Source organism: Panthera pardus, unplaced genomic scaffold (genome assembly GCF_024362965.1).
Source record: "Panthera pardus isolate Hobbes unplaced genomic scaffold, ASM2436296v1 HiC_scaffold_6, whole genome shotgun sequence".
In the NCBI taxonomy this organism is placed as follows: Eukaryota; Metazoa; Chordata; class Mammalia; order Carnivora; family Felidae; genus Panthera; species Panthera pardus.
Window position 1 is genome coordinate 88,230,034 of NW_026526991.1, and position 144,179 is coordinate 88,374,212.

The window sequence follows — 144,179 nt, forward strand, 5'->3', positions numbered from 1 at the left end:
GTAACTTGCCATACCAGTTAAAAACAAAGCCAATACAATCAGAAATGAACATGAAAACTTAGATGTGAAAAAAAAAAATATATAATAAATGGTGATGGCATAGTTGGCTATCTTTATTTTTTTAAGTTTATTCATTTATTTTGAGAAAGAGAGAGAGAGGGCACGCGCAAGTTGGGGAGGGGCAGAGAGACAGGGGAGAGAGAATTCCAAACAGGTTCCACACTTCCAGTGAAGCCCAATGCTGGGCTCAAACTCATGAACCGTGAAATCATGACCTGAGCCAAAGCTGGATGCTTAACCAACTGAGACACCCAGGTGTCCCACAGTTGGCTATCTTTACACTTTTCCTTACCTTACACCATATATAAGAAAAATTCCAAGTGAAATAAAAAATAACACAAAACCTAAAATAGGAGAAAATTTGTATGCATAATCTAGGAGTTGGATGGCACTTTAAAATCAAGATTAGAAACTCTGAAGCAAAAAAAAAAAAAAAAGATAGACATATTTGATTAATATATTTTTAACACTATACATTTTTTAAAAAATCATTAAAAAGTCAATAGACAAACCATAGTTTGGGAAATATACTTGTAATGTTTGTTAAAGATAAAGAGTTAATAAGACTAGGGGCACCTGGGTGTCTCAGTTGGCTGAGCATCCAACTTCAGCTCAGGTCATGATCTCATGGTCTGTGAGTTCAAGCCCCTCATTGGGCTCTGTGCTGAGAGCTCAGAGCCTGGAGCCTGCTTCGGATTCTGTGTCTCCCTCTTTCTGCCCCTCCCCAGCTCACGCTCTGTCTCCTTTTCTTTCAAATATAAATAAACATTTAAAATTTTTTTAAAAAAGAGTTAATAACACCAAAAAACTTTTGCAAAAATTTTTTTTGTAATTAGGCATGGATATGGATTTGCAATTCTAACAAGTGCCAATCCAAATGTCCAATAAATTTAGAAATCCACTCAACTCAACCTTCCTGCTATTCATTCATTCACTTCACAAATATTTGTTGGGTTTTGACTAGATTGTTAGTGAGATATAACTTAGTTTTTAAAAGCATGACTCTGATTTGTTGGGAATAAACCAAAAGAGCGTAAGTGCAGAAACCTACTGGGAGAATATTGTAATAATCTAGGAAACAGATGATGGCGGCATGAATTTAGTTGTTAATAAAAGATGGATTCTGAGTATTTGTGAAAGGAGGTCCAATAGGATTAGCTAACAGAAGGGGATTACTCTGGAGGAGTAGGTTTGGAAGAAAATCAGAAATTTTGTTTTATACATGTTACATTTGTAGTGCCTATCAGACATATGAAAGTAAACACTTTGAAAAAGATTCTAGAATTTGGGCAAAAACCCAGGCCAGAAATATAAACGTGGGAGTCTACAGAATATAGATTAAGCAATCGAACAGAACAATATCACAAAAATGGTGTGCATAGGAAAAATGTCCAAGAGCTGAATCCTGGGTCACTGCCATAACTGGAAATTGAGGAAGAGTTCCCATCAAAAGAAAATTTAGGAGTGTTCAGTGATAGGAAGAAAATCTGTAGAATGTGATCTCTTGTCTATTAAATGAAGACAGTTCAAAAATGAAAGTGTAATCAACTGTGAAGGGTTAAATAAGAAAAGGACTCAAAATCTATCAAGAGATTTACTTGCATGGAGGTCATTGATGATTGTAGCAAAAGATGCATCTACGGAGTGGTAGGCAAATCTGGAGTGGGGGAAGTTCAAGGGAGAATGTGGTTTTAAGTCACTATATCTTCGGTAATTTGCTGTGCAGTAAAAGTTCACTGACAGAAGGGATGTGATGTCAAGAAACTTTTTTTTTAATTTTTTTTTAAGTTTGGCATATTTTATGCTGAATGTAATGCTCATAAATAAAGAGGGAAAAGTTGCTGTAATAAAGTCCTTGAGCAAGGCGGGGGGAGGTCTAGTGCTCAGGTAGAAATTTCAGCCTCTGATAGGTGCACTGACAATCCTTTCATAGTTAACAGGAGAAAAGGAGTAATATGCACAGGCCCATATTGGTAAATGTGGTTCTACGAGTAGAGGCTCGCTTCTAATGGCTTCTATTTTCTCCGTGAAATAGAAAGCAAGGTCATCAGCTAAAAGTGAGGTGGGAGAGGAAGTACTACCTACAAATCTGAGCAGGGAAAGATAGGAAATAGAAATCTAGCATAGTAAGCAATGAATGATTTAGAGAAATGTTTTAAGATTGTGGGCAGCTCTAAATATACATGGGGCTCTGAAGTCATGAATTTAAAGTGAGAGCAGTCAACATGGTTTTGTATTTTTCCCAGCTGCATTCACCTGGACACATGCTGACCAAGCAGAGAGCAGAGGATGATGCCTGGTAAGCACCACAAAGGCACAGAAAAATAAGGGAATTATTTATTATAGAGAATGACAACTGAATTCATACTGGATGAGAAAAATGAGAACTTGAGGAAAGTAAGGGACAGTAAGATGGTGGCAGATTGAGCTGGAGCAGAGTAATTTTTACAGTTTAAGTAATTGTGGAAGTAAATTAGAATGATAGAATGTTGTGGTCAGAAAACAGAACACTAGGAATTGAGATTATGGAGGTTTACATTGTTGGTGATGATGATATCTCCATTCTAGTCATAAAGAGTATAGGAGAGGATGGAGGCAAACTGTGGGATAAGATCATTAGGGGAAAGAAGATTTTGGAATTGAGGAGCCAGTATATTTGAAGGATTATCTATATAGATATTGATATCATTATGAAAGATGAGAAAGCAATGTTGGAGACAGTGCCCTTGTGCCTGAAATTTAGGCCTTGATAAAATGAGGAAGAGTGACTTAGGAGTTCTCCAGGTGTCTCCAACAGGGTGAGATAGAATGTGGTTTAGTTGATGGATTTAAAGATAATGACTTCGGGGCGCCTGGGTGGCTCAGTCAGTTGAGCGTCCGACTTCGGCTCAGGTCACGATCTCACGGTTCGTGAGTTCGAGCCCCACGTCGGGCTCTGGGCTGATGGCTCAGAGGCTGGAGCCTGCTTCCGATTCTGTGTCTCCCTCTCTCTCTTCCCCTCCCCCGTTCATGCTCTGTCTCTCTCTGTCCCAAAAATAAATAAACGTTAAAAAAAATTAAAAAAAAAAAAAAAAAGATAATGACTTCTAGGGTAAGAAGGAGACACAAGATGCAGTTAAAAAGAAAAAGTGAATCTATGCTGTTTCAACACCATTTGGATTGGGGGGTGAGGGGGTCTCCACTGAGGAGAGCTGCATGAGAAGCAGTGTCTTCAAGTAGAAATATATGGTAGGTGTCTTATTTCTCTAATGTCATCCCTTACTCTTCTTTCTCAGGTCATCTACCATCATAAGTATTGAAGGAATTGACTCCAAATCACTGTGTTGTTGGTTTGTTTTTTTTTTTTTCCCAACTACTGATTCTTAATGATTTCAATATCCATCTACAATGTCCAATTTAGACCCTAGCTTTTTAGTTCCTTGACTTTCTTACCTTCAGTGACCTTATCTGCTATCTCACCTCTGTCATCCACTTTCATCATCAAAACCTAGATATTGTTATCACCAATAACTGCTGTAGCAGACACTGATGGTTAGCTAACCAGGATTATTTCCAACCCTCTCTAGCCTGAATCTACAGTATAGAAGGCAAAAGCTAAACACTTTTCTTCAGGATCCTACATGGTAGTCACATGAAATATAAATAAATGTACTGCTGCTTTCACTTGAGCTTCTTCTTTCTTAGAACAGACATGTGGCCTAGAGGTACAGCCACCAACTAGAAGCCATAAGTTGGGAAGTATAAGGATCTAAGGCTCAAAGCCAATTTACTGAGAGTGATGGAGTGAAGCATAGAAAATGACTAAGTCTTTCAGGATAAGACAGGGGGAAAAAAGACTGGAAGAAAAAAATTGAGGAGTCAATATCTCTGGAAAAATAGAAGCCACCAATGTAAGAAATACTATATTCTTAAGTATAATAAATAGAAAGAAAACCACATTGAGACACATTGTAAAAAATTACCCAAAACCAAGTGCAAAAAGAAAAATCTTAAAATCAGTGAAATTAAACATACCACCTTCAAAGAAGCAACAAAAAGAATGAAAGCTAATTTCTCTAAAGAAACAACAGAAAAACACAATCTGATTAAAAGATAGGGAGACATTTTTCCAAGGAAGACAAACAAATGGCTAACAGGTATGTGAAAATGTGCTCAACATCACTAATCATCAGGGAGATGTGCAAATCAAAACCACAATGAAATATCATCTCACAACTGTTAAAATGGCTATTATCAAAAAGACAAAAAAATAAGTGTGCATGAAAATGTGGAAAAAAGGGAACCCTTGTGTACTGTTGGTAGGAATGTAAGTTGGTGAAGCCACTATAAAAAACAGTATGGAAGGGAGCGCCTGGCTCAGTCGGTTAAGCATCCGACTCTGGATTTTGGGTCAGGTCATGATCTCATGGTTCATGAGATTGAGCCCCACCTTGGGCTCTACACCGACAGTGTGGAGCCTGCTTGGGATTCTCTCTCTCTCCCTCTCTCTGCTTCTCCCTTGCTTGTGCTCTCTCTCAAAATAAATAAATAACCTTAAAAAAAAACAGAATGGAGGTTCCTCAGAAAGTTAAAAATTAAACTGCCATATGATCTAGCAATTCCACTTCAGGTATTTATCCAAAGGAAACAAAAACAAGAACTCAAAACAATATATATGCACAACCACATACACTACAGCATTATTTACAATAGCCAAGATATGGAAACAATGTAAATGTCCATTGATCAATGAATGTATAAAGGAATTGTGGTGTATGTGTATATGAATGTATATGTACACACACACACACACACACACACACACACACGAGATATTGTTCAGGCATAAAAAATGAAATCTTGCCAACTGCAAAAACATGGATGGACCTTGAGGGCATAATGCTAAGTGAAATAAGTCAGAGAAAGACAAATACCACATGATCTCAATTATATGTGGAAACTAAAAGCAAAAACAAAAGCAAACATAGATACAGAGAACAGATTGGTGGTTACCAAAGGAAGGGATGGGACGAGGGATGAAATGAGTGAAGGTGGTTAGAAAGTACAAACTTCTAACCATAAAATAAATAAATCCTATGATGTAATGTACAGCATAGTGACTATAGTTAATAATACTGTATTGTATATTTGAAAGTTGCTAACAGAGTAGATCTTAAAAGTTCTCATCCCAAGAAAGAAAACATGTATAACTCTATGTGGCAATATATGTTAAGTAGACTTATTGTGGTGGTCATTTTGCAATATATACAAAACCAAATCATTATGTTGCACACTTGAAACTAATATAGCATCATGTGTCAATTAGATCTCAAAAAAAGAAAGAAACAATGGAAACCAAAAGAGAAATGTATAACGTATCTCAAATGATTGAAGATATTAATTGCCAACCAAGAAATTTATATCCAGCAAAACTATCTCTAAAAAAAACTGATCTTTTAAATCTTTAAAATTTGTAGATAAAGAAAAATTGTAGAATTTGTCCACTTCAGAACTGCTCTATGGAAAATACTAAGGGGGATGCTTATGAAAGGCATAGATAGATAGATAGATAGATAGAAAGCTAAATATTAATAGAAAGAGTTAATATACAGTATATCTAGGGGTGCCCAGGTGGCTCAGTCAGTTGAGTATGTGACTTTGGCTCAGGTAATGATCTTGCAGTTTGTGAGTTCAAGCCCCAGGTTGGGCTCTGTGCTGACAGCTCAGAGCCTGGAGCCTGCTTCAGATTCTGTGTCTCCCTCTCTCTCTGCTACTCCCTTGCTCATACTCTCTCTCTCAAAAATAAAAAAGATTTTTAAAAATTTAAAAAAATATACAGCATATCTAAATAAATACTATATAAAATATGAATGCTTTATAGAGCATAAAATGTGGGTAGAATTAAATTACAAGAATAATGCAAATATTTTTGAATGGGTAAGTGGAATTATAGTACTTAAAGTCCTTGCATTTTCTGAAATTGCTTGAGTGTCAATATAAGGAAGATTCTAGTAAGTCAAGAATTAATGCTGCAATAGGTTAACCACTAAAAGTAGAGTTTTAAAAAATGCAAAACTAATAAGCTAATAGAACAGAAGGAATAGAATTAGGAAAAAAAAAAACAAGCAATCCATAATAGACAAAAGGGGGGAAAGAAAGTTACATAGGGCAGGTGGAGTTAACAGAAAACAAATATAAAATCATAGATTTATGAACATGAAATAAATGCTTCAATTAAAAGAAACAATTTTCAAACCTGAAAAAAACCAAAACCTAATTACATTCTGCTTTCAAGAGACACACTTTAATTATAATGACACATTGAATTTAAAAGAAACAGAATTTATAAAAGATAAACTACTCAAACACTGTACAATGAAACTGCCTTTGCTACATTAACATCAGGTGAAGTAGAAAGTAAGGCAAATGAATGCTTCAAGATAAAGAGGGCCATTTCAATGATAAAATTTGTCAGCCAACCAGGAAGATAAAACAATTCTAAATTTTTATGCATTGAATAGTATAGTTTAAAAGTAAATTTAACAGAATTAAAATCAGAAAGACATACCCATAATCATAATGGGAGATTTTAACATAACTATCTCAGAGAAAGATAAAACAAGCAGATGGTAAGCACATATAAGATTTGAACATGCATGGAGCCAGGGTGGCTCAGTCAGTTGGAAGTCCAGCTCTTGATTTTGGCTCAGGTCATGATCCCAGAGTTGTGGGGTGGAGCCCCACTTCAGGCTCCATGCTCAGCATGGAGTCTGCTTGAGATTCTCTCTCTCCCTCTACCCCTACCCGCCCACCCCTCACCCCCTCTCATGCTTGCTCTCTCTTAAAAAAAAACAAAAAAGGATTTGGACATGCTTAACAAATGACCTAATTAACATATATAGAACACTATACACAATGATAGAACATACATTCTTTTCTAGTTCATGTGAAAATGTTACCAAACCAGATGTATACTAGGCCAAGACAAATTTCAAAAGGCTAACGTCATATAAGACACATCTTCTGACCATAGTGAAATTAAATTAGAAACCTAGGCAAAACAAAACCCAAATATTTAAAAATTAAGCAAAACTCACCAAAATAACACTTATGTCAGAGAAGAAATCCCAGTGAAAAATTAAAATTAAAAGAAACTTAGAAAATACTGGTAACAGAAAACAACATCCCAAAGTTGTAGGACGCTGCTAGAGCTTAACTTAAAGCAGTTGCTCTCAAACATCAGCATGCATCCAAATCACCTGGCATCAGCATGCATCTGAATCACCTGGTGGACTTCTTAAACCACAGGCTGCTGGGTCCCCACTCTAGAACTTCTGATTCAGTAAGCACGGGAGGGGGAGACAATAGGCATTTCTAACAATGTTCCAGGTGATACAAAGGCTGCTGGTCCAGGAACTACAACTTCTACTAAGATACTCTATGAACATTCATGACAATCAATTTTATAAATAAATATGTTTTTAGAAAAAGTTTACTGAAATTAGCACAAGAACAGATACAGATACAAAATCTGAATGGTTTCTTACCTATTTAAAATTTTGAATCTTTAATTAAGAAAGTTTACACAAAGCAAACTTCAGACTCCAATGGCTTCACCAGTGAATTCTCCCATCCACTTAAGGAAAAAATTATACCAATCTCCCATAAAGCCTTCCAGATAATAGGAAAGAAAAAACAAAACAAAACAAAAAAAATAAAAAAAACTTTTCAATTTCTTTGATGAGGTCAACATATTATTAAATATTAAATCAAAACCTTAGAAGGATATTAAAAGAAATGGGATAGGTGTTGTTCAACCACTCTCATGAACAGAGACCCCAAGATCTTAAAAATAAATAAAATAAATATGTAACCAAACTGCATCTATTACTATATGAGAGAGAGAGACACGCACATACAAAAGCTGAGTCCTAAAGGCAACAATGCACAATTGCACCAGCCTTGGATTGTCTACCTGGGACTTCTTGATAAGTGAAAAAATCAAACACTTACTCATGTAGCCAGTCTGAGATTATTAATGGTACTAAATGATTCATTTATTGATACTACTCAGCCATCTACAAAATCTCAATCTAAGTAACCACCAACTCCTATATTTCCCAGATCCCAATTCCAAGAATTGTTCATCCCAACCTTGAATAAAATCCATTATCTTGGAAACCTTTTCACTGCCTACTCAGACCTTGCATCTCATTGTCACTATCTTCATGTCCTTGTGTATAATGTCAACTCGTTGACATCCATCATCCATTGCATTACTGGACCAAACCCCGAATCTATTGAGGCTCAATCCCTGTATACTTCATGTTTACACATGAGAGGCTCATATGGTTGACTACAAACCAGCCAGATTGCTAACCCATCTCACTTTGAACCACTAAGCACGAGCCTTCACAAAAGCCCAGAAAACTTACCACATTTTCTCATTAGTTGAGGGTCCCCCTCTCCCTGATAACAGTTTCACAGCTATTGCTCTACTTTCAAATATCCCACACTTCCCCCTGCCCACCTCACTCTCAGCTGATGGCCCCCTATTTTACTAGGATAATAGAAGCCATCAGAAACTAACAGCCTCAGCTTCTCCCACCCAATTCACCAACATTCTGCAGCTGCAACAGTTAAAGCCCTGTCTTGCTACCAGGTAAAACTATATTATCATACAACAACATCACTGTGTCCTAGGTCAAAATCACAATTGGGAAGATGCTTAGGAAACATGCACTACAGCAGCATTTTTCAAAGTGTGGTTAGCAGACCAGCAACATCAGCATCACCTCGGATCTTGCTACAAATGCAAATTCCCAGACCTACTGAAATAGAAACTCCTGCGATTGGGACCTGGCATTCTGGCTTTCTTAAGATCTCCAGCTGATTCTGATGTGCACTAGGAATTGAGAACCACTGCTCTAGAATGTATGAATTTAATGACGTTGTTTTAACTCCTGCACCAAACACAGTAGTGTATAATAATTGCTTCATTATTAAGGAGGGAAGAAAGGTGGAGAGGAGCACATGTAAGTACATATATTTTTTTGACTTTAAAAAGTTTAAAGAAACTTTAAATTGCCTCTAGGTTCTCACATTATTTTTCCAGATGAAATTGAAGCCCAGTAATGTGCCCACATTCATATAGCTAGCCTTGATTCTGCCTTTTAATAATGATGTGTAATGGGCAAATCAATTAACTTCCTCCCAAAATAGAGAGCTAATCTCCACTGTTCTGCACTAATTTCCTAGGGCTGCCATAACAAATTAGCGCAAAGTAAGTGGCCTAAAACAACAGAAATTCATTCTCTCATGGTTGTGGAGGCTAGAACCTGAAATCTAGGTTTGTGAGCAGGGCTGGCTACTTCTGGATGCCCTGAGAGAGAATGTTACACCCCTCTCTCCCAGCTTCTGGGGAGTACTCTTCTGGCAACCCTTGACCTTCCTTGGGTCATAGATGTATCACTCCAATCTCTGTCTCCACATTCTGTGGCTCTCTCCCTCACCTGTCTATTTTTGTTTCCAAATTTTCCTCTTGAAATCTTGCCATTTGGGACAACATAGGTGGACCTTAATGACATTATGCTAAGCAAAATAAGTCAGACAGAAAGCAAATGCTGTATGATATCACTTATGTGTGGACTCTAAAAAAGCTGAACTCCCAGAACGCGAGAATAGCATGGTAGTTACTAGGAGCTGGGGGGTGTGGGAAATGGGGAGATGTTGGTTATAGGACACATACTTCCAGGTGTAAGATGAATAAGTTTTAAGGATTTGATGACAGCATGGTGATTATAGCTAATAATGCTTTATTATGTCCTTGAAAGTTGCCAAGAAAGTAGATCTTAAATGTCCTTACCACTCCTCCACAAAAAAGAGAATTATGTTACATGATGGAGGTGTGAGCTAACACTGTGGTGGAAATAGTTTTGAAATATATGTGTATCAAATCAACACTTGTACACCTTAAAGTTACAAAATGTTATATGTCAATTATATCACAGTAAAGCTGAAAAAAAAAAGCCAAAATTTTCCTGTTCTTTAAGGACACCACTCATTTGATTAGAGCTCACCCTAATCCAGTATGACCTCATCTTAACTCAATTACATCTGCAAAGACCCTATTTCTGAATCATGTCACATTTGCAGGTACTAGGGGTTATGATTTGCACATACCTTTTGGTTGAAAGGGTTAACACGAGTCAATCTAGTATACCTTCCTTCCACCTTCCAAAGACTAGGGAAGGGGAAAACAAAGTAAGCAATTCATCTCACCCAACAAATAGAAACCCAAACTTCTCATACAATCCACTGCTGACCCTTTATGAAGCACTGACCCACAACATGCACAGCCGAGGACCATTGCCTAACACCTCGGCTCACCCCATATGAGAAATGCCATGTGTCCTGCCTTCTTGCTCTTCACTGGCCACTTCCGCCACTTACCCCACTTGCTGGACCAAGGACACTGATTCCTGAAATCTGCCTCCAAGACTGCCACATCCCAATGTGGACCATCCCAATGTGAGATGCTTTATCTCATCCCCTATCTGTCAGGCTTCCCTCTAAGGAATTAATTCTAAACTTAAAGAGGAAATAAAATGACATAAATTCATATTATTTCATTTTTTATGTACAAAAACTTCAGTGAGAGCAATATGATATAAATATATTGCTGTGATTAGTGATCCTTATTTTACTTTATAATGTGACTAGGGGTAGAAATGGCAGTTCTTCCATTGTCTTCTCTGCTTGCTCTTGCATTACAAATTTTTCAGTCTATGGATTTTTTGTTTGTCTGTTGGCCTTTTTTTGCAGAAATCCATTAGAACCATTTGTCAATTTGAAAAAAGTTTAGTACAATTAAGACCAGACACTATACTCCATAAATACACTTCCCTAGGTGCAGATAAACTGTGAGACATTGTTAATTCCCTCTGTGTGAAAGTAGCCAGTAAATTCGCAGCATCAAATAAATGTGCCATAGTATTATCATCATCATCATGATCATGCCTGTTGATTTCCTGGTTGTTCGTCCCTCTCTGGACTCTTTATCACCCTATCACACCTGAATGTGGAAATATTGACCAAATGCTGACAGTTTGCTACTGTCTGCTGTCCTTAAAATTTTATCATTCTATTATTGATCCTTGGTACTTCTCTAAATCTTGACAATGTCTCTTCCCCTTTTTCCTACTGGTAACACTCCCAGCTGTACAACTGAGACCTCAGTTTGGACACTATCAACAGGTTAAGATGATGAAGCACAGAAAAGAAAAAGAGAAATGCAGAGAAGTAGTGTGGCATTATGTTTATCTAGAACCTACCTTCAGGACTGCCACTGTAACATAATATTTTCAGAATTGGAATTTAGTGTCAGTAAAGAATTGGGTTCGGAAAATAATAAACGTGCAGTGAAAAATCAAGGTGTGGGCTTGAAAATGTCTCTCTATTTCTGGATGAATCAGGTAGTCACCGCCTTGATAAAACATGCTTTATAGTTATCCCTCATGACACGCCTGTGATCTTGGGTCCACATCACCTATTTGCAGCTGGCCAAAAACTCTTTATGGACATACCTTTATGTTCAAATTTTTGGTTAATTTGTTCACTCAAGGTTGATTTTGAGTGCATGGTCCTGCTGAAATAACTTAAGCACATGTGGCTGAAGTTGTCACTTTGAGTGACACTTTCTCATATTTATGCTCATGACATTTCTACAGTTATAAACCGCAAAAGTAGAATATAGCAGTAATGGCCAAAGAATACAGGATTATTTCTCCCTTGGCTTCTCTCATTTCTCTAGTTTTCAGGAAGTTTTCCCCCCATTCATCCTGCCCATGGCTGTTTCCCCTCCATTAGTCAAACCTTCTAAGTCAAGAAGTGTTTTTTGTGAAACCATTCTTTCCAAAATTCCAGAGATGAGCTAAAGCAAGTGAAAACTGAACCTGTGCATAAAAGGCAATGATTCTTATACCTCCGGTACACAAAATGTCAATCTCTGAAGTTTATTGGGAACTTTATATTTTATATTACTAGAACCTAAAATAGATTCCTGAGGATTTAAATTAGGCTTCTAGGATTCCATTAGAGGTTAGTTATACTGGGAGTATCTAGGACATTTAATTTTATAAACTTTGAAGCTAGAAAAATATTAGCATTTATAGTTGGGGAAAACAAAGGGAAACGGTAATAAAAAGGAAATACTCTGTTTATGCTTTCTTTGGGATTATGTATAGAATTGCATTTTGATAGTTTGCCCAGAATTTCAAAACCTTGGATGTAAATATCAAAGGTACTCCATCCATGCTTTCCACTTTGTTTCTATTACCCCAGACACCCAACTTCCCTCAAGCAGACATTAGAAGCCATAACTTTCTATCCAAAACATGCATATCAAGGTAACATGGCCTGAGTCAGGAATCGTCACACTTTCTCAGCTCTTCATGTTTTCTCAAATGCCCAAATAGACACAGCTCATTTGTAAGACAACTCCACTTTATAAGATGATGGCTAAATGTGAACCCATATCATCCTTATAAAATGTGAGATATGGTGTAGAAGAACACTGAAATGGACAATTTCTGTCAGCCCACATAATGTAGGTGCCATGTTTATTCAGTTCCTTGCAAATTCTTCCAAGTTACCAACTTCTTCTTAAGTTTCAGGCTCTAGGATTGTGTATCCCACAGTTTTAAAAGCCTAGCTACTGCTGAACAAAGGAATACCAGGCTTTGTGGACTGTTTATACAAAGCATATTTACACACTATAGCATCATGGGGCTTTAAAAAATGCAACCTATTTGACACATTCTAAACTTCTCTCTTAAATGAGTCAGAATGCCTTTAGATCCTGCTGTGGTATGAATCACAGCAAGAAGATCCTAAATAAGAGAAGGAATGAACAAAAATTTCACTCAAGCAGCCCTTGTTATCACAAGCAAGAAAGGCCAACATGTTTTTAGGTATTGCAAGTGATAAAAGAAATCTTTAAAAAATGTTGATAGTAAATGTAAAATGCAAAATTATGAAACACCTAGAAGATAACATAGGAGAAAATCTAGATGAACTTGGGTATGGCAATGACTTGTTAGATACAATATCAAAGGCACAATCCATGAAGGAAAGAATTGATAAATTGGTCTTCATTAAAATTAAAAGCTTCTGTTCTATGAAAGACAACAGAGAGAGAATGAGAAAACAAACCACACACTAGAAGAAAATATTTACTAAAAACACAGCTGATAAAGGACTATTGTGCAAAATATACAAAGAACTCAAACTCAACACTAAGAAAAGAAACAATCTGATTAAAATATGGGCCAAAGACCTTGGCAGACATCTTACTAAAGAAGATACTAAAGATATACAGACAGCAAATAAACACATGAAAAGATATTCCATATATCATCAAGAAAATGAAAATAAAACAATAATGAGATACCACTATTTACCTATTAAAATGGCCAGGATTTGGAACACCAACATCATGAAATGCTGGTGATTATGTGGAATAACAGGAACTCTCATTGATTGCTGGTGAGAATGCAAAATAGTATAGCTACTTTGGAAGACAGTTTGGTGATTTCTTCCAAAGGGAACATATTCTTACTATATAATCCAGCAATCATGCTCCTTGATATTTACCCAAAGGTGTTGAAAATTCATATCCACACAAACACCTGCACATAGATGTTTGTATTAGCTTTATTCATAATTGCCAAAACTTGGAAGTAACCAACTTATTCTTTGGTGGGTTAACATCTGTGGTACATCAGACAATGGAATATTATTCAGCACTAAAAATAAATGAGCAATAAAGCTATGAAAAGACATGGAGGAACCTTAAGCATATGTGATTAAGTGAAAGAAGTCAATATGAAAAAGCTACCTATGCATGACTCCAACTATATGCCATACTGAAAATGGAGACATTAAAAAGATTAGTGATTGTCAGGGATGGGGAAAAAGGGAAGGATGAATATGCAGAGCACAGAAGATTTTTAGGGAAGCGAAAATGCTCGGAATGATCCTATAATGATGGGTACATGCCATTATACATTTGTCCAAACCCACGGAATGTACAGCAGCAAGAGTGAATCCTAATATAAAACAATGGACTTTGGGTGATCATGATGTGTCAGTGGAGGTTCATCAATTGCAGCAAACGTACCCCTCTGATGAGGGATGTTGTTGATAAAAGAGAAGGCTGTGCATGTGTGGGGACAGAGGGTGATGTGGAGAAGCTCTGTACTGTCCTCTTGAGTTTGCTGTGAATCTAAAACTGCTCTTAAAAAAAAACTAGTCATTAAAAATAGTAATGAAATATTTTTTAAAGTAAAAAGAGTAGAGGGTAAATGACTGTCCCAACATAATTGCTAACAAAATTCAAAACAAGGAGTTTTGCTTCTGTAGCTTCAGTCTCCCTTCCTCTCATCAGTATAAAGATTACATGTGGATTCTGATGCTAGTGGGTGGAGCAGGTCTGGGATTCTGCACTTCTCACGAACTCCAGGCAGTGTTGCTGCTGCTGGACTGTGGACCGTGCTGTGTACAGCAAGTCACGCAACACCTTGAGGGTCAAGGCGTGCCGGGTGTCTAAGGAATCACGCTACAACAACGATGAGTAGAGCACAGGAACTTGTGTCAGCATCCCTTTCTGGACAACCTGCTGCTGAGTGAGCTGAAGAAAAAAATTACTAGGAGGAGGACCTGAGTTAAAATGTATGTATCTACCCATTGATACTAGTACTAAAAAGAGAACTCTAGGTAGAAATAAAACTGGGATGGTTGTAAACAGACCAGGATTATGTCTACTGATTATCCGAATGTCTTTCGTAAGCTACATAACTTCTGTAGAACTTCATTTATTTAGCTTTCCAATTAAGAGGTTGGATTTAAGTAAGCAGGGCAAAAGAGAGCAAACTGGGGTGGGCGGAGGGGTGGCGGTGAAGATCTGAGGATGTGTCAGGATATGAGAGTACCAACAATGACTGGTTGAATGTGGAGAACAGAGTATGGTCACAGCCAAAGCCTTAATATAACTGTCAAGTTCAGAGTATAAGACAGAGGTAAAAATAGATTAGTAAAAAAAGAAGTTTAAGAGCAGGACATAGGGTAGGACAGGTTACTAGATATAAAAAATGAGTCAAGGGAGACTATTAAAGGTGTATTCTATGAATCATGAATGGAGACTAGAGAGGCCATTCTATGTGATGTTTGTGGCAGTAGGGCCATCAACTTGAAGGACTGCTGCAGACGGCATGTGACTAATCTTTCAAATCCCTCCCAGATCTGTAATTTCATGATCAATTGTTTCCCTTTTTCTTCTTCCTTAGAATCATCTGGGCCCATTTGCCTCATGGGTTCCCGTCTTCAGAGAGCATTCTTAACCTCTCTGGGGAAACTCAGAAGGTTATTGTCATAAGTCTTTCTTGTCTTTAATTGGCCTAATTTCTTATATTTATTTTGTTTGTCTTTCAACACACATTACATTCCCGCCTGCAGCATATTATGTTAGGCCATGTTCTGCTTTATTCTTTAACATTTTTTTATTTCATGATCACACCATTCTATTCCTTTGAATTTCCATTGGAAACAATTTTAGTGGTATATATAATAACATTCTTCAAAACTCTTGTCCTGTTTTCTTATCCATAATGAAAAAGTCCCAGTATAAGTGTTTTCTATGTATTTTTTTTTTTGGTGCATTGATTTTTTTTCATACTTAGCAATGTTATAATTAAGTCAATAAATTCCAGTCCATAGACGAGTACTAGCTCCAGAACTCTTCTTTGATGATTAGTATCCAGAAAGCTATGTGGTAACTTTATATTTAGTTACTGTTTTCAACCTCCTAAGAAGCAACACTTTTGTTTTATGAACTATAAGCAAATAGTAAAAAAAAATATATATATATTAAACATTTTCCTCAGGGAATCTATAGTAGAAATAGATATGTCTTGTAAATGCAGATACAGAAATATCTTCACATTTATATATTCTATTACAATGACATATTCAAATACCGCCTGTTTGGGTGGCTGTTTGTTTACATTACTCAGAGTTTTATCTATTTCTGTGTATTCTAACACTTGTAATTGACAAAAAAACAAAAAAAAACAAAAAAAAAAAACCTCTAAAATCCCTTAACCAACCGTTACTGCTAATGATATGATTAAGGGAGAAAAAATATAAACAATCCCTTAAAACCAATCTGCTAGAAATAAAGAACATAAGCTTTACCTTGTTGTACTTCATTTTTTTTTTCAATTCAAAAAAAAAGTCCTCCTATCAGCTCTCACAATACAAACAAATATTTTTATTCAGCTCTTGCAATTCCTTTCCAGTTCATCACTTACAATTCTCTGTCTTAAATTTTAGACTCTGGAGCTGTATTACACACAGGTAAGAGCCTTGCTCCTGATGAACTGAACAGGAATACTGTTCATTGTGGACCTGGGATCATCACATTCTCTCAAGACCATCTGCTTCAGAACCTCCTAGAAGCTTTTTAAGAATTAAAATACCTGAGCTCCCCTAGACCCACCAAATCAGAATTTCTGCTGATGGAGCATATAAATCTACCTTTTTTACTTTTTTCTGCTACTTCTGGTGATGCTTATGAGCACTAAAGTTCAGGACACACTGTCCTAGAGTAAAAAATCTTAAAATAGCCATTTTCAAACATCCTTCTGTTTTAAAGACTTACTTCTATTATCTCTTCTCTTTGCTAACCTATGAATGAGATTTGATTAATAAAAAAACAATTATCTTCCAGGACCAAGAGCAATTTCTACTTTCTCCTACTTTTTTTTTTTTTAATTAAGCCTAAGTGTGCTGATGTATCTACCCCAAATATGTTCCACAACATCACTCCAAGTCACAAATGTATTACCTAAATGGAGGATGCATTTACTATACAACATCATCAGGTTAGCTTAAAGTCATTTTTCCCATTTTTTATAAGTCTATGTATTGGGTAGCAGGACTCCCAGTAAAGTAGGTGGAAAAGAAACTTCTAGGACAAACTTCTATCTACCTTTTTTTTTTCTTTTGGGCCGTCCTACCTTACCCGTTTCCTTTCCTCCAGTCCTGAAGAACAGAATAATAGCTGTATCTGTCTAAGCCTGCTTTTATTTATCTTCATGCATTTCTCCACAGCAACATCCACTGGAATATGCATACTTTAGCCCCCACATTCAAAAAACATAATGAGTTATGTTATTTCTTATTTCAGACTGAGTTTTATCACGAAACATATTATTTTTCAAAAGATATCGAACTGTTCCTAGGTCCTTGTGCATACATGCACAAAAACTCAAGTTTGAAAAGCATTCATTCTCCTATATATCAGAGCCCTGGGTGATTCTGATTTCTTTTAATTCTAAAGTATTATTGGAGTGTGGGCTACATTTACTTGCAATGTGTATCCCCTCCTATTTAATTTTTGCTTTTTCTTGAATCACTGTGTTTGCTTTTCAAAGTTCAGTGTATTTCTACAGCACAAATTAAATTGTAACAAAATTCAAGTCTATACTTATCTTTATTATAGCTTTTTTACCAGGTCCTGAAGAACACAAGATAAAGGAAAGAAAACTCTGGACTAAACGGACCCAAATTTTAGTGACAAATCCAGGACCACCACATTCAGCCAGATTGGCCAGACACACCTAACATTATAGAGAAACCCTAGGTTGTCAGTCCAGTGGATGGACAGGCCTCCCCAACTCCCCAACTTATAGCCCATAATATATGACCACACAACTGCACTGTCCTAGTAGTAGCCAATGTTTGACAGTGTGTCTGCACAGTGAACACATTTCATAAATTAGCTATTCTGTGCAAATGAATAAGACTATGCCTTTGATAATTTCAAATTCAAAGAGCTTAAACTGGATATATAATATTTTTCCATGATATTTTTTCTCTAAAACTGCCACTGTATTTCCCGACATTTAGATTCGATATCTAGGCTCAATCAATAGATATGTATGTGTTTTAGATCCCTGAGTCACCTAATACCTAAGTGCTCTGAACAGGTGTCTGCTAAGAAACATATAATCCATTTAGTGGAGACCTATAATACTCATTTTGTTTTCACAGATGGTGTTGGATTATTAAAGTGGAAATATGCCAAGAAGTTTTGAGAGTACCTTTCCATTTAAGCTGGACTTTGCATTATTTAAAGCTATGATAATTTAACTCAGCTCTAATCCTCTCATAGTCCAGTCGGACCAAATCCATTATTTTCTGTATCTCCTAAATTTCAGTTTTCCTGTTACTAACCTCCTGCATCATACAAAAAGCCTGGGGGAGGAAAACACATCACTCAGCTGCAAAGTGTTTCATTTGTAGCCATATCCTTTTCTTTTCCAAGGGCAGGTAATGGACAGTAGTAGGCTGAAACAGAGTCAGGAAAAACAAATAATGGTAAATCTACTATCGACTATTTGCATGGGGAAGCCATTTAGTGTCTCTTTCTCTCAGGTTGGTCATCTGTTATATAAAGTAATAAATTATTCAAACTACTAAATTTTTTAAGTGCAAACAAGTGTCAAAGTGGTTCAGGGTTTGTTTACTTGCTGAGATATGCTATAAATCCAAAATATTATCACTGTTTACCTAATCATACACAGTATCTACCACGAGTCTTAGAGTAGAAAGATTTTCAGTTGGACTCTTTCACTTAGCTCAGTGACTTTGGGCAAATTACACTTGTGTTTCTTTGGCTGCCTAGAATCTGAAATACCTTTGTATATCTGGAGAATTCCCCATCATATGCCTTTGTTGAACTATCTCCCACTATAGAAGCTGAAAAGAGCAAACCCCACTCCTGTATTTGTCTCCCACTCCCAGCACTTAGGGTATTGGCATCTCCAAACAGACGCTTCCATGTTAGACTCTGAACTTGTATTGAGGAAAATAGGCAGAGGATGGAACTCATTCTGACAGTGGGAGTTGCAGTGGTGCTACTATTTGGAGATTCCTACCAAATGGTGCTTACTGCATTTTTAAAAATTTTTTTAAATGTTTATTTATTTTTGAGACAGAGAGAGACAGAGCCTGAATGGAGAGGATCAGAGACAGAGGGAGACACAGAAACTGAAGCAGGCTCCAGGCTCTGAGCTGTCAGCACAGAGCCCGACATGGGGTTCAAACTCACAAACCGTGAGATCATGACCTGAGCCAAAGTCAGACGCTTAACCGACTGAGCCACCCAGGCGCCCGGCGCTGACTGTATTGATCAAGATGTTGCTATGACGATCCAGTTGGTTGTTAATGATATCTACTTCAACTTTTTATGGAAGAACTGAGAAAATCCAGAGAAGGGACTTAGGGTATGATGTTTCATATCAGGATTATGCTTAGCAACTGACGTCTCAAAAATTCTCACTCAACAGTGGACTCAGTGGGGCCGGTTCCCAACAATTAGTTTTAGCTCAGAGTTGGTGCCCATTAAGTATAAAAAAATCTGTGTATGTTTTTTAAGCTGCTCTAAAATATAGGGCAGACTAGAGGACCTGGAATCATACTTCAGTGTGCATCCTCAAGCCAGTTAGCCTCCCCTCAGGTGACACCAGATCTATGAAAGTGCAGTCAGCAAGTTACAGTGACTTGCCCCCTCAATCTTCTCCAAGCAAATCAACTTATCAGAAACTACTTTGAATGTACCCCCTAAGTTAAAGTGCATGTTTCCAATGTGCTGAAACTTGATTGTCTAAAATAGACTAAAATCTCAAACACATGCAAAGACTAAGCCTCACTTAATTAGAAAATGTGAAATCTGTCATTTTTATCACCAAAAAATTCACTTTGAGGTGTAAGCTGCATCAGGCCCATTTTATACTTGGAAAAACAAGTAGCAACCCATAAGTATCTTTGGTGAACACTAACCTTGAATTTAAAACTTGTGGTTCTTTAGTTTATAATATGCTGACTCTACAAATAAAATCCCAAATATACCAATACTAAGAAGACATTTTTATTTCCTCCATACTAGAATATTTAATAAATGTCTGGTTTCAGAATTAACTAATTCCACTCCTTTCAAAAATGTATATTTTCAAAAAAAATGTTTACAACGGATAATACCACATGCAAAATATATTTCATCCGTAGAGATCATTTTTTAACCTAAGATATTACTTAAGGAAATTTAAACAATTGGAGCTTATGATGACACCAGGATAATTAAGACAATGGCTGCCATAGTAATAGAGACCAAGTGACCAGCAGAGTAGATAAAGAACTCCCAAAATAGGGCTACTTCAGGGTGGAAATTTGATATATGCAGAGGTGGAAAAAAAGGAACTGTTTAATAACTGGAGTTGGGAAAAAAGTTATCTATTATAGAAAAAGGCCAAATTTGATCCCTACTGCATATAATAATAATATTTAATAATAAAACAATTCTAAGTGAAATAGGGATTTTAAATGCAAAAATGGAAATATAAAACATCTAGAAGAAAATATAGATGAATATTTTTAAGACCTTAATGGTAAGGTCTTACCTTTAAGTCTTTACTACGTAAAGATTTCTTAATTTACAAAAACCAAAAACAAAAACAAAAAATAAACAGTACTGTATCAAAAGAAATTTTGTTCATACAAAACACCTTAAGGAAATAGGTGGGGATGGGGAAGGGTTATGATGAAGGAAAACATTTGCACATTTGCAACAACAGAAGACTGCTATAAAGAATATATCTTTTGGGGCACCTGGGTGGCTCGGTCGGTTAAGCATCTGACTTCGGCTCAGGTCATGATCTCACGGTCCATGAGTTCAAGCCCCGCATCAGGGTCTGTGCTGACAGCTCAGAGCCTGGAGCCTGTTTCAGATTCTGTGTCTCCCTCTCTCTCTGCCCCTCCCCTGTTCATGCTCTGTCTCTCTCTGTCTCAAAAATAAACGTTAAAAAAAAATTTTTTTTAAATAAATAAAAAATTTAAAAAAAGAATATATCTTTTAAAACTCCTTAAAAATCAATAAGGAAAGCAGAAAGTATATGGATAAAAAGACACATTTAACTGTAGGTAAAATGCATATTGACAATAAATATATGGTAATAGGGGCACTTGGGTGGCTCAGTCGGTTAAGCATCTGACTCTTGGTTTTGGCTCAGGTCATGATCTTGCAGTTTGTGAGTTGGAACCCCATATCGGGCTCTGTGCTGCTGGTGAGGAGCCTGCTTGGGAATCTCTTTCTCCTTCTCTCTCTTTATCCCGCCCTCCTCCCTTCTTCTCTCTCTTTCTCTCTCAAAATAAATAAATTTAAAAAATAAATATATTAAATATTATTAATGATTAGTGCAGGGAAATTAAGACCATAATGAGATACCATTTTACCGCCATTAAATTTGCACAACTTTAGAAATGCAAAAATGCCAAGTATCAGGGAGGTTGTAGACTCCCAAGATTTCTTATATATTACCATTGTAAAGGTAGTGAAACCATTGTGGAAAACAGTTTGACCTTGTCTCCAAAACTTGAACATTCACACACTCCATGACCAGAATTTTTAGTCCTAGGCATACATGCTACAAAAGCTCATGCATCCGTACGACAGGAGACATGGGCAAGAATCTTCTAACAGTACCAGTTAAAATAGCAGAGAGTTGAAAACTACCCAGGGACCCATCGATATAAATAAACTGGTGTATTTACACAGTGAAATATTACACAGAGGTCATAATGTCACAGCAATATAATTTGTGGTAGGCTGAAAAACTGGTCCCCCCCCCCAAAATACTCACTTCCTTATCCCCAGAACCTGTGATTATTACCTTATATGGCAAAATAGGTGGTCAAGTTAAGGCCCTTAAGATGAAGAGCTTATCCTTGTTAACCTGGTTGGCCCTAAATGGAATCACATGTCTCCTTATACAAGAGAAACAGAAGGAATTATGAGACGGACACACGTAGAAGAGAGAAAACAGTGTGAAGATGCAGCAGACAGAGAGATCTGAAGATGCTGGTGATGCGGCCACAAATGAAGGAATGCTAGCAGCCACAGAAGCTGAAGGAAGCAAGGAACAGATTTTTCCCCGAGAGCCTCTGGAGGGCTCAGTGCAGCCATGCCAGCACCTGATTTGCCTAGTGAAACTGATTTTGGACTTCTGGCTTTCGGAATTGTGAGAAAATATATTTTATGCCACTGAATGTGTGGTAATTTGTTACAGCAACCAGAGGAAACTAATATACAAGTCATTGATACATTCATCAACACAGCAAATGGATTTTTTTTAAATACTGATGATTAACTAAAGGGGAAAATTAAAATAAAAAGCTTAATTGTCCAATGTGTAGATTTGTAAACTAAATTATGTTAACATAAAAGGATGTTAGGCCAAAATAATAAATCTAGAGAAATGGGGGAAGAATCTTCCTTAATTAAGACCTCACTGTATCAAGGCCAAAGTCCTTTCCTGGGCCTTCAGCACACAGCCTGATGATGCATAAAATTAAAATAGAATATGAAGCACCCTAATTATGGTAATTAGATACAAGATAAGGTAGAATGGTTATGGAGTGGTGAGGATATTAGTTCTTTAGGATGTAAATAAATGAGACAAAGGAATAAGGTTGAAACACAGACAGGAAGAATAAGCAATTTGAAAAACAGGACTGAGTCCAGTTACAGATAACTTCCAGAAGGGATTCTGATTTAATTTGCATTTAGCAAGCAGCTCATGACACAGCCTCATCCATTTTTCCACCGACAAGGCAGTGGTTCTCAAGCCTTAGATGGAATCAGAATCACCTGGGAAGTTGGTATAACTCAAAGGCTCAGGCTTATTCTCTTCAATGAGCCTACTCTGCAGTGTTCTTTCTGAGTTCTCCAGGTGTTCTGATTTGCATCAACATGTAAGAACCACTGATCCAGGAAAACACACAGAGGGAAAAGTATACTGTCACTGAAACAGTTTCCTTAGAATTAAACAGAAAATTCTGTTCTCTTCCCTCACTGCTCAGATGCTTCAAATCTGTTCTGTGAGACTAATCCTGTGCCCCTTCAATGAAGTCTAAGCAGATCCCAAGGCTTTTCTGATCATTCTCAGAAAACAAAAAGTCCTCTGGTCACTTTTAGTCATAAAACATTTAATTTTAGTATTTAAATGATCATTCCCAAGTAATGGTCAAGACTCCCAACTGCATTTAAAACTTCCTCCATTCCCCAAGTTTTTGCAAGGATATAGAGAAAAAAGAAACTTGTGCACTGTTGGTAGGAATGTAAATTGGTGCAGCCACTGTGGAAAACAGTATGAAAGTTCCTTAAAAATTAAAAATAGAAATACCATATGACTCAGTGATTCCACTGCTGGATATTTAACAAAAAAAAAAAAAAAACAACAAAAAACAAAAAACCCGAAAATACTAATTCAAAAAGGTATATGCAGCTCTATGACTATTGCAGCAGTATTTACAATAGCCAAGATATGGAAGAAACCCAAGTGCCCATAGATAGATGAATAGAGAAAATGTGGTATACACTGGATATGTACCATACACACACACACACACACACACACACGCAGAGGAATATTAATCATCCGTGAAAAAGAATGAGATCTTGCCATTTGTAACAACATAGATGGACCTAGAGGGTATTCTGCTAAGTGAAATAAGTCAGAGAAAGACAAATATTATATCATTTCATTTACATGTGGAATCTAAAAAACAAATGAATAGACAAACAAAAAGCAGAAATAGACCCATAAATACAGAGAACTAACTGATGGTTGCCAGAGAGGAGGGGTGAAGAGATGGGGAAAATGGGTGAAGGGGAGTGAGAGATAAAAGCTTCCAATTATGGAATGAGTAAGTCACAGCCATGAAAGGTACAACATAGGGAATATAGTCAATGGTATTGTAATAGCGGTCCTTGTATGGAGACAGACGGTAGCTACATCTGTGATGAACATAGCATAAGGCATAATCTTGTCCAATTACCATGTTGTACACCTGAAACTAATGTAACATTGTGTGTCAACTATATGTCAGTAATATATATGGCTGCTAAACAAGACCCACAATAATTGTTATTAAAAACAACAACAACAACTTCCTCCCTCCCTGCTCAGGTTAAGGAATGGGTTGTAAGCCTGCAGTGTGGGGAGGGCTCCAGTTATCTCCTTTATTTCACTGTTTCTCCTCCTTGTCGACAGCCTGGATCCTGATCTTCTAGATTTCACAGAGGTGTTAGAGAGCTGTAAATTTCAAGAAAGTTCTTATTTGACAGGCACCAGTGTAATCTGGCATTGTTTTCCTCTGGGCTTGGCAGGGATTTAAGGCTGATTCTTTCTCATGGAGCATCTTTGTAATTTCTATGGAACTGTCACTGGGCACAGGGTCTCCCATTATTGCATTCATAACACAAGTGAAGTCTCCTTTGCCTGGACATTCAGGACTTCAGCTTGATTTTCTGAGGCCCATTACATTTTCTCAAGAGCTTATCACCCCTGAAAGGGGGCTGCAGGTATGTCTCTCTCTTCTATGTGGCCCTCAGGAGTTGCCAGAAAGCATTCATGAATTCTTCTTTCCACAGACCTCTGGCAATGCAAGTTTTTCCTAAGGCAGTGAGTCTTGTAGCTCTTGGGGCAACAAACTGTGCCCCAAACCCCAGCACACAAGGCAACCTCTTTAAGGAGCTTCCTTGAATCCCCTCTCATTTGGCTTGAGGGGAGACAGAAGGGACATTTCACAGCACTCCAAAATCAAATGAGCTTTACTTAAAAAGACAGAACTTAAGCAAACCAGCAAGGAAAGGTAACACATAAAACAGTGGGTGGCAGTGAGTTAGGCATTATTAAGAAAAATGAGACAAATAACCTTATTAGTGTGAACAAAGTAGAATAGAAGGTAGATTTTTTTAACATGGATGAAAGAAGATCTTTAAAATAAAAAATAAAACTTGTAAAATGTGTCAAAATACATAAAGAAAATTTCTTGGCATTTAATGATAATAAGGCATAGGCACAACTAAATACACATTTCTTAGCCCTTAATCAATTATATAAAATATATATAATGAAGACTAATAAATTCAGAATTGTATATATTTCAGATTTTGTAAGGTTTTAAACAGTTAACTAGTATACATGACCCTTAAAACATATCTATATATAGCAAAGATATGTTTTGCCAAAAAAACCTACATAAATTCCAAGTGTCCAAAAATTGCTATCTATATTTACTTTGCAAAAGAGTGAAACTAGATATTTATAAAAGAAATATTAAAGAAGGATCCCAATCATTTAACAATTCAAAAAGTCGTTTAAAGGGGCAGCTGGGTGGCTCAATCAGTTAAGCATCCGACTTCGGCTCAGGTCATGATCTCACAGTTCATGGGTTCAAGTCCCACGTCGGGCTCTGTGCTAACAGCTCAGAGCCTGGAGCCTGCTTCAGATTCTCTGTTTCCCTTTTCTCTCTGCCCTCCCCCACTTGCACTCTGTCTCTCTCTCTCTCTCAAAAATAAACATTAAAAGAAGTCTTTTAAATATTAGACCAAAACTATAAATCTATAATTATAAACTATTCAGGAATTAATGATGATGACTAAATTATAGCCAAAATTTACAGGAACTAGCCAAGGCAATGCTCAAAGGTAATTTAAAATTTTTAAATCATAATTTAAAACAGTAAAAAATGAATTGTTTTTTATTACATAAGCTTAAATTCAAATACTTGGAAAAACTCATAGAAATCTAGAGGAATCAGGAAGAAAACATTCATGATTTTGAATCTTTAGAATACAATGCTGAATAAGACAAAACACCTACCTTTCTGTTTATGAAAGAATATTGCCTGGTTAATTTGCGCTCAGTATTTTTCTACACATAAAATAGTGAACAAGTCACAGGTCTTGTGTTCAAGAACTTTAAAGTCAGTAGGGAGTAAAGTAAATAGGTAATCAAAATCTAGGGGATCAGTTGTTCTCTGATAGTACAAGGGGCCAGGGAGCAGGTGGCTTGACTATGTATAATCTGCAAGGTGGTAGTGAAGGTCTTCCAAGGGACAGGGTACATAACCTGAGTCCTGAGGGTAAATGGCATTAGGGAGGTATGTGTTGTTAGCACAGGAAGAAGCATGTGAAAGGAGAGAGAACAGAACACATTTGGAGAACTGAGAACATTTCAATATTGCCAGAGATTAAATGATGAAATGTGGCCTTGGAGAGGTGAGCCTGGACCATATCATGGAAAGTCTCACAGGAACTGTTAAGGAATGTCAGCATCATCCCAGGGAGGTATTAAAGGATTGTAAGAAAGAGCATGACATGAGAAGATGTGCATTTTAGAACTGTGACCAGAGGGGGTGTGACATGTTAACCCCTCCTGTCCAGGGTGTGATGCTTGCCACACTAGGAGAAGGGGCTCATGAATCCTAGACACATGTATGTAGAGTCATATGCACACATGGGAGATGAAACCAAGTAAGGAAACGAATACTCCAAACCCCAAAATGACATACAGGGAGCCGGAACTGAATGTCAACAAATACCACTTAAAACATAGAAGTTCCAAAACCGAGGGATAAAAGTAAAGCAGCCAGACTAAAGGGCTTGAAGGAAGAACACAAAATACAAGAATGGAAGTGCAATACTATAAAATGAACAGAGGCATTATAAACTATTGGAAGTGAGGACAATTGGCAAAGCATCCACTGGTAAACCTAGGGGAAACAATTTCATCCTCTTGGGTTTCCTTTGAGGTCAACTGGAGAGCTGCTTTTTAGAAACTGGCCGTTCAGTCCTATTATATAACTTTAACTCCCTAATCAGTTAAAAACATGGACTATATTCCTACTCTCAAGATGCCTAATGGGCTGAATGCTAATACTTATAATTCAGATAGGTCTATGAAATGGATGTGATTCCCAGGAATTGGTAGTGGTGGGTACTCTAGGTAAGGACTTTAAATAAAACAAAATGAATGCTATATGGGAAATTTGAGAGCAATCTTTCAACTGGGTCGTTAGTTTTAATAATAGTAGGAGATTTTTTTTTTTATTTTAGAGACAGAGGGAGTGTGCAAGTGGGGGACAGGGGCATAGGGAGAGAGAGAGAGACACTATTGTAAGCAGGCTCCATGTTCAGCACAGATCCCAGGAAAGGGCTTGGTCCCACGACCTTGGGATCATGACCTGAGCCAAAATCAAGAGTCGGGCACTCAACAGACTGAGCCACCCAGGTGCCCCAAAAGTAGAAGCTTTTAATAAAATGTTAACTTCCCTAATGCTATTGTTAGCAATTAAACAGACATCACATTGAATTATAACCAAAGCAGTGTTTGTTACAAGTGAGGGGCTAAAATCCAAAATGTGAATAATGAGAACATATAAAATTGCAGTAATAAGCTCTTAGGGGTGTCATTAGTGAAGCATCACTTTCTCTCTGTTGATGTGGCAAATCTTTTCCCAGGGCCACTAAGCCCTTCTGACTCCATCAATTTGATTACCAATTATTTCCTGATATCCATCAATGCCAGCAACTAGTATTATTTTTCTATTTTCACAGTAATTTTAAAGTAATTTTAAGGATGAAATGGAATGGAAATAAATCACGTGCCTTGCTGTAGCAATTGGCCAACTCAAAACATTGCCAGGTTTGAGTGAGCGTCATTATGAATACCACATTAAATACATCAAATGCCCATACTGATTATGTTGATACACTCATGGATGAAGTTAGGATTTGCAGAATTTCAGCGAATTAGAATTCTAGGGTTATATATGCCTATAATTATTCATTCACTTATTTATTCATTTATTCAATCAGTTCTACATAAAATATTTATTGGGCATCTACCATGTGCTAGGTCCTATTCCAGGTGCAGGGAGTAGAGTGAACACAACAGACAAAATTTTCTCTCAGTGAACATCCTCATGTTGCTTTATATGAGAGTTCATTCCATGAAATAAGAAAAATTCATTATGCGTTGACATTGTGTCTCTTTTGAAGAGAGGGCGTGGGTACTTTGAAAGCTTCAGAGGTTAGTTTGTGATATATGTTTTCACTTCTTCCCAAATGGATTTAAAATATTTATTATCTCTCTCTGACAAAAAAAAAAAAAAAAGAACAAAAAGGAATAATGCTTATTTTTTGAAAGCAAAGAAAAAGGGTCTGTAAGTATAATTTAATTTATTGTTCATGAGAAAGAATTCTAAGAACAGCACAGGATATTAAAAAAAAAAAAACGGGGCGCCTGGGTGGCGCAGTCGGTTAAGCGTCCGACTTCAGCCAGGTCACGATCTCGCGGTCCGTGAGTTCGAGCCCCGCGTCAGGCTCTGGGCTGATGGCTCGGAGCCTGGAGCCTGTTTCCGATTCTGTGTCTCCCTCTCTCTCTGCCCCTCCCCCGTTCATGCTCTGTCTCTCTCTGTCCCAAAAATAAATAAAAAAAAAATGTTGAAAAAAAAAAAAAAAAAAAACGTTTTAAGGAAATTATAATTTTAAATTTGGAATCTGTCAGCCAAACACTCGATTCACCAGTCATCTGCTTATCTGAGGATTCATTCATCTCCAGATGCATCTTCATTACCCCAATATGTAAGATGAAATATACGTCAAGCTCTGTTTTGCAACTTTCATAGCTCATGTCTAATATCTTTGTTCTGGTGACCCATTTTGAAGAAGTGTTCACCTTTCTGCACGTTCGTGAGTGGTATCATATAAAGACATGATAGAATTGAGAACTTTTCACAACTTTTTTACGTATTCACCAAACAATATCACTTGTAAATTCAAACAGGCATGATGATAAATGCATTATGTTTTCTTCTTTCAATTCCACAGGTACTTCATTAAAATTCCCACAATTTTGATTTTGTTGCAGGCTAGGCCACACATTTTATTGCAACTTGTTGCAGAGAAGTTTTGACACACTTACGTAAGTTGTTCCCAGTTATCTTTCCTACTTTGATGAAATGTAGGAGTTTCTTTTCAATCAGGATAGATTTTGACATTTTCATTGGGTCCCACCTACATTTTCCCTGCACAGTTTTCTCATAATGTGTTATTGAGTAAGCTGAGAAGAAACTGATCTCATTTACTATATTTGATGATATTCTTATTTTTTTTTTCACTTAGCATTGAAGGTTTTCCCTTTTGTAGGAAACTACTTATAAATCAGACACTGAAATATTTCTTTGTCTCTCATTCTAATCTAATATAATCTAATCAACCAGGTGGCTGGTTGATAACTCCAACGATTTTTAGACCATTTATTTATCACTTTTCTCAGTCACGTTTGGTTCCCTCACTATTCTGGGAAACCAGGATTCCCATTTGCTCCAGTCTTCTTCTTCCCTTCCACTTGATGCTATGTCATGCATGAAATTATGTAGCAGGCTCACCTTCATTTTCCAGCTAAGACCTTGTACATTAAAAATCATGCAGCATGTGTCATATGTTGATCATATGACACTTTTTTCAAATTCCAATGATTTTCAACTGCTGCTTTACTGTCCGAGAGCATTTTAATTCAGGATAGTTAACATTACTGGAATTGCCACATCACTTAATTGGTAACACTATAGGTTTACAAGCAAAAGCAAGCCTTGCGCTAGAGACAGCAAATCTACAAACACTAAATAAAGAGAACAAAACCATCACGTTTTAAAAGTTGATGTCAGAAATGTCTCATTTAGTTCAAATAAACTGCTATGAAATAATCCTTTAAAACATGTGAATAAAGAGCCAACAACCTAAAAGTGGAAATAACATCTAGACAGGAGGTAGTTTATATTCTGTTGGATGATGGGATTAAATAACATGAAGACCCAAAATATTCTTTTATACAAAAGTCTGGTTCCCAAAACAATTATTAAATATTTCCACCATCTCTAAGGGAATGACTGGAATATTAACAAAGCACCCTATTAAAAAGAGCTTCAAAGAGCATCTTTATTGTTGCGTTTAATTTATTTTCTGAAACTCTGAGGAAATTGCAAATCTATTATAGAAGTTTATGATCCTTCATAAGTCAAGAACAGAAATTATATTATTTTTCATAATTATCAATAATAACAAAATTGCTGAAGACATTCAAATAAAAAGATATACTTTTAGTTTGGATGCAACTGAACAAAAACACAATTTAAAGAGGCTGTACTTTTTTTAAACAAGCCAACATAGAAGTTCAAGCTACATATTAAATTTCCATTTCTACTCAAAATCTTAGGAGATTTTAAAAGACTACAACACTAGCATGGCAAGTGACATATCATATCCAATAACAATATAATTAGAAATTCATTTATTCTATAACTGCAAAATATTAAAATTTTGCTGACTTTATTTCAGTCTTCACCACTTTAATTAACTTTTTCCCCCCATAGCTCTGTTCACAATGCAGTACAGAAAGGCAGTATATAGGGTATTATGGTTAAGAGTGGTTAGTCAGACTGTCCTGAGTTCAAATCCAGGTTCTATGCCATCTGAATAACCTTGAGCAACTTGTTCCTCTCTACTTGCCTCATTTTTTTTTAAAATTTTTTAACGTTTATTTATTTTTGAGACAGAGAGATAGAGCATGAACGGGGGAGGGTCAGAGAGAGAGGGAGACACAGAATCCGAAACAGGCTCCAGGCTCTGAGCTGTCAGCACAGAGACTGACGCGGGGCTCAAACCCACAAACTGTGAGATCATTACCTGAGCTGAAGTCAGACGCTCAGCCAACAGAGCCACTCAGGCGCCCCATCAATTTTTAAAATGAGAAGAATAATATTTACTTCATAAGATAAGTAGCTTAAAGGGGTAGCTAGCTTATAGGGCTCAGAGTCTCAAATGAGAAGTGGGCACAAAAGTCCAATACTGGTCTCATTTGCTCTCATTTATTTACTCGTTTTGTCTTTGAGCAGCAGGCCACGATAAAAAAAAAAAAAAAAAAAAAAAAAAAAGAACACACATTTCTGGCTGAATTTTAACTTCTTCCTTTTCTTCATCCACCAGTGTTCTTGATACACTGAAAGGAAACTTAAGGAATTTGAAAAATCTTATTTTCCATGTCAGAAGCTATTACATCATTCTTCTTGCAATAACATGTCTTAATCTTCTCCAGGTTTGATGAATTTTTGGGCCAACTAGAATAAATGTCATATACTTGAAAAGCTAGAAAAGAAAGCGTATTTGAACTTTCATTGTATCACCTCCTTCCCAACAGTAAAAAAAAAAAAAAAAAAAAAAAAAAAGGCGGGGGGCGGGGAGGGCTCCTGAGTGGCTCAGTCTTAAGTGTCTGACTTCGGCTCAGGTCATGATTTCAAGATTGGTGGGTTTGAGTCCCACATCAAGCTCTGTGCTGACAACTCAGAGCCTGGAGCCTGTTTCAGATTCTGTGTTTCCCTCTCTCTGTGCCCCTGCCCCACTTACTCACTCTCTCTCTTTCAAAAACAAATAAACGTAAATTTTTTTTAAACGAAAAGCTGAGTGATTGAGCTAAAGGGATAGGCAATACTTCTACATATCTGAAAGGAAGCCCATCAAACAATGTTAAAAAATGATGTTATCTGGACTAAAGCCCTTGCTAAGCTGAGGTTGGCAGACACAGTGAATCTGTCCATTTTAGATCTGTCAGTCTCAGCTGCACACTTTACTTAATAGTTTGGGTACATCTATTCCTCCCCCAGCCACAGTGGGGGGAAGTGCTCAGAAATCAATAGAGAGGCTATTTAACAATTAGTGAGATTTTCTGGGATGTGCCCAAGAGGATCTCCTGCACTTCTTTACAGTTTCCTCCCCAAATCCTGGAAGAATGTCTACAAATAAGTTACTTTCTAAAAAAATTGTTAAATTAATTCCACATTAGGTTCTGTATTACTATGAGCTTTACTACTATTTGTGGAGAATTAACATCCAGTTACAAAACAACAACCTCACTGATTTAACTTCACATGGGCTTATATGATGGACAGAAGACTCCTTTGTACCAGTACTTCCTTATCCTGTTTGAGGATCATCAAAGATTCATGAATTTGCCTTAGAAAATGTCAATCTCTAACCGCACTTTTTAAACACCTTCTAAAAATCAATGACCTCATCTTCAATTAATTAAGCCAAGTGTACCATAGGAAAATGTTCATCTTGGTCATATCTCAGCAGTTACTATACTTCAAGAAGCTGATTTTTGGCTTCCATGTGTCTTCTGTTATATGCAGAACATTAAGCTCTACTTTGTGGTTCTATATGTTAATTCTCATATTTAAAGGTAGAGGCATATACATTACATTTTAAAATATATTTTAAAATTTAAATTGCAAAGTCAAGCTCTTAAAAATTTTATATTACATCACGGTAAAATGTTTATTTTGCCAATGGAGCAGCTCCAACATGACACTAAGATCATTTAGCATTTTAGGAAACCAAATCCTGTAAGAAATGCTAATATTGTCTTCAAGCTTCCTGGAATGCAAAGAGATTTAGCCTCTCTTTTTCAGATAGAGATAAAACAAGTGATAGCTTGTTAGGTATTATTCTTAGAGAAATGATTCTTCTTGGCTTATTTTTTTAATCCCAGCTTTGGAGAGACAAAGGTGCATACTTACCCTCATATACACTGAGTCATACCTTCAACAAGTCACAAAGCCTAGGTAAGACCTATATACGTTCCGGTATGTTATCTTTCACCAAGAAAACCAGGTATCACCTCCTTCCTCAACCTCAGTATACTACTTTTGTGGGCATAAAAGCAAAGTGATGACAAAGGCGGCCAATGCTGAACACTTTTGGTGGTTAAGTGGCCTCAAAGAGGTGAAAATAGCATAACGGAATGCTGAGCTAGCAATGAAAGGAGCTGTAAACCTAAATCTTCTCAACAACATTTATTTCCTAGCTATGACTCAGTCTCAGTTTGTTTTTGTATCAGGTAAGAAAATAAAATCAACACAGGTGACACACTGGAACCAGTAAAGGGTATACTTAGACCATGTAGGAAGGCAATGATTCATACCATGTAGAGGAATGGGGTCAAAGAAGTCTTTCCCAGAAGAGTTGATGCTTCAAAAGGCATAGGACTGAGCTGGCTGATGAAGATGTGGGGATAAAGTCATCTTAGAAGATACAAGGCTATTGTGAGGATTAATGAGATGACACCCAAAACACTTACCCCCAGTGCTTGGTGCTTAATGCTAATTCTCGCTCTCCTTAGTTTGACAAGACAGAGTTTGCCTTTGATCAATGTGCTGCCAATCCCATTCCTAGCACTCAAATGAGAGCCCCATAGAATTATGGGACTGTACGGTAAAGGCCAGCTTCACGGCCGTACAACCTGTATAGTTGCACACACCCCACCTTAGAAGAGGTCTGAGCTTGGTTTAATGCTCTACTTTCATTGCCTTAAATTCTCAGTAATTCTGAGCAAGATGCCCCACATTTTTATTTTGCACTTTTATTTTCCACAAATTGTGTAGCCATTCCTGGGTATGGTATCAGAATATCCAGATTTGTGTTGATCAGACTGATTCACATCCTGATTTTTTTACTTCCTAGTTTCATGAATTTCTTGAGGTTCTTTTTCTACAGCTTTAAAAATGGCAATATTACCAAAATCTATTCATTTGCGATGATCAAATAAATTATGATTGTGAAACTAAGGTTTGTTTTCTAAGGTACTGTAGAAACAGAGAGGACAGCAATCATTCAGCTACCGGGACCCTTATGTTTAAAGAAGTTACTATTTGGAATGGTTTTAAATATCTGGAAATTAGTATATGCCCACTGCCCTTTCTTCTCTTTGCTTCTCTTTATTTTTCTCCCTTCTCCTTCTTTCCTTTGCAATTGATCTCATACTATGTGTCAAATACTGCACTCAATGCTGAAAATGCAGGTGCAAGAAGACAGAGGTCCTTCCCTCAAGGAGTTTGTACTCACCTAGAGGAAAGAGAGGCATAAATTGACAGTGATAGTGAATTGTGATGGGTACATCATGGAGGAAACATGCAGTGTAATGAGAACAGTGACTCAGATGTGGGCACATGACGTGGACGGAGGTGGGTCAGAGAAGTCTTTCCCAAGAGAGCTGACGCTTTAACAGAGGGACAGGATTTAGAAGAAAGGAGAAGGCATTAGGAGGAAGGTGTTTAAGGCAAAAGAGAAAGTGTGTGTGCAGTCGTAAAAACTTGAAACGCATGACAATTATGAAGAATACCAGTAGTTCTATAAATTTGTGCCAAAGATATACATAGAAAAGTGAAGGGTGTTGAGCAAAATAGACAAAGCGCAAATCCAAACATATTAAAGGGTAAACCAGAATATTTGGTTCACCCTGAACTTTCCTTGGGAATTATAGGAAGATAAAGAAAGGAGAGAAATGATATGGTAAGATACATATTTTAGAAAGATGTGTAGAACTGAATGAGAATGAAACCTGAAGGGAAGACATTTTCTTGAGTAGCTCATGTCTTGAGCAAAGGTAAGAAGTATATGTGGAAACACAGCTGACTCTACCGATGCTATTGAGGGGGCATTTAGAGCAAGCTTCAGGCCCTCAAGAAATATTTTATGGAGCAACTATTATAGAGCAGGTACTCTGTTATGTTCTGAGAATGTAGAGACAATGAAGATAGGCTTTCCACTTCTCAAAAAAGCAACGTTGTCAGTACAGTGAGGGGGCTGTACTCATAATGTTGAGAACAGAAGGGCTTCTGACCTTCCCAGGGACATAGGCAGTCCTTCCAGAAAAAAAAAAAAAAAAAAAAAAAAAAATGACACTAAGACTCACAGGAATCTCCTGAACTGAGATGTATAGGATCCAAAGGATTAACCAGACACAGGATAAGGTTAATTTGGAGGAAAGAAGTGTTCTAGGAAAAAGAGATAACTTACGAGATGTGTGAATTTATATTGACTGTGCAGAGGTGGTAACGAACTGAACCAGGACAGTGACTGTGGGGATGGAAAAGAGAAAGAAAAGCCAGGTTTGTGAAATGTCTAGGAAGTATTGGCAGAACTTGGTTATTAGTGAAGTGTGTGCAGTGGTGGAGGGGAGCTACACACAACACTTCTGACATGAAATATGTGGGGGGAGGGGATCCCACACCAACCAATTCTCCAGCTCTCTGAACCAGGTGTCATATAATTGGATTCTGACACTTACAACCCAGAGTTAGTGCAGGCACCACGGGATTCAATCCCAAGACTAACTCCCACTTCAGACACCAGTCACAAGACCAGGCCTCTAAACCTTCTGACTGGCCAGCGATAAATCAGGGGTTCCCACAATCCCCTCCCTGTGTTAGATAACTTGCTATGACAGCTCACAGAACTCAGGAAAACAGTTTACTTACTATTACCAGATTATTAGAAAGGATACAACTCAGGAACAGCCAAACAGAAGAGATGCCCAGGCAAGCTTGGGGGAAAGAACACAGAGCTTCTGGCCTTTTCTGAACACTCCACCTTCTCAGCACCACGATGTCTTCACCAGACCAGAGCTCTCTGAACCCCACTGTTTAGGCTGTTTATGGAAATTCCACTACCATAAACTGGACTGATTAAACCAGTTTATGGTTTAATGGTTTAATCATGACTGATTAATCATCACCATTAGCCATTGGTGATTAGCTCAATCTCCAGGCCCTCTCCTCTCCTGGAGGTTGTGTGAGGAGGAATTGAATGTTCCAAGCCACCAATCACATGGTCACTTCCTCCGCCAACTTTCCCTCATCCTGAAACTATCTAGAAGCCCACCCAGGGTCACCTCACCAGCATACTTAGGTGTGGTTGAAAGGGGTTTGTTATGAATAACAAAGACACTCCATAATTTTGACTCCGGGAATTCCTAGGGTTTTAGGAGCTCTGTACCAGGAACCAGAGGGAAAGACCACATACGCATTTCTCATTATACTGCAGTATCATGAGGGTGGGGTAAGGGAATATTGCAGTTTCATCTTGCCTCTTTCACTCCACAAATTATTCACAATAATTATTAAAATAATCAAATTATTCACAAATAATTTCCCAAACTATTCAGGTTAGTTAAGTTACTTTTCCTCCTCAAGTTGTACTGAAGAGGGTCTATGATGTATATCTATAAGAACTGCAAATGTATATATCTACCACTCACATTACTTTTTAATTCCAAGACAGATATACTGGAATCCCAGGATAACCTTGGTTGTCACAGGTTATGTCTAACCTGTAGACATAATCATGGTCAAATATGTCCCCTTGTCAAAGAACAAGTTACTGTTACCTTGATATATCATATATAAGACATAACTATATCTCCTCTCCCAGATCAATTTCAGATTTCCACCATGAGGTCACAGAATCTCAGGGTTGGAGAGCATCTTAATGGTTGCAGAACTGAAATACTGGGGGCATTCTGGGGTTTAAGTTTCATCTACTTATTTTGTAAAATCAACAGACTACAGAACAAGGACCACCTGCTTTGATAAGTTTATCATTAACTCCTGGTTCTGAGAAATAAAATTTTGAGAAGCTGGGAACAATAATACATGATTACTATTTCAAGGCCCCCTGAACTTTTAAATTCACTTTCCTATTTCATCAAACAACTGTCAGATCAAGGTTGAATTTTTTCCATTCCTCATTTAAATGTCTCTCATGCTTTCTGATATAAGAATCATGCTCAGATGAAATTAGGTCACCGTTTGCTTTTATTTTGCCTAGGCTTTTGACAGGAAAGAATAATGTAGCCTGAAAGGAATATAAACCGGAATGAATGAGTGAAGTAGGAATACACGAGTCATGGGGAATAAGGCTGTTCCATCAGAAACAATGAGAATGCCTGCTATATAGTTACCATGCTAGAAACTTATACATGATCTCATGAAGTTTCATTTTTAATACTGAGGACATTCAGTGTGGGGATGATAAAATATTTTAAAGTTCTAACTCCAGCAGTACAGTCATTGTAGTTAAAATTATTCAATGAAACATAATCTATCAACTATGCATAGGAGAGACAAAAACCTTATTTTTTGCCTCTTGGAAAATGATTACTTAGAATGTTCCTTCTTTAAGAGCCCAGAGGAATCTTTCAATATAAAGAATTACATGAACTTGTTTAACCTAGAAAACACACACACACACACACACACACACACACACATTCCATTCATATACACATACACCACACCAAATTTATAGTTCGTAGAATTTGGAGCAAGGAAAAAAGCTTGACATTGAAACAACAGGAAAAGGACATGTCACTTTTGGTATTTCATAAGTTAATCATACATTTCTGACAAAAATTCATGATTATAAATGCAAGGTATCTTTCTAATATATCAGGTATGCTGTAAGTTCTGAAATATGAGATCAAATAATGACTAATAGCTACATAAAAATCATGACTGAAGAAATGGGATGACAGCCAAAGAAAAGACTCCTGTGGAGTAAAAAAAAAAAAATAGTTAAATACCACCTGTTTAGCTTATTTTAATGTAATATTTTACTTGTTTTCCAAAATATTGCATCATTCAATGAATATGTGAAGTCCTACTATGTGCCGAATGGATTATTCTGTTTGTGGCAATCTAACGGTGACAAAGAGGTGCTGAAATCTAATCCCTCTCTAAGAGACTTTGTCTCATTCACTGCAAATCTTGTGCTTTTTTTCGTTGTTGTTGTTGAAATTGATAAATGTTCACCACATTCAGTAATGTTTTCCAGACTTCCAGACAAATTAATTCAGAGCATATGCATTCACTTCCCCTTGAAAACGCAATTTTTACAGTTTCTGTTTCCAGAGAATACAGAGTAAGCTTATTTTTCAGAAGAATTAATGAAATAAGTAAACAATTGCTTCATTGAGTAGTCTAGCCTCAAAGCCACGGATAATGTAGAGAACAACTCTAGTGACGTACTTCGTTTTCCACAGGGGCCTGTTCCAATTAAAATGAATCTAGTCTCCCGTAAAGCTCTATTTTTCTAGCCACAATGTACTTAATGAGAACTCCACTACCTGCTCTCTCCTAATCAACTACGCTTTCAGGACAAATTCCTACATTTTGCTATTTTAAATGTTGACTTTGTAATGATTTTTGTATAAATACTTTAAACGATAGTCTTATTTCTTTTCAATTATTCTACTATGATCTACTAGAAGAGGGGGCAATAATTTTAAGAATGTAATTTTCTAGGATTTTGTGTGTGTGTGTGTGTGTGTGTGTGTGTGTGTGTGTGTGTGTGTGTGTGTGTTTGTTGTTCCCTGCAGGTATCTGGGTTTTTGTTGGTGGTGGTGGTGGTGGTGGTCTGCCCAAATTTCACTTCAGGGCAAGGGGTGATATTTACAGTTTTACACTGCACTACAATTGAAATATCTTTTCAAATCACACTTCATTTGTTTACTATTCTCTTGGAGATTACATGTTTATTTAGACATGCTATATTACACCAATCTAATAATATTAACATAGATAGTAGTGATTTTATATAATGTGCCAAACAGCTAATTCATTAGGGTTTCATAAGATTGACACGGTAGAATTGGATTTCTCTAAATATTAGTCTGCAGAGATAGCTTGTGCATTTAGATTGTGGACATATACTAACTAGTGTTTAAGGCTCACTAAAAGAATCTTATTAACCTTAATTCTTCTTCAGTTATTCAGTGTTTTATTAGGTAACTTGATTACAAGATCTATTCCTTTTTTCCCCCTCTGCTTTTTTTATTGTAATAAAATAGAAATAATGCAAATTGTACCTGTTTAGCCATTTGTAGGTGCACAGTTCAGTGGCATTAAGTACATTCCCATTGTACAACCATCACTGCTATGCATCTCTAAAACTTTTCATCTTTCTGAACTGAAACTCTGTACCCATGAAACACCTATTGCCCATTCCCTCCTCCTCCCAATGCCTGGCAACCACCACTTTACTCCCTTTCTCTATGAATTTGGGTACCACATACATACACCATTTGTTACGGGATCTATTCCTCAAGAAGCTCAATTGATATCTGTCTCAATTTGACTTGATGTCTTCAACAATTTGCCCAAGGTCCCACAGCAAACAACAATTTAGAAGTAGGCTCAGATATAACTAAAGAGCTTGCACTTTTCACACTAGGCAGAATTATATCAATGCCTTGTTCCTAACCTCCACCCACAACCTGCTTCTTTTCCTGTGTTTCATTCATGAGTGAATAGCAACCGAATCTACCAAGGCCCCCAGGTCAGAAATCCAGAAGCCATCTAAGACTGCTTCCTCTTCCTCAGACACCTTTTATAATTAGTCCTTAAGATCAGTAGGGTTTACTTTTTTTAACATTCCTGGTACCTGAACTTTCATTTCCATTTCTATTTCTCCTGTCTTAGATAAATTCCTTATCTTTTTCCAGTTAAAGTTTTCTTCCTTCTCTCCCCTACCCTCCACTATCAAATCTCCATGTCACAGACACATTTTCTACAAGGAAAAACTAACTTTGCACACACCACCACCATTACTACCATCATAAAATTTTTGAGTGACATCTAACCAAATCAAGTTCAAATCCATTAGTATGTCCTATGTTGTTCTCTGTGATCCAATCCCTGCCTATCTCCCTCTAGCCCTTCCTGACATACCACACCCTATACTTTACTCTGCAGTCATGTTAAACCACTTATTCTTCCCTCAATACATTAAAGGTTTTTATGTTTCTGCAACTGTGTTCAACTTCTCCAATTATCTGAATGTGCTTTGCTCCCTTCAATCTCTTCAGGTCAAATACTGCTTCCTCTGTGAAGCCTTTTCTGAGTCTCTCCTATGGGGACATTATTGACCTCCTACCATGAATCTCACCCCAAATTATTGGCTTAAATAAAGATAATCTCATTCCCCTGTTTTATGTGGCCTCAGGATGGGGTATGACACTAATGCCAAATTTAGTTCCCCTGTTTACAAGATTGACATCTTTTACAAAGTTTTGATTTCTTTAATGGCAAGAAATCTATCACATTCAGCTTTGTAAGTGGTCATTTGCAATTCTTAGGCACAATCATATGTTCAATTGTTTATATGGGAGGCTCTGTCATTTACTAAGCAGAATTATATTTATATTTGTCATATAATAGACTACCATGTAGAAGACTCAATCATACTTGCAATTGTTATATAGTAGGCACTTGAATGAGCACATAGTAAATTGATATCTGAAAAGCAGTATTTATATATTAATTCATGCAAAGATATGAGTTAATTTTTTAACATTCTTCAGCATAATTAATTTTCACTACACTAATACCATAGTTGGTGTTTTAATATTGCACTTTATCCAACATTTTCATATTCTTGAGTGCTTGTGATAAACTTATCATCTTTCAGATAGCCCTGTCCTTAAAAAGATCTCTATCATATGTCATTATACTGTTTACTGCTTTCATGAAATTATATACCTAAGTCAAATTTTTTAAATCAATTTTTAACCAAAGTGTTAAATCAAATTTAAATAATATTTGCTTTAGTGTATTTTTTACAGCTTTATTGAGGTATAATTGATATATTTTTAAAACTGCATACATATTTACATATTTAATATAGGCAATTTTATGAGTGTAAACATAACCATATACCCATCACTACAATCAAGGTAATAAACATGTCTATCACCTTGTGTCCCTTTGTTTTTGTTTTGCTTTATTGTTTTGTTTTGTTTTGTTTTTGTGTAGTAACAACATTCAACATGATATCTGAACATGAGGGTACTGTTAACAAATTTTTAAGTACAAAATACTGTATCATTAACTTTGGGCACTATATTGAACAGCTGACCTCTAGAACTTACTTATCTTGCATAACTATAACTTTATACTCTTTGAGTAAGAACTGCCCATTTTCCTCTCCCCCCCATATCCTAGCAACCACCGTTTAACATTTTGGTTCTATAAGTTTGACTATTTTAAACATCTCATGTTATGCAATCATGTAGTGTTTGTCCTGCTCTGACTTATTTCTCTTAGCATGTTAAATTATAACCCTGTATACTATTGGTTGAAATGCAAAATGTTGCAGCCACTGCAGAAAACAGTATGGAGAATCCTCAATTAAAATAGAGGAGTGCCTGGGTGGTTCAGTTGGTTAAGCATCCAACTTCAGCTCAAGTCATGATCTCGTGATTCACGAGTTCAAGCCCCACGCCAGGCTCTGTGCTAACAACTCAGAGCCTGGAGCCTGCCTCGGATTCTGTGTCTCCTTCTCTCTCTGCCCCTCTCCTATATGTGCTCTGTCTTTCTCTCTCTTAAAAATAAATAAACATTATTTAAAAAAAAAAAAAAAACGTAAAAATTGAACTACCATCTGATACAGCAATTCTACTTCTGAGCAAATATTCAAAAGAATTTAAATTGTGATCTCAAAGAGATATCTGCACTTCCATATTGATTGTAGCATTATTCACAATAGCCAAGATATGAAAACAACCCAAATGTCCACTGACAGATAAATGGATAAAGAAAATGTGATAACATACATACAATAATGTATTAGTTAGCCTTACAAAAGAAAGAAATCTTGCCATTTGTAACAACACTAATGGACTTAGAAGACATTACTACGCTTCAGTATATTCTTAAAAGAGCTGATTTGACACTATGTTGCCCCATTTCATTTATGAGAATTCTAGGTACTGAAGAACTTATCTGGCACTGTGGTATTGTTCTAAATATTCATTCATTTAAACATTAGTTTTTGAACACCCACTATTTACTTGCCAGGCATCATGGGGGCAGATGAAATTTCTTGCCTTATAGAAGATGAGAGAGAAATAGAACAGTTTGGCATTAATGAAACCATATAAATGTCAAAGGTCGACATACCAAGATTCAAACCTTGGTCTTCACTTTCTAACCACTTTCTAACCAGATCTTGAGCAAGTTACATTATGTCTGTGAAATTCTCAATCCTTCCATCTGTTATCTGGGGTAAATTGTAGTGTTATTATAAGATCAGATGTCTGTGAAAAGTATTTTGCATTGTGCCTGACCCTTAACGAGGAATCATTAAGAGGTAACATTACAACTTAAATTAATACTTACAGGTAGACACGTGGCACAAGGAAGAGAATTGTTGAGGGAGGAAGATGAAAGCTTAAGGGAAGGAATGTCACAAAAGGTTTAGATGTGGAATGTTAGTGTAGTTTAGTAAACAGACAATGGAGAAAGAACACTCAGGTAGAGAAAGCAATGTGAGCAGAGACATAGATACTCACATGAATGGGGACCAAATAACAGTTTGGTGTGGCCACCATTTCTGTCAGCAGACTGGCCAAGTTCTAGCACCTTATCGTTGGCCATTTATATGTGCCAACTAATGAAAAGCAGATAGGATTCATGAGTAATTCAGGAAGCTGACAGTAATCTTTGGGCAATACTCAAACCTCAAACACATAAAAGATGGAATGCTAGCTATCATCTTAAGATGAGCCACTTGGTATGGGGAGTTCTGTGTCATATTAGCCTATATACCATTTAGAGTTCTGAGCTGCTTTGTTTTTCTATTTCTTGCTTAGTCAGAGTCTTGTCCTCTCAAATACATTCTCCAAGGCAACTAGAGAGGCCCACAAATTGAAATCACAAACCTTGAAATGTTGGCCACAGTATTTAAAAGGCTTTAATGGTTTCTTATGACTTCAAAAAACTGAAATTTAAACTTTTTAGTGTGGCAAAACTGTCGTCCAATGCATATTCTTCACATCTCTCTCTGACTACAATATTTTCACCTGTTTCTGCTTTTGCATTTTGTAATAAAGAAATACCAAACTGCTTAAGATTCCCTGTATACATCAGGCTCTTTCAAACTTTGTACATTTTTTCACCTCTTCCTTGTACCTTGAATACCATTTTCCCCTTCACTGTCAGCCTAGCATTCTTCAAGACATGTTCAGATGTCTTTTCCTTCCCTGATATCCAGCCTGGACTGAGTTCACCAACTCTGTGCTGCCTTGGAACTTGTGTCCAAGTTACTTGTTTTTATCTGTTCCACTAGAACACAACTTCCTGAAAGATCGTGAGTCTTAATCATTTATTAATAATCCCAGCACAATTACTGCTTCACGGTACCTAATCAATATGCCTGTTCAATGAAAGGTAACTTGGAATATAAACAATCATTCCAATGTAGCAGTCTGCAGAAGGTCATGTTGTTACTGATTTATAGCCTTTTAACCTATACATTAAAGTTTCTTCTAGGCCCCTGGCTCTGTCCTAACCAAGCTGGCAGAGAATAGGATAAAAATGGACCTTGTTGGTTTGGATTTTATTGATTACAGTTAACGGGAAGTGTAGAAAAACATCAATTTGTTTACAACTAGTCACACCATTATGAAACGTTTCAACAATCAACATTTTCACACACACTAAAATGCCTACCACATGGCACACCTAGGGACCTTGGGGAACTTCATGAGGTAGACGGTACTGTATGGTAACTGCTACTGTCCTTGTCTTCTGATGATGCCACTTATATTGAAGAGACAAAATACAATTAGTTCTAAGATTTCCCTACTGCCTTTGCACCTCTTTATCTGCTGAGAAGGCAAGAACACAGTGGCTCTATCACAACTTGGCCTGTGATCCCAACGTAATGCTAGGAATCTGTTGATAGATAGGGTCAGTCGCCCATCCAGAAAGTCTCTAACTATGAGCTTGGCAACAAATAGGATATGAAGAAGCCAACAGTTTTGCCTCATAATCAGTTTTGCCTTCAGGGCTCTAGCAACTCTATTTTTACTTCCATTTTTGCTCCATTTGTGTAAGAGTTGAGCAGCTGCCACTAAATCAACCCGATACAATTCATACCACTCTCTTTCATCACAGAGTTGTTCCTCATTTCTGTCCAACCAATTTCCAGAGAACAGCATGCTTAGAGGTCAAGTGCATTGACTTCTGTTTTCAAATAATCTTCTTCTGAAAACCACCTGAGTTATTCTCTGAAAACCACCTGAGGTATTCTTTTCTTGCTATCTTAGTGCTTCTGTGTGTATTATTGCACATTTCTGAGCAAAATTAAGATTGCCACTATGGTCTCCTATGAGATTCCTTTCACCGAGAGAATAATATTATCAGAAATGCCACCAATACCAGAAGGCAGAAGTTCCTTACCTTTTGAGTTTAAATGCAGGCTGGTCTACCCTCTTGGGTTTTTTCTTAGGATAGAGGAAGATATGGGAATAGTATTCCTATAAGAATCTCATGATAGTTCTTCCATCTTTACATAAGTGGCTCATCAGCCTATCAGCTGGGAATTTCCTCAGACTGGCCAGTAGTCAGATTCCACCTCCAGATATAGATTTATTTGGATAGCTTCTCCTAGAGGTATTCAAAATTAAAAACATCCTGTCATTTATAACCAAAATAACCTTAACTTTTCTTTGTAACAATTTGCAAGAGAATGCTTGCTTTGAAATAAAAACCAAACTAGGTTTAAATAGCAGGTCTGCACTGAATTTTATTAACATAGAAATAATATTACTAACATCAAATACCTCCAAGGAGTAAATGTCAAATGTTTCAAATAGTACCAGGAACATAGCAGTATATAAAATGTTTTATAGTTGTCTACAAAATGTTTTTTTTCCCTTAAAATGGAACATGAAGGGAGTCTTTGTTATTTTTTATGTCAGAAAACATAAAGGCATGTGAGATTCAGCTCACTAAGGCCAAAACGGTCTCTGAATCTTAAGTGTCCCAGAGATTCTGAGCAATTATACAAATGTTACAAGTGACCCTACATTGTCTCACAGTCACTGGGCTAAGTAAGGTATGTAGCCAGGAGTCTGATGTAAGTGGTGAAGGAACAGACACTGTAGCTAGGTTACCACTTACAGCCCTTTGATCTTGCTCAAAGAACCTCACCTCTCATATGTTTTAGTTTCCTCATCTGTAAAATAGTTTTCTGCTTCATAGGTTTGTTAAGAAGATTTAAAGAGTTGATACATTAAAGCATGCCAGAAACATGGAAAGTTCTTAATTCAATGTTAAATACTATGGTTACAGTCAAATTAGATAACTAAGGCAGAATGATGAACAGGGAGTAAAAAATAAAGGTGTCACACTGATCCACTCTCTCTAGACCTTAGAGAGTTTACTTTGGCCTGAGGATAATTTTACTTGATTATTAAGAATGGCTATGCACTTTCTACATGCTGAAATTTCACTAGCTCATACATCATGTAACCTTTCTTCCCAAGTGGTTTCTCTTATTGAGCCCCTCTTCCCAACTGTTTTTCACGCATAAGGCACACATGCTTCCCTGGAAATCTCTAGCACGTGCACATTCAATTCCAACTAGAGTCAGAATTTAACTCTTCACTCCCTTGGTATCTTTTTCCTTGCTTAGTGTTTAATCATGCTGAGTTAATAAAAACCTGCAGGGATATTTCTATTCTGTGTTTCATGTTTGCCTTTTAATATATTTTAAATGCTTCATCTCAAACATTTTTGATGAAACAAAAATTCCAAGATTTTAGATACTCCATCACACCCCATTTAAGTCATCCCCAGATCAAAGAGACTCGTGATTCTTAAACCATTCATTCTCAAAGAAAGGAAAACACAGACCAGTACAAAGAAAAAAAGTCAGGAACAAATACTGGTGCGACTGCATCTCTTAAATAAGTTCTGCTTACGCCCCTTGTAAAATTATGGTTATCAGGAACCAGCAGGTTTTGACTGATAGCTCTTATTCTATTTAAGCCCAATAGGGCCAACTAAATGTCATAAAAGTGCAGTGTGGTGTGTTTTGTTTTGTTTTTTCCTTTTCTTACTGGGGTTAAGTCAATACATGCCTTATTTGGAACAAAAGTATCCTTATAAGCGGCTGACTTAGTTTCATTTAAGAGAATCAATAGGCAAAATTTAAAGGAGCTGACCAACACCAAGCAAGAAAAACTCAAGACTAAATACTCTCAAGAGCCCACTGCAGTGTAAGATTTATTAAAAAAAAGAAAATTAATGTTTATTTATTTTTGAGAGAGAGAGACAGAGCGTGAACGGGGAGGCGCAGAAAGAGAGGGAGACACAGAATCAGAAACAGGCCCCAGGGTCTAAGCTGTCAGCACAGAGCCCGACACAGGGCTCGAACTCACAAACTGCGAGATCATGACCCGAACCCAAGTCAGACACTCAACCAACTGAGCCACCTAGGCACCCCCGTATAAGATTTATTTTAAATGAATGTGGTATCTTGGTTCAGATTTCTCAGTTTAGGATTCTATGACGGCTGACAATCATACCATCTTATCCTTATGTCCTCTCTCTATATTTTTTAATCATTCTATCATGCATTTTATTTTAACAAAGTAAACCCTAGGTCCCTGTGTCACTTCAGAGAAGGTGCTCTCGGGAAGGTTATGAGAGGGCTGGTCAGGAGGGCAAAACACTTCCTGATAAAAGCTGTTTCTAAGAGATATAAATAGAAGCTTTTCCAGGACTGCAGCCTGGTGCTATATTGGGAATCGTGTAACATTTACAATATACTTCCATGTGAGACAATCTTGTGCTAAGGCATTGCTAAAAGAGACAGCACCTTTGGAGTTTATCATATGTGATATTCAAAAACAGTGGTAGGTTTAATCTCTTACCTTGATCCTGACTTGTTATTATGGTAAGCAGCCTCCTGGTTTTCTTTGTCCAGGTAGCACCATAGTATTTTGCCCAGTAGAAGTAGATAGTAGACATTTCTCTCAAAATTCCATTACTTCATCTGTAGCTACTATGACAAAAATTTAAATTTCTTTAAAATATAGGATAAAATCTTACATTTGAGCTCTTTTTGAATGGAAGAATACATTTAATTCAAAAAGAGAACTCAGGAGCTCTGGGTGGCTCAGTCAATTAAGTGTCTGACTCTTGGTTTCAGCTCAAGTCACGATCTCGCAGTTTGCGAGTTCAGGCCCTGCATCAGGCTCTGTGCTGACAGCGTGGAGCCTGCTCCTCTCTCTCTCTGCCTCTCCCCTATTTGCTCTCTACCTCTTTCTCAACATAAATAAACATTTAAAAACAAAACAAAATGAGAATTCATTCAAATGTCTAAAACTATACCGTGCAATGATCTAAAAACTTTCACGAAGAGCTCACAAGAATGCCTAAAATCCCAAATGTAGATACTGATAACTATATGTGATCGTGTAGTGCAAATATTTACTCACTGCTTTCCTTAAGCAACTTCACATTTCGGTATCTCAGTGTTGTTTTTTTGGTTTTTTGGGTTTTTTTGCATAAATTCTAAATTATGATTGACATGTTCAATAATTCCTAGGAGGAAATCTCATGATTCTTATGGGAAACAGATGTGCATGATTAAGATGTTTGTGAAGCTTTGTAATTAAAAAAGTCTTGTGAACTTGGATACTGATACCACTATCACCATATTTCCTTAGCACTCTCAGTTTTGTCACATGTTTTAGAGTTATTAATGTAATTCTTAACTTGAAGATGAAGAAAAAACGTAGCCAAATGAAGTGATACATAAACCTGAGTATGGATGATAAACATAAGACTACAGACAAGATTCTTCTCAAAGATATTAAATTGGTCACAAGATACTCCAGAATTTGTTGGAGCAAGATACGGTAGAAAACAAGTAGTCAGACATATAAGCTAAGGTACTCAAAGCATACTTACCCTAAGAGTATTATAGACCATTCCTGCAGGAGTAGTTGAAAGGCTAAGCAGTGCTTTCGGTGGTCTTGTGGGACTGGAGAAATCGAACTCAAAATCAGGAACTTTTTAGGAGAAGAAACATTATAATTTACCCACTGCAGGGGCACCTGGGTGGCTCAGTTGGTTAAGCTTCTGACTTTGGCTCAGGTCATGATCTCACGGTTCATGGGTTCAAGCCTGCTGTCGGGCTCTGCACTGACAGCTCAGAGCCTGGAGTCTGCTTCTGATTCTGTGTCTCCCTTTCTCTCAGCACCTCCCCCTGTTCATGCTCTGTCTGTCTGTCTCTCTCTCTCTCTCTCTCACAATAAACATTAATAATTTTTTTAAATAATTAACCTACTACAAAGAGCCATACCTAGAAGATAAGCTGGAGGTTAGCAAGCCCTCTTTTGAACATGTGGCTCAACATTGCACTATCTGTAGGGATGCTGAAATCTCAAACTTCATTTAAAGTGGTTCTGGACTGTCAGGACCACATATACCTAGAAAAAGCAACAGAAAATCCTCTATGAAAGATGATATATAAAAGACATAAGAAATATTTTCCAAATAATGTTTTTTTATAATTTTTTTTCTTGTGATAAGAACTTTCAAAATCCACTCACCTAGCTACTTTCAAATATGCAGTGGAGTATTAAGTGTCATCACTATACTGTACATTACTATACATCCCATGATTTACCCATTTTATAATTGGAAATTTGTATATTTTGACCCCCTTTACTCATTCCCTCACACCCCATCTCAGGCAACCACAAATCTGTCCTCTGTATCTATCAGTTCATTTTTTTCTTTTTTTTTTAAACTCCATATATGAGATCATATAGTATTTATCTTATTCTATCTGATTTATTTCATTTGGCATAAAGTCCTCAAGTTCTATCCATGTTGTTGCAAATGGCCAGATTTCATTATTTTATAGCTGAATAATGTTCCATTGTTATGAAAATACCAGCTTCTTTATCCATTCACTCATCAATGTACATTTGTTATTTCCGTGTTTTAGCTTTTGCAAATAATGCCACAATAAACATGGGGGTGCATATATCTTTTTAAATTAGTTTTTCCATTTTCTTCAGATAAATATCCAGTAGTAGGATTGCTGGTTCATATGGTATTTTTAGTTTTAAATTGTTGAGCAACCTCCAGTTTTCCATAGTGGTTGAAACAATTTACATTCCAACCAATGGCGCACAAATGTTCCCTTTTTATCCACATCTTCACCAACACTTGCTATTGCTTATCTTCTTGATAGTGACGATTCTAACAAGTAAGAGGGGAGGCCTCCTTGTGGTTTTGAACTGCATTTCCTTATGATTAGTAAAACAATTTTAATATAATATCACAAAGTCAAATAAAATCAGGAACACAAGGAAAGATAAGACCATGAATGAAAGCCAACAGACAAAATAAACATTTAGACACCACCCAAAAAAGAAGCAAAACAAAAAATATGACTTATTGGAATCATCAACCTCAAATGATAAAATAATTGTATTTAAAATTCCTGCAAAAGTCAACAAAAATTAATAGTTTTTTTTGTAGGGGAATAGAAAGTATAAACTGTGACATGGCAGATATGAGAAAAAACTGAATAATAATTCATTAACTGAAAAACATAACATGAAATTTTGTGGATTGGAAATAGCAATTAGCTATGAAATACTATTTATTTCATTAAATAGTAAATCAAATTACACATGAAATATTAAAGATATAAATCCACACATTCAAAAAACTCAGTGAATGCCAAACAATAATTAAAGATAAATCTATATTTACATGCCTTCATGTGGAATTTAAAAATCAAAATAAGAAGAAGATATTAAATGGAGTCAGAAGATATAAAGATAGACTGCTTTCAAAAAGGCCACAGAAAGACTCACAGCTGACTTCTCAATGGCAACAGAGGAAGCTACAATGACATTGTTAATGAGATGAAGAAAATAATTTCCAACCTTGAATTGTATACTTAGGAAAAGGATACTTTAAAGATAAAAAAGAAGGGACAGGGCACCTGGGTGGCTCAGTTGGTTGAGGGTTCAACTTTGGCTCAGGTCATGAACTCATGATTCATGGGTTTAAGCCCTATGTTGGGCTCTGTGCTGATAGCACGGAACCTGGAGCCTGCTTTGGACTGTGTTTCTCTTCTTCTCTGACCTCCCCCATGTGCACTCTGTCTCTCTCAAAAATAATAAACATTAAAATATTTAAAAAAAAAGAAATAAGGGAAGTTATAAGACAAGAAAAAATGGAGTTTGCCACCCATAGAAAATCCCAATCAATGTTCTTCATTCACAACAAAAATTATTTCTGATGAAAAATCAGGATGCATAAAAGATTACAGAGAAAAAGAAAAGGTATAAACAAAATAAAGGTATATGAATTTCATAAACCAATAAAAATGGAGACTTAAAATTATTTGTATTGTCCAAAAGGATAGTAAAAGTACCAGTTAATAGTAGATTTAATATTTAAATATACTCTTATAATTTCATGTGTAATGTTAAATGAATAGAAACTGAATAAATAATTTCTGAATTAGGAGGGAAATGGAAATATAAAAATCAATCAATCTAAAAGAAGAGAGAAAGTAAAGAATCAAGAACAGTTTAGAAGAGTAAAAAGTAGAAAGTAAAATGGTAGATGTAAATTCAAACACATAATTACATTAAAGGTAAACAGACTTAGTTCTATAGCTAAGTGACAAAACTTTCCAAGTAAATCTAAACAACAGTTTGTTTTTAGCAAAAGGACATCTATGACATGGAAATACATAAAGATTGATAAAACAAAAGAGAAGAAAACCAAACAATCATAAGAAAGGTGATGTAGGTTCTATGATGGCAGTGCAAGTGTCTTACAGCCCATCCCTTTTACTGATTACGACTAAAAACTCTGGAAAAAAATAAACTATTTAAGGACTCCTATAATTTTAAAAACTTACCTGAGGACTCTCAAACATAAAGGCAGGGGAGTCAACACTTGGAGAGGCAATCCACACTGGGGTAAATTTCACTTAATTTTTGTCTTATTTCTTTGCTCTAAGGTTGGGCCCCTGTTGGAGAGTAGCACAGTGCAGACACCTAAAACTCAGAAACCCCAACATCTTGGGGTACTTGTGTGGCTCAGTTGGTTAAGTGTCTGACTTCAGCTCCAGTCATGATCTTGCCATTCATGGATTCGAGCCCTGCATCAGGCTCTGGGCAGACAGCTCAGAATCTGGAGCCTGGAGCCTGCTTCAGATTCTGTGTCTCCATCTCCCTCTGCCCCTCCCCCGCTCGCGCTCTCTCTCTCCCCCCCCTCTCTCTCTCTCTACCCCCTTCTCTCTCTCTCTCAAAAATAAATAAACATTAAAACAAAATTTTTTTTGAAAAGAAACCCAACATCTCTTTTTGCAAAAAGGAGCTCCTAAAAAGAAGCCCCAGCAGTCAGGAGAATAGAAGAGACAGAGCCACAGAAGGGTTTCTCCTAATACTGTATATAAATCCCCACAAATCTTACCCTATATTTTGAACCACATCTGCACACAGACCCAAGTGAAGCCTTAGAAAACTGAACAGAGTTGAAAACGCTTGTCACGAAAGATGAGCCAAAGCTGACAGTGTGCAACTACTTGGGAAGATTGCCCGCTAAAAGAAAAGCAACATTCTCCAGAGGAGTATGACAGCACCTAGAATATGCACATATCATATTCACAATGTTCCAGATAATATCCAAATTACTTGACATACAAAGACCCATTAACAAGGAAAAGCAGCTCTAATAACTATGTCCAATGTAGTATAGGAAAATACAAAATGCAGGAAAAGATAGAAAATCACAACAAAGAAATACACCCTATAAAAAAGGGGAAAAGTGAAAATTTAGGAACTTAAAAATAAAATACTTGAAATAAAAATTCCGATGGATGGCTTCAAGAGCAGAATGAAGTTTACAAAGAAGTCAGTGAACTTGCAAACATACCAATAAAAATTATCCAAAAGAAGAACAGAGAAGGAAAAAAAAGATAAAAAAAAAATAACAGAACCTCAAGTACTTATGGGACAGCATCAAATGATCTAAGATAAGTTTTTTTAACTCTAGCTGTGTTTGAAAGTTTAAATATGTGTATTGTAATCTTTATAACAACCACTAAAAAATAACAAAATTATAACCAAAAACCCAAGATATAAATTAAAATGGAATATTAAACAAAAAATTCAAATAATCCAAGAAAAGGCAAAAAAAAAAAGGAGAAAAGGAACAAAACCCTGAAAGAACAAACACATACCAAAATAAAAGGTACACTGAAATCCAACCATACCAATAATTACATTAAATGTTAATGATCTAAACAGGGTATCACAAAATTTAGCCTGCAGGCCAAATCCAGCCTGACACTAGTTTTTATAAACAAGGTTGTTTTGGAACAAAGCCATGCTCTTTTATTTTTATCTTATTTCTGCCTGCTTTACACTGCAGAGAGAGTTGAGTAGTTGCAACAGAGATCCTATAGCCCACAAAGCCTAAAACATTCATCTGGCCGTTTTACAGAAAAGGTTTGCCAACTACTGCTCTAAATTTGTGCTGTCCAATAAAAATAAAATGTTCAACACATATGTTATTTAAATTTCTCTAGTGGCCACATTTAAAAAATAAAAAGGAAAAAAAGACTTTAAAACAAGTAAAAACAAGTGAAATTAATCTTAATAAAATATTTTATTTAACCAATTTTTCAAAATATTATCATTTCAACATAGAATCAGGGAGTGATATCAATAAGATGGCAACATAGGTTGTTCCCGACTTCAGTCCCCTTCACAAGAACAACTAGCAACTATCCATAAACAAGATACCACTGTGAAAATCCCAGAATTAGGAGGTGAGACAAAGTACCCACCCTGAGAAAACATAAAAAATAAAAAATAAAGTACTGACCATGGACCACATCACCCCTCCCCAAGGCCAGCACAGTGCCTTACTGAGAGGATGCCCTGGCCTTCAATTCATCTAGTGAGTAAAAAGAGTGCAAGGTGGACATCAAATCCCCCCAGCATTCTCGGACACATCCTCTGAGGCCCACTTGAATCTTGCCTCAAGGGGATCACTGGGAGAGTTTGTGGGGCTTGACAACTGGGGATCAGACAGACACAGAAAATTTGGCCAGAGCTTATAGCAACCAACACTCAGATCATGGTGGAACACATTTTTGCTTACAGTGGAGCCTGAGCTGATCCTAGCTAGGGGCTTTGCCCCATGCTGTCAGGGAGCTCAGTTGGCTGTTCTGCCTAATTTGAGTCCCCAGCCAATGAGCTGTATGGGCAGTAGAGCCCATTCTATGACCCAGCCTGGGCAAGGAAGCAAATTAGAAGGCATACCCCACTGCCTTCAGTCCTGCCTGACCAGGAAGCTCAACCAAAGAACCCAGGCAACCATGGAGCCATATTCAGCCATGCTTGGGTGGGGACCCAAGGCAGTAGCCCTATCCAACTGCTAGGTATAGTCTCTGGCCTTGCATAACCAAGGAGCCTAAACAATGACCCTGGCAAGCTTCAGAACCCAATGTGTGACCCTGACTGATTGCTGAACATAGCCAGTAGGCTCACCAATGCAGGGAGCTCAGCCGGTGACCTTGCCCAATTGCATAGCATAGCCTGCAGCCCCACTGATAAGGAACATGGAAAACAACTCTACCTAACCACAGAGCACAGTCTCTATCCCCATCCAACTGTGGGACACATCTGGAGCCCCCACTTGACCTAAGAACCTAAGAACCTAAGAACCTAAGAACCTAAGAACCTTGCCATACAGTGGAGACTTGCTAGTGGCTTACCTGGGGAAAAAGTTCAATTTGTGCCCCTGCCCAACTTCAGGACACAACTTAGAGCCCTGCCTGATCACAGGGCACAACCTGAGTCTTCATCCAATTGTGAAGCTCTGCCTGAGGCCCTGCCTGAACACGGAGTCTAGCCAATAGCACCAGCTGGTTGGGGAACATAGCATGAAAACCCACATGACCAGGAGCAATTGTTAAGCCCACCCCATAGACCTGCCCAATTGTGGAGTCCAACCAGGGACACTAGTATGTTAGGGAACACAGGCTGTGACCTCACATGATCAGAAGTGATTGAGGAATCCTGCTGGCAGCCCCACCTGACTACAGAGTATAGCCAGCAGCCCTGCCCAGTGAGGGATCCCACTCAGTGGCATTGCTTAAACATAGAGTCCAGCCTGTTGCACTCCCACCCCAACCTCAGAACATGGCCAGTAGCCTTATCCAAATAAAGACCCTAATAGCAAGCCCTGCCTGCCCAAGGATAGTACCAGCTGACCTATTCAATACTCCAAGCTGAGCTCACTGGTGAAGGCTTTTCCCCACCAAAGTGAACCAGTAAAGTCTGGAAGCAGAGACAAGTTACTCAAATAAGCAGATACCAAGGCAAGAAATTAAGGATCACAAAGCATCAGGTAAACATGATATCACCAAAGAAAAGTAATAAAGCTCCAATAATAGACCCTAAAAAAACAAAGATCTATAAAATGTCTAAGACTTCAGAACAGTCCTCTAAAAGAAGTTCAGTGAAAACACACACAACTAAACAAAATCAAGAAGGAAACTGCACAAATAATATGAGAAGTTCAACAAAGAAACAGGAGCCACAAATCAAACAAAAAACAGAAATCTTAAGGCTGAAGAATATAAATGCTGAATGAAAGAATTCAATAGACAGCTTCAACAGCAGAATCAACCAAACAGAAGAACAAACAAATAATTAACCAGGAAATAGGTCATTTTAAATTATCCAGAGAGAAGCAAAAAGAATAAAAGTGTGAAGAAAGTCTCTGATACTCTTTTGGGATACCACTTTAAAAGCAATATATCCATTATGGGAATTCCAGAAGGAGAAAAGAAAGAGAAAGGGACAGAAAGTGTATTTAAAGCAATAATGGCAGAAAACTTTCCAAACTTGGGGAGAGAGAGGAACGTCCAGATTCATGAGGCCCAAAGGATTCCAAATAAGTCGAACCCCAAAAGGGCTATACCAAGACACATTATGATTAAATTGTCAAAGTGAAAGACTTTATACCAATTAACACATGCACACATGAAGAAAAAAAGAAAAGATCTCAAATAAACAACCTAACTTTATACCACAGGACACTAGAGAAAGAAAAACAAACTAAGCCCAAAATTAGCAGAAGGCAGAAAATAATAAAATTAGAACAGAAATAAATGAAATAGAGGACAGGAACACAATAAAAGAGGCTAACAAAACTAAGAGTTGGGTCTTTGAAAAGAGAAATCAAATAGACAACACTTTAGCTAGAAAGAGGAGAGAAAAAGAAAAAGAGAGTCAAGAAAAAGGGAGAGAGAACTCACATGAAATTATATTTTATTAATAATTTATAAAATAAAGTTATAAATGTAAGGGGAGATGTTGAAACTGAAAGCACAGAAATACAATGACTCATAGGAGGCTACTATGAACAACTGCACACAACAACAAATGGCACAAACTAGAAGAAATGGACAAATTTCTAGAAACATAAAACCTATTGATGAATCAGAAAGAAACTGAAAATCTAAACAGATCAATAATGTATAAAATAATTGGAAAAGTAAGCAACCTCCCCACCCAGTAATAAAAAAAGTCAAAGGATCAGATGGTTTCACTGGTGAATTTTGCTAAACATTTAAAGAATCAATGCTAATTCTTCTCAAATTCTTCCAAACAGTTGAAGAGGGAGCACTCCCAAATTCATTTTATGAAGTCAGCACTACGCTGATACCAAAGCCAGATAAGAACACTATAAGAAAACTATAAACCAATATCCCTAGTGAATACTAATGCAAAAATTCTCAAAAAAAAAAAAAACAAAAAAAACTCAAACTATCAAACCACATTCAATAGCACATTAAAAAGATCATATGCCATGATCAAGTGGGATTCATACCTGGGATGGAAGGATGATTTAACATGTGCAAATCAATAAATGTGATACATCACACTAACAGAATGAACAATAAAAATCATATAATTATCTTAATAAATGTGGGAAATGAATTTGGCAAAATTCAACATCTATTCATAACAAATACCTTAACAGATTGGGTGTAGAACGAATGTACCTTAACAAAAGTTCCTATATGATAAGCCCACAGCTAACTTCATACTCAATGATGAAAGGTTGAAACTTTCAAGAATAAGACAAAGGTGCCTACTCTCAATACTTGTATTCACCATAATACTGGAAGACCTAACCAGAGCAATTAGGCAAAACAAAGAAATAAGTGGTACCAAAATTGAAAGAAAAAAGTAAAGTATTTTTATTTCATATGACATTATCTTCTCTCTCTCTCTCCATATATATATAATTTACATATAGAATTATAAAGACTACACCAAAAAACTGTAGGAACTAATAAACCCAGTAATACTGGAGGACTCAAAATCAAAAATCAGTCGTGTCTTCCTTCCTTCCTTCCTTCCTTCCTTCCTTCCTTCCTTCCTTCCTTCCTTCCTCCCTCTTTCTTTCTTTCTTTCTTTCTTTCTTTCTTTCTTTCTTTCTTTCTTTCTTTCTTTCTTTCTTTCTTTCCTTCTTTCTTTCTAGGCTTCATGCCCAGCACAGAACGCAATGCAGGGCTTGAACTCACAACCCTAAGATCAAGACCTGAGCTGAGATCAAGAGTCAGACACTTAACCAACTGGGCCACCCATACACAACTGGGCCTCAAATCAGTTGTGTTTCTATACAGTAACAATGAATTACTGAAAAAGATATAAAGAAAAAAATCCATTTACAATAACATCAAAACAATAAAATATTTAGGAGTAAATATAAGTAGGGAGGTGAAAAATCTACACTGAAAACTATAAAACGTTGATGAAAGAAATTAAAGAAGATACAAATAAATAGAAAATATAAGTCATGTTCATAGATCGGAAGAATTGATACTATTAAAATGTCCATGCTAACCAAAGCTATTTATAGATTCAATGCAATCCCTATTAAGTTTCCAATGGACTTTTTTTTTTTTCCAGAGGAAGAAAACACAATCCTAAAATTCATATGGAACCACATGCAACTCAGAATAGCCAAAGCAATCCCGAGAAAGAGGAATGATGCTGGAAACATCACATTTCCTGATTTCAAACTATATTACAAAGCTATAGTAAATCAAAAAAGTATGTTATCAGCATAAAAATAGACACATAGACCACTATAGAATCAAAAGCCCAGAAAACTGCATGCATATACAGTTAACTAATATTTGACAAGAGAGCCAAGAATACCCAATGGAGAAAAGATACTCAATAAACTAGATATTCACATGCAAAAGAATGAAACTGAACTCCTATCTTACACTGCTCATAAAAATTAACTTGAAATGGAATAAAAACTTAAATATAAGACCTGAAATCATAAAACTCCTAGGAGAAAACATAGAGGAAAGTTCCTTGGCATTGTCCTTGGCAATAATGTTTAGGACATGACACCAAAAGCACAAGCCACAAAAGCAAAAATAAACAAGTGAGACTAAACTAAACTAAACTAAAAAGCTTCTACAAGGCAAAAGAAATCATCAACAAAATGGAAAAGGCAACCTAAGATATGGGAGAAAATATTCATAAACCATATATCTGATAAGGAGTTAATATCCAAAATATATAAAGAATTCAACTCAATTGCAAAAATATAGAAACAAATAACTGATTTAAAAGCAGGCAAAGGATTTGCAATGATGTGGCTGGAGCTAGAGTGTATTATGCTAAGTGAAATAAGTCAGTCAGAGAAAGACAAATATCATGATTTCACTTATATGTGGAATTTAAGAAACAAAACATATGTACATAAGGGATGGGAAGGAAAAATAAGATAAAAACAGAGAGGGAGGCAAACCATAAGAGACTCTTAAATACAGAGAACAAACTGAGGGTTGCTGGAGGGGAGGTGAGTGGCAGGATGGGCTAAATGGGTGATGGGCATTAAGGAGGGCACTGGATGTTATATGTAAGTGATGAATCACTAAATTCTACTCCTGAAACCAATAAAAAATAAATAAATATAAATAATATAAATATAAATATAAATATAAATATAAATATAAATATAAATATAAATATAAATATAAAAGTGGGCAAAGGGTTTGAAAAGACATTTTTCCAAAGAAGGTATTCAAATGGCCAACAGGCACATGAAAATATACTTAACATTAATTATCACAGAAATGCAAATCAAAACCATGAGATACCACCTCACACCTGTTAGAATGGCTAGTATCAAAAGATAAGACGTAACAAGTGCTGGCAAGGATGTGGAGAAAAGTGTGCCATTGGTGGAAATATAAATTGGTACAGTCACTATGGAAAACAGAATGGAGGTTCCTCAAAAAACTAAAAACAGAATTACTATATGATATAGCAATCCCACTTCTGGGTATATATCTGAAGGAAATGAAAATGCTATTTTGAAAAGATATCTGTACCCCATGTTCATTAAAGAATTTTTACAATAGCCAAGACATAGAAATGACCTAAGTGTCCATCAACAGATGAATAAAGAAAATGTGTGTGTGTGTGTGTGTGTGTGTGTGTGTGTGTATACAGTAAAACCTTGGTTTGAGAGCATAATTCATTCCACAAACATGCTTTTAATCCAAAACATTTGTATATCAAAGCAAATTTCCCCAGAAGAAATAATGGAAACTCAGATGATTCATTTCACGACCCAAAAATATTCATATAAAAATGATTACAGTACTATAATACAAAATAATAAAGAAAATACAAAATATAAAGAAAAATAAACAAATTAACCTGCAATTACCTTGGAAAACCTTTGTGGCTGGTGTGAGGGAGACAAGGGAAGAGGGTTATTGTGTAGGACAACTTTCACTATCACTAAGGGAATCACTGCTATCCATTGGCTCAATGGATTCTTTTTATTTCATGTAACTTTAGCAAGAAAACTATCCAATGACACGCCTCCTTTTGAGGATTTTGCAGAAATGTGACATTGCATCGTCGTTAAACAGATTCATTGCTCGCTCTGCTACAGCCTTATTTGGAGGGTGCTTTTCTACAGAATTTTGCAGTTTCCCACATTTGACACATCTCCCTAATCTCATTTGAAGTGAGGGATTCCTTCACCTTTTTCTCTTCCTCCTCTGCAGACAAGATGCAAACATAGACTTCTTATAAAATCTTGCACTTTCAGCCACTTGCATACTTCATTCATATTTCCAATGATCTCCCTCTTAACTTCCACTGTAATCATCATCTTCTTACCTCCTTTTCAATTTTTTCTGCATGGGGACCATTATATACGCTCACACAGGCATTGACTACAGTATAGTATTAATAATCTCTTGTCATACACTGTGTAACTGGCAATGAGGCAGCAGAGGAAAGGTTCTATATCTGCAGGCAGCCTGACCTAGATTGCATCAAAACATTCGTAAGCTTACTCTTGCATGAAAAAGCAGAGGACTATCCATAGGTGCTTTGATGTGACAAAAAAATACACTAGTGCCAGAAATCTGAAAAACATTTCTGATTTTCAGAAATCAGATTTTCTGATTTCTGCCAAACACCATGGCCTGAGACCAAGTAGCCAAGCATGGGAGATTATCACCCACAATCCTGCAGTGAGAGACAGAGACAGAGAGAGAGACAGAGAGACAGAGAGAGAGAGAGGAACCTTGGCTCAGTTGTGACATTCAGTGTCACATACTACTTATATTGCAAGACATCACTCATTTATCAAGTTAAAACTTATTAGAAATGTTTGCTCATCTTGTAGAACACTCACAGAACAAGTTAGTCATAATCCAAGGTTAATATTACTCAACTATAAAAAAGAAGGAAATTCTGGCATTTCTGACAATATAAATGAACCTTGAGGTCATTAATGTAAATGAAATGTCAAAGACAATACCGTATGATCTCACCTCATTGTGGAAATAAAACACTAAACTCAGAAACAACAGATTGGCAGGGGTGGCCTTGGGGGGGGGGGGTGCGGTGGTATAGAGAAATGGGCCAAGGTGGACACAGGGTACAAACTTCCAGTTACAAGATGAATATGTTCTGGGTATATAATGAACAGCATGGTGACTATAGTTAACACTACTATATTGTATAATTGAAAGTTGCTGAAAGAGTAGATCTTAGAAGCTCTGAAACACACACACACACACACACACACACACACACACACACACATACACAAAGGGTAACTACGTGAGGTGATGGATGTGTTAAGTAATCTTAGTATGGTAATCATTTCACAGTATATACCTATATGGAATTACCATGTTGTATACCTTGAACTTACACAGTGTTATATGTCTATTATACCCTTGAAAGCTGGGAAAAATAGAATCACTATAAAAAAAGTATTACAGAGATATTTTATATTCTTCCTACTAAGTCTTTGAAATCCTATGTGTATTTTAAATATCAGCACATCTCAATTTGCAATAGTCACATTTCAATTGTTCAATAACCACGTGTGGCATATGCTCAAAGCATTGCTTACCACAAGGTCTCAGCACTCCAAGAGATGAGGCTTTTTTGGAGGGATGAGCAGATTTTGCATAGCCAGAGGGCAGACTGTGGTAGATTGAATATGACCACAAATACTTTGCAGTTCCTCCCATTAAATAGTGGAATCTATTTTTCCACTCTTTGAAGCTAAGCTCTCACCTTTTGACTTGCTCTAATGAAATGTAAGAAAAGTGCTGTTGTAGGAGTTCCAGAACCTAATTTTCAAGAAGGCTTTAGTTTTTTCTTCACACTCTTGGAAAATTTCCTTGCCATTGGAGGAGGCCTGGAAGCAACTACTGAAACATGAGAGATCTCACAGATCATTGATCATGGGCAATAGTCAACACTAGGTCTCCAGACATGTGAGGGAGGCTACCTTAGACACCCTCTCATCCCCCATCAAGCCATAAGCTGACTGCTGCAAAACTAAGCCCCAGTGATAGTAGCAGAAATGCCTAGCTTATCCCAGCTATCTTAGCCTGTTCTGCCATTGAGATTCTCCAAACAGCCCTCTTTACTAATTATTGGTATTTATATGGCAAGGACACATCTGTGACACTGCTACTTTCCAGCATTCCACTAGACAGAGGCATTCAACCTCTCTATTCTCAGCCTTACATTCTTAAGTATAGCAAGATTCTATCATAGTCCCCTTTTCAATATTTTCTAAGACCTCTGTTTCTCTCTTTCATCCCCTCCAACCCTCCCTGCCTGCATAGTTTACCAATCATAGTTCATATGCTACTAGGGTGGGCAGCTGCTTCTGTCCAATCACTTCTTCTCCCAATTTTTTCCCATTTACAGCTAATGAGTGAGAATCTCCTTTTGGACAATGCCTACCTAGATAAAATGGGGTTGCATTGCAGCCCCAAAGTATACAAATGAGGGTGGAGGAAGAATGGGAAATATATTAATTATTTGTACAACATCCTATCACATTCATCTCTCCAAATAAATTGCAGCATGTGTCAGTAAATTAGCTTATGATTCGTATTTACACTGCCACACTTCACACAGTTAACTGTATAGTAGATACCAAATAGGTCACTTTAATTTCTTGATTGAGCCAATAAGTCCACCCAGACAGAGTTCGTACCCTTTACACGTTCAGCTTTTTCTCCCCTCCAGAGCAAGGTTTTACCTCCAATCCTTTCGAAGTCAATAGGCATAAATCTTTCTCTAAACACTATTACTGGTACCTACTGGATAATTTTCTGCTTGGAGACAAATGGAAAAGAGGATATGAGAGAGGGAGAGGGAGAGGGAGAGTTCTTGCATAGTTCACATCCATGAAAGCATATTCTTAGCTCCATTCTGGCTGGAAATAGAGAATCAGGCTCAGCAGTTCTTGATCTATAATTTTTTTGGTGCTTTGATTAATTCAGTGGCACAATAACCATAGTTTACAAAGTTGTTCAATCAAATAGATTTTATAGCCTGCTGATAAGTTCTAAAATGTCCTTATAAATTATTCTTTTATTGTTATTATTATAAGACAGTGTGATATCTCGACATCACACTGAAGTGTTGAGCCAGAAGGAAACATACATCCAATATCATTCATTATGTGCATGAATAAATAAGAATTCTCCACTCACTTTCCAAGTTATCAATGTAATTAGCAGATGTCAAGATCTCAGATTTATCCAAAGAGCAGCATTTTTTTTAAAAAATCCAAATTATTAATTATTTACCTCTTCCAGACCTTTAATTGAAAATTTAAGGCAAAATAATAAAAATATTGTTGGAAAAAGAATAAAATAAATAAATAACTTATTTTATATACATGTGTATGTCAAAGATTACAAAGTAAGGGAAAATCTGCTATCCAATTCAAGAGAGACAAGAAGTAGAACAGCATTGGTAAATATGGAAGACACCTAGAAGTTTCCAATAAAAACTGAGACTCAACATTTATGATTTTGGAGACCTGATTTCAAGGTCTGATTAGCTCTTTTGGATTATGAGCTTCACTTAGTAAACTAATAATTCCCAAAAATTAATAATTGAGGTACATGAGCATCTAATAACCAGGTATTCATTGCAATTGATGCTGTTTAAGAAAAAGTTCCTTCTTTTTTAAAAATATTTTTAATCCAAAAAGAAAGACATGAAAAAGAAATAATCCTCAGTGTGAGTTTTGTCCTCCCTCTCCAGTTTATTTTCTTTTGAATCTAGATATTAAATTTCAACAAACCAGATAGTTTCATCATTATCCTAGATTTTTAATGTCAAATAATACTGGATTTCATAGAATGAGGGACTATAAACAGACACAATAAAGCACAAGGACTTCTCAGAGAAACACTTGGAAATAACAAAATATAAATCATGAACATAGTTATTTTGTCTTTAAATAGTGAATAATTTTCTAAATCTAGATTTTTAGTTCCAATATCCTGATTCAAAAATTACTATGTTAGTAATTTGGTTGAAAAAATGTACTGAGCCAACTCCTCCCTGGTGCCATAGTCACTCCCCAGTAGTAAATGTTAACAGTTCCAGAAAGCAGAGTTCCAGTAGCTTGAGAGAGTTAACGCTCCTCTTGAAGGATTAACTTAAATCCAAAGAAAATACAAACCCATAAATGTAGAGATTTTCATTAAATGGAAATTAAGAGGAGTACTTTGGAGGACTGGTACAGAGAAAACTAGGTTAAGAAATATCCTTTCAAATGGAAAGAATAATAACCATGTAAAAACTACTAAAGGTTATTTAAACACAAATATTTTATGACGTCTCTTTGGCCATAGTTTTTGGAATGTTTAAGAATACTGGGGATTGTAAAAACACAATATGCAAACTTTTTAATACGCATATGTATTTTTCCCTCAGAGTCTAAACACAAGTGAAATTTCCGCTCTAGATCCCAGGTACCTAAGCCCATAAAAAATGCCTTCAAGCTGACTCTCCCTCTTGGCTCAGAAACTCATGTATGGTTTGCATGTTAATGAAGTTAATTACTCAACCTATGGTCAGGATGCCAACACACTTCATGACCTCAGGGACCTTGTTCTATCTGTTACAAACTCTTTCTCCAGTATCTTTGACATCTTTATTTACCCAGCCAGGTCGGCACCCTAAATTTTTCCTTCTCTGCAGGGCAACCAGAGCTCTACAAGAGTGGTGGCTATGTTCCCAATGCATAGGCAATTTCTCCAGGATCTACTTCCTACAGTTTGCTTCAATGACTTTCACGACAGCTTTATTTACTCTGTTTTTATCTTACTGCCTTAAATCAGGAGTCTCCCTTTAGATTCATTAAAGTTGAAAAGTTGGCCTGCCTTTGATTTTATCTCTCCTCTCAGAGGACTCTTTCCCTTTGTTCTGCAGCCCAGAGGCCAGCCCTGTCCATCCCTTACCCAGCTGACTGCTTCCTGGTTCTTGTACCCACTTCATGGCCTGGCCTTAGCTGGCCTCTATTTATCCACATATGGAGTTAGCCAAAACTGAATCTTCTCTTACAGCTTTTAAACACATTCAGGTCTGCCCTATTTAAAAACATTTTCATTACTTATCCTAAATTCTTCTATAGACTTAATCCTTCTCTCTCCTTCCTTCTTTTGGTCAAGCTCCTTCAGCTTCTACTTCTTTACCTCACAACCCTCAGAATACTGGCTTCTGTTCTGAGCAGCATATTGAACTTGCTTCTACTAAGAATGTCATTGACCTAATTACTAGCTCCAATGGATACTCTTCTGAATTTATTTTAGTTAAACTTTTGTGGCCTAAGCCTCTGTAGACCATTCCTTTTTTTCCTGGAATTCTTTCCTATGATGTGTATGGTACTTCTTTCTTCTGGCTTCCTTTTAGGAAACAGTGGAATTGAGTACTAAAGAAATTGATCTCAAACACACATAAAAGCATGGAATATGAATCTGCATGTGACTTATAATAGCTAACTTCTTAGGAGTACCACATATTGGTACAAAGTGACACAAAACTACATACACATTTTGCCTTTTGGTCTTTAATATCTACTTGTTCAATGAGGGAGCCAAGAATTATGTCAAGTTGGTTGTAATTTTTGAAGACAAAGAAGATGGTCTGGGGCCTAAGTTAGATTGATAGCCCTCACCAGACAAGTCATATCAGAGCTAATACTTCTCCACCTGGGAGGTCACCTACTCAGAGCTGGGATTCTACTGCAGTTGAGGCATATATGGTTCCCTAAACCTTCCTGATGGAAAAATGGGGGAAAATGGAGGATGAGGTAAAAATTAGGACAGAGTCAATACTTTGCTTCCACTGAAATTTTCAGAGTGGTTGATGAGACTATGGGCTAAAAGCTAGTTGGAGGGTAAGGAGGTGGTTCTAACACACAGTGGCTCCCCTAGAACAATATGGTGGAAGAATAAGTGTGGGCCTGCTTTACCCTGCCACTGAAGTTTCTTATAGTTCAACAAATAGTCATCAAGTGTCCATTATGTCCCAGGCCTTATTTGGGGCAATGGAGATACGAGGATGAAGAGCTATGGGTTTTTTTTGGTTTTTTTTTAATTTTTTTTTCAACGTTTTTTATTTATTTTTGGGACAGAGAGAGACAGAGCATGAACGGGGGAGGGGCAGAGAAAGAGGGAGACACAGAATCGGAAACAGGCTCCAGGCTCCGAGCCATCAGCCCAGAGCCTGACGCCGGGCTCGAACTCACAGACTGCGAGATCGTGACCTGGCTGAAGTCGGACGCTTAACCGACTGCGCCACCCAGGCGCCCCAGAGCTATGGTTTTTTATCCTCAAGGAGCAACAACCTAGCTGACACTTTCATCAGGTGGGCATAAAAAATACAGTAAAACATTGGGAATCCTTAATTTATCTGGTGGACTCTCTCCCTCTTCCTCTGCTGTATTCACAAACCCATGTAGATGGAATTTCAAATTTCAATTCCCAGTCCCCTTACAGTCTATTTATACCCACACTTCCTAGCTCCCATGATGACACCTTGGATAAAGAATTTATTACTATCTTCCATTTGTCAAAGGAATTTCATTTCTAGATATCAATGTATCTCCTGCATTAGTGTTTAGGATATGATGCTTCTGTTGGATAAAACATTGGCAGGGTCTTTTGGCTCATCCCATGTTATCCACATTTCTGTTCTTTCCTAAGTATTCCTACTGCTTTGGGATTTTAGTCATTAAGAGGACAACCAAATTGAATCAAAACAATTATGCAATAATGTGCATGCCAAGGTTTCCTGGCACCTCTTACCAGAAATTCTACAGTGTGAGAGTGCATTGCCCAAATATTTTATTTACATTCAACTTGTCCCAAGGTATTGCTAAGAATAGGAATGAATATATAGCCTGTTTGTTCAGAGTATTAAGCCACATAGCCAAATTTGGACTGGTTAATGTTGTATCTCCCTCATGAATAGAGAATATGGAATTGAAAACGACTAGCATGGAGGACAGAATGACTCAGAAATCTAAGAATAGCCAAATCATGTGAAAAGACCCAAAAGCTACTTCAGAATGAACTGCATCCGCCTGCCTCACAAACCCAGCAAATTACAATATTTAAATCTATGCAAAACAGCATTTTACCAGCATTTTATCTGTATATTTAATTTTGCTTTGGGTTGGTATGTGTTTGTCTCCTTACTGTGAGTTAGTTTATTAGCAAAGGTGTATGCTAGCTCAAAAAAATAATCTTAATCTAGTTTATTTTGTTTTGTTTCTTTTAGATTATAAATTAATAACTTGGGCTGCTTGGAATCATTTTAAGAGTAGATTTGAAAGTAGATTTTGGATAAACCACAGACTCCTCGGAGGTCTAGGAGACACTTACCACCAAAGCACTGAGAAAGGCTGATGATATGAAAGACTCAGACACTATGGGAGATCCCATGTTGCCTTAAGTAAGCTCATCATCTAGGATTCTGGCAATAATCTGACCCCTTAAATAAAGTGCTTCCTCTGCTTTAGTTATTATAAGCCACTTTATTGGGCTCTAATTAGGAACAGAACTGAGAGTAATCTGATAGGACATATTCTTTGCTATTCTCATCACCATGCACATCACTGATAGTGAAGGAAGGAAGGACTGGAACTGAGTATCATCCTTCATTAGCCACTTCGGTCAGCCACACTCTCTGCCACCACACTGTGCCCTCTGAAGTTCCCATACGTTGATTAGTAAACAAACCTATATCCTGAATCCCTTTAACGAAAGCCTGTGCATCCCCTCGCTTTAATTAAAATCTGCATCTCATCACAGGCTCAGCTCCCCCTGCAGCCCTTTCAGGTGAAGGTTGTTCTTTTCTCCTAAGTGGTGTAGGTAGTTACCATCCACCGTTGCCATTTCCACATGATCACTTCATTGGGATAACCCGTGCTTCTTCCGGTTTCCCGTCACTTGGAGAAAACACCCAATGCCCCCCGTTCCCGCTGCGATGACCTGGGAGTCATCCCTGTATTTTGTTTAATGCTCTGCTGTTGCAGTGTTGAAATTTTAAATAATTTTTTATCAAGGGCCTCACATTTTCATTCTGCACTGGGTCCCACAAATTATGTAACCTTGTCCTGGTCCTAAATGTAGTCTTGCGTGTTCTAATTTGCTCTACACTAACAACTCAGGTTATTTTTATCACATGAATCATGCCACCCCCTTGGTTGAAACACATTTATGGCTTTTCATTGCATTGAGAATCAAGCCCTCACATCAAGGTCTGCAAAGACCTGCCTTCTTGGGCTGCAGGTGTCACTTCCCCACTTCAACACCCTCACTCACTGAGGCTGCAGGCATACTGGCACCTTTCAGATTGTTGTCCACAGCAGTTCATTCCCTTTGCACATGCCTCAGACCCTTTGCACATGCTATTTCCTTTCTCTGCAACACTCTTTCCCACACTACATCATTCTCATCTCTCAAGATTTAGCTTCAATAGCGCTTAATGTATCAGGATGTGCTAATTGCCATAACAACCCCCAAATCTCAGTGGCTTGTTAAAAAAAAAAAAAAAAAAAAAAAAAGGGTTTATCCCTCAGTCATGACACAGTCTAATCAGCTCATGTCAGGTTCCTACAGCCAGCCTTCCTAATGAGGATTCAGGGTCCCTCCTCAGTAGGTGGCTTTATCACTTTCTAAGGTCTCAGAGTCCTTCACTGGACTGTCTGTGCCCAGCAAGAAGACAAAGGAAGAATGTGTGGAGCATCACAGCAGAGGTTTAGCACTAGGCCTCAAAGAGGAGTCTGCCAATTTTGCCCAGATTCCACTGGCTCCATCAATTTGTAAAAGAGCCTGGGAAATGCTGTTTAGCTCTGTGCCCAGAAGGCAAAGTAAATGGTTTTGAGTGCATGTTACCATCTTGGCCACTGTCGCCTTACTCAGAGAGTTTCTCTCTGACCCTTAATCGCAAATAGCTCACTTCTATTTTACTCTACTCTTGTAATCAATTTCTCTCTCACCTCAATTTGTGGTTATTTTTTGCATTTTACTTGTTTAGACTTTCTCATCTACTAGAATGTAAATACCTTGTGGGCAGAGATCTTACCAGTCTTTTTCACTGTTATAGCCACAGGACTTAGAGCAGTACTAGGCATACAGTAGATTTTTTTTTTTAATGTTTTATTTCTTTTTGAAAGAGAGACAGAGTAGGAGCAGGGGAGAGGCAGTGAGAGAGGGAGACACAGAATCTGAAGCTGGCCCCAAGGCCCTGAGCTGTCAGCACAGAGCCCGACATGTGGCTCAAACCTCTGAACTGTAAGATCATGACCTGAGCTGAAGGCTGATGCTTATCTGAATGAGCCACCCAGGTGCCCCAGTACTTAATTAAAAAAAAAAAAACAACTCTGTTGAATAATTGAGTGAGTGCAGGAAAAATGTCTGTCTTGTTCTTCCTTGCTAGTAATATTGATAACTATTCCTTTCTATCATGCGGGAGTGAGAGAATGGCAAGATTCCCTTCTCCCACGATGAAATTAATGGTGCTTTTAAAGGCAGTATATAATGTTTAGAAGTAAATGTTCTGGAGTGCCTAGGTGGCTCAATCACTTAAGCGTCCAACTCTTGATTTCGACTGAGGTCACGATCTCATGGTCATGAGATCCAGCCCCATGTAGGGCTCCACACTGACAGCACAGAGCCTGTTTGGGATTCTGTCTATCCCTCTCTCTCTGCAGCTCCCCCTGTTCTTCCATGCTCTCTGCTCTCTCTGCTCTCTCTCTCTCTCTCTCTCTCTCAAAATAAATAAATAAAAACATTAAAAAAGAAAAAAAGAAGTAAATGTTCTGTAATCAGATTCCGTAGGTTCAAACCCTAAGGTCATTGCTTATTATTAGCTATGTAATCTTGAGTAACCTACTCAACCTCTCTAAACTCTAATTTCCTCTTCTGTTAAAAAGTGTAATAGTAGTATCCATCTCCCAGCATTCTTGTGAGGAAAATGAGATCATCTCTGTAACATGTTTAGAACCATGCTCTGGTTAATGGCTCAATAAATGTGAGTATGATTATTATTAGTCACCACTATATACCCAGTGCCTGGTCCAGTACATTGTAAAAGCAAGCACTCAATATATATTGGTTGAATGAAAGAACAAACGATTAAGGGAAAAACCTTCTCTCACAGCTATTGACTCCAATAAAAACAAGAGCTATCTTTACTGGACCTTGAGTCCATGAAAGATCTTAGTTTGCTAATGCTCAGCACTCAGGACTTGCTTTCATGCATAACAATAATGGACAAGCCCTAGGGAACACCCAGTCTTTTGAAACCATCTAGCAATATGTGTAAACTTGAACAAGAGCAACAGATCTCATTCTCTCCCCATCACAATGTTTTAATTTTAATTTGTTCCAGTTGTATTGAGATATAATTAACATACATCACTGTGTACGTTTAAGGTGTATAGCCTGATGGTTTGATTTATACACATTGTGAAATGATTACTACAATAATTTAGTTAGCATTTATAAAAAGAGAAAGCATTTACTTAAAAATAATATAAGTTAAAAGGGGGGCACCTGGCTGGCTCAGTTGGTGGAGCATGCGACTCTTGATCTCAGTATCTTGGGTTCAAGCCCCACAATTGGTATAGAGTTTACTTAAAAATACAATAAATTAAAAAATAAGAAAAGAGAGAAAGCAAAAAAAAAAAAGGCAAAAATTTTCCTTGTGATAACTCAGAATTTACTCTTTATAACCTTCATATACATATACCATATAGATGTTAACCATAGTCATCATGCTATACATTCCATCCCTAGTACTTATTTACTTGATAACTAGAAGTTTACATCTTTTGACCACCTTCCTCCGATTCTCCTTCCCCTTACTCCCTGCCTCTGATAAACACAAATCTGATCTTTTTTCTATGAGTTTGGCTTTTTGTATTTGTTTATTTTTAGATTTCACAGGTAAATGAAATGATACGATATTTGCCTTTCTCTTTCTGACCTATTTCATTTAGCGTAATGTCCTCAATATCTATCCATGTTGCTGCAAATGGCAGATGTTTTTGTCATTTTTTATGGCTAAATAATATTTAATTTTGTGTGGGGGGGGGTGGGTGTATACACATACCACAGCTTTTTTATCCATTCATCCATTAGTGGACACTTAGGTTGTTTCCATGTCTTAGTTATTGTAAATAATGCTGCTATAAACACAGATGTACAGATATCTTTTCAAGTTAGTGTTTCATTCCTCTGGACATATATACCCAGAAGCGGAATAACCAGATCATATGATCATCCTATTTTTAATTTTTTGAGGATCTTCCATTCTGTTTTTCATAGTGGCTGTACCAGTTTACAATCCCATCAACAGTGCAAAGGTTTTCCTTTTCTCCACATCTTTGCCAGAGTTTATTTCTTGTCTTTTTCATAATGACCAATCTAACAGACATGAGGTGATATCTCATTGTGGTTTTGATTGCATTTCCCTAATGACCAGTGATGTTGAACATCTGTCCTGGGACCTGTTAGCCTTTCATATATTTTCTTTGGAGAAATGTCTATCCAGACCTTTTGCCCATTTTTGAATTGGTTATTTGATTTTTTCCATTGAGCTGTATGAGTTCTTTATATATTTTGGATATTAACCCCTTCTCAGATGTACAGTTTGCAAATATTTGTCCCATCCCTTAGGCTGTCTTTGCACTTTGTTGATGACTTCTTTTGCAGGGCAGGTGCTTTTTAATTTCATGTAGTCCTACTTGTTTATTTTCCATTTTGTTGCTTGTGCTTTAGGTATCACATCCAAAAAAATCATTGTCAAGACCTATGTCACGGAGCTTTTTCTCCTGTTTTCTTTTAGGAGTTTCACACAGTTTCAGGTCTTACGTTAAAGTCTTTAGTCTACAATTTGAAATATATCTCTCCATTTACATCATCTAACTTTTAATCTTTAAATCAGGCTTCTTTCACACACAGGAGGTGCACTTTCTTCCTAAAAGGTGAAATTTCCTAATTAGGTGAAATTTCTTCCTAAAGAATGAATAATGATGAAGGAAACAAATGATCAATTAATATTAGAGCAAACTTGAACGTTAGCATTGTCACATAATTTTAAGATAATTTGAAAAATTTAATCAAAGTGTTCATAAAAAAAAAAAAACACAAAAGGTACAGAGGAATACAGAGTAAAAAGAATATATTCCTCCATCATTGAATGTCAGTCCTGTCTCCAGAAGCAAACATTGCTAATAACTTCTTGTGTTTGTTTCCAGAAATTATCTATGCATGAATAAGCTTAGGTTTGCTTATTCTTGTTACCAAGAAAAAGAAAAAAATGCACTCCTATATACAAATTATTCAGCCACATGCACTTCCCCCCTCCCTTTTTTTTTCTTTTCTAAAAATAAGCATCTTTATTACATGAATGAAGATGGGAGGACAGAGGATTCGTTTGCCTTTCCAGGCCTTGATTTTCCTCAGATAGACAGAACTCCAGTTCCCTGCCCTCTAGCACAAGGCCATCTGCCCTGCCACACTGGCCTGCTTTTCTTGTGATACACACAAGAAGCTTGCCCTGCTGGAACTCCTCCTCCAGAAGATGCTGATTTGGGCATTCTTTGACCTTTCCTCATATTTCTTCTTCATTTTCTTTGATCTTTTTTTTTTAATCTCTTCCTCCTCAGGAGTCAGCTGGGCCTCCTCCCGATCCAGGGACAGTACATAGTGGGATTCATCCATGGTTGGGAGGTGTGCTGTCATCATCATATAGTTCTTCACAGAATCTTGGTGAAGCAGTTGATAGATGCATTTGCAGACAACATCAATGATCCTTGCTTTGTACATAGAATACTTGGAGCTCCAGGAGAGAGTCCCCAGATCCAGCCTCCAGGCACGGTAATTACTGTTGCCTCCCCAAAGTCAGCCTGTGTGTATACAGCAGAGGCCAATCTTAGTGCGACAGAGTGTGTCCCAGCTCAAACTTCTGCTCCTTGTGGAAAGGCTTTCTTTTGCCCCTGGTCTTGCCCAGTTGTCCCAAGGGATGCCCATCACTCACAGCACGCTGGAAAGAAAGCTAACAGATGCTTTTCTTTTTATTAACAATCTATCTTTGTCATTTTCCCTCAACAATACATTTCCCATGCCTTTTATTGACGGCATGATATTCCATTGCATCAATATACTGTTACTTACTTTTTTTAAAAAAAAATTTTGGTGGTATGATTTTTATCAAGTTTTATTAAGATAGAATTCACAGCTCATATAATTCATTCATTTAAAGTAGAAAACTCGGTGGTTTTTTAGTATGTTTATAGAGTTGGGCATCCATCATCACAATTTTAGAACATTTTTCCTACCCCTAAAAGAAACCTCATACTCTTAGCCATCATCTCTCAGTTCCTCTACCCTACATCAGCTTTTGTCAATCACTAATCTACTTTCTGTCTCTAAAGACTTGCCTGTTCTGGATATCTCCTATAAATGGAATCATACAATATGCAACCTTTCACTTAGCTTTATGTTTTCAAGTTTCAGCCATGTTGTAGCATGTGTCAAATATACTAGTATTTATTAATCAGGCTTGTATTGGTAGATATTTAAATTGCTTCTCTTTGTTTGTTCTTGCATATGGCCCTGCAATCGAAATCTTGGTACATTTATCTTTGCAAACTCTTAGAAGGGAATTCCCTGGGTCAAATAATATGTGTCTTTAATTTTGAGTGATTTTTCTAAGCTAGTCTCTAAAAAGTTAGGTCATTTTATGTAACATGCAAATGTACATCACACTATCTTCTTAATTAGCATTTTAAAGTCAAGAATGAAAAGGGTCTTTTCATGTGTTTGCTGCATGTTAGTACTTTTTTCTCTCTTTTCTTTTTGGATGAAATATCCATTGAGTCACTTTGCCCATTTTATGTGAGATTATTAATTTTTTTCCATTTCTGTGTAAAAATAAGAAAAATTAGCTTTTTGTTTGCTATATGTGTTGCACATAATTTTCCCATTTTTTTCATTTTTCTTTGACTTTGTTTATGGTGATTTTTGAAATACAAAAGTTTAAAATTTGTAAATAGTCAATGTATCTTCCATCTTTTCCTTCCCTGGTTATTTCATGATACACAGAGATGACTGTGTATTTGCTGATTTCTGAATTTCATTTAAATCTTGGACCCATCTGAAATTTATTTGATACAAGAATGAGGTAGGTCACAAACTTACTGTCCTTTTAAACTTTAAATTGTTAGGCAAGTGTTTCCTCCTTTATTGACTTTTCCTCACTGATCCGAAATGCTACCATCATCATCTACTAAATCTCTACATGAATCTAGATCCATACCTTGCTTCTTAAAGCTAATCCACAATTCTCCATTTCACCAGTCTCATATCCTTTAGGTTATGATAACTGAACTTCAAGTTTAATATCTGATAAAACATGGTCTAGCTCACTACTCTTTTTCTTTCCAGAATGTTTCTAATTATTGTCAACTGATTGCTCGTCAGTTAAAAAAAAAAAAAAAAAAAAGGAAAGAAAAAAAAACCTTTGTCCATTTACCCCAAAATATACCTACTGGTATTTTAATTCCACGTATCAAGGGAAGTGAACCTTTTCACAATATTGATGCTTTTTATCACAGAGTAAGGTATTTTTCTCTATTCTTTTAAGTCTTTATGTCCATCAGTAGAATCCTACACATTAATAGTTAACTTATTTTTAGCTATTTTGTCTTTTTTCTTATTGTTATATTAACTTTGAACCATTTGCCTTGCCAAATTCTCTTACTGTTTGCAAGAGGTTTTCAATGGATTTTCCAGAAGCTTTCTAGTTATTAATCAGACCATTCATCAATGTATTCAATAAATAGTTATCAAGCACTAATATGTGCCAAGTATTAATGAGAACACTAAACAAAAAGCAGTAATCAAAACAGACAAATACCTTAGTCTTCTGGAACTTATGTTCTAAGAAGAAGAACAGGATAATAATTTAATATACAATATGTTAGGTGATTATAAATACTAAGAGGAAATAAATTAGATAAGAGAATAGAAAATTATAGGGGTATAAAGTAGTTATTTTAAATTGGGCAGCCAGTAAATTCTAGCCTGAATGAAAGGAGAGTGAGTTATTTCAATATCTGGTGTGAGGAGGGAAAAAGGAATAGTAAATGGAAAGGACCTGAGTAAGAAATATGCTCAAGAGACCAGGGGCTGAAGGCAGTAAGTAGGTAAGAGCCATAGCAAGAAGGACCATATAGCATTTTATGGGTTTTGCATTTTATTTATTTTTTTTTAATTTTTTTTTTAATGTTTATTTTTTTTTTTTTTAATTTTTTTTTTTCAACGTTTTTTCATTTATTTTTGGGACAGAGAGAGACATAGCATGAACAGGGGAGGGGCAGAGAGAGAGGGAGACACAGAATCGGAAACAGGCTCCAGGCTCCGAGCCATCAGCCCAGAGCCTGACGCGGGGCTCGAACTCACGGACCGCGAGATCGTGACCTGGCTGAAGTCGGACGCTTAACCGACTGCGCCACCCAGGCGCCCCAATGTTTATTTATTTTTGACAGAGACAGAATGCGAGTGGGTTAGGGGCGGAGAGAGAGGGAGACACAGAAGCAGAAGTGGGCTCCAGGCTCTGACCTGTCAGCACAGAGCCTGACGCGGGGCTCGAACTCACAAACCGTGAGATCACGACCTGAGCCGAAGTCGGACACTCAACCGACTGAGCCACCCAGGCGCCCCGGGTTTTGCATTTTATTCTGGGAGACATGAGAACCCAAAGTTGAAATCTGTGAGTGAAAATGGCATGATTTAACTATTATTTTAAAAAGATCTCTCTCTCTCTCTCTGTGGAGAAAGAATTAATAAGCAAGGTGTTAAATGCAGACTGTGTAGGAAAATGGTAAAGGTGAGATGGTGGAGGCTGAAAAGAGGTACCGGGAAAGGTGAGGAAAAGTGGTCAGATTTGGGTTGTATTTAGAAGGTTGAACAGGTAGATTTACTGATGCATCAGAAAATAGTATGTGGAAAATAGTATAAGAAATACAGAAATATGAGAATATAGTTTTTTCCAGCAAAATACTGGCCATTCTTATAATTTACATTATTCTTATGTCCTCTTCATTTCTAGTTTTGTGTTTTTGTGCCTTCTCCAGCTCTCTTTGAGAGTTAGCCTAATAGGTTTTCTATTTTATTGTTATTGTTTCTCAAAGAACCAGTTATAAAATGTATTTATTCTTTCTAATGTTTTTCTCTTTTATTACATTTAATTTTTGACCTTTCTTATTTCTCCCTTTATTATTTATTTATTTATTTATTTATTTATTTAGCAGGAGGATGTTTTATTTATTTTTTTAAATATAATTTTCAATTAGCTAACATACAGTGTATACAGTGTGCTCTTGGCTTTGGAAATAGAGTCCCATGATTCATCACTTACATAACAACACCCACTGCTCATCCCAATAAGTGCCTTTCTCAGTGCCCATCACCCATTTTCCCCTCCCCCACATCCCCACACCCCCATCAACCCTTAGTTTGTTCTCTGTATTCAACAGTCTCTTTTGGTTTGTGTCCCTCTCTGTAATTATTTTTTTCCTTCCCTTCCCCCATGATCTTCACACAATCAACAATAGCCAAATTATGGAAAGAGTCCAAATGTCCATCGACTGATGAATGGATAAAGAAGATGTGGTATATATATATACACACAGATATAGATATATACACACACACACAATGGAACACTACTCAGCAACGAGAAAGAATGAAATCTTGCCATTTGCAACAACATGGATAGAAGTGAAGGGTATTATGCTAAGCAAAATAAGTCAGTCAAAGAAAGACAGGTATCATATGTTTTCACTCATGTGTGGAATTTGAGAAACTTAACAGAAGACCATGGGGGAAGGGCAGAGGAAAAAAATAAGTCTTCCTTCTTTTAAGTTAAATTTTTGCTGTTTTTAAAAATATTAATATGAATAGCTAACAATTTTTCTTCTTTCAAAGAAAATTAAAGATTTTGGCTATCATATTTTTTTTCTAGCCACAGCTTTTCACATACCATAGGTTTTTGGATCTAAAGTCTTACTTTTACTTTCCAGCTATGAAATTTAGGCCTAGATTTCCTCTTAGAGTTAAAAAAAATTTTAGAACTTCAGATTGTGATTTTCTTATTTCAATCTCTGTTATAAATTTCTACTTTTACTGCAATATAATCTGAGAATATTGTCTATAATGTTATTCCTTTTTAAGATATACTGATATTCTCCTTGTTCTCTTCTAGACAATTTTGGGAAACAACCCATAGAGACTTGAAGAGAGTAACATTTTCTGTAATTACTAAATAGAGTCAAATGTACATCTATTAGTTCTATTTAATTAATTCTGTTATTTACATTCACCATTATCTCATTTATTTCTCCCATTTGCCTCTTGTGTGAAGTGAGTTATAAACCTCCTACTATTACTATTCTCATATATCACTCCTTAAAAGGGTTGAATTGCTATTTGTGGTTTTGCTGTTGTTTTACCTGGGATATGAAGATTCATAATGGGACATTATGGAGCATCTTGAAAGAGACAAAGCCTCTGCTGAAGACATATAGAAAGCTGAACAAAAGAATAAGACTGGGCATCAGATTGCTGCCATAGGTAACCAGGGCATGAAAGCACAGGGTGCTAAGAGGACAGAAATAGTTCTGGAGGAAAATGGACATGATGCAGTGGGGCTTTTTTGTCTGTTTGTTTGTTTTGTTTTTTTCTTGGTGCATTTGCCAGTTCTGAGCATGTAACAAGTGGCTGGGGTCAGGAAAAAGGCCAAGTAGATGTCCTTGCTAAGAGGTAGAAACCCCACCAGAAGTTTTGACCATCCCATGAAGCTGGAGAAGCACAAATTAGAGACTTGAGGAGCTAGGATTCCATCCAGAAAGTAGGGACAGAGAACAACATCCACACTCCTGCTGGATTTCCCCTCATGACATTGATTTCTGCAGCTATGGGGGGGGCGGGGAGGGGGGGAGAGAATCCAAGAAGCCAAGAAGAATGTCTTTGAAAAGCAGAGAGAGGATTTGGCTGTCTAACAGTTGTACTAGAAGACAGGCATTCAAGTTCTGGGCAGACCAGAAGATAGGGGCACAGGTGAGCATCCTGAGTCCTAAATAGGAATTCCTTGGAAACTACACTCTTGGAACAAGAGTGAGAGAGACTCTAGAAAGAAGCCTTAGAAAAGGTGCAATCCAGCCTGGAATTTAATTTCTGAGTGGACTAAAGGGATCAGCCCCCACTCCTCTCACTCTTTGAGGAAGATGATATGAAGAAAGCTCTTCAGTTTTTCATATATAATGTCAGACATTAAATTTAAAAATACCAAGCATACCAAAAAACAGGATTACAAAACTTAACACCACAAGAAAAAAATAATCAATAAAAAGAGATTCACAGGTTATCCAGATATTGGAATTATCAAATAAGGACATTACAATATCATGACTAACATATTCAAGAAAGTAGAAAGAAAGATGAAGAAAATAGATGAAAATGCGAAAAATTTCACCAGAGTCTAAATCTTGAAAAGAAAGTCAAATGAAATTTCTAGAAATGTAAAATACAACAATTAAAATTATAAATGAGATATGTGGCCGATTAGAGAAAAATAGTGAATTGGTCAACTGAAATACAGATCAACAAAAATTTTCATACCAAACCACAGAGGGTAAAAACACTAAAAGTCCACAAGTGTATATAAGAAAAATAGTTTAGGGGCGCCTGGGTGGCTCAGTCAGTTAAGCGGCCGACTTCGGCTCAGGTCATGATCTTGCGGTCCGTGAGTTCAAGCCCCGCGTCGGGCTCTGTGCTGACAGCTCAGAGCCTGGAGCCTGTTTCAGATTCTGTGTCTCCCTCTCTCTGACCCTCCCCCGTTCATGCTCTGTCTCTCTCTGTCTCAAAAATAAATAAACATTAAAAAAAAAATTAAAAAAAAAAAAAGAAAGAAAAATAGTTTACATGTCAGACATGCTATTGGAGTTCTGGAAGAAAAGAGAAGAAAGAACCAAGGAAAAACAGTATTTTAAGAGAACATGGTTGATGAAAGTCATCAAGCCACAGATCTCTGAAGCCCTTTGCTCACTTCTAAGATAAATACGAGCAGGATGAAACCTAGACACATCATAATCAAATTGCTGAAAACCCAAAACAAAGGGAAGTTTTAAAAGTACCCAGAGATGTAGGGGAGTGGGGAAGCATGGGGGAAGTGCATCATTAAAAAGACAAACAATGAGACCAACAAGTGAATTTTTAACAGAAATGATGAAAGCCAGAAAGCAACAGTATGACGTCTTTAAAGTATCCAGAGTAAATACCCTGCCCACCTAGAATGCTATCAACAGTTGGGGGGAAATCAATCGAAAATGAAGGCAAAATAAAGACTTTTGCAGAAAAGCAAAATGTTAGAAAATGTATTGCCAGAGACCTTAACTATTAGAAATACTGAAGGGATTTCCTTAGCAAAAGAAAAATGACCCCAGAGGAGTCAAAATGACCTCAGAGTGAAGAATAAAGAACAATGGAAAGAGCAAGTAAATATAAATTAATACTGACTGAGCAAAATAGTAATTTATTTTAGATTCAAATGTATATGTAGAATCAAAATTATAACAATAATATATAAAAAATAGAAAAGGTAAAATGGAATTTAAATGGTTTAAATTCCTAGCGTGACTGGGGAATGGTAAAAGTTATATTTTATAAATGGACTGTATTGAAGTATGCATATTGTAATCCTAAAGTAAACAGTAAAATGATAGTAATGTAGTATAAAACTAACAAGAGGTAGAGATAGAATAATAAAGAAACTGATCAATGAAAAAGAAGAAAAGAAAAGAAAGGAAAAAAGAACTTAAGACTGATGGAACTAATTTAAAAAAAAAATAATAGGAAGATGGTAAATGTAAACTCAAATATATCAGTGATTAAATAAAAATTAATGAATATTCCCAGAATATGAAAAATAAAACAAAAGCAAAAACAAATATAAGTGCATGTTCTTATAAAATATAGGATGTGGGAAATCAAATAGCTATGTCCTGGGTTAGAAGATATTAGGGAACACCTTACACTGATTTCTGGTCCTGCTAAACACAGTAAACCAGTATCTAGTTAATGTGTATATAGGGGCTGGGTCTGTTCTGTGCTCAAGAATTCCTTAGATCATGTTATCAAAGGAATATCTTGTTCTCCACCCAGCTTTCAGCATCTGCTCTTTTGTATTCTTGGGAACGCCTTGTTTTTTTTGTTGTTTGTTTGTTTGTTTGTTTGTTTTTGCAAGGCTTTCTATAGCCCTTACTGGCAATTACCAAGGGACATATTGCACAATGTTTCCCCTATAATGTATGCTTAATAAATATGGGAGCTTGAGATCACCTTGGGTAGACTTCCCTTAGCCTCCTTACCTCTCTTGACTTGTTGAGTCTTGAGTTATCCTTTCTGCTGTCCTCGGTTTTGCTGGATAAAGCCAAAAGCCGAACCCACAATTGGTGGCCCCGACGTGATAAGAATCCACAATAGGATACTGAGGGGTCTGGGTGGCTTAGTCAGTTAAGCATTTGACTCTTGATTTCAGCTCAGCTCATGATTTCAGGGTTGTGAGATAGAGCCCCGCATTGGGGTCTGTGCTGTCAGCACAGATTCTCTCTCTTCCTCTCTCTCTATCCCTCCACCACTCATGTGCACATGTTCTCTCTCTCTCTCTCTCAAAATAAAAACTTAAAAAATATATATATAGGACCCTGAAAGGTTGAAGCAAAAGGCCAGAAAAAGATATGCCATGCAAATACCAACTAGGAAAAGATGGTGTGGGCATATAAATTTTTAGACTTAAGTCAAAAAGCATGACTAGAAACCATGAGGGACTATTAATGATAAAGAGATCACTCCAGTGGCAAATATAATAATGCTAAAACATCTATATGGATTGAATGAGAAATGGCAAAAATATATGGACAAAAGAAACAGAATGAAAAGGGCAAACAAAATCATGATCTGTTTGGTTTAGCTCTCCTTGTTGTCATAAAACAAGCAGAGAAAATCAGTATGGATATAGAAGACCTGAAACTAATGTTTAGTGACAGACCCACTTTATGATCTACTGCATGGTAAATTGTGCTAACCTATTCTCTTGCATTTCGAGGGGATGTATATGCTTGTAACTTTTAAGAGGAGTATTTTCTCTACATATCAATTAGGTCATATAGAAAACAACACACTCAAAAATTGCCAATATTTACTATATAGTGGACCATAAAGTGAGTCTTGATGATTTTTTACAAACTAACTTTATTGAGGTATAATTTACATACGGTAAATGTATCCATTTTACATGGACAGTGTGATGGGTTTTGATCTATACACTCATGTTGCTACCACCACAAATTAAGGTCCACGATATTTCCACTATATAAATAACTGACTCCTTCCTTCCGTATAGCACTCATTCCTCTTCCCAATCGCAGGCAACCACTGATAGGCTTTCTGTTTGTTATCCAGTATGGTGTCTAAAAAAGTAAATCGCTGGAGCCAGACTGCCTTGGTGCAAACTAGTTTTGTGACTCTCTGTAAGTCACTCAAACTTTGTATCTCTCAGTTTCCTCATTGGTAAGATGGAGGTTATAAGTATCGTAACTTCCTGTCATTATAAGGATAAGATTAATGTATATTAGATACTTATAAATATTTCTAGAACATATTACATGCCTTATAAGTATTAGCTGAGTTCCTAAAGGCCTACCACTGCCCACAGGAATTTTGTTTAGAGACAAAGAAGGCATAATGATGGCAAGAATCACTATTTTCTCTATTATTTCCTATTCAGAATTTTAACAGAAAATACATTTATGAAAGCAACTTCAATTGCCAAACATATTAGAAAATTCAACAGAAGATATTATGTTGCAATTCCATTTCCTTTACAAAAGCAAATATATGTATTTATTTGGAGAATCAGGATTATTTAAGAGACCATGTTTGTTCAGAAAAGAGAAAAATAGTTTGCATCCTTTAACACTTTATATAACAAACAAAATCTCTATTGGTTTAAATAAATTAGGTTCCCCTTTCAGCAATAATGGCAGTAATATTATCTACTTGAAATTCGCACTTTTCATGCTCATTAGCAAATAAGAAGGCATCATTAACAAAGGGTACTCTTGGGGCACCTAGGTGACTCAGTCAGTTAAACCTCCGACTTCAGCTCAGGTCATGATCTCACAGTTCATGAGTTGGAGCCCTGGGTTGGGCTCTGTGCTGACAGCTGAGAGCCTGCTTCCGATTCTGATTCTCTCTCTCTCTCTCAAAGATAAAGGAACATTAAAAAATTTTTGTTTTAATTAAAAACAGTAAAGGGTACTCTAAAAATCCCATCTTCAATGTTCTGGTTTCTCTTCAGATCGTATAAATCATTCACCTTTTAAATCCCATCTTCAAATTTATACTTGTATCCAGGGTATAAGTAATTCAAGGAGAAAAAAAGATTCCAACTCATTCCTTGTGAGTAGAAACTACTCAATCAAAAGACATTTTAAAATCAAATGAGTATCTAGAACAAAACCAAGGATAAATGATGATTTTTTAAATAAAAGTAAATAAAACAATTAGTGGGTTATTTTGTTTTAACTGATTCTAACAACTGCAGTCCCAATTACAATTAATTATATAAATTATACCTAAATGACATACATGAATATCTTCTGACAGCTTTATTTTCAGTCTCCATGGTTCAGAGAAAGAATCTTAATTCATAATCAAGATAAGCTATGAACCAAATTAAAGATCCTGATAAAAGTAGGAGAAAATGTGTAATTATTATGGCATATAAAGAATCAACAGCAATAGATTATGGTTTTGAGTATTTTAACCTGTAAGTTATATTTTTAAAGATATCTACCAATGTCAAAACTTTAAATATGTAAATATTTAAATTTCTATTTACCGTTTTTTCCTACATATACACCATAAGAAAATATTTGAATGAAAAGGAAATAAATAAATAAATAAACCAGAATTTTTTAAGCAAATGATCCTTAGGCTCAGATATCACAAAACTGATTGTTCTACTTATTGTTTTACTTGGTATTACAGGGATAAAATATCAATTAAAAATTGTATTTTACTTTAACTACCGTAAGAGTAAGGCAAAGATCACTATATAAGAAAATATATCCATGACCATCATTATGCTAGAAATTACACTAAGAAAACTTAATATTAACACATAGACATATTAACACACCACAGTATATAGGTTTTATTGGCCCTATTTCAAATAAATTAGGGGAAAAAAGGAAAAATAAATGTGAACTAGACATTTGACAATCCCAGCAAATTAATACTATTTTTATAGAGTGATAATAGAATTATTAAGGAAATTAAATATTTACAGAAGAAACAATATAATATCAGGGATCCAACAAATGGACATGGAGAGAAGATGAATAGTTGACAGAAGAAATGATCAGTAACATATTGCCACGTGGTCAAGCTGGACAAAGAGTATATTGGGTTCATTATACAATTATCTCCTTTTACGTATATTTAAAATTTTCCCTAATAAGAGATTTTTTTTAAGATTTTCTAATGGCTGGTTTAGAGAAAATTTACTCTAACTGCATGAAAGCAGACGATAAAAATATTTAGGATTAAGTATGTATATTTACCCTCTTCTCAGTTCTTGAGTGGTGATTCATTAAGTGTGAAATAAAACATGCTTTGTATGTTAAAACCTCGTCATTAAAAACAAAAATTGCATTCCCTGGGGTGCCTGGGTGTCTCAGTAGGTTAGACTTCCAACCTCAGCTCAGGTCATGATCTCACAGTTTATGAGTTCCAGTCCCATATCAGGCTCTGTGCTGACAGCTCAGAGCCTGGAGCCTGCTTCAGAATCTGTGTCTCCCTCTCTCTCTGCCCCTCCCCTGCTTGCACTTTATCTCTCTCTCTCAAAAATAAATATTTTTAAAAAAATTTTTAAAAATTGCATTCCCTGAAACTAATGTTACACTGTATGCTAACTGGAATTTAAATAAAAACTTGAAAAAAATATTGCATTGAAAAAAAATAAGATCATGGCAGGAGATACATTCCCTCAATATGAAATTTTAGAATGATATTGTTTAAAATAGAAAGCAGGGAAGTTAGAAAAGGTAGTAAGCTCTCAGAATACAGTAATAAGACTCTGATTCTATCACTGACTTCTAACTAGTGTTCCTTTTTGTTGAAGAAATTGAAACCCTCAATTTTCTGATGCTGTCACCGGTTAGTAAATGTTTTTCTTTAAACTCTTTAAACACTGATCATTAAAAAGTGTTGCTTTGTAGTGGATTGTGTCAAGTTAACCTGATGAAACTAAATGTTATGTGCTTCAGTGTACAAACACCATTGTCTTGTGAGTTTAAAAATGCACCTTAAAAAGAATGTAAGTGATGCCCTCTGAGAAGCCTGTAAAGTGTTCTACAGTGTTTGAAGCAATCATAATAAGCCTACACGTACTTCCAACCTCCTGATAAACATGACTACAAGTTTCCAGATACTTTTGTTTACTTGAAGAATTTGAGAAATTATTTTTCTTTTATCATGAAACCCCAGATTCTATACTTTGATGGCTCATTTTGAAGATTTCACAATCACTGTTTCAGATTCAGTCCGATGTTTGCATCAAAGGAACCAGTACACTCATTTCCCTTTGACCACTTTGATGTCATATGAGAGACAGGTGCATCTTGCCAAAGTTTATCTCAGTAAATTCAAGCTTGCCTTTACAGTCATAAAACCCAAACCTCCAGATAAAAAAGTGAATAATCCAGTGAATCATTTGAATGTTTCTATATAAGACTTAATTAGTTGAAAATAACATGTTTTAGTTGTATATATTTTTAAATATGACACTAGAGCCCTGATTTTTCTTTTGTGGTCTATTTAAAGATAGGCAAATAGCAATAAAATGATAACTGGAATACTGATTGACTTTAGTAAGAATGGGCTTGAATGAGTATAAATGTATTATACAGACAAAAAGCATAGACTTTTTTTTAGTCAAGTAAGTTTTTCCATTGTTTTTGTTTTTAGAGGAATTAGATAACACATTTTAAAAAGTATTTCAAAATTAATGTTTCTCAGTGGTATCTCCTGGGATAATGATATCTTATTTAATGAAAATGAGCTCTGGAATTGCCATAAATCCTTAATGTCAAATGCAATAAACAGTATATTTGCTGGACATTATTTGAAAGCCTTTTATGCAATTGCTTTAGTCATGTTAATAGCAAATGCCTCTAGACTGTTTTGCCAATAGAAGTCAATAACAACAGGAGAAGTGACAGGGGTATATAAATTATAGTTTTTAATTCTGGTTCTTGATAATACACTCTCCAAAAATCAATGAAGATTGTAGCAGTTCAGTTTCCAATGATTAAGTAACTATTTAAATAAGGTTACTTGTGGTAATTAGGTAAAAATCCCCAAATCCAAAAACACATGGAAGTTTGGGGCACCAACATAGCTTTAGACATCTATCAGTGGGTGTGATAACATGACATCCATTTTCTTAAGTTGTTTTATTAGCTTTACCTACTTGTAATACTTAATATTTAACGGCAAGGGAGCATCGCCAACAATTAATTCCTAGAAAGTGACCAATCTGCCCACATTAAATTTATACTTGGCCAGCAGTATTTTGAAGGCCAGGGAAGTAACAAAAAGGATTAAGAAAGTGAAATTGCTGTTACAAGGTATTACAGGACCATCAGCACAGAGTGGTCAGAAGACTTGAGTCACCTGAACACAATCTCAAACTGTGCAGGAAAACTAGCACCTGCTGAGAAAGCCCCGTAACATACCTGTCTGAGCTTGAAAAGTCAAAAATGAGTTTTCCTTTTTGATCGAAGAAAACACAGAGGAAATGGCTGCATTTTATGAATATATCATAGGGCTAACTAACAATGATGGTAGCCAGAATCCAAATATCTAAACATCACGGAAAGCCAGTATACATGTATTTGCCTTCTCAGCCACAGACTCAGACTATGTGTGTGGATTTAAATTAATAAAAAGGTATATGTGTTATTTAAGGCTCAGGTCATACAGATATAAGTTTGATTTCTATCTCTGCCATTTGCAAACTGTTAGAAATTAATCTTTCAAGACTGATAATATGAGAACAATAGATTTTTTTAAGTTTTATTTAAATTCCAGATAACATACTGTGCAATATTAGTTTCAGGTGTACAATATAGTGATTCAACACTTCTATACAACCCCCAGTGCTCATCACAACAAGTGCATCCCTTAATCCCCATCACCTATTTCACCCATCCCCCCACCCACTTCTCCTCTGATGATCAAGAGTTTGGAGAACAACAGTTGCATCAAATTTATCAGTTGTTGTAAGAGGTCAAATAGTGTACAGTAAAAATATGACTGATTCTGGAACTTCTAAATAATTATTAATTACCATTCATGGTACTATAGTCAGTTGTACCCATGGTTTCCAGAATGAGCAAAAACAAACAAGATCCCAATTCAATTTTAATTCTACATGAATAGTGAATAATTTCTTAGCATAAGTATATTCCATGCAATATTTGGGACATACTTATTCTAAAAAACTATTCATTGTGTATCTGAAATTAAAATGTATCTGGGCATCCTATACTTGACCTGGCAACCCTACGCAGTCAAGAAAATTCATTAATCTATTACTTAGTCAAAATTCTACTGGTAAATAAAAGAGATCTGAGTCAGTCAAACAAAATGTGCATGTTGAAATTCCTGCTTGTTATTTAAAGAAATATTCCCTAAATCCTTATTCAGAGTCCATGCCCCTTAACTTTAAAACAAAAAAAGCTTATAATCTAATTAAGAGATTTCGTCTTGGGGAGGTACGCCTATAAAAAGATCTAAGGATCCATGGGGAAAAGCCCCAGGCTTTCGAAAGGAGCATGAACACATTCCAAGCCAGGCCTGTCTTCTCTGAGCCCCTGTGCTTTATCTTCTGCTCAGCTCCTGTCAGCTTGTGACCCCAGACTGAGCCATGGACTTTGGCTCTCCCATTGGTATCTCTTGGGCTACCCTAGTATCTGGCCCCAGTCACGTCTCTGATTCTGTTTCAATTACGTGGACTGTGCTTTGGAATGTTGTCCATGTTTTCTCAGCATTTCCACCCCGGCTTTGTTCCTGGCTTGACTCTGCACCCTCATGTCAGTGCCAATATCTTGCACAAGTCCATTTTGCTATGTTACCAATACAGGAACTGCTTTCAAAGCCCAAACAGATTAGACCCTACAAATTAGTGAAAGAGCCAGATATAACAGGAACACTGATAGCAGTGAGAAATTATGGTTAGCCACCTGACAGCAGTGATATGCTGTAATAATAGTGTGCCATTGGTTGAGAACTTACTGCCCGCCAGTCACCGTGTTAGACCCTTAGCTACTTTGTCTCCTTTTATCTTCTCCAGAGTAGACAATGCCACACCCACTTTACAGATGAAAAGGAGATCACACTGCTAGTGTCTGTCAGAGCAGAGCTGGAACTCAATATACTACCTCTGTAAACCACATGCTTTTGACCACAAAAGGCTACCTACTCAGTGAAAGAGGACAGAAAAGAGAAGAAAATTAAGTGTCATGAACCCTCAAAACACTGTAGTCTTGGACCACTGAATATAGATGTACATGGTGACCCTTTGTAACTTTATTCAGTGGCTCAACACTACAATACTACAATGCCTATGTTATCTATGTTATTGTAGGACTGTATTCTTGGGTCCAGATGGTCTTACTCTGGCATGATGCAGGTGAATTCAATATTTAATTTTAGAAGGCAGAGTCATCACAAAAATTTAAATTATTCTGAGGGACATACAGTGAGGAGATTGAAAAAGTTTGGGGTAAGGTGGTCAGAGGACCTGGATTTCAATCCTGGCTTCACTACTCCCTACTAGTTATGAGAACCTGACCAAGTTTTTTGACTTCTTTAAGCCTCAGGTTCTTTTGTAAAATGATGGTGATAGTACCTACCTCATGGGTTGTGAGTGAGAATTAAATGAAAGAGCAGGAGGTGTGTTCAGCTCAGTGGCAGACATATAATAATCTCTGAAAAATGTTAGCTTAAAAAAAACACAAGGGGGGCTCCTGGGTGGCTCAGTCGGTTAAGCGTCTGACTTTGACTCAGGTCACGATCTTGCGGTCCGTGAGTTGGAGCCCCGCATCGGGCTCTGGGCTGATGGCCCAGAGCCTGGAGCCTGCTTCAGATTCTGTGTCTCCCTCTCTCTCTGCCCCTCCCCCATTCAAGCTCTGTCTCTGTCTCAAAAATAAATAAACGTTAAAAAAAAAAACACAAGGAAATATGTGGCATATTTTAAGCTTTGTTCAAAACAGAAGAAAAGAAAAGAAAAGAAAAGAAAAGAAAAGAAAAGAAAAGAAAAGAAAAGAAAAGAGAAAAGAAAAGAAGGAGGGAGGAAGGGAAGGAAGGAGAGAGAAAGGAAGGAAGGGAAGGAGGGAGGAAGGGAGGAAGGAAGGAAGAAAAGAAACAAAAGAAAAAAACAGGAAAGGAAAGGAAAGGAAAGGAAAGGAAAGGAAAGGAAAGGAAAGGAAAGGAAAGGAAAGGAAAGGAAAGGAAGAAAGAAAGGCTGTTTTTAGAAAGACCCAACCTTTAGCTAACTAGATTTTTATTCTGAATGATCTATATGCTAAGAGTCCCTGATAACAAAGCTCTCTCTCTCTCTCTCTCTCTTTCTCTCTCTCTCTCTCTCTCTTTCTCTCTCTCTCTCTCTCTCTCTCTCTCTCTCTCTCTCTCTGTGTGTGTGTGTGTGTGTGTGTGTGTGTGTGTGTGTGTGTATTTCTATACACATATAGAGAACTATTGAAAACTCCAATCTTTCAGAGTGTCTGGTGGCTCAGTCAGTTAAGTGTCTGACTTTGGCTCAGGTCATGATCTCATGATTTGTGAGTTCAAGCCCCATGTTGGGCTCTGTGCTGACAGCTCAGAGCCTGAAGCCTGCTTCAGATTCTGTGTCTCCCTCTCTCTCTCTGCCCTTCCCCCACTCATGCTCTGTCTCTCTCTCTCTCTCTCTCTCTCTGTCTCTCAAAAATAAATAAACATTAAAAATAAAAAAGAAAGAGAAGGCCAGTCTTTCTTCAACTAATGTAAGATCCTAAAGAATCCTTATAGCCCTATGAGACTGGTCTTTTTAGAACCTGAGGAACTGCAGTCTAATTGTGGACACCCAGGCCCTTGTATCAGCACTATATACCTCTATATACTCTACATACTCTCACTGTATGTATCTAGACTGTATCAGTATGGATATATAAATATGGATATAGATATCTATTCTCTCTGTGCTACACTTATACCTATTTACTATATGCTTACTCTTCGGTTGAGCAGACACACAATCAAACAAGGAAAAAAACCTACTATAGTCAACAGTGTGATCTGGAAAGGAATTATCTCTAAAATATAATAATTAAGATATAACCACCTTGAACCTTACAGTTGATGTCTTTTAAGTGACAAATGCCAACAAGTTAAAAGTGGTGAAGAAAAGATAAATAGTTGTATCTGGAACATTCTCCTTTGTGTGCCATTTTGGGAGTCAGCCTGTGTGGGTTTGTTAGAGATGCTGCAAGCATGTGTGATGACAGCTGTACTGGGCTGACTAGCAGTGGACGTGGAGACCAAAGATTTGGATTGTAATCTAGTTCTGCCATGCCTTACCAAGGCTCTTCAAATCTCAGAGATTCAGTTTCCTCATCCGTAAGATGTAAACGATGCCACCTACATCAGAGGACCCTTGTTATGTGTACAAAAGCTCTTAACACAATGTTTGGCACATTGTAGGCATGTTATTAAATGACATGACTGAAAAAGATACACTTCCACCTTTGCTCTTCTAGAATCAGTAAAAGCAGAATGACTGCCTTTCGAGGACTGGCCTAGTAGTTTCAATAAGGAATCAGAGAAACCTCTCCAAAAAGTTTGCGAATTTTCAACATAAGAGGAGATAAATACCACTGTAATATTTGGGAACTTATAGTTCCAAACTCTTTGACACCCTTCTGTAGTTTAAACTAGTTGCTGAGTAAATTATCAAAGCATTAAGGTCATAGAAAATCTTTCTAGTACAATTTTTTGAAGTGTACATACAAATGAAGGTACTTGGTACCACTGGTCTGTACACTTAAAAATGGTTAAGATGACAAATTGTCTGTTTATATGTATTTTACCATGATTAAAAAAATGGGGGGAAAAGTGAGTGTAGGAATGATAGGCAAACATAGGAAGGGCTACTGTTACTATACACCCGGGAAAAAAATTTTTTTTCTTGTGTTTTTTTTCTCTTGTTTAAGAAATTTAAATTGAAAGCCTTAAAAAAAATAAGACTAAACGTACTCATTATGGACTTTTTGATTTGAGTAATATCATTATGGGAAGGATAGAGAGGGTCAGAGTACAGATAATTCTATGCATGGATGAATTCCAGAGCACCAGCCTAAAATATCACAGGATTAAAACTTCTGCAACAGAGTAGAATGCTGAAGTTCATTTGCCTAATGGCATTATTTCAACCTGGCTCAACTAGTCTTCTGAATGCCCCAACACTCCCTTTTATGTATTTTTTAGCAGTTGAACAGATATTACATGAAACTATGTAAGATTCCTTGAAAGTATATCTCATGCTTTAGTGATCCTCCATTAGTGATTTGGAAGTATATATGTATCCAATCCAATCAGGTTTAAAGATACTCCACTGCAGTAAATTAAAATGTAGGAAAAAAAAAAAATCAATGCAATCTTTGCTTTTGTATATTATGGCACAGCTACTGTTTATACAGTTGACCCTGGCACAAGATGGGCTTGAACTCTGCAGCTCTATTTCCAGGCAGATTTTTTACAGAACAGTATTATAAATGTATTTTCTCTTCCTTGTGGTTTTTTATAAAATTTTCTTTTCTCTAGCTTACTTTACTGTAAGAATATAGTATATAATACATATAATATACAAAATATATATTAATCAACAGTTTATGTTATCTGTAGGGCTTCCAGTCAACAGTAGGCTCTTAGTAGTTAAGTTTTTGGAAAGTCAAAAGTTATACATGGATTTTTGACTGCACGGGGTGTCAGCGCCCCTAACTCTCATGTTATTCAAAGGTCAACTCTTAGGTATCTGTATACAATTCTCTATTGTGTCTTTTTAATTTAGTATAACATGATAATTTTCAATGCTATTTACAAAAGTGTCATAATTATCACTTTGAAGAGTTTCATGTGTTTCCTTTGCTGATAGATTATGATTTGCATAACTATTCTCCTATAGTTGGATATTTGCATACTTTCCCATCTGAAACTGCTAATTAAAAAATGCTGCAAGGCATGGCGTAGTCAGTAAGCATCTGACTTTTGATCTCAGCTCAGGTCATGACACCAAGTTTGCGAGTTTGAGCCCTGCGTTGGGCTCTGCATTGATGGTGCAGAATCTGCTTGGGATTCAGGCTCTCCTTCTCTCTGCCCCTCCCCAACTTATTCTCTCTCTCTCTCCCTCTCTCTCTCTGTCTCTCTGTCTCTCAAAATATATAAATAAACTTTTAAAAATGCTGCCAAAAATGCAATAAATATCTATATATTTTTAGGTTTTTTTTGTTGTTGTTGTTTTAATTCCATGAGACAAAGGATCTTAAAGTATTTGTCTATGTTATTCATATTCTCAAACTGTCTTCCAAAATGACATCAATTATATTCTGCCATGAAATATTAGAGTTGTTATTGTTTTAATTTATTTTCTTGACTTAAATAAATACTGCTTTGCCCTTTTAATTTGCTTTTCTTTGATTGCTAAATACATTGAGTTAAAATCCAACTTAGATTATAAATTGTAAGAGACAAAAAGCAGACATACTCTCTTATAATAGTTGATAAGCAAGAAACAAGTGATTCACTTATCTTTACATATTCTTCTGGGGTTTAAATATATTTGTTCACTTCCCAGGCTTAATTTTTTTTTAAATTCTGTTTTATATCTTTCATAGGATACTTATGTACCTAATAGGAGCTTAGGTATATTACTGACAGTAACAAAATTCATTAGGTATAATGAGAAATAGACATTACTTGTATCTTATTTATTTAAAACTGAATAGAGATTTAAATTTATATATGAGACACTGATTCTTAAACATTTTTGCATGACAGAGAACTTTAGGAATCTGGCAAAAGCTGTATATCTTTTTCTCTACAAAATTTGACCAACTGTAGGAGACTGACAATTTCCATGAAATGTATCTATGAACCCAGAGTAAAAGCCTGTTATACCCCCAATATAGTATGTTCACCCTTAATGAAACTTTTCATTTTACCTCTATGACTATATGACTGCCCAGAATGAGATTACATTTCCCAGCTTAAAGCACAGTGTAGCATATGACTTAATGCTGGCCAGTGGGATGTAAACAAATATGATGGCCATCTTCTGTAAAGTGAGTGGGCACGCCTTTCTTCCCTCCTTTCCATTCTGCTGTCTGTAATAAAAGTCTGATGACTAGAGTTCAAGGAGCCTCCTGCGCCCATGAGTTGGTAGCCATCTATAGAGGGTGGCAGAACAACGATGTAAAAGAAGCCATAGTTCCTGATGATGGTGGAGCCATTCTACAAGCCCCACACTGTTATCCCTGTGAATGAGATAAAGTTCTATTTTGTTTAAGCCACTGTTAATTTGGATTTTCTGACACTCACAGTTAAATGTAGCCCTAATTAATACAGAGACAGACTTACAAGTTTACAATGAATAAATGGAAGAGTAATTCTTTAAATTTAATTTCCTGGGCCATTTATGCTTCCAAAAGATGTCATCTTGCCATTTTAATCTGCCAAGTGTAACAATAAACCTTGGGCATCTCAGAATGTTCTCTAAAGGTAACCTAGAGCTACCAATCCCGTTTAAAACCTAATTATAACAATTTTGACTACATTTCTGTTTAGAGACACTGGTAAGCATGAGGTTACTTAATTAGTAGATTGAACCATTTTAAATTGCCTATATTTAACCATGTTTCCTACAAAAAATTGCAATTTAATACATAACCTGGCCTATATAAAATGTGAAAGATGTTTTGCAAACACCGTAGCCTCCATGTTAGTAGTCACAAGCATCATTTCTTCCATGAGGGCCAAATGAATAAAAAAATGATAATATTCAGTTTATGTTTTAAAAATTAGTCTTATGTGCATGCATTTTTTTAAATAAGGGAAATGAGATCTTTGTGACCACACCTACTTCTGTTACTTAAGCGTTTTATAACTTTGCACTAAAATTTCAAAAACTGCATAAGCCACCTTCACCACAACATTTGATTACACATTTGTGAGTTTTAAGCACATTTGGTGTAAGATTTGGAGTACCAAATACTAAGGAGTATTTTTAGGCTGGGGAGAAAAATGGATGGACTTGAGTCCCACCATAGACCAATAACAAAAAACACAGCCAGGTAAAAAGGTCTCTAGGTTCTGGAGAAGCAACAGTAGGGACTCTGTCATTTCAAGCTGGGTCTGGAAGGGCCTCAGTGGAAGGCAGGGGGGCTGTTGTAACACACCACATGAGTAAGTGACATCTATTCGCTTTTCCTCACTGATTGCATAACACATATTCTTCCTACAACATTTCCTTAAGGGAAAGAGGGTAGGAGCTTTAATCCTTCATCACAGTTTTATGTCTTTCTCACTTTTGTTTTTGTTAAATGTGAGTTTTTGGATGCCCAAGAATGTAGCTTATAAGATGTCAAATTTATTCAGAGGTTTTCCTTTGGTTTTAAATGCAGTTGCTTAATTAATTAAAGCTGTGACTACATTTTTACACAAAACATTCGATTCGCAATTTAGCAAATTTTGACAATTTTAAGGGGCCTTTAAACAATGTTTGGTCTCCATTAAAACATAATTAACTAAACATCTTCAAGTCTGTGAAGAGGAGCAGAATCCAGCACCCTAAAGTATGCCTCTTTGGCATTTGGATTATTTTAAGCTGGTTGTTTTTTGGAAACAACATTACATACACAGTGTTGATAAGAGACATTTACATTTAAAAGGGAAATCTCCATTTGTAATGGCATCTTCCTCTTCATACCTCAAAAGAAGAATGATTCTCCAAAAACTCTTACCAATGCAGAAGGCATTAAGGCTTAAATCTGCATAACAACCTTATGGTTGTTTATTGTGTTTTTCTGATTAACCTCCCGTAACTGGCCTCCTCCACCCACCCACCTCCAACATCTTTGGTCTTCAACTGAAGATGATATCTAAGGTTGGGGCTTGGGTCATTTCAAGTAGTTAATTACTTTTCTGGGGTATCTCCCATGTAAACGGGAGACATACATACTATAACATTTTTCCTTGTGTTTCTCCTGTTAATCTGTCTTTTTATTAAAGGGTCTCTGCCAAGAACCTAGGAGGGTAGAAGGAAAATTATTTTTCCTCCCTCACATCTGTATCTATCAATTAATTGCATTCTACTTCTTTTTTTAAGTGCTTCATTTATCTGACTGATAAACCTCCTCAGGTACTTAAGTACATTTTGTAAAGCTAATGAGAAAACATTCAAATGTGTTTCATTATATGCATTATGTTTTAAAAATATTTGATCTTAATGAACTTGTGTATTCTTTTCATATACCTCTCTTCTCTTAAAGACAATGACAATGGCTTTCACAGATTTCCTGACAAGCAGTTATCTACTTTCTATGCTATCCTGAGCATTAAAAGAGTTAATATATGTAAAGTCCTTACATCAGTGTGCGCTCCAGAGGAAGCTCTATATTATCTCAAATGCTTTATCTGATTAATCAGCCACAAATTCCAGTGTCATTCTCCTGCCAACAATTTGTCCCACAGTGGTCATAGGTGTGGTTCCTATCATGGTTCCAAATGCTAAATCCCTGGCAGCAGCCTAAGAATCAGTCAGCCTTAGATAAGCTTCTAAGATTTCACAGGCCCAGAGAGATGGGACTATGCAGAGTGGGGGCTGTTTTCTCTGTGCACGGGGAGGGATGAATGAGGAAGACTTTATTCATCTACTTTAATTTTTGTTTCATTTTGCTGAAATTGGATCCCAGGCTATATAGATTGCTAAACCAGGTAGTCCCTAATTTTCTCATCAAAACCCATAAGGAGTTTGAAGCACTTCTCCCTTTTGTATTCTGAACACATACCACTGCCAAAGAAAAAAAACAGTTATTTCATTTTTGGAGATGAGAAAGGACTTAATGGACACAGTTTGTTAGGGGATCAAATCCTAATGAGAAGAGAATAAAAAGTACATATATAATAGGAAATTAGGCAGATAGGATAAAATAGGCAGAGAGGGAAGGATTAGGACTGAGGTCCCTGGGCGGAGAAAAACACATATTTTGGAACAATGCTGGGAGTGTCTGACCACAGCAAACCCCCTCAGGCTTAAGGTTCCTCTTAAGAATGTGACAGAGGCCACTTACTCTCCCTCAGGTTTCCCTCAGGAATTTGAAGAAAGACCTAAATATGGCCATAGACCATCCCTCATACCATGGAAATGAAACAATCAGAAATGGACAACCCAGCACCCAGAGTTATCCAGCCCATGAGGGTAGAACCTGAGAAAGAACAAGGGGGAAGTGAGGAAGGTGTGGGCATGACCAGAACCTTATAAAACAAGGACCCCTGCCTATAGTTCTCTGTCATTCACTTTTGAATGTCTCCTCTCTGTAAAGAGAGCCTTCCTACTACTCTTCCTTTCTAATCTTATATTCTAATAAACTTTTGCCTGCTGCTCATTTTGTGTCTCATTCTTTGAAGTGGTGAGACAATGAAACCCAGGTATTGAAGTGAAAAAAAAAAATCCTGCAACACATAGGGACAAGTGCTCTCTTGGTCTCCCTTCAGGCATTATTTTTTCTCTCCCATGGCAGTATTTTTTCTCTCCTGGGGTCACCTCCACTAATCTTTATAAAGTTTAGCAGTCAGGTACTGCAATAGGAAGGTGAAAAGAGTATAGACTAGGAGGAGAGAGTTTTAGCCTGCTCTACCACAGTGGTTATCAAAAGCAACTACCTATCAGAATCAGGGAGCTTTTTAAAAAAACAGATTCCCAAGCCCTTCCTTTGATGTACGGAAGTGAAATCTTCTAGACTATCTGTGGTAGTGCTCAGGGGATTGTTACCTAGCCAGTTGGGTACTAGATCACAGCTTTGGTCTGACCACCACAACCAGAAGACCAGGGTGGGATTTGGTACCAATTTAGTAATTTGGTACTCTTAGTAACAAGAGTATTTCTTTCAGGGGCTCATCAGTTCAGGTGCAAATACAACTTAAGGAAGCCACAGTCACGGGATAGAGCTGATCTGAACTTGAAGTTTTAATTTCCAGACATGTCAATCTCTTCTACTGAAATTAGATGAAGAGAAAGACAACTGTGAACTGTGCTCTTTGAAAACTGAAAATTATGGCCAAGTATGCAGATTTTACTACGTGTAAAATCATTTACCAATAATAATATTATGGTAGCTACCATTTATTACATGCATTCTGTGTGCTGTGTACTGTGCAAAATTCTATTCACGGTTCACCTCATATAATCTTCATAACCACCTCTTGAAATAGGTAATTACACCCATTTTATAGGCAATAAAGTAAAAAATTTTAAAGAGATACAATAACTTGCTCAAGACTACAGGGCTCAGGAGAATACTCAAGTTCATCTGCTACCAAAGACTGTGCTATTAATTACTTCATGGAACTACCTCTATATTTTTCTAGATGATGTAAATTATCAAGGTATCCAGATATTTTTAAATACTTGACTCTTCAGTTATTTCATCTATCATGGTGACAAATGATACACATACATAGTCACATGTAGTTAATTAAAGGGGTCATAATTATAGTAAGTTGAAAGCCCTTATACATTTTTATTTTATTTTCAAATTTAATTGGAAAGCAGCATGCAGAAATAGTAACAGAATTAGAATTTAAACTTAGACTGTATTTCTTTATAGAGAAAGTTATATCCCTAATTCAAAGAATCCCTAGACATCAATAAGAAAAACATAGCAACTCTGTAGAACATTGGACAAAGCATACAATCTTCTGTCAATCACAGAAGAAAAAATAAAAACATTGACCAAATCTATATTGAGGATGATTAATCTTATTAAATTGTATATGATTTAAGTGCCTACTGTAATAAAATGTTTAAACATAGGTTTATCCATGCTCTGGAACACTGTATAATCCTTTAAATGAAGGGCATAGAGAGTCATCAAAGTTGTGAAGGTCTGGAAGAATATCCACCAGACTGGTTTCCTCCAGAAACACACTAGATCTAAGATCTAATCTAAACACATTAGATCTAAGTTGGCATCATGGGCAGAGTGGGGTAAGGGAATGTGCATTCTGGTGAAAGGATGTACTTTTGCTTTTTACTGTATACACTTCTGTAATGCTTCACTTTTTTTTTTTTAATACCTAGACTGTATTGCTCTTGAATTACAAAAATAAATAAATAAATATTAAAAATTAGATTTGAATAAGAAGAAAATAAGGAGTGAAACATTAGATTGATTTCCCAACTATATCATGAGGGACTAAACACATGAGAGGGGAAGTAGAAAGGGGCACAAAAAATTAAAAAAGAAATAGAATCATTTTAGAAACATTTACAATACTATCCATACTAATTACTTTGAAATCTTCCTTTAACAGAAAGTTCACATATTTGAACCTTCACATTATATGTTATAACAATATATATGTATAATATAGATAGATACCATTTTACAGTTCACAAAATACTCTCACATAGTGTAGTGAACTGAATGGTCCTCCCAAAATATATGTCCATGTCCTAATTCTTGGAACCTGTTAATGTTATGTAAAAAGAGTCTTTGTAGATTTAATTAAATTAAGGTTCTTGAGGATATCATCCTGGAATATTCAGGTGATTGCAAAATCCAATGACAAATGTCCTTATAAGAGAAAGGCAGAAGGAGATTTGAGACAAACAGAAGAGAACACAATGTGACCACAGAGGTAAACAGTAGAGTGATACAGCCCCAAATCAGGAATGCCAACAGGCCTCAGACACTAGAACAGGCAAGTAATGGATTCTCCCCTAGAGTCCTCCAGAGGGAGTGCAGCCCCACCAACAGCTCGATTTAAGGCTTCTCATCTCCAGAAATGTGAGACAATACATTTTTGTTGTTTTAAGCCACCCAGTTGGTAGCCATTTGTTATGGTAGCCATAAGAGACTAATACACACAGCTTATATATCACTTTGTTTTTGTTTTTTCTAATAACCCTTTAAGGCAGCTAGAGTCAAATGTTACTTTCTAACCTTTCTCAAACATTCCCCCAAATAGGAGGAAACAGTTCCCAAGTCATGCTGTGAGGCCATTATCATCCCAATACAAAACCACACAAAGACATTATAAGAAAACTAGAGACCGATATAAGTTATGAATGTAAATACAAAAGCCTCAACAAAACACATGACCCAGTGGGATTTATTCCAGGAATACAAGGTTGGTTCAACATAGGAAAATCAGTTACTGTAATATACCATATTAATAGAATGAAAGAAAAAAAACCCACATCATCTCAATAGACACAGAAAAAGTATTAGACAAAATCCCACACTCTTTCATGATATAAGCCCTCAATAAACTAGGAATAGAAAGGAACCTCAATTTGACCAAGGCCATATGTGAAAAATCCACATCTAATATTACATTTAATGATGAAAAACTGAAGGCCTTCCCTCCCTAAAATCCAACACAAGATGAGGTGTCTGTTTTCATCATTTTTATTCAACATCGTGCTGGAAGTTCTAGGTTGGGCAATTAGACAAGAAAATAAAATAAAATACCTCCAGATTAAAATGAAAGAAGTAAAAGTTCTATTTGCAGATGACATCGTCTTATATATAGAAAATTCTAAGGAATTTACAAAAGAAAATGTTGGAGTTAATCATCAGGTTCACCAAGTTTGTAGGTTATAGATCAGTATATAAACATTTGTTGCATTTCTATATATGATAGAAATTATCCAAAAATGAAATTAATAAATCCATCTCAATTGCAAGCCTCAAAAATAACAAAATACCTAGGAATAAATTAACCAATAAAGTGCAAGATTTGTACAGTAAGAGTAAGAGCTATAAAATATTGTTGAAAAAAATTTCAGAAGACCTGAATAAATAGAAATATACTCCATGCATATAGATTGGAAGATGATGTTGTTATGATGTAAATACTTTCTAAATTGACCAACAGATTCAAGGCAATTCTTATAAAAATTCTGTTTTTGCAAAAATTGCCAAGCTGATCCTAAAATTTATAAGGAAATGCAAGGGTCTCAATATAGTCAAAACAATCTTAAGAAAGAACAAAACTGGAGAATTCACACTTTACAATATCAAAACTCACTATAAAGCTACAGTAATCAATACAGTGTGGTACTGGCATAAAGATAGACTATAGATCAATAAAATAGAATGGAGAGTCCAGAAATAAACCCTTAACATCTATAGTCAATAGATTTTCAATAAGGATGCCAAGATAATTTAATGGGAGAAAGTATAGTATTTTCAACATATGTTGTTGAGACCACTGGATAGCCACAGGCAAAAGAATGAATTTTGACACCCTAAACTCACACTATATACAAAAATTGACACAAAATGGATTAAAGATGTAAATGTAAGAAATAAAACTTTTAGAAAAAAGCATTGCAGAAATGCTTTATGATACTGGATTAGAGAATGGTTTCTTAGATATGACACCCAAAGAACAAAGAAAAAACAGATACATCAGACTTTACAAAAATTAATAAGTTTTGTGCATAAAAGGACTACCACTATTAAAGGACTTCACTATCAAAAGGTGAAAAGATAATCCAATAAGAAATTATTGCAAATCTGAATAAGGATTTAATATCCAGAATATATAAATACTTACACAACTCAACAATAAAAAGACAACCCAATTTAAAAATGGGCAAAGGATTTAAAAAGACATTTCTCAGGGCATCTGCATGACCTAGTCAGTTGAGCATCTGATTCTTGATTTTGGCTCAGGTCATGATTCCAAGGTCCTGGGATCAAGCCCCGTGTCAGGCTCTGAGCTGAACATGGAGCCTGCTTTAGATTCTGTCTCCCTCCCTTTCTGCCCCTCTCCCCCACTTGCATGTGCTCTCTACCTCTCTCTAAAATAAAATTAAAATAAAATAAAATAAAATAAAATAAAATAAAATAAAATAAAATAAAATAAGGGGCACCTGGGTGGCTCAGTTGGTTAAGCGTCCAACTTCAGCTCAGGTCATAATCTCAGTTCGTGAGTTCGAGCCCCTCATTGGGCTCCGTGCTCACAGCTCAGAGCCTGGAGCCTGCTTCAGATTCTGTATCTCCCTCTCTACCCCTTCCCACTCATGCTCTGTCTCTCTGTCTTAAAAATAAATAAAACATTAAATAAATAAATTAAAATAAAATAAAATAAAATAAAATAAAATAAAATAAAATAAAAATAAAAAGACATTTCTCCTATGAAGATGGACAAATAACTAAGAAGTACCAGAAAAGATGCTGAAGATCATTAAGTAATTAGAGAAATGCAAACCCAAATTACAATGAGATACCCTGTCACACACACTTGAATAACAACAACAACAACAACAAATAATAATAATAATAATAGTATTAGAAAATAACAAGTATTGGTGAAGATGTGGAGAAATGTATACATTGCTGATGGGAACATAAATTAGTACAACCATTGTGGAAAAAACTTGACAGCTGCTCAAAAATTTAAACAGAGGGGCGCCTGGGTGGCGCAGTCGGTTAAGCGTCCGACTTCAGCCAGGTCACGATCTCACGGTCCGTGAGTTCGAGCCCCGCGTCGGGCTCTGGGCTGATGGCTCGGAGCCTGGAGCCTGTTTCCGATTCTGTGTCTCCCTCTCTCTCTGCCCCTCCCCCGTTCATGCTCTCATGCTCTGTCTCTCTCTGTCCCAAAAATAAATAAAAAACGTTGAAAAAAAAATTTAAAAAAAAAAAAATTTTAAACAGAAAGTTACCATTCCTATTATATACCCAAGAGAACTGAAAACATATTTTCAAAGAAAAACTTCCTGTACATGTATATTCATGGCAGCATTATTCCCAACAGCCAAAAAATAGAAACAACCCAAATGTCCATTAACTGATGAATGGATAAACAAATGTGGTATATTCATATAACAGAATATTATTCAAAGGAATGAAGTGCTGATACATGATATGACATGGATGAACTTTGAAAACATTGTGCAAAGTGAAAGAAACCAGACACAAAAGGCCACATATTGTATGACTCCATTTATGTGAAATTTCCTGAATAGGCAAATCCATAGAGATAAAAAGTAGATGAATGGTTGCCACAGGCTAGTGTGGAAGGAGAAAAGGGAAAAACTGCTGCTAACAAGTATGGAGTTTCTTCTACAGTGATGGAAATGTTCAGGAATTAGATATTATTGGTGATGGTTGTACAACTTTTTGAATATACTAAAATCACTGAAATGTACATTTTAAGATGGTGAGTTTTAGAATATGTGAATTATATCTCAATAAATCATCTCAACAAGTAAAAAAATAAATAAAAGCTAAGTCTTCATTCCATTACTATGTCTGCATCAAGAAATTACTTCAGGGGCACCTGGGTGGCTCAGTCAGTCAGGCTTCTGACTCTTGATTTTGGCTCAGGTCATGATCTCACAGTCTTGGGATCAAGCCTCACGTCGGGGTCAGGCTCTGCGCTGAGCATGGAGTCTGCTTGGGATTCTCTCTCTATACCCCTCCCCTGCTCCTGCTCTCTCTCAAATAAATAAATAAATAAATAAATAAATAAATAAATAAATAACTTAAAAAGAAAAGAAATTACCCCAAAACGTGGTGGCAAAAAACAATAATTTAATATGGTCATGGAATTCAAACAGGCTAGGGCAAGATGGCTTTTCTCTGCCCTGTGACATCTGAGATCTCAGTTGGAAGGCTCCAAGGGGCTAAAATCATCTGTGGACACCTTTGGTCGCATGTCTGGTAGTGGATATTTGGCTGTGAGCTGAGACCTTTGCTGAAAGTGTTGACCAGAACACTTTCTCATGGCCTGGCCACATAGTCTGGGCTTTCTCACAGCATGGTGGCCAAGTTCCAAGATCAAGTATCTTATAGAGAAGAGAGAGCCAGGTGGAAGTGGTTTCACCTTTAATGATCTAGTCTTGCAGAAGTCATTCAGTTACTTCTAGTGCTGCTATCCCTTAGAAGTGAGTCACTGAGGCTAGCCAATCCATATTCAGTGGTGGGAACACAGAACTCACCTCTCATTGGAGAAATGTTAATGTCATGCTGTTAAGCAAAATACAGGGATAGGATATTTTAAAAAATCAAATCTGCTATACTCTTTAATCACAATGTTCCTTGGAGGGAAAAAGTATAATCTATTCAATGTAAATTTCATAAAAGAGAAACTATGAGATTCTATGTATAAGCCACTAGATTTAAAAAAAAATGATATTAAACAATTTCTCCGACAACATTATAATGAATTAACAGGCATTTAAAAGTTGTATTTATTCTTAGGACTTTGTGTGTGTGTATTGGTAACATATTTAATCACTCACTCATTATTTGTTCACTAAACAGAAATTCATTATTGCCAAGTGTTCTTTTAGACTCTGGGATGCATGAGTGAGCAAGGAAAGACACATGTCACCTAGCCTTAGCAGAAAGAATAATTATAACGGAATCACATAAATGAGACAGAAGGGGAAATTCAGTGTTGTAGGAGCACAGCTTAGTGTCTGTTCAGACTACCCAGATGTCTAAATAGCCATGGAATGATTTATGGGTTTTAGGCATTTACAATAAACAATAAACAACATGTTAGTTTCTAGAAAGGAAATAGAAGATAACGAAAGAAGATAGATATCAGAGGAAGACTTAGGCAATTTAAATAACTAACAAGAAAGTAACACAGGATGATTCAGTGACAGAACTTACATTCCCTTATTTCCTCAATCTCCCTGCCTATTGTCCAATCTCCAAAACCACCACCACTGGAGTAACCTGGTGGGATAGAGTCAGGAAATTAGATAATTATGCAACAAGTTTCAGCAACTTTTTAAATCCTAAGGACCCTGGACATATTGGGCTTTTGTTTTTAATTTTTTTCACATCACTATGCCCATGTCCATAGAGTTAACATTTTTATTAAATTTGTCACCCTTCATTGTGTCTAATCAAAGTACAGAAATTGCTGCTTAATCTTAACCAGTCCGTTCCAGAATCTTATATATTCTGCAGTCACACTGATATTAAGCTGGCATTTTCTGTAGAACACTGAATGGAACTAGGTTTTTTCTTCCCCAGGCCTTCACTATTTGAGATAATATAACATGCAAGTCGTGACAATGTAATTATAGTTTTACGCGGCTGAAATTGGATCCATCTTTCAAGTTATATAAAAGCAACAGGGTGCTAATCAATTCACCCAGGGAACAGAACCAATAGCTGTAAGTTTTCCTGACCAAGATAGTTTGTCCCTGGAAAAGGAGCTTTTGCAGTCTTGTGAAATGCCAGCTGGGAATGAGTGCCTCCTGACATTTTTAACACAAGTGCATAAAATAATTGCAACCAAGCAGGCAGTTTAGTTTGATCTTGAAAACACAGAATTACGTGTGATTTCCGGCATACCTAAAATTCTTTGGAGTAAACAGTTACTTTTCAAAAATGAGAAAACTAGTGTAGACGAGGGCTTTCTGAAAACTCATCTGCTTAAAAGTTAAGTGTAAATTTATTCCTACTGTCTAGACTACAGTCTCACTCTCTCCTGCCCAATCCTCTCCACACCTTTCTGTCTCTCCAATCCCATGTGAGCTTTCAACACTGTGTATTGTCATCTTATGTATTTGTAGTTCAGTTCCAACATAAGCTCCTTGAGGACAGGGACTGGGTCCTCATGTCCTTGTATACTGCTCTCTGGCATTTGATGGGCCCCTGAAGAATGTTTCATGAAAGGAGAGGAAGGAAGAAAAGAAGGATGGGGGAAGGAAGGAAAGAAGAGAGGGAGGAAGAGGGGAAAGATTTTGAAGACCGAAGCCAAATAGGTTCCGAACAATATTTTTATTTTTTTTTTAAGTTTATTTTCATTTTATTTTGAGAGTGACAGAGCAAGTGGGGGAGGGGCAGCGAGAGAAGGTGAGAGAATCCCAAGCAGGCTCTGCACTGCCAGAACAGGGAACTGTGAGATCATGACCTGAGCTGAAACCAAGTCTGACACTTAACCAACTGAGTCACCCAGGTACCTCCTGGGTAAAAATTTTTAAATTTTTACTTTGGTTTGTTTAGATTCAGTGCTCTGACTTTAATAGGAACTAGGAAGACAGTCTCATTTTCTCTCACACATTTTTTTTTCCCCTGAACTACATGCAAAAGTAACCTCTAATTTACAACAAATATGCAACCCCTTTAAGTCTTGTTGCCATTTGTTGGTGCTTCTGGGAAGTAAGAACATGATTAGATTTTGAGATTTTTTTTTTCTTACAGATCCCTGTCTTCTCTGTATTTCCTCTGGATTTGTTATATGGGGGAGTCAAATGTAATTAAGAAGAGGAAAGCACAAAAGCCTGTATATTCTACAACAATCTTTCTCAGAACTCCAGTTAACATTTTTTTTTTTTAATTTTTTTTCAACGTTATTTTATTTATTTTTGGGACAGAGAGAGACAGAGCATGAACGGGGGAGGGGCAGAGAGAGAAGGAGACACAGAATCGGAAAGAGGCTCCAGGCTCCGAGCCGTCAGCCCAGAGCCTGACGCGGGGCTCGAACTCACGGACCGCGAGATCGTGACCTGGCTGAAGTCGGACGCTTAACCGACTGCGCCACCCAGGCGCCCCTCCAGTTAACATTTTAATTGTGCCATTTTTATTTAGTCACCATAAAAAAGAGGTACCTTAAAGGAATTCCTTTTTTTGTGAGTTTATATCACCATCACATTATCACAGAGAACTCAATAGTGTTACCGTGAAAGCAAGGGACATTACCATCTAGGGAATGTCCCTGCAATTGGAACTCACAGTAGTTAAAAAAAAAAAAAAGTGCTCATAATTGTCAGACTCAAACTCTGTTCCTAGAAATTGTATGATTTCTTTGTTAATCTCTACTTGCTAAAAGTAATAATGTCAACACAAATATTATGGCAGGTCTCCTAAACAGAATTTTTTCACACTAAAAGAAAAGCTTACATAATTATGCCTTCACATGAGGTCAACCTAATATGATATACCTTGACACAGAAATCTGGAAATAAGGGAAGACTGTTCTTTTTTTTTTTTATTTAGAAGCATGGATAAATCACCTGAAATTCTATTTGAAAATTAAACCAAATTGTAACTTCCTCTATATTCTGGGGAGGAAAAATATCCTCAGATATTTATGTAAGAATAAGTGAAACCTTTTAATGTTTTAGACTTGCAGCCATTAGAGACATTTGAGAGGACTTCTGACAGTTGCCAACAGACCTGGAAAAACATACTAGTTCTGGTTACCAGTTTCCTGGTTTCAAAGGACCACTGCAAAACCGATCTGACAGTCCTCTGACTCAAGTGAAAAGGCCAATCTGCTACAAAGAGAGTCACTAAATGATGCCATTGATGATTTTACAATGTAGAGTGTATAACAACTTATTGGTGAAAGTGAATTTCCTTGTCATTATTCCCTGAGGTTGTTCCAAGGACACAATTTTAAAATCCACACCACTATGAGAAAAGTTATATATAATTATCTATAAAATACTTAGATTCTAGAAGAATCTATTCTAGTTAGTAAATAGAAGATCAAAGAGGTCTCAAATTTTTCATTTACAATTTGGTTATGAATAACCTAAGGAAAGACAGCCTATTAAGCTTCCCCAAACAGTATTATAATATATGATTTTTTAAATTAAGCTGTTGTTAAAATGTGGATAATATTAGTTGTTCTATTATACTGATGCCTATGAATTTGATTTCAAATCTTCTTAGGGAGATCTGACACATAATACTTTCTAAATCTTGCTATTCCATGAGTTGAATACAAAACAGAATTGAGCTCAAATATTTGATATGACTTTTATGGTAATAAATTTCATATTCCAAAGGAAGGCAAAATGATATCAATTGTCATAAGGAATAACAACCATCAAGAATCATACACTTAAAAATATGCCCAGGGAACTCCTGTGCCATTCTCAGGGATGAAGGCCTGAAACTGAAGAACATTCTTAATAAATAAGGAAAGACAGAAGATACCTACTAAACAAAATGCTTTGCTATTTTCACAATGTTTTGCAATGTTATTTAATTTTTTCTCTCTCCAAAAGTGTTCTAAACTTACTAAGGAAGGAGATTATGCTTTATACAGTTCAAGGCTATATGGTAAGAATTGTAGTAAGTACCCAACAAAGATTTGAAATTAGGGGCACCTGGGTGACTCAGTCAGTTAACTGGTCCGACTTCAGCTCAGGTCATGATCTCACGGTTCAGGAGTTCAAGCCCTGCTCTGTGCTGACAGCTTGGAGCCTGGAGCCTGCTTCAGATTCTGTCTCCATCTCTCTCTGCCCCACCTGCTTGTTCTCTCTCTCTCTCTCTCAAAAAAAAAAAAAAAAAAAAAAAAAAAAAAAAAAAAAAAAAAAATATATATATATATATATATATATATATATATATAAACATTAAAAAATAATAAAATGTTCTTAAAAAAAGATTTTAAATTAATTGCCAGGTACATTAAACAGGTTGAAAACATAAGATTCAAGTTATCTTAGTATCCTGATATGCTTTTATAACTAAAACCAGTGGATACTAATGTTATAATCTACATACTTTTTTGTTAATGTTCATTCTTTTTTGAGAGAGAGGGAAGGAGTGCACACATGCAGGCACAAGCACATGAGGGGCAGAGAGAGAGGGAGGGAGAATCCCAAGCAGGGTCTGCCCTGTCTGCACAAAGCCCAAGGCTGGGCTCCATCTCATGAAAGTGTGAGATCATGACCTGAGCCAGTCAAGAGTCAGTCACTTAACTGACTGAGCCAACCAGGCTTCTCATAATCTACATACCTTACAGACAATTCTTTATAAATTTTACCAGGCAAATGTGATGGACCAGTTCGCAGTAGATATGTGGCTAAGGTCTTATTCAAGGACTCTTGCTGTGTGTTGTCATAGAATTTTTAAATTTCATTTCTTTTTACATGACCAAATAAAGTAAGAACTGATTTGCAAAGCCATCATGAAAAAGGACATTGGGTCTTACCTTGAAATCATGCTCTTTTCATGGCTAATTCCCATCTTTCTGGATAGTTGGTTCTTAGCCATCCAGACTTTCTACATTATAGTAGTTACAATCATGGCTGCTATCAGAGTAAGCATGGCTAATTATAATTATAAGCAAATTTAAATATCACATTTATTTGAATAATGACTTGGGAAAGAAACACTCTGGATGAAGAATTATTCAATTAATAATTAAAGTTTTAAGGATATAAAGAAAATCTCTCAGAGCATGAAAATATGAAGAGGCTCTTAGAACTGTAAAAATTCCATTTTTCCTATATGGTCAAAGAAGTATGTGATCTGATTGTAGTGCTTCCTAGCCAGGTGAGTAAGTATGACAAGTAGAATCAACTTGTCTCCACTAAAACATACTGCTTATGAATCAGCTGTGAGGAGGTGCAGAGCCTCCACTGAGTCAGAGAAATTAGCCTATACTGTTAACATTCTGTAGATAATACTAGAGCCCAGAAACCCTCACTAAATGGTCTGAAATCGCATGCAGGGAAAGTGCTGGCACCTACGGGTCCTAAATCACATCTTGAATTATTACTAAATCCTGTTCCAGCCAGTTTCCTGTTTTCTTGTTACCATTCTTTAGTTTAGATTGGCTTTGAAATACTTCTCACGTTGCTTTCAGTGATTTATTTTCTATTACAATTAGATATAGTGATTAAAATGTTTTACATTTTTGTATTTTCTGCATACACAGATAACATCTAGACAGACTCCCTCTTCCCACACTCTATACTCGAAGTAAATGGGACAGAACGGTCGCAAAGAATTCTTTTTTTTTTTTTTTCCTCAAGGTTCAGCTGACCACCACAATATCCCAGAAAGGAACAAATACTAGGGGGTCAGTTTTCTTGGTTTTCCTCTTTCTTCAATAAGCAAACTGTCATTTGATAACATAACAAAAATTCTTATTGCAGAAGTATAGCTTAGTGTTATCAATGTTATCACATAAATTCCATGACAGAGGATGTAACATTAATTATCCTGCTAAGTAAAAGCCATGAATTTTAACTATACTTCCAATTATTTTCTGTTTTGAAAGGTCTATAAATTTCATGTATTGAGATATCAAGGAAAAGAAATTCAGTAAACATAAAGGTCTCCTGACTATCCTACTTTAGAAAGGCTTTGTTCAATATAATAAAGAAAAAATGTACCTTAAAACATTGTTAAACACTGAAACTTTTAAAAACTATATTTTTAAATGGTAGTTTTGGGCTCACAGGCTTCTAAATAATGTAATTGTGTAGAATAATAAATGATGCAATTTAAAGCAAATTGTGACATCATTTTACATGTGCATACATTCTTCTGTAACTGAGCAAATGGATTAAATTAGTCTATGACTGTGATTAGTGGAATTAAGCTGTCTGAAAACGACACAGTAATTTAAATATTCACTTTATATAAGAAAAACTGCTTTGAGCTAGTCTTATGTATTCTATATAAGTTACATAAGATGTAATAACACAGAACTCTTTATTTTGAAACTTGAAATATATACAGAATTGGAGTTTTTCACGTATAAAGAAAACAATAAGACTAACTTTTGAACACGATTTGATTTAAAAATCATTTAAAAGGTTTTTCCTCTCTGTCTCTCTCTCTCTCTGTCAAAAATAAATAAACATTAAAAAAAAATTTTTTAAAGGGGCACCTGGGTGGGTCAGTCAGTTGAGCGTCTGACTTCGGCTCAGGTCATGATCTCACGGTCTGTGAGCTCGAGCCCCGCGTAGGGTTCTGTGCTGACAGCTCAGAGCCTGGAGCCTGCTTCAGATTCTGTCTCCCTCTCTCTCTGCCCCTCCCCCACTCATGCTCTGTCTCTCTCTGTCTCTCTGTCAAAAATAAATAAACATTTAAAAAGTTTTTCCTAAGTACACAAGTACAATTGGAAAGCAACTTGGCAGATTAAAAAAGATTAAAAAAGCAAAACTTGAAATTATCTTATTATCTAATAAGAGGCAGGAAGAGTGGAGATAAATGAATATAATAGGTAAATCACAAAGCATGGATGGTAGATGACTGGTAATGAATGCTTGCTTGTGGTAGTTCCTCTCTGGCTGTCCGCGTCTTAAATGAAGGTATTGATGATTCCCGATGCCCTTCTGACCCCTATCTGTTCCTCTAGTTTATACCTGATTCCTTAATTGAGCTGTGAGAGCTAGGCTCATAGTTCATGTTTTATTATGCAAATGAAAAATAATCAGCAGAAACAATAAAAATTTAAATGCTCAATAAATACCTGTTGACTAAAATGAATTTATGAAGCTAGAGAAACAAAGTTCTTGGATACTCTGCAAAATAATCTCTTCCATGACCAAACAGCAGATCAGTTCATTGTATGAAAAGTCACTAGAGCAACTAAAAGAAAAAGTAGAAAGTTATTCAAGAATTTATTAAATTTAGTAGGATGGAAGTAGACCCATAAATTATTTGTTTTTCCAGCTAATAGCTTTTTTTTTTTTTGAGAGAGAGAGAGAGAAAGAGACTGCTTGTGTGCCAGTGGGGTAGGGGTAGAGAGACAGAGAGAGAGACAGAGGATCCAAAGTAGGCTCTGAACTGCCAGTAGAGAGCCTGATGTGGGGCTCAAACTCACAGACTGTGAGATCATGACTTGAGCTGAGGTAGGACACTTAACCAACTGAGCCACCCAGGTGCCCCCCAACTAATAGCTTTTTTTTTGTTAAAGCATCCTATCAATCTGAGGTTTTGCTTATTATATTCAAGTTCCCCTTAGAAAAGAATTTGACTTGATAAACTTGAAGGAAAATATAGCCAGAAAACAATTTCTTCTTTTCTAAAATGGACTTTATGAATCTCTAAAGTGTTAGTTCTGTGTAAATAAGCAATGGGAAAAGGCTACTTATGACTCCTTTATTACTACTAGAACTTGGAGCTCTAGCAGGTCATTAAGCACAATAACTATATTTGGCTTAAGTGTAAGTGACTTGCTTTCAGCTCTCAAATAGTCTGGCATCACTCTGTTCCTATCATTCAGACTGCACCCCTAAACACTCATAACACAATAAGATGCTTTTGACTGCTAAGGCAGAATCTTTGAATTTCTCATATCTTAATGAGTCCCTTTTTGCAGAAAATGTTCTTGCTAACACTCCTTTTAAAATTCTCAGGTGTCTTTATGTATTGTACTTTAAATTTCGCCAACCACCTTTTCAAGAGTCTCTAACATCTGGCCCCTACCTAACTATCCAGGTGCAAATCAAGCATCTCCAACACTATCCTACCTCAGTTTTCCTTCCAGCCATAGCAAACCACCTATAATGCAGCCAACATCTCCTACTCTCTCCCACCTCTAAGCATGTACATGTGCTGTTCCTTCTGTTTCAAACCCCCTTTCCTTTCTTCACTCATTAAATTCATTAAAACCCTTTGCCTTTCAAATATTAGATTAGACACATCCTTCTCCTCCACCAAATCTTCCATGACCAACAAGAGTGGATGAAACACCTATCAAGTGTTTATTATGCAATAAACCAAATGCCATTTTGCCTGTTTCTCCCCACTAGAATTGGAGTGTGTAATGTGTTATTTATTCCCAGCTGTCCACATAACCTGATATTTTGCCCCATATATATGGTAGATACTCAGTAAATACATGCCGATGGATGAAAAATGGGTATTGCAAGAAAGACATGTTAGAAGATAATATTTTTAAAATACATTTACAAGCAGAATAGTGGCCTTCAGAAGAACCCTGGAACCTATTAATAGGTTACCTGGCAAAGGTAAACAAATTGCTAACCAGCTGACCTTAAATAAGGAGATTATTGTTCTGGAATATCTAGGTGAGTTCACTATAGTAACAGAAGTCCTTAAAAGTGGAAGAGGGCAGCAGATCAGAGTGATGGGATGTGAAAAGGACTCAACCTACCATTGTTGTCTTTGAAGACAGAAGAATGGGGCCACAAGTCAAGGAATGGGGAAAGCCTCCTGTAGCTGGAAAAGACATAGAAACGCTTTTCACTTCTAGTCTCCAGAAAGCAATGGAACCCTACCAACATCTTGATTTTAGACCAGTGAGACCTGTGTCAGACTTCTGACCTATAGATCTTTAAGGTAATAATTCCTATTGTTTTAAGCCACTAAGTTTGTGGTGATTTTATGGCAGCAAATAGGAAACTAACACATTGACCTTGGGGTAGAGTAAAATTTCTTGACATAAAAAAGGATAACCAAGGATGCCCTGGGTGTCTCAGTCAGTTAAGCATCTGACTCTTGGTTTCAGCTCAGGTTATGATCTTATGGTTCATGAGGTAGGCCCCTCATCTGGCTCTGCACTGCTAGGCTGGAGTCTGCTTGGCATATTCTCTCTCTCCCTCTCTCTCTGACCAAAAAGACAAAGAAAATTTCAGGAAAAAAAAAATTTCATCACCCAGGTGATGTTCACTTTCAGGCTATATGTATTAGCTTGCTTAAGTCTCTACCTCACCAGAAAGAGAGAAGCACATTACATCAAACTACTTGCAAAGTTAAGTTTTGCTTTGTAGGTCATTTTGATAGACCTTGTTTAAGCAAACATTTTAATGTCTGCTTACATTAGAAATGTCCTCTCTGAGATTTTATAGATACATACTTTTCTTTTTGCAAAAAGTTTGCCATATTTTTTTGGAGATTTATACAAACTAGTTTTTTTTTTATACCAGCACAAAAATTTTCTGAAATAAGGAAGGATTTGTCACTATTATCAGTACCATTTTCATTACATTAGTGCCAAAAAAAAAAGTGTAATGTCACAATAACTGGATCCTGTGAGCAAGGGTAGCAATTCATACCAAATACTTATATTCCAAGGACATGGTAGGTGTTGAAATTAACCTCAACCAGGCATCTTCTCTTTCATCCCTCCACTCTTTTTTTTTTCACTCATTTAACAAATATTTATTGAGTACCCACTACATGCAGGCACTGGAGAAACGGCAGTGAACAAAGTGTACAAAAACTGAGACCAAAGTACCTGCCCTCAGTGGAGCATAGTCTAGTGGGAGCTGAAGAATGGAATATAAATAATAAAGAGAAAAAGTAAATAAAATGTTTGCCATGTTCTACTTAGATATAGGCCATGAAGAAAAAATTAAGCAGAGAAGGGAGATAGGGAATAAGGGGAAGATAATATGTAGATGGTCAGGAGAGGTCTAAGTTGGTAACATTTGAGTAAAGGCTATTGTTTTAGTCCTAATGCTCTCCATTAAATCTATCACACCCTTTTAAATTCCTTTGATGTTAAGACGATACTTTCAGGGATCATTTCTACAGTTCATAAATTGCTTTGGTGATTATGTAACACTTACCTTCCACCCAAATATAGAGATAAGCTAAGCCCTAAATAATCCACAGACCTACCTTAAAAAGTCCAGGTATGTGGTCAGTCATGGTCTGTCTCCACCACAATTGTCAGCACCATCCCATCTTCACTAGTATCCCAAGTACAAATAAATCTCTTCATTTTGTCCATCACTTATTGATCATAGTATCATAATAAAAAATAATCATAGTAAATAGAATAAAGTATGACTAAATATTTCTGTATGATTCACAGTTACATGTTAATTGAATGCAATCACTCTAAACTTTGATTCTAAAGTATTCTGGACAGAGCTCCTTGCCTCAAGTTTCACAATGAATGGAATGTTACATGCAGAAAAACACAGCAGCAGCTCTATTTATACTGCAGCTTTCTAGTTCAGGGTTACCTGAATTCCTTAAGGCTCTCATATATTCCCTTTGCCACAAGAAATTTTGATAGATGGCACAAAAAAGACAGTGTGCCTACTTAGACCTCCACTCCTCAGTTTATTAGTATTTCAGATGACTAAGGAAGGCTCCTAAGCTCTAATAATGCTTGAAGGGTAACAATTAGGTAAAGCTACTGTTTAAGCATGGGACTGGTAACTTTCCTCTAATAAAGTTACTTCAATTCCAATTTTGTATTAAACAATGGGCTGATTAAACAAAACACCATAAAACAAAACTTCAGAGCACCAATGAAAAAACGTGTATGGTGCTATTGATGGACTGGGTCAATGACATACTGAAATGATTTTGGGAATCCATGGTTTAGGGTAGGGGCCAGAAAGCTTTTCTCTGTAGAATGCCAGAGAGTAAATATGTAAGCTTTTTGAGCAGAAGCTTTTTTCTTCATGGCCTATATCTAAGTAGAACATGAGTGTAACCACTCAATCTTGCCACTATATTATGAAAACAGCCAGATAAATATGGAAACAAATGAGTGTGGCTGTGTTCTGATAAAATTTTGCTCATAAAAAACTTAATTTATAGTACCATGGGCCATAGTTCGTCAACCCAGGGTATACAGCATCAAGCTAAATGTGTATAGACTCTAGAACATCTCCAGTTTTTTCTTTTGTTTAGGCTAAATTCCTGGTGTTGTCTGTTTTTCTCAACAGATGGATGGAGCAGAGGTGGAGGTGGGGGGGGGGCAACTTCCTTACATTAGCTGACAATTTTAATCATATTTATACAAAGAAAGAAACATAAGTGTGTAAATACAAGAGAGCTAGTTACAAATTCTAGATAAAGGCAGACGAATCACACACAAAATGGTTTACAAAATGAGCTATATGGATTTAAATCCATGTTATGAAGGACTTTAATAAGATGTGAATAAAGATTTAACTGCTCATCAAAAATATTTTTGTATTAATGAAAAACTGAAAACAGCCTATATATGCTACATCTAGAAGACTAGTTAAATAAACGATGGTACATCATACAATGCAACCATTTAAGATAATAGAAAACTTGTACTGACAAAAAGATAACTTTTGAAAGGCCCCTGGGTGGCTCAGATGGTTAAGTGTCTGACTCTCGATCTCAGCTTCATGAGTTCAAGCCCCACTTCAGGCTCTGTGCTGGCAGTGTGGAGCCTGGTTGGGATTCTCTCTCTCCATCTCTCTCTGCCCCTCCCCCACTCACACTATCTTTGTCTCTTTAAAAATAAATAAAATAAACTTAAACAAAAAAAGGATACTTCTGATGTGTTTAAGTAGTTTACAATGCTGAATGTACAGTATGATCCCATTTTTGTGAAAATAAGTGTATATATACATAAATAAGTATACGTAAAACCACCTGGAGAGATAAACTAACCTATTTACAGTGTTTATCATGGATGGTAAAATTATGGTGATTGTATCTCCCTCTGGCTTACTGGTAGTTTCTGATTTCTTTAGAAACATATTGATTCGGTAATAAGAAAATTATTTTTAAAATATAAACGAAGAACTAAAACAGCTACAGCGTTACTTAGGTCAACATTTCGAAAATAAATTCTCAAAGTATCAAAGTTGCATTAGTTCTTAGAACTTCTAGTAGAGATTTCTCCTCAGTCTTCAAATGCTAGTTAAAAGGGACAAGAAAATTTAGAAATTACATATAGAAAGAACTATGTATAGTAAAATAAGTTAATAGTGTCCTCAAAGAGGGAGTTACTACCGAAGTCTGCATCACTTTTCAAACCACCACCACCTGAACAATAAGAATGTTTAAGACACCATTCCAATTTATCTACTTTATATACCGCCTCTGGCTCAAGGTTTGAATACAAAAAGCAATTACTCATGCCACATAAGAGAGGATCTTCAATCACCAACATTGGGGGAGGGGGAGGAAGAAGATGGGGGGGGGGGAGTCACACTGCAATGTGATGAATCTCAAAATTCCATGAGAATTCCATATTCAGGGTCCAAACACATCTGTAAGAGACATTCAGGCCCAAAGTTCAGTGTCTGTATTTCCACTCCATTATTTTCCATATTTTTACAATGGATTTTTATATGTGGAGAAACCTATTCAAAAATTCTGCTGGTTCACAGCAAGAGATGTAAGCAGACTTTGTTCAGGTCCTTTTAACACTGCAGTCGGAGACAGGGAGTCTCTCAGAACCCAAATCAGTCCTCAGCCTCAACGACAATAAGATTCATCCCTTCGCTCTTGTTCCATCTTCTTTATTCCTTCTTTGCTTATTTAACTATTGATTACTACTCATTTTGTTGAATTTTCAGGGTATATCAGTCCTCAAGGTGACAGTGATTACAAACTGGAATAAAGGATGAGCTAGAATGAGAAAAAGATTTGTGCTTAAGTGAACAATATTATTTTTCACTTCAAAAAACCAAATTAACCCTGTTGGCGGTGGAGGGGAGAGGTGACACTTCTATGGTTTCCAAACTTTCTCTTCAGCCATGCAACTTCTAATGGGCTTCAAGGAAAAGAAAAGAAACTACATGCTAGAAATTGTGTTTGCCAGGGTTACTTCTATTAAGTGTGTATTGTAGAGTCTGTTTTTTGGTAACAGGCTTGAGAAATGGAATGTGGAAAAGGCCCACAGGGACCAGCTGAATACAAACAGGCCCATTTGGCAACCCACCTCAAAATATCCATACATCTAACTAAACAATGGGCTACTTTCAACCAGGCACAATTACCAAAAAAGGGAAAATTCCATGAGTCCCCATTCCTCCTCACCTTCCTTCCTGCTTTAAATACAGCCCCCACCCATGGCCTCATGGAAGACAGTCTCTGCTTTGCTGTCCTGCCTGTTGTTCCTGTGCTGTATTCAGTAACCTTCTAACTCCTTTGTTCTGCCTTGGGTGAATTCTTTCACCACGCATGCCACCTGGCTTTCACCTGATCAGGTGGCCCCACATTTGGGAGGTCCCATCTGTTTGAGGAGACACCTTACATATGATAACTTTAAACAGATCACCACAGAAAAAATGTTTAACTCTTGATCTTTACCTTGCTTTCAAATCTATGTAATTTAGAATGATAACACTTAAGCATTAGGTCAAAGATATAAATTTATCTATTTAAAAAGAATCAAGAACCAAATATTAGGTATAGACACTTAAAAATCACATAGATGCGGAGCCAGGCCTCAGGGTCTCCTGACTCCAAACCACTGCCAACATTGTTCCTAATACATCAAAGAATGGTAGTCAACAATTTTGCATTTTATATATACCTATAACTACCTATATAGATACTCATATATCTATCATATCATTTTATATCATATCATACCATATTCATATGTATATGAATCAAATTTTATATTTCCTAAAATGTATCTTCTCTGCTTTCTTATCAAACCATCACAGGGGTGCCTGGATGGCTCAGTTGGTTAAGTGTCCAACTGTTGGTTTCAGCCCAGGTCAGGATCTCATGGTTCATGGGTTCAAGCCCTGCATCAGGCTCTGTGCTGACAGTGTGGAGACTGCTTGGGATTCTGTCTCCTCTCTCTGCCCACCCCCACTACTTACTCTCTCTCTCTCTCTCTCTCTCTCTCTTTCAAAAATAAATAAATAGTAAAAATAAAATAAAATAAAATCACAAAAATACAAAACTTCAGTCTCTTATTCCACACACTGAAGATTTCCAGGGAGACTAGTGGAGATTTACAAAGGAAGTTTTGGATTCACAGATGAAGAAGGGGGTTCTAGAGGAGCATGGCCATGACGTGTGTATGCAGAAGCCAATAAGAAAGAACTCAGACAGAAATTGACTTTGTGCTTATCTCATTGTCAAGTCACTCAGAAATATCAAACCAGTTTGTATAAACAGTCAACTCTAAATAAGTAGTTAAAAAAAATCCAAAGTCTAAAAATCAGGAAAGTGTTTTTTAGCCATCAAACACAGACTATATGCAAGTGACAATCTCAAACTCTTCTAGAAAGAAATGGTAGAAGGAACGTTAGTTTCTGTCATCTTTGAAAATGCCCCTGAGGATGAAAATAATCAGAAATGTCCAAGGAGCCAGTTGTCTGTTCCTCACCTAAGTCCCGTGCTAGTTGGCTGGCTGACGACTGGTGGCACTGATGGGTGGATGTGGTAAATCAACCAGCAGAGCTCTTTGTGAAGGGAATTAATGGTATGAAAACCTGGTAATCAATCTAAAGCCTCTAATCATTAACCATAAATAAACCAGACTGTTCAATTTATTCAGATTTCAAGGGAAAGAATACACAGACTGTGGTGTGTTTAGTGCATCAATGAATGGGTCTACCCACAGAACATTTTTGCTTTTGAAAAAAATTAGCTAATGCCTTGAAAAACGTGTTTGACCAGAGTGTTTGAGCCAATGGCTTCCTGTAGACAGCCTCTGTATAGGAGTGTGACACAGTAGCCAGCTCTAGAGCAATGTGCAAAAGATTTCAGCTTGGGTAGTTTCAGTGTAATGTTGAAATAAATGTTCATCTTGAAAATGTTGACCTTAAAACAAGAATGGCCTTCCTGTTTTATTTTAAAATATGCTTTTCAGCTGTTAAAATGCCATTACAGTCAGTGTTTACATACCTAATTGGTTTTATAAGGCAAGTATTGTCCAGATGTGGTTTTAATGCTCTAAGCACTCCACAGAGTACTGGGTATAAAAGACATCCTTCTTTTACACCACAACTGTCACATCTTTGTTTCCGTGTATAACACTGATATCTGAGTACTTTGATATTAATTATATTAATACATTAATTAATGCAGGAGATTACTGTTACAATATATTCTCAAGCCATTATATATTCTCACAAACCTACACGCACAGGTGAACAACGAACCAATCCCTGCAATTTTCTCCAAGCAATGTGTAAACCTGAAAATATTGTTACAAAAAAAGAGCTTCTCACATTTTAATAGACTCCATTTTGCCTGAAGACGGTATTGTCTGATTTCAGCCAATTGTGATTTTACATTTTCCTCAAGCTTCTGGTATTTTCACCAAAATTATTCTCCATTTCCACTTGCCAAGTCCTGTATCTATGCCCTTTTCAAAGTTAACTATATGTTCCTGTACCATTTTCCCCATTCCTGCTGTTACTCCTGGTTGGAATCTTTGTCATCTGCCAAAACAGTTCCAAATGCTTTTGAAATTGTTCTCCAGCCAGAAGGGCTCATCTGTCCCAGTTCATCCTACAAGACATCATCTTAAAAACTTTCTATTCCCCTCTTTGCCAAACAGAAAACAGCTCCATAAATTATTGCTCATCTACAGCTACCTTATGCTCCAGCTAAAACAGGGAACAAGCGATAGTGTCTCAAATAATAGATTCTGCTCCCTACTTTGGTTTCTCTCACTCTTCATCACACAGGCTTTCCATTCTCCTACTCTATTGCCTTACCGGATGTAGCTTTCGCAGGGACTTTGGCTTCCTATGATTTTTCATTCCGCTACTCTCAGAACACTTCATCGATATAGTTATTTTAGCCAGTCATGTTTTACCTTGCAAAATCCTTTATAATGTAGCTTGCATTGGTGATTTGTGTGTATGTGTGCTCTGTTCCAACTCCCAAGTTTCAATGAAGGGTTTTAGTATGACTCTTAACAAGAGTAGCTCTGCCTAGAAGAGAATATGTTATTACTGACATATATGATTATTCAGCTCTTGCACTTATATTTTAGAGCTTCTAGAGAGAAAAGGAACTTGGTCTTTTTCATTTTAATGTGCATCCACAGTGTCTGGTACATCACAGAGGTTCAATAAATATTGGTTAAGGTTTTACCTTTAGTTAGTTTTTGGAAATATGAAAATCACAAAGGGAAACATAAACACTTAATTTTATTTATTTATTTTTATATTTTATTTTAAGTAGGCTCCACACCCAACATGGGGCTTGAACTCATGATGATGATATCTAGAATCATATGCTCTACTGACTGAGCCAGCCAAGGCTCCACATAAATACTTAATTTCAAAAAGTACTTTTATATCACATGTGACAGTAGGTTGTGAAAGGGTTAAACATTAAGTCCCTGACCTATTTATTAGGGAAGAATATTTAGCTATTTCAGTAGAAATGTCATGTCATCTATGTTTCTACCTAATGGGAGAAACATTTTTAGCCTGGAAGCCAGGCAGGATTTTCCCACCAAAAGTGAGCCAATTTAACTTTTCCTAATCATGTCACAAATAGAGACCAGAAATGGGAAGAATCTATTTGTTGTATGATAAAATCTGTATCTATATGTATATCTAGATCTGGTCTTTGTCCCTCTTATCTGACACAGAGCTCTAAGAATCCTTGGAATTTCCTGAGTGATAAGGAGTGCTTTTGTTATGCTAATGAGGTAACTCCTGTAGGCTCTGCATACCTTCAAGATGGAGACTGATTACCAGAAAGACCAACTGTGTGATTAAAGGGTTAGAACTTTGGGCCAACTCAACTTGTGGGAAGAGGAGAAAAGGTGGAAATTGAGTCCAATCACATGAACAATGATTCACCCAATTATTTATGCTTATGTAATGAAACACCAATAAAACTTTAGGCATGGGGACTCAGTGGAGACTCCTGATTGGTGAACACATTTATGTGCTGGGAGAGGAGTGTATCCAGTTTCCACGCGAAGAGAGCATGGAAGATCTGCATTCTACCCCACCACCTGGCTTTGCCCTATGCCTCTCTTCATCTGGCTGTTTCTGACCTGTAACCTTTCTAATGAAACCGCAATTGTAAATATAGCACATTCAGTGAGTTCTGTGAGTTGTTCTAACAAATTATCAAACCTGAGGAGGTTCTGGGAAGCCCTAAAGTTTTTGGCCAACCAGGCAGAAGTGAGGGTGGCTTGGAGACCCCCAAACTTGTGACTGGCCTCTGAAGTGGAGGCAGTCTTGTGAAGAACTTCAACTTGTGGGGTCAGTACCAACTCTAGGAAGTTAGTGTTAGAATTGAATTAGAATTCAATTGGGGTGTCAGAGAATTGGAGTCAGAATACAGTATCACAGTTAATCAGAAGGTAGTGCCATCCATAAATCACAGAAATGAGAGACAATGTTGTATGGAGCCTGTCAAAGAAGAGGCAGCCCAAGGTTCACATGCAATTAAGAACAGAAACTGTCAAGAGTAATAGAGAAATGAACCTTCTTAGTAAGGAAATTGACAGTGATTCTCGCGGTAGTTTGTGAGAGGCAGAAGGCAGGCTGAGAGGCACAAGTTGACTCCATCATCTTAATCCAGAACAGCATGAGTTTGAAGTTAGAAAGGGCAATGTAAAAACAAGGAGTATGTGGGGGTGCAAACTGCATGTGGATGACAACCAAAATATTTCTCTTAGCCACACAGGTCAAGGATATTTCACCCTGTTCTAAAATTAGGACAGAATGAGAATCTATCTGAACCATTTCCGTGTTGTGTATCATCATGCTTAGGTTCACACCTCAGTAAAATAAATGTCATTTCCATTCCAATGCATGTGTGCAGTCATTTTAAGCTAAGATTTTCATTATCTCCCTAAAGTAAAGATTACAAGGCCTCTCCAAGCATTACTGTAAATAGATATCTGGACAAGCAAATTACCACAGTCAAAATTTTGGTACTTGCAGTGGGTAAGAACAAATGTGCGTTACCTCTCACAACACTAAACCTCAACCAGGCTTATATGTGTCTGAATGCTTTACACATTCCACTTCTCTTTAGTGAGGGTTCACAAATTGAATAGACACTTTTAAAGAAAACAATAAACACATTTATACATGTATAGCTATACATACACATAAATATATACATACATACAAACAAACCTGGGACTGATTCCAATTTGTGAAGGGCCAAATTGTTTTGGTTCCGGAATTCTGGAAGGAAATATATTGAGAACAGCAACTATTGATTCAGATAGCAAATTTTCCTGCTGAAAATATGCAGGAAGTGGGAGTGATGTGAATGAGTGTGTAAAGGGGCATTATGTCCTGTACTTGATGAATGAATTGGCTTAGCTGCCCATTATCAAACCATCATGGGAACCACAAAGCTTACCTTTTCCCTTTCTTACAGTCTTCTAATCCTTAGAAACATGAAACATTTTTTCCTGCTCATTTTCAATGTCTTTAATATTTTTGACTTTAGGGAAAAAATTACTAAACTATACAATCTTTGCTCTTAAAACATACTCTAAGTGTTTGTTTTAGAAGACCTCAGGTTTTCTCTTAAAAATATCAAAAGACCATCTACTAATATTTTCAACAAATTCTTATAACAATACTAATTTGAATTCATTCAGCTGTACAGCAAATACATGCCATGTACTTCTCATGTAGGGAAGTATGAAGAGGAAGATTTCATAGTCACAAAATCTAACACAAAATTCCAAACAATATGCAAATCATTGGATCATTAACATAACCAAAAATTCATAAAACCTGATTTGCTATAGCACAATACTTTACATTATGTGATAACTAGTTTTATGTATCAATTTGGTCCACAGTTCCCAGATTTTTGATGGCACATTATTCTCAATGTTTCTATAAGGCTGTTTTTGGATAAGATTAACATTTAGATTGATGAACTTTGAGTAAAGTGGATTGTCCTCTGCAAAGTAGGTGGGCCTCATCCAATCAGCTGATGACCTAAATAGAACAAATGACTGACCTCTCCCAGGGACAAGAAGGAATTCTGCAACAGACAGCCTTTGGACTTAAGTTGCAATATCAGTTCTTCTCTGGGTCTCTAGCCTGCTAGTCCACTCTGCAATTTATGGACTTGTCAATTTCCATAATTGTGTAAGTCAGTTCCTTAAAATTCTTTCTATATATATTCATTGTGTTTCTCTAGAAAACGCTGCCTAACACACAATAGAAACAATAAACATAGGTCAAATGGGCAAAAGTAGATTCAAAAGTAGATTCAAAGATTAACCTCCAGCTAAATGAATATTTTTACAAAGAACTATATCCATTATAACAAAAAGATTCTCTAGTCACAAATATCTTTATATAGAGAAAACTTCCACTTTTGCCATTTAACATAAAATTTTAAAAAATTATCACAAGTTGAAATAAAAAGATGTACATGCTCATGAACTGGAAGAATTAGTATTGTTAAAATGTCTATACTACCCAAAGCAATTTACAGATTTAATGCAATACTTATCAAAATACTAGTAGTATTTTTCACAGAACTAGAACAAATAACCCTAAAATTTGTATGGAACCACAAAAGACTCCACATAGTCAAAGTAATATTGAGAGACAAGAACAAAGCTAGACATATCACAATCCCAGATTTCAAACTATACTACAAAACTATAGTAATCAGAACAGCAAAATGTTACTGTCACAAAAACAGAAACATAAATCAATGGAACTGAATAGAGACCAGAAATAAATCCACACTTATATGGTCAATTAGTCTATGACAAAGAAAGCAGAAATATACAATAGGAAAAATATGCAACAAATGGTATTGGGAAAACTGGAGAACTACATGCAAGAGAATAAAACCAGATTATTTACACCATACACCAAAATAAACTCAAAATGGATTAAACATCTAAATGTAAGATCTGAAACCATAAAACTCCTAAAAGACATAACCAGTAATCTCTTGGACATTGGCCTTAGCAATATTTTTCTGGATCTATCTCCTCAAGTAAGCAAAACAAAACCAAAAATAAACAATTGGGACTATATCAAACTAAAAAGCTTTTGCACAGTAAAGGAAACCATCAACAAAATGAAAAGTCAACCTACTGAATGGGAGAAGATATTTGCAAATGATATATCAGACAAGGGGTTAACATGCAACATATATAAAGACTTCATACAACTCACACCAGAAAAGCAAAAAAAAAAAAAAAAAAAAAATGATTAAAAAGTGGGCAGAGGACCTAAATAGACATTTTTCCAAAGACGACATACAGACGGCTAATAGACATATTAAAAGATGCTCACCACCATCACTAATCACCAGGGAAATGCAAATCAAAACCACAATGAGATGTCACCTCACATCAGTTAGAATAACTAACATCAAAAAGACAAAAAATAAGCATTGGCAAGGATATGAAGAAAAGGGAACCCTCATGTATATAAAAGAATGAGATCTTGCCATTTGCAGCTTTATGGATAGGCCTAGAAGGTATTAAGCTAAGTGATGTAAGTCCAACAGAAAAAGACAAATACCATATGATTTCACTTATATGTGGAATCTGAAAAACTAATAAACAAAAAACAGATATAGACTCATAAACACAGAGAATAAACTGGTGGTTGCCAGAAGGGAAGCAAAAGGGAGTTGGGTGAAATAGATGAAGGAGATTACAAAGTACAAATTTCCAGTTGTAAAATAAATAAGTCATGGGGATGAAAATACATCAGAGGGAATATAGTCAATAATACTGTAATAACATTATATGATGACAGATGGTAACTACAGTCAATCATGATGGGCACTGTGTAATGTACAGAATTGTCAAATCACTACGCTGTATACCTGAAACAAATATATTGTATGTCAGTTATATTTGAATAATATTTTTAAAAAAAGACAAGAAATTAAAAGTATTGGCAAGGAGGTGGAGAAAAGGGAAATCTTGTGCACTGTTAATGGGAATGTAAATTGGTGCAGCTATTATGGAAAAGAGTGTGGAGGCTCCACAAAAAATTAAAAATAGAGGGGCACCTGGGTGGCTCAGCTGGTTAAGTGTCTGACTCTTGATTTCAGCTCATGTCATGATCTCACTGTGAGACTGAGCCCCACATCAGGCTCTGGGCTGACAGCATAGAGCCTGGTCCGGTTTCTCTCTCTCCCTCTGTCTCTGCCCTCCCCCTGCTCATGAATGCACTCTCTCCCTCTACTTCTCTCTCAAAACTAAATAAATAAACATTTTTAAAAGTAAAAATAGAAATACCATATAATTCAGTAATTCCACTTCTGAGTATTTACCCAAGGAAAATGAAAACACTAATTTGAAAAGATATATGCACTCCTATGTCTACTGCAGCATTATTTACAATAGCCAAGATGTGGAAGCAACCCAAGTATCCATGAATAGATGAATGGATAAAGATGTAGTGTATATTTACAATGGAATACTACTCAACCATAATAAAGAATGAAATCTTGACATTGACAACATGGATGGACCCAGAGAGTATCATGCTAAGTGAAATAAGTCAGACAGAAAAAAATACCATATCATTTCACTTCTGTGTGGAATCTAAAAAACAAAATAGACAAACAAAAACAAAAACAAAAACAAAAACAGACTCATACACTGGTGGTTGGAGGAATCATAGGTGAAGGGGATTAAGAGGTATAAACTTCCAGTTATACAATAACTAAGTCACAGGGGTGAAAAGTACAGCATAAGGAATATAATCAATACTATTGTAATAACTTTGGATGGTGAAAGATGGTAACTACATTTATCATGATGAGCATTGTGCAACATATGATTGTCGAATCACTATGTCATGCATCTGAAACTAATATAATATTACCTGTCAACTACACTTTAAAAAAATAATAAAATACATTGGCTTTGATAATAGTTTCAAATAGTATTATTAACATGTACTGACATAGAGATCTTTCCTTTTCCTCCCAGTTTTCTTTCTTCTGGTTAGAGTTTTTTTTTTTTTTTTTTTTTTACTCTATGGGTATTTTGACCTATGGGTAATTAACTACCTGTTTGATGCTGATCTCATATAGTACTCCAGACCTAGGTGCTTGCATGTGGAAAACTCCTACATACAGTACATGGAAAATACATAGGTCCTGCAGTGTAGCTACAGATAAAGAGAAGTTCGATAGCTTTGGCATAGGCACCGAGAAAGAGAGATGGCCTAAGTAGAATGCAACAAGAATTTGGGGACTGGAACCACACATAAGATCAATGTAATGGTTTGTTGGGGAGGTTTTTTAGTCTTACATTCTAGTAGAAGTGGTTCCTGAGCTCTGTGGTTAAGTTAACCCTTCTCACAGATGAAAGGATAAAAGTCTTGGAGGTCTCTTAGTCCAGGAATCTTCTCACCTGGCAGATTCCTCATTCCACACAGGCTACCAACTATCATCACCATCTTGAGCTGATTGGGACAAGGGGAGCTGGGCTCATTCAGATATATTCCATAACCACTGAAATATTCAGGGATGGTTATGTGACTCAAAGCAGGACAATAAAGCCACAATCACAGGACTACTTAGAGGAAGGTCAACAAACAAAAGGTCTCCTTCCTTTGGCACTGTGACACTGGAGGGATGTTTCCCTTTTTCTAACTTCTGGAAAGATTCTTCCTTAGAGTAGAGCCCATGCAGAAGAAGGCAAAGTCAAGAGAGAAAAGGGAGAGATCCTGGAGGACGCTGTTGTAAAACAAATGTCAAATCTGCCACACCTAAAATCACACCTACCTCCTGGAATTTTTGGTCATATGAGCCAATAAATTCATGTTTAGCTCCAGACTGAATTAAATCTGTCCCTTGAAAACTTCAAAAGCCTAATTCACTTATAGAACTTTACCAAGAATTGTATCTAGAAGTTACAACAAATAAAACAGAAGCTGGCTATCTTTAAACATATATAAGTTACTTTATTTTCATGACATAATGTGATTTTAGACTCAATGCCAAAGAAATGAAGGCTTCAGCATATTTGCTCATGAGAATGGAATCTGATCTGAGCAAACACTTTTCTTGGTATACTGGCCTCATTTTCAATGCATTCTTTACTTTCCATTAGTCCTTCCCATAATTGACTCGAGGTGGGTAAGGAACACGTTGAACGCAACAAACAAAAAACACAAGAAAAAGTGACTGAGACCATACCTTCTCACCCCCAACAAGTACATTATTTTCACATTTGTCATGTTGAGTGGGTTTGTTAATGTGAGTTTATTGTAAAATTCAGAAACTATGTTGCAGCATGAGAAACTCGTCTCCCTCTATATGCTCGTATTATAGCCATAGTTGCTCATCTTTTTTTTTTTTTTTTCTTTCACTAAATAATTTAAAGCCTTCGAATAAAAGAGAGTCTTGTTCAGGAAAGCAAGCAAATGACTTTAGGGTTGTACTTCTGCCCTTAGGAAAGGTGTTGGAGGCATTCCCTCCCTAGGCTACAAAACTCCTACACTGTGGGATTATGTCACATCAAGGAGGGCAGACTCTAGCGAAGTGCTCCATTAGTTCCAAGGAGCAAGAAAAATGCAAAGCAGTATCTGTTACTTTCCACCGTGTACTTCTTTTTTGCACACACTCCTAGGAATATAAGAGCACATGAGGAGGACATAAAACAGTACAAGGGCACATAAGGAGGACACTAAATGTTTTTATAAAGAGATAAATAACTGTTAATATGACCCATAGCCTTTATAACACAAATACACTGCCATGATTTTTTTTTTAATGACACGCTCTCTGAGATCCCCTAGCCAGTGACTGTGTTAAAGCACTTGGAAGGAAGAGTCACCATCCCTTCCCACTGGGAGTGGGGTGCAGTTAAAGAAGTGCAGGTTTCAGCAGTTGCACTATAAAGTGGCAAAAAAGAGAATGGATACTGCTAGGAATTTACCTAAGGGATGCAGGAGTGCTGATGCATAGGGGCACTTGTACCCCAATGTTTATAGCAGCACTTTCAACAATAGCCAAATTATGGAAAGATCCTAAATGTCTATCGACTGATGAATGGATATAGAAGATGTGGTTTATATATACAATGGAATACTACTTGGCAATGAGAAAGAATGAAATATGGCCATTTGTAGCAACGTGGATGGAATTGGAGAGTGTTATGCTAAGTGAAATAAGTCAGGCATAGAAAGACAGATACCATATGTTTTCACTCATATGTGGATCCTGAGAAATTTAACAGAATATCATGGGGGAGGAGAAGGGGGGGCGGGAAGTTAGAGAGAAGGAGGCAAACCGTAAGAGAGTCTTAAATACTGAGAACAAACTGAGGGTTGATGGGGGGTGGGGGAGAGGGGAAAGTGGGTGATGGGCATTGAGGAAGGCACCTGTTGGGATGAGCACTGGGTATTGTATGGAAACCAATTTGACAATAAATTATTTTAAAAAAAGAGAGAGAATGGATACATTACAACGTGTGGATGCTAGACACTTGAAAGTGTTCAAGGAAGTTGTAAAATTTCTTTTGTAGGAGATGGTTCATGATGAAAATACTCTCTACCATATGCTTGCCTTCAGGCAGGGAAAGGACTAGATACATATTTTTAAGCCATTTCCAGCTCTAAGTCCCAGTCATTGCTAAAATGAAGAAAAAGAGCTGCTGTTGACTGAACCAGCATGTTTTTCTCTGACTCATTCACATTATGTGGAATTGGCTCAAAGAAGAGAACAGATGTGGGTCATCAGGGTGCATTGCCGACTTTTTGGCTGATCTAAGTAAGCTAATCTTCTATACTCTGCACTTGCAGATGTGTGGTAATATCTAGCATTCAATGCTTCAAAACAATAGGAGAAAAACTACTGAAAAGAACACACACACACACACACACACAAAACCCATTTTTACCCTTTTTTTAAAATCACTTTGAATGTAAAGCATGTCTTGTAGAAGCCTGTCCCAGACACAACTTTATCAAGTGCCATTTTACAATAAGGTAAAGAGCAAATAAATTAAATATTCTTTTACTTCTCCCCCCAAAAGTCTGATTCTCTTGTGTTTGCATTCCTCGGCCATAAATTACTAACTCCTGTTATTTTTGTTTTCCAAGAGAGAATTAATCTGAAAGTATAATGTTTTTTTGTTTTGTTTTGTTTTTCTGGAGATATTCTGCTCACTTTCTGGCTGTCTACAGATAAGCTGTGTTTCTGAATTGATAAAAACCAGATTTTTCAACTACTGATGAAATGTTGATAGTACCAAGAAAATTTTACATATTATAATACTCAATTAGAATTCCTAGCAATGTGCAGGCCTTTGGCAATTTGCATTCACTGAGGTTAGGCATGTAGTCACACATTGCCTTGAGAAGCAAGGATCCAGCCCAAAGCACAGCCAATGTCAAACCAAAACATACTTAAAAGGGTACAGATCCCCACATTTTCATGATTTAAGGCCAGATCGGTCCTTTGAGAAATTTGCATAACTCCGTTAGAAATTAATAGAGGTTGCAAAAACACATATTCGGAGGAAAATGTTAACCTTACCCAGCTCAGATGTTCAGAGAATGTTCTTTAATAGTGGATCATTTAGAAAACTTTCTCTGGCATGGGCAAAATGTTGTCAAAAACCGAACTCTATGGCTCGGAGCCAAAATATAACACGAAGACAGAGTTGGGGATAAAGAGGAACAATAGCTTTATTGCTTTGCAGGGCAAAGAAGGCTGCAGCAGGCTAGGGCCTTCAAAAAAACCTTCAAAACTCCCTGGGTGAAAGGGCTGAGGTGTTTTCTAGGGAACTACAGGATCTAGCTTGTTTCCACCAGGATTGGGTCTGGCTACCAGCCTCCTTCAGTCATGTCTTCAGGGTGGTGCTGGTTCCAAAACAAAAGGCTCAGAAGGGAGGAGAAGAGGTTTGTGAAAGAGGAAAAAGATTACTTAAAAATCAAGCTTCACTGCAGCATTAGCGCAGTCATTTTGATTTTTGTTCAACTTTATGCTTTTTAGTGGCTTCAAAATATCTAAACTATTCTTTTGCTGGCAGTTCAGGAAGTTAAAGAGGAAAACTTCCTCTTCATATTCATTGAGCTAATACTATGATCACCATTTCAGAACGGGATTTGGCTATTATGATGCTCTGTTCTTGTTTTTGCTGCCACTGTTGTTATTAATCATAAACTAGTCATAACAACCTTATAAAATAGATATTTGTATTTTATTTTCACAAATGAAAAATGTTTGAAGAACTAAGTTATTTTCTGAAGTCATACAGAAAGTTGTTCTCTGTCAAGATTTACACACAAGCCAATATACCTTCCAGAATTGTGTGCTCTTTCAATTTTACCAAGATGTAGACATGACTTGTCACAAACACCATGGGATTGAACCCAGGACAGAGGGTAGTGAATTCCTGAGGATCTGTCCAAAAGGTGGACAAACTTAGTCTGTCCACTGACTTAGTCCCAAGCACTACAGTGCCCTGTAGAAACTTAAGTGTTTCTGGAGGTAAAAAGAAATTAAAACCTAAAGGGATAAAGAGTGATAAAGAGTGAAAGAGGTTGAAAATATAGGTCCTTAGATCAATCAACTCTTGCTAACTGCAATCAGAACTCCAAATAAATTTCTCCATCCTCAATCCTGTATGAAAGAAGCATAAATAAGTCCTATCACTTATAGATTTATCCAGTTCATTTTAGTCTTTCAATATTTTACATAATTATTATGTACTCAGTTTAGGATTAAAAAACACCACTCTTCTCTCACTCTCCTTTTGCTCTCAATCTTCCTTTTTCTGAAAAATGTAGGCTATGGTGCAAGAAACCACCACACTGTTAATCATAAGTGAGAAAATTGAATGTTTATTCAAAGCCACTAGGTTTACAAAGCCAGGTGAAGAATTTATAAGGTGCAGACTTCTGACACCTGACAGCTTGAATTTCTGGGCTTTTTTTGACACACAAGTATCAAGAGATTAGTTTTCTGGCCCTTCCACAGAAGTCTTTGCCAAACCCATAATATGTAGAAACCTATCAATGTGATAAATAATATGAAAAACAAATCCTGGGAAAGGGATTAAATTTGGTGGGGATTTCCTTCAAATAGCCAACTTCATCTTTCTCAGAAGCAGCAGAGGAAGCTGCTAATGTTGCCTTGGAAAATTTGAAAGTGAATTATGTTCACCTCTCTTTACTTATTCGAATATCTTAACTTAGTTAAAGCAAAGGACTCAAAACATCCTGTGATTGAAAGAGCAGATTTTTTTTCAGTTATTTTTTCCCAACTGATTAAAAAGAGAAAAATCACATTGCAAGGCATAAATAGAAGTGATACAAAATGTTTCCCCCAAGAAACAACAAAAGAATTACAAACAAATGCAAAAAAGAGACACTAGGAGATGAGGAAGAAAAATTGAGGTCATGAAGAAAAAGTGGTTTTGAACAAAATAAAGTTTCAAGACATTAAAAAACAAACCAGCAGCTGTGATTTTTCCCCCTACATGGTGTAGTGAAAAGAACAAGCTCGGGCACGTTATAGCTGTGTCATCTTGGGCAAATTATTCCATCTTTCCCACTTTGCTTTCCTTCTTTGTATTAAAGTCATACCTACCTCCAATGTTGTGGCACAGAATAAATAATTTGATACTTGTAAAGCTCTGAGAATCTTACATAAAAAATACCTAATTACATAGATGCCCCCAAAATGCCACTACCTCATCTATTAAACTTTAAAGCTTGAAGTCAAAAGGAATCCACTATGTTTAAGAGGCTGCTTACTCTATTGAATTCCATATTTCCAAACCTTTCCATGTCATATTGGGGGAGGAAAGGAGAAATAATGTAAATCTGGGTTCATCTTCTGCCTTTCAGCAGTTGATTCATCTTTGACTTTCTTACGTTTATTTTAGAAAAACATTGATCTTCTAAGTGATATGCCAATGAGCAGCAGGGTTAATTAACTAGACTCTACATCTCTCAGGGGTTTTCAGTTCTTTTGTCTCACTGTAATTTATTAAATGTTTTTTAAGCAAATAAACCTTCGTGTTAGGAATGACTTTGGATTCTTCACTGAGTGGTGTGTGCAAAAACATACTACTCTGGAGGAGAAGGACAACATAGCTGATTTATCAATCACTGGAACAGTATTTACATGTTCACATTTGAAGTTTAGTCTAGAGCAGTGGTTCCCAAACTTTAGCATGCATTAGAATCACCTGGAGGTCTCCTTTAACAACTGATTACTGGTTCCAATCCCTGGAATTCCTGATCCAGTAGGTCTGTGGGGAGTCTAAGAATTTTCCCAACATATTCTCAAGTGATGCTGATTCTGGGGACCACACTTCAAGAATCTTTACTCTAGATCTGATATTAAAGTCCTTTGAGGAGTTTTGTTTTTGTTTTTGTTTTTTAAAAACCAATGCCTTGTAAATTAGAATCTTGGGAGGTCAGTCTGAGTATTTATTTGCATTATTTTTTAAACCTCCCCAAGTGATTCTATGGTAGAGCCAGGATTGGGAACTCCTGGTCTAGAGATATGGTTGCCAAGAAAGATGGATGCTGAATCAAATTCTTCAGATGGCTTTTCCAACTTCTCTTTACTCTATCCCAAGGTTAGATGATGCCCCAAAAAGAGAGTGGAAGTAGTTTTTTAACATTTTTCTCAGAATTAGTCTCAGGATCACTTTAGTTGAAATTACCTTATATTTATACACATAAAGATCCCCTGCCTCACCCAGGATCTACAATATCTCAGATGGTCCACACACCACACCAGTGTTTGAAAACTACTGCTCCTGGGACAAGAATGAGCAGGTTCTAAATCTTCCTTGCAGATTAGGAGTTGCACTGGAACATCACAGTTCATATAGTAATCACTGGTTAGTTCCAAGTTCAGTGGCACAAACCCTAGAAAGGTGAAAGAAAAGATCAAGGAAGGAAGGCAGGAAGGAAAGGGTAGATGGGCAGAGATAGAAAAGGAATCGCTGGGGGCGCCTGGGTGGCTCAGTCGGTTAAGCGGCCGACTTCAGCTCAGGTCACGATCTCGCGGTGCGTGAGTTCGAGCCCCGCGTCAGGCTCTGGGCTGATGGCCTCGGAGCCTGGAGCCTGCTTCCGATTCTGTGTCTCCCTCTCTCTCTGCCCCTCCCCCGTTCATGCTCTGTCTCTCTCTGTCTCTCTCTGTCTCAAAAATAAATAAAAAACGTTAAAAAAAAAAAAAGAAAAGAAAAGGAATCGCTGAGGGAGACTCCTCTGTCCTCACCAAACCAGTGATCACTCAGCTGGCTTCTTACTCCCGCACACAGGATGGAATGTATTCTGCTGATACACATTTCTGAAGCACCAAGCAGCCTCTGCTAACAGCTGGGTTGGTTGCCATCTCAACACAAACAAAGTGAGCAAAAGAATTTTGCAAGGAAACATTTTTCTTTATTTTCCTCTCTGAAAGAGAAGGAATGCCTTCCTATGTGAGGAAAGACAGGATGCAAACATGATTTATGTAAAGGTAGTAAAAGCAAGAGACTAGCGTCCGATGAAATTTTTAGGAAGGTAGCTCTTGAGAAGAGACTCTTCTTTGTGAAGCTGTTTATCTAACCTCTTCTATTCAAAAGTTAACACCATATTACTTGTGTATCTTATCATGCTTTTGACGATTTCAAACACTATTTTTTTATTATCTCCAAAAAGACAAAAGTGAATAGAGTCTCCCATCACTTGGAAAGATAAAGGCTGCCTATGGTTTGTCGGCTACAGTCATTCTCTACATGGTCTGTCAGACTTGGCAGTTTTGCCCCTACAACTAATGGCCTCCTGGGGCGCCTGGGTGGCTCAGTCGGTTAAGGGTCAGACTTCGGCTCAGGTCTTGATCTCAGGCCTTGTGAGTTCTAGCCCTCCATCAGGCTCCCTGTTGTCAGTATAGATCTTCTGTACCCCTCTCTCCCTGTCCCCCTCTCTCTCTGTCCCTTCCCTGCTTATGCTCTTTCACACCCCCACCTCTTTCTCAAAAATAAATAAACATTAAAAAAAAAGAAGAACTAATGGTCTCCTGATGCCTTTGGGTGAAAGGGGACGCCCAGCCCTGTTAGCTGGATTCTAGGTGAATCTCTTGGCTGACGTTTTCCATCAGCCCACAGCTTGGTTGTGCACTGGCAGCTTTAGACAATGCTGCATATTGCTGGGGTCAGCCAAAGAAACAAAGGGTAACCAGCTCTACATGGTGAAATCTGCCGAAAGAGCTTTATATCCCAACACGTGGTTTCTAATGAGATTCTCAAATAACTAAAGATATTCTAAAATATAAACATGATATCAATTGTTAGTGTTTTACATACTTCTAAGCAGGTTTTTCTCCACATATGCTGTGAATGGTCACTGTAACTCCTTCACAATGATTTAAAATTTTCAGATGAAAATATGAGAAGTACTGAAAATCCATCTAAGTATGTCAAAGTTGTAAAGCCAAATGATTCCCCTGTGACTTTTCCTTAAAATAAGAGGAAGTTGAAAGAGCCTGTTTTCCTTCCACTTTATCTGACGTAACGAGAGTTTTATTTTTGTTAACTTATCAGATTTACTAAGATTGTTCTCATCTAAAATAAAACTGATTCTGGGAAGATTCCCTTCTCCGATGTGGTGCTATCGCTCAGCACTGTAGGAATTACAACTACTATACTAACATTCCCCGTCTTTTCAGTAGTCTAGTCCATGGTTGGTCACTACTATTCTGAGAAATGTATAGAAACTTCTGGAAAGCATGCACACATTAGATTTATATATGTAGGAGTAAGAGTAAAGAAAGGGAGAGAGTAAGTTGGCACACTTTCCTTTAGAAGCATGAAATTTAAGATAGTTTATATCTGGGTCAAGAAAGGACAATTTGCAAGTTCAAAACAGAAGCTCAGTCTTTACTACCTTTTGTGAAGAGAATTTCTTTGAGAAAAACATAGATTCTGACTGTACTTGAGTCTCCCACCTACCATAAGTATAATGAAGTGCAACTTGTACATTTTTGTTTAGACTCAAAAGGACTACCATTTACTGATATGCATTCATGATTTTAATGAGATTCAAAAAATCTTTAGTAATAAAATGTCATAAAAGTGGTAAAGAGGCAAACATAAATGTATGTAAAGGAGGGGAAAAAAGCTCTCTAATTTCCAGTGCAAAGTATGCATATACAATATGTGATATAGAAAATGATTTTTCTAGAACTAAGGCTTTCTTTTGATGAGACCATAACAAATATGTGTGCTACATTCTCCTATGCTATTTTTGGTTGTTTATTGCCATTTTAGCCATGAAATGTAGTATTAAATAAATGTCACTATTACTAAAAATGGATAATTTCAAATTGGCTAAACTAACTATTGGGAATAGAAAAAAAAAGTGTGTGTGTTTTAAACCAATGGCATGAATTACTATTTTATCTTTGAGAGTTTCTGAGTGGTGAATGGAATCAACATATTGTTTGGTATGGTGGTCCTTAGAGTATCTTCTGCAGACCCCTGGGGGGTCTTTTCGGGAATCCATGGGGTCAGAACTACATTTATAATTACAACAAAGTGTTACTTGCCTCTCTCGCTTTGTTGACATTTGCACTGATGACACAAAAGCAAAGGCAGGTAAAACAGCGGGTACCTCTGCACTAAACACCATCTCTACATACTTGCAATTAAAAAAAAAATGGTTTCAGTTAAGAATTTCCTTTATGAAACAATAAAAGCCATGTTAATTTCCTTAAATCTTGACACATTTTGTATTTTATGTGATGTAATAGGCAGTATACATAAACCACTTCTGCCACGTAATGGAGCGCAATGATTGTTTCCAAGTCAATAGCGCATGTGCAATTTTTCTGAGTTGCAAACAGATCTAGCCACCTTTTTTCCATGGAGCACTACTTTTACTTGAAAGAATGATTGGCAGACAAGGTACCATTATGCAATTTAGCCATTTGGCTGATAATTTCTTCAAAATCAAAGAAAGTGAGCCAATCATTTCAAGGAAAACAGACTTTTCTGATTTGATAAAAAGTAAATAATAAAAAAGTAAATTTTTGAGCAGAATAATTAGATTTTCAAAAACTTCTGTTTGCCATCATGATTTTGGTGCTTCTCAATACTTAAGTTTTCAAATGAGCTCATTGTTATTTTAATTAAAGTAATTTTTATATCGTATAATGAAATGTGTCAACATTTAGAAGCACTGCATTGACTCAGTGAATCAAGAGTTTCCAAATGACTACTATATCATTTTACAAAATCAATCACGGGTAAAAGTTCAAGAGAGACCAACTGATTACACTGTATAGAGTACATAAAGTTTGTTAATATGCTTTCAGATCCCATATTGCAACTGAACTTTAAGAAACTACCACTTGTCAAGTTTTGGTGTAATGTCAAAGAAGAATACTCACAATTATCTAAAAATGTTATTAAAATACTCTTCCCTTTCCAGGAACCCTCTTGCACTGTCATTGGGAATGGAAACTGGTGCAGCCACTCTGGAGAACAGTATGGAGGGTCCTCAAGAAACTAAAAATAGAACTACCCTATGATCCAACAATTGCACTATTAGGCATTTAGCCAAAGGATACAATAATACAGATTCAAAGGGGTACATGCACCCCAATGTTTATAGCAGCATTATCATCAATAGCCAAACTGTGGAGAGAGCCCAAATGTCCATAGACTGATGAATGAATAAAGAAGATGAGGTACATATATACAATGGAATACTACTCAGCCATCAAAAAGACTGAAATATTTCCATTTGCAATGATGTGGATAGAGCTAGAATGTATTATGCTAAGCTAAATAAGTCCATAAGAGAAAGACAAACACATATGGTTTCACTCATGTGTGGAATTTAAGAAACAAAACAGATGAACATATGGGAAGTGGGCGGATAAAAGAGAAGAGAGGGAAACAAACCATAAGAGATTCTAATGATATGTTGACAGAGGGAGGTGGTTGGGAGATGGGTTAGATGGGTGATGGTACTAACGAATGCACTTGTCGTGATGAGCACTGGGTGTTGTATATAAGTGATAAATCACTGAATTCTACTCCTGAAACCAATATTGCACTGTATGTTAACTAACTAAAATTTAAATTTAAAAAAAGGAGGGGGGGTAACAAAGAAAGAAAGAAAGAAAGAAAGAAAGAAAGAAAGAAAGAAAGAAAGAATGAATGAACTGGAAAAAATATTCTTCCCTTTTCAAACTAGATATCTATGTGAGGCTGCATTTGCCAGACTTCAAGCAAAACAGCATATTATAAAAGATTGAATGCAAAACAGATATGAGAGAATCAGCTGTCTCCTGTTGAGCCAGGCATTAATGAGATTTGCAAAAATCATAAATAGCATATAATTATTTCTCATAAAATTGCTTCACTGATGTTATTTTATTATTTTAAAATAAACTACAATATTTTAGATTCTTTTTTTAAATGTTTATTTCTTTATTTTGAGAGAGAGAGAGAGAGAGAGATTGATTTCTAAGCAGGGGAGGGGCAGAGAGAGAGAGAGAGAGAGAATTCCAAGCAGGCTCCATGCTGTCAGCTCAGAGCCTGATGGGGAGGCTTGATCCCAAGAACTGTGAGATCATGACCTGAGCCAAAATCAAGAGTCAGACACCCGACCAACTGAGCCACCCAGGGACCCCTTTTAAAAATTCTTAATACAAATTTCTAACTCAGTAAATATTGATAGATACAATTTGCATAAACAAAAGTTTTTGAGGTTGTCAAAAAATTTTAGACGTATAAAGTATTCTTGAAGCAAAAATATTTGAGAACCACTGTCTTAGCCTAGGATTATCATTTTTACTCTCATTCTGTGAACAAACATAGATTATGACACATGTAGAGGTAGTTTCATAAGGGTGAGTAGTCAGAAAAACATCATGAAGTAGACTGTTCAGAGACTTAGCAGGTGTGCATGCCATGTGAGTAACCTGTCGATGGTAGTATACTTGGTTTCTCCTGAATTTATGTTCAATCATATTCAGTAAAAGTGCACACTGCTATACCTGCTTGGCAATTCGGAGCCAAGTTACAAAAATACACCTTTTTCTTGAAGTATCTTAAAAATAAATTTCTTTTGACATAAATACAGAAATAATGCAGGAAAAAAAAGTCAGAAGAAAACGAATTCAAAGAGGCCACAGAACAAAAGCCAGTTTGGTGAAAGCAAGACTGAGCTTGAGGGGGGAAGAAAGCAGAAATTGCATCAGTGGACTTTAATAAACATTGTAAAACATATTGACTTCAGTGATGCTTTTCACTGTCATTTATATACGTGAGAATGCATCTAAGAGTAAGGCAGAATATTTTATATACAAAGCTGAATGCCTATGGGAGATAAAAGGTATGTTCATTTCTACTGTCCTTTGAATGTTGTGACTCAGAACAAGGGAGAAAGAAATGGGGAGTGAATTGGAGATTGTGTCAATGGTGCCCGTATTTCTCAGGGATATAAGTCAAGAAATAGACGTCCTCCAGTTATTTTAACAGAGAGAATTTAATATAAACTAAGGCAAGGTATTATGGAAGCAGAAACTGCAGGAGACAGCTACCACTCCCCAAATGAGGAAACAAAAGGAAGAGATGATTACAATTTAGAAGCCTGGACGAGGGGGTCTGAAAAGCTGGGATGCAGACCACTTGAGGGGCTGCTGTTTGACTGGTGGTGTTTCCCTAGACACCCAAGGAAAGGGGCACCACAGAGCTGGGACCCAGACTTCTGTTTAGGCAGTACCACCCAACTGGTGCTGATGTTTGAGAAGCAAAGTGAGTTAACCTCTAACAAAAACAAAACAAAACAAAAAAAAGAGTTACATCTGAGAAAATGATAGAATCCTTAGGCATCCGTGCCTGTGTTACCTTAGAATTGAGAACACTACTAGGAGAAGTAACAAGGAAAAGATCCAAATGAAATATCACGCACAGGCTTACATGTATGATAGGCTCAAAAGCTGAGAACAAAAAATAAATGATAAAAAAAAAATGTGTGTTTTAATTGCCAAAAAATTAAACATGAATGCAGACAATCTATCGACCTAATTTTCAATATTTAAAATGAGAAACACAATTATCTGGTGAGATGTATAAAAATATAAGCTATAGAGGAAGACCTATAAGCAACGATGAATACAAAAGTATGTCAGGCCTACCAAACTGTTTCTGAAAAGTTATAAAGACCCAGAAAAACTTAAATCATGAAAAAAAGCATAAAAATATGGGTAATTTTATATGTATAGCAAGATAATGATCAAGAAAGAAACAGATGAACTATGTAAAGAAGATAGGTTAATAAATGAGAGAAAAGTTTCCACATATCTTCTATTTTGTTACTACTTTCTGTATCAAGTACACTTTAATCCAGAAAGTGGTGAGCAGGTATGTTTTACAATGAACTTAAAGCCGGGAAATGACAGCCAAAGAATACCTAATTTAAATAAATTCCAGGGTGCCTGGGTGGCTCAGTCACGGTTGAAGCCTCCAACTCTTGATTTCAGCTCAGGTATGATCTCATGGTTCCTGGGCTTAAGCCCCGCAATGGGGTTCTGCATTTACAACACAGAGCCTGCTTGGGATTCTCTCCCTCTGCCCCTCCCCAACTCATTTTCTCTCTCTCTCCCCCAAAATAAATAAATAAATAAAACTTATTAAATCAATCAATCAATCAATCAATAAATTCCATTCCATTCCATTCCATTCCATTCCATTCCATTCCATTCCATTCTCTGGGCCCACATGAATTCCTTCCCAGCAAACTGAAAGAATGTATAGGTGTGATTATAGAACCAATGTCTGGGATCTTTGAAAGTTGAAGAACGGAAGGAATGCCACAAATTCTTTTTCTGGTCTTCTTAGAGCAGAAGGGATGAATTCCACAAACTATAGTAAGTTTGATGTAGATGTTTGCAATTTTAGATCTTAAAAAAAAAAAAATTGTGATGCCAGCATGTATCCAAAGGAAAAGTCATGATAAAATAACCTCATTAACTTTTTAAACAAGATTATTAGAGGATAGGGAAATATGGATATACTGTAATTTGAATTAAAGAAGGTGTTTGATAGAAACTCTCTTATCCATTTTGAAATGAAGAAATATTGGGGCACCTGGGTGGCTCAGTCGGTTAAGCGTCCGACTTCGGCTCAGATCATGATCTCGCGGTTCGTGAGTTCAAGCCCTGCATCGGGCTCTGTGCTGACAGCTCAGAACCTGGAGCCTGTTTCAGATTCTGTGTCTCCCTCTCTCTCTCTGACCCTCCCCCGTTCATGCTCTGTCTCTCTCTGTCTCAAAAATAAATAAACGTTAAAAAAAAAAAAAGAAATGAAGAAATATCAATAACACATATATTTCTTGCAGTAACTAAGCCAATGGGTGCACACTAATACATTAATCACCTAGAGAAGTCAAACCCATGTGCTATTGACCAGTGCCTTGAAGAAAAGCATGGAGGCAGGTTCATCAAGCTTGTAAATGACAACTCACTGGAAGGGATAGCAAACACATTGCATCTGGATTCGGTAGGATCTCCAATTAATGGAATGCTGTGATTAACCCAAGAGATGCAATTTATCATGTGTAATGTAAAATGATGTGTTTAACTTTTTAATTATGTATTCCAGGATATGGCAGTTCAGGTTTGAAAATATTTGCTCCAAAAGAATATTGAACAGTTCAGTTGACCACAATTGATGTTCATTTGACCACAAGAACACAAAATGTGCTGTTAGGTTATACTAACTGATAGAGTCTGAATCTAGGTATTGTTGGAGGTGGGAAGGATCGCCTTACTGTAACATCCAAAGTCTGACTACTTGTGGAGAACAGTACTGATGAACCACATTGACAAAATGAACTTTATTTCAAACAGGTGAAATAGACTGAAGAATATCTGTAGACCCAAAATTTGTGAGTTCTTGGTGTTTAGTCTCAGAAGACAAGAATAAACCAGATGGTTATCTGCAAATATTTGAAGGCCTATCTTGTGAAAAAGTTTATTCTGAGTTCCCAAGGCTCTAAATAAGGACCACTGTGAGAATGTACAGAAAATACCTTAGATGGACCTATGAAGATCCTTTCCTAATAAAGCCAGCAGTCTCACACTGGAGCATCAGTATCATAGAGAAAAAGTTCAAATCCTACAGAAGGATCCCTTAATTTGATGGGAAACGAGACTAGCTTTTTAAACATTTTTTTCAATTTAGGTACAGTTGACACACCAATGTTCCATTCGTTTCAGGTATACGACACAACTATCTAACTTCTCTATATGTTGTGCTATTTTCACTACAAGTGTAGCTAAGCATCTGCCACCAAACCACACTATTAAATATCATTGACTATATTCCCTATGCTATGCCTTTTATTCTTGTGACTTATTCATTCCATAACCAGAAGTCCGTATCTCCCACTCCCCTTCATCCATTTTGTCCATGCCCCACCCCTTCCCTCTGGCAACCATCAGCTTGTTCTCTGTCCTTACAGGTCTGATTCTGCTTTTTGTTTGTTTATTCATTGGTTTTGTTTTTTAGATTCCACATATCAGTGAAATCATATGGTATTTGTCTTTGTCAGTCTGACTTTTTCCTAAGGTCTCTACCAGTTCATACCTCTTTAGTTTCATATAGTCAACGATATCTGGAGCCGTCCAGCTGTGTAGTCAGCAAGTTTGTATGACTCAGACCTAAACAGGCTTCCCTCCTACAATGGCCAGATAAATAAGGTAAGTTGAGGATATTGCTAAATTATGTGAGTAAGAGCAGTTATGGAAAGCTGGGTAGAAAAGCGGTGGAAATAATCACAACTTGAGATTTACAATAAAAGCTATGTTAATTTTAAGTCCACAAGTGGATCTGGTTATTACAATAATAGGAAAATCAGCAAGAGTCAATAACATAGCCTTGAAGGTAGCAAACAAATGCACTGTGTAATATAGACTGTCAAAACCAAATTTTGCTAGAGCAAAATTCTATTTGAGCTCCACACACCAGATTTTTCCTACTCTGTGTCTCAAAATCCTAACCATAATAGACGCAAAGAGACAGACTAGTTCAGATATCAATTTCATTAGGCGTCCATATTTCCAGGATTTATGAAGAAAGGATTAGTGAGAACGTATGAAAAGGCCTGAAATTTATTAACTTCAACACAAATAACACACTGCAATCCCCGGGGGGCTCTGGCATACCTTTTCCAGTCATCCCCATGTAAGGAACCAGTGAAAGCCTTTAGCCAGAGTGATTAAGGGAATGTTCTCTGGGTAAATTTTAGAGATCTTTTTTCTGCTGTCCTTGCCTGGTTATTTTTTCTGTGTGTCCTATGTAATTATTTTCCCTTGTTGGTATCTACTGGAACAACATATTCTTCTTTCAGGACCCTTATTACTATGAGAGGAACCCCTACCTGGTTATATACTCACTTAAAGTTAACTTTATATATAAATTTCTATATATGAACTACAAAGGATGCTTTATTTACCAGCATCCTTAAATGCTTTACAAAATGTCTGTGCTTTTTTACATCATTATTCATTATCTTCAAGTGACTTCTCTTTAGTTAGCTCAGTGGTAGAGCCCTGCTCTCTAATGTAGGTATCTTATGTTTCCTGAAAACAACATTCACATGTTCTTTGTGTTCTCCATGCATTCATTCTGCTGACCATCCCTGTTCCAAAGATATGTATTCTATTCCCTTCAGTGAGAGGAGAAACCTCCTGATTGGGGACCAGGTTGGGTAGAGAGGAAACCCCCAAGAGACTGAGTCAGAAACTACATGATACTCTTTGTATTACCCATTACCCATTAATTGCCCTCCTGGTGGTGTTAATTCGGTATTTGGTTGGGTTTTCCTGTAACTACTTCATGCCTTATGTTCTGTGTACTATACTACAAGCATGAAAATAAAAGACTTAAATAAAAAGAGATTTCGTGATAATAGTTTAAATTTTTCCATACTGTTTCCTGGGTATGAGCACACACATCTAATGTTATCGATTGACTAGTAAGCATTTTGGCAAGGAAACCCCACTTCATCACAGTTTGGCAGTTACTTTGGCCTGGAAATAATTTTCTCTTAAAAAAGACCAAACTTTATTTTTTAATGTTTATTTTTGAGAGAGAGAGAGAGAGAGAGAGAGAGAGAGAGAGAGAATAGGGGAGGTCAGAGACAGAGGGAGACACAGAAACTGAAGCAGGCTCCAGGCTCTGAGCTGTCAGCACAGAGCCCAACACGGGACTCGAACTCGTGAGCCGTGAGATCATGACCTGAGCCAAAGCCAGACGCTCAACGAACTGAGCCACCCAGGCACCCCCAAAAAACACCAAACTTTTCACCCGACCATGATCACAGACATCTGATGATGCAGACGTCTGTCCCTTCCCTACTAAGCCTGGAGCCCCAATAAGTTCAGTACCTTTGAGGAGTCTGGTGAAAGGAATACAGAAACAGGAGGTCCCATTTCTTCCGCCAGCATAGTCCTTATACCTCAGTTGTTTGTAACCCAGAATCTGTTTTCTCCTAGAGTAAGTGCAGGTAATTTACCATACTCAATCACTATGCAGTCCTAGTCTGAGTTCAATGCGGTTTGGAAGTCTGCTATGACAACCTAAGTATTCTCTCCTATGAGGAAACACAATCCTTATTTGAAATAATTGCTTTCCAAATAATCGCTTAATATATAATCATTCATAAATTCATGACTATATGTTGTATATACATTCTTCAAAATTACACATGCACCACAGACGTTCTGCAAGATGTATTTTTACTGTGCGAGGAAACTTGAGAATAACTTTCCAATCTAAGTGTAACTAACATTAAAAATAGGGGCGCCCCAGTGGCTCAGTCAGTTGAGTGTCTGACTTCTGCTCGGTCATGATGTCACGGTTGGTGAGTTCTAGCCCCCCGTTGGGCCTGCTGCTGTCAGCGCAGAGCCCGCTTGGGATCATCTGTCCCCCTCTCTCTCTGCCCTTCCCTGACTCGTTCCCTCTCTCTCTCAAAAATAAACATTAAAAGAAATTTAACTAGCTTTGAAATATTTTGAATAAAACTAACTTAAAGTCCATATGACCTGTGACTGAAAATAATAGGATATCAGGTATTAGGTACACACTCATTTGTTTTCCCCAACTTGTCTTGACTCACAAAATACACTTTCATTCTGTGCTGAGAGTGCTGGGTGCCAAAAAGGCAAGATACAAATGGATTTGATTTGTGACCATTTAGGCCCTAAGGACAGACACCTTCTGGCACTGGTCCACAAGTGGGACAGGTGATCTCTTGCTTCTCTGCAATAGTTTATCTGACCCAAAGAATATCTGATTGTTGAAAAGGTGGTCATTTACCCCCTTGGAATGGGAAAACTGGCAGACTTAGATTCAGGTCACAAAAGTTGTTTGGGGTTTTCCTTTTGCTGAGATTTATAGAAAGCAGCCTAAAGAACATGACTTTGCACAAAGTGCCTTTATTTTCAGATTTATAGATTTTCTGTGTCTGATATCAAAATAAGCTTTGTAGGTAGCCAGAAATATTACAAATTATGTTTGTATTATAGTTTTGTCTAAGTTTCCAAAACAACATGCTCTAAATGTACTTTGTTGGCATAATGAGAGTTAAGAGAGGAGAATCTAAAGAATGTGGTTTCCCTCAAAACTAACCGAGAGGTGAAGTCAAAGCATACAGTGTTGAAAAACCTTTTGTAAACTAATAACAGCTGCTTAATAAATGGCTTTTGTTGGGATAGAGGAGGGAGTGCCTGCCTGCACAGGCTCACCACACTGGTAAGTTCACCTCGTGTTAAGTCAAAGGAAATTCAACAATGTTATCTAAAACATACAAAGGGCATAAACTGATATAATGTTAAATCGACTGTGTAAATATTCTTAAGAAGATATTATTAAAAAACCAAATGTTTTCTTTTGTCTAAACCATGAAATATGGAATTGTGTGGCTTTGCCATTTCCTTTCAGACTGTTTAGGACTCAGACTACTTTTATTTCCTGTTGTTTTTTTTTTTCTTCTTCTTCGAATATGAACTGTAGAAATAGAAGCATAAATCTAAATGAAGAAAAAAAAATAGGCTCTGGTCTTACTCAATGTGTATTACATTTGAGCTGAAATCAGGTATATGTGATGAAAACTAACAGGAGGTTTTCATCTCGGGAAGAACATGGTGTTTTTTTTTTACTATGAATTACATAACATGATAAAGGACTCTTTTTTTTCCAACCTTTTCTAGCAATTTTCCAACCATGTTCACTAGCAAATATTAGCTGTGGTTTATTCAGTGTTTTTCTTGTATATAAAATTATGGAAGATATCAAGAATTTAATATTAAACTTAGGTGCTCAAATATCTATTGACAGAACAGAATTTTGTAAACTATTTGATATAAATTACAGTCCTATATATTATTAAAATGTACTGGAAATCCAAACAAAAAAAATGTAAGCTGTGCTGGTCATGATTATAATTATAGTTTCAGATAGAAATACACTGGGGAATAAGAAGGACTATCATAGTTTTAAAAACCAGCAACAACTCAGGGGAGGTGGGTATTGTCTCTCTAAACAGATAAGCATAGTTAATTAAACTGGGTTTGCGGGACTATGGCCAGCTCAATGATATTTGCTTCCATCTGTACATCACTATAAAAGTTTACCTACACTGTGTGCCAAGTAGCAAGAACCTAGAAATACTGGTCTTACCAACCATGGAGTGTTAATGTGACACCAGATCAAGCTGGAATAGATCCAAGTCTTACTGCCTAGCTTACTCATACAACATGGCCCTTCAGAGACTTGAAATTTTAGATGCCAACACTTAACATTAAAATTACTTCTAGAGTGGGGGTGCCTGGGTGACTCAGTTGGTTAAGCATCCGACTCTTGATATTGGCTCAGGTTGTGATCTCATGGTCGTGAGATCAAGCCCTGAGTATGGCTCTGCACTAAGTGTGGAGCCTGCTTGGGATTCTTTCTCTCCCTCTCTCTCTCTCTCTGTCTCACACCCGCTCATGCACACACATGCACACACATACTCTCTCTCTTGAAGTAAATGAATAAACATTAAAAAAAATAACTTCTAGGGGCACCTGAGTGGCTCAGTTGGTTGAGCCTCCAACTTCAACCCAGGTCATGATCTCACAGTTCATGAGTTTGAGCCCTGTGTCAGGCTCTACGCTGACAGCTCAAAGCCTGGAGCTTGCTTCAGATTGTGTGTCTCCCTCTCTCTCTCCGCTTCTCTCTCTCTCTCTCAAAAATAAACAAACATTTAAAAAAAAATTTTAAATAACTTCTAGAGTGGAATAGGTAATACAAAGGATATACCTAAAATTAGACTTAGACACTAAATCTAGCATTACCTCTGTATAAATTAAGGCAAGAAATCAGTCTCCTTTTCAGTTTGATAAAACAAAGAACTGGATCAAATTATTCTAAGGTCTTCTTTGGTTTAAATATCCTACAAACTTCGTCACAAGTGTTTCCCAAACTTTCCATCAGTCAAATACACACACCACACACACCTTATTTTTTTAACCACTGCTACAGACTGGATGCTTTCTGTAATCATGTATCTCTCCATTTTGTCAATCAAAGATACATGTGTGCATAATTAATACCACACTGACTTAGCAGAAATTTGATATTTAAGTTAGGCCATACAGCCTTATCTTGGGTAAACACATGCAGTTCATTAGTTTGGGAGAAATCTTAAAGATTTGAACTACTTAGGGATCTAGTTATACACGATTGGAAATTATCAAACTGGGAGAAATACACTATCCAAATCTGCCAAGAGAATTTTGCTACATCTGTC

At 36.7% G+C, this 144,179-nt stretch overlaps 1 pseudogene; it reads right to left on the minus strand.

The window, feature by feature from the left end:
- Positions 1-14,512: 14,512 nt before the first annotated feature.
- Positions 14,513-71,620, minus strand: LOC109268560 (40S ribosomal protein S8-like; annotated as a pseudogene).
- Between the last annotated feature and the right edge of the window lie 72,559 nt (positions 71,621-144,179).